Below are 141,099 nucleotides of genomic sequence, written 5' to 3'. Positions count from 1 at the left end.
GAAGTCTTTATTCTTGTCCTTGTTCTTTGATCTTGAAGCTTAACGCAGCTTCAATCACATGTGGTCAGTCTCAACATTGTTCTCATGTAGCGTACAGGAACATCTAGTCCTAAGAGCAAAGAACTGCAAAACTTAGGAGCAACTACCTCTACTAGTTAATTGCTTGGCTCTACTTTTGGCTATTGTTTCAATCATAGTGTTAGTATAAGATTTCTAATACTTATTTACCAAATCTCACTTTTACAGTCACCTAGCAGCAAACCAGTTTCCACGGCTGGTACAAAATATTAAAACCATCAAAACATTTAGACATACCATACAGGATGTATGGAAATATGCTATCAGCTGGAGACAGGGATGTCCTGTGTTGCAGCCATCACTGTGTTCCTGATGGGCGAGCAGGGTTCCATAGCAGCAAGAAGTTGCAAGGGGGGAGCCCAGCAGCTTGTTGGCGCGCATGAGCAGCTCTTTCTTTTTCTGGGCAGGGACTGAGGGCTGTGAGGGGCTGAAGCTGGGCTGGGGAATGCAGTCTGGTGGGTGAGCAGGTTTGAGTAAGGGAACTGGGGACTACTGAGACACTGTGCTGTGGGCCCTGGGTCTGGTGCTGGGGGGATGGAGAACACAGAAGTGTATGTGATGCCAGGACATGCAGAAGAGGGTAAATTTGGAGAGTAAAAATAACGTGGAGTGGTTGAGCTGGGGCTGTTGTGAAGACACGGTGTGAGAGTTGGTGACCTTCCATGCTGGACCGCAGGGGAGCCACTGCTGGCATTTGTGTCCCAACTTGTGCCCTCGCAGCAGGCATGGACTGATGCAGAGTGATGTTCATGTGTGGCCCCGGAGGGATCCCCCTGTGCTCTGTATCTCCCTGCTGATGCCCAGGAAGGAGCACATTGGTGTTTCATCAGTCATTGCAGCGGGGGCCAAGAAACTCTGCTCAAGAGTTTCTACAGTGGCTGATCCTCAGCACAGCTTTGTCAGATGTCCTGGGCACATCAGAGGTCTCGCTGTGACAGACCTCCGGAGGGAGGATGCTGCCATTGAGGCCTCAGCTCCAGGGAGTGCCTCTCCCTGGGACTGGGGGGATGGTGGCCTGTCCTGGTTTCAGCTGGGATAGAATTAACTGTCTTCCTAGTAGCTGGTACAGTGCTATGTTTTGAGTTCAGTATGTGAAGAATGCTGATAACACTGATGTTTTCAGTTGCCCAGTAGTGTTTAGACTATAGCCAAGGATTTTTCAGCTTCTCATGCCCTGCCAGGGCACCTGACCCAAACTGGCCAACGGTGTATTCCATACCATGTGATGTCCCACCTCGTTTACGAACTCGGAAGTGGGGGGGCAGGGATTTCGCCGCTGGGGGACTGGCTGGGTGTCGGTCGGCGGGTGGTGAGCAATTGCCCTGCGCATCATTTGTACATTTCAATCCTTTTATTACTACTGCTGTCATTTTATTAGTGTTATCATTATCATTATTAGTTTCTTCTTTTCTGTTCTATTAAACCGTTCTTATCTCAACCCAGGAGTTTTACTCCTTTTCCTGATTTTCTCCCCCATCCCACTGGGTGTGGGGGGGGAGTGAGTGAGCAGCTGCGTGGTGCTTAGTTGCTGGCTGGGGTTAAACCACGACATGGCCTCAGGTCTGGGAACTGAGGACCAGGTGGAGGAGGTGTATGAGGATGGGAGCAGCCTGTGCACCATCAAGAATGACAAGCAGGAGAGAGAGGAGGTCTTTGCAGAGACCCCGCAGAGGAAAGATCCCAATCCGTGTGGAGCAGGGAAGGAGGGACAGCTGGAGAGCAGCCCAGAGGAGCGCTGAATGGAGAGTCCTGCCCAGGGGGAGGCTGGGGACTGTTGGTGCTGGAGGAAGGCTCCTTCTTAGCCACAGATCTGCAGCTACAAGGCAGGGACAGTGCTCTGAGACAAGGGGTGAAGGAGCAAACAGGGCTGGGGCAGGCTGAAGGCAGCAGATGGGCTCTGCAAAAATGAAAGGGAGCAAATCACTGCTGAAGCCCGGGGTTGAACCAGGGACCTTTAGATCTTCAGTCTAATGCTCTCCCAGCTGAGCTACTTCAGCCCTGCCCCAGCAGCCCTTGTCCCTGTGCCAGGCCACAGGCTGACAGACAGGAGGAGAGCTCCTCAGGGAGGTTCCCAGGGAAAAGCTGTGCCCAGCCCTGGGCAGGGGGGACCTGGGCCCTCCCTGTCTCCAAGGCCAGCTGGGCTCCAGGTTTGGGGGAGGCCAGCTTACACTTGGGTGTGCCAAGATGTGCGTGGGCCTCGTACAAACGTGACAGTGGCAAAGCTACATGGGCAGACCAGGCATGTGCAGTTGCAAAGGCTGAGGGTGGAAGAAGTGTGGGGCTGGTGGAGATAAGACAGACCTTATCTCCTTCCCCAAGGAAGGCCTCTCCCCACCCTTTTCTCCCTTGCTCAACTTCCCGCCTTAGCTCACAACTCTTCTACCTCCTCCCCCTGTGAGCAGTGCAGGGGGTGGGGAATGGGGGGTTGTGGTCAGTCCATACCAGTTCCTCTTTGCTGCTCCTTCCTTCTAACACTTTTCCCAGGAGGTCCCTCCTATGGGCTACAGTCCTTTGACATAAACCTCTCCAGCTTGGGCTCTCCTCAAGCCAACCTTCTTTCAGGAATTATCCAATGTCTCCAGTGTTGGGTCATCCACAAGCTGCAGGGATTACCTTCTCCACTGGGGTCTTCTCCATGGGCTCCAGGAGACCATCTGCTCTGGCACCTGGAGCACTTCCTCTCCCTCCTTCTTCACTGACCTTGGTGTTTGCAGGGCTGTTTCTCACACTTTTTTCTCCTCGCTCCTCTCCCACTCTAGCAGTTGTGTCCTTTCTTAAATATACCTTTACAGAGGTTCTCCCAGCTTTGCTGATGGGCTCAGGTTTTGGCCAGTGGTGGGTGCATTTTGGAGCCAGCTGGAACCAGATGTGTCTGGCATGGGGCAGCCCCTGGTCTCTCCTCACAGGGGCCTTCACTGCACACCCCGCCCCCGCTACCAAGACATGGACATGGACACCAATAGACAGTGTAAACCTTTGACCGGCTAAATGACATCGCCTGCTCTTCCCTCACCAAGAAATACAGTTTACTCGCTGGGGAGGAAGAGAGAGAACAGAGAGGGCCTTGATGCTGTGCAAACATGGTTCAGCAATAGCTATAACATTGGTGTGTTGACAACATTCTTTTGGTCACAGATCCCAGACATAGCACCATAGGGAGCCCCATGAAGAAAATCAACTCCACCCCAGCCAAAACCAGTACAATGTGCCTGGAAATATTTCCAGGCTTAGCTACTCCATTACCTTCCCAGGGAGAGAAGTAAGGCTGATTGGCCTGCAGTTCCCTGGGTCCTTCCTGGAGATAGGAGGGACATGTGATTTCTTCCAGTCTCCAGAGGACTGTATTGTGTGCACACCTGAACTGAGGCGAGAGGATTCCCACCACCCATTGGTTTGCGGCAGGAGTTGGAGGGAGCTGAGTCCCTGGGATGGATGCACTCGACTCTTTGGCCAAACTAGTGGTAGTTCAGTTCAGGGTCCAAAGGAGGTAGAGGCCTAGGTATAACAGGACTAAGAACCTCTCTAGTTCCAAGCTATCTCTGGAAACCCACACAGGAAGAGAGTGACATGGTGAACATTGATGCATATGGGCTTGGAAACTGGAACAGCAAGCATGCGATTAACACACAACTAGCAGGTGGTTCCTCCGAGGCTCGTTTGTCAAGGAACAAAGAAAGTTGTGGGTACAAGGAGTCTCATGCATACCTTCTCCATTGCATGCAATTTGACTGCAAGCCAACCACTTTATTCCATAAATATGACACCCTAAGTGAGCCTTTTTTGAGCGCTCCCTGCTAAGCAGCTGGCTGCACGGCAGGGATCTCCCCTTGAGCTGGGACATCTCTCAAGGTTCTTGAGGCTGAGAGGCTTCTTACCTTCTGCAGATCTTTCGGAAATGACCAATATCACATATTACCTTGTATGATAGTGCTCTATACAGATTTTGTATTGGTACCTTTGATTCTGTGTTGGTAACTTTGAATCATTTTTATATCTTTTGTGCAGTAAGTGATAGAGTGAACCTTGCCATCAATCGTTGCTAAGTTTCAAGAAAACCACTTTTGCTGATACCTCTGGCAGTGGTTCTTTAAGCAGTCTAAATCGCCTGTCTGCGACATACTGGTGTGCTTGGCAGAACTTTAAATCAGGATCTGTGACAGGAGACCTTAGTGCAGCCATACACTATATAAAGGAGGCTTTTAAGAAGATGGAGAGAGACTTTTTACCAAGGTCTGTAGTGACAGGACAAGGGGTAAGGGTTTCAAAACTAAAGAGGGTAGATTGGATGTAAGAAGAAAATTTTTATGGTGAGGGTGGTGAGACATTGGGACAGGTTGCCCAGAGAAGTTGTGGATGCCCCATCATTGTCAGTGTTCAGGGTCAAGTTGGATGGGGCTTTGAGCAACCTGATCTAGTGAAAGATGTCCCTGCCCACGGCAAGGGGTTTGAACTAGATGGTCTTTAAAGGTTCCTTTCCAACCAAAACCATTCTATGATTCTATGATCCTATGAGTCTCTGATTCTATTATTATCAGCTTCCCTCTTAGTATCAGGCAGGTGAGTAGAGGTTCAGAGAGAGGAGGGTAGTCCAGGGCTGAGAAGAGAGGCACAGGGGAGGTCACCCTGCTGGGATCTGCTTCCCAGCCCTGCATCACCACGGGTGTAGGTGGCATGGCCTTGCATCAGTGCCGTGGTGCTGTCATTCAGGTAGTGGCACATAGCCACCGGACCCCTTTGGGAGGCCCTGGGGTGTCTGCCCCCCTCCAGCTCTAAGAGGGCATGGCTTTCCTGGACGTTGGGTGCTGTGTTTGCTTACTGAGTGGAGTTGTGTTTGGCACGCAGGCACCTGGCATGGCACTAGAGGCTTTTCAGATATTTTACAAGGCACGTTCAGGTGCCCTAAACATCTGATGTCATTGTGGGTGGCCAAGATCTCTCCATTCCCCCTCTGGCCCTCAGCTGATGCTCAGGGAGGAGGTGGGTATCCTCAGAGATTTTCCATCAGGGCTTGCAAACACTTGCACGTGGCTTGGGCCACCTCTGGCACCTCAGTCATCACAAAGTATCTGTATGTGAGCACCTGAGTCCCCACGGACTTAAGGTAAGGGGCTCAGAGCAGGGCTCACACACTGGCAATTCTTTTGTGCACACCTGAACTGAAGCAGGAGGATTCCCAGCTCCGCTGGGACTGTGGAGTCAAAGCAGGGAGCTGAGTCCTGCTTCAACCCAAGGGCTTCCTGGTCAGGATGAGAAGCCTGCATTGCCTCAGCTGAATCCCTGGCCTGCACAAGGGAAGCCAAGCCCCTCCGTGGCCCTGTCTGTGTGTCCCTTTTCTTGTGGGTGAAGAATATCGATGTCCAGAGGGTAATGTTGACACCTGTCACAGAGAACCGCACTCTGGCAGGGCAAACCATGCTGCTGGAAGCAATCTCTCTCTCTACTGTTGGTGATTACTTCAGGTGATTTTGCAGCATGCTCCCCAGGGGTGAACCTGGTGCCTTTCAGGAGCTGTCAGCCCCAGAGCTCCAGAGACATCTTCAGGGAGCCCAGAGCAGGCAGAGGAAAGTGCTGCCTTGGGCTGGTCCTCTGCTGCTGGACTGGGCTGGGCTCCTGGGATGGAGCGAGCTCATTACAAGCAGGCAGCACTGCCGAGAGACAGCTCTGCCCAGGAGCAGCTCCTCTGCAAAGCGCAGCAGGGCTGAGGGCACTGCCTGCAGGCGCCAAGGGGAGAGAAGTGAGGAAGAGGGAGGTTAAAGGCAGTCAGCAGTTGGAGGACAAAGGAGGGCTTGTTGCAGGACAGATCTTCACATGGTAGGTCTCTGACGGCAGGGCAATGCACAAGAGTATCCTGAAGGGATCTCCAAAAGCTGGCACAATCCACAGCTTGTGAGCTCTGTAAGTAAAACTCACAGTTTCTCTACAGTAGACAAGAAGGATGTAGTCCAGAGCAGGAATTCCCTGCTGCACCCTCAGAAGGACAGGGCATGACAGCTACCTTTTTCTGGGGACGGCTGCAGGGTTGTGAAGGCATTTGTGCAGGGCACCCCCCCGAGCTGTGCTTTAGAGCAGGGTCCCTCTGCCCCAGGGGGCTGTGTACCAGGGCACAGTGATCAGTAGGTCTGCTAGGAGCCTGTTAGGGAGGCCTGGTCTCCCCGGCCCCCGCCAGTAGGGCGGCCCAAGGTATACCCTGCTTGCATGGTTAGGGAGGCCCGGTCTACCCCACTGGCTCCCATCTGGATGGCAGGTCTACCCCACTCGTGTGGCTAGGGAGGCCTGGTCTACCCCACCTGCGCGGTTAGGGAGGCCTGGTCATCCATATCTGCGCGGGTAGGCAGGCCATGTCTACCCCACCCGTGCGGTCAGGGAGTCCATGTCTATCAGCCCACTTGATAGGGAGGCCAGGTCTACCCCAACAGTGCCGGTAGGGAGGCCTGGTCTACCCTGCCTGCGTGGTTAGGGAGGCCAGGTCTACCGTGCCCGTTCAGGTAGGGAGGCCAGGTCCACCCCACCCACGCGGTTAGGGAGGCCTAATCATCCCGGCCCGCGGTGGTAGAGAGGCCAGGTCTACCCCACAGCACTGGCAGGGATGCCTGATCTACCCTGCCCTTGCAGGTGTAGAGGCCTGGTCTATCCCACCCGTGTGGCTAGGGAGGCCAGGTGTACCCCGCCCATGCCGTTTGGGAGGCCAAATCTACCCTGCCCACTTGGGTAGGGAGACTAGGTCTACCCCGCCCACGCGGTTAGGGAGGCATGATCTACCTTGCCTGCGCGGGTTCGGAGGCCAGATTTACTCCACCAGCGCCGGTCTGGATGCCAGGTCTACCCCGCCCACGCGGTTACGGAGGCCAGATCTACCCTTCCCGTGCGTTTAGGGATGCCAGGTCTACCCCACTCGCGCAGGTCGGGAGGCCAGGTCTACCTTGCCCGCATGGTTGGGGAGGCCATGTCTACCCCGCCCTCGCAACTAGTTAGTGCATATCTACCTCACCGATGCCTATAGGGAGGCCAGGTCTACCTCGCACTTGCCGGTAGGGAGGCCTGGTCTACCCGGCCTGCGTGAGCAGGGAGGCCAGGTCTACGCCACTGGTGCCGCTCATTAGGCCAGGTCTACACCACTGGCGCCGCTCGTTAGGCCAGGTCTACGCCGCTTGCGTAGTTAGGGAGTCAAGGTCTACCCCACTCTTGCCGGTAGGGACTCCTGGTCTACACTGCCTGCTCGGCTAGGGAGGCCAGGTCTACCCCACCCGTGGTGTTAGGGAGGTCAGGTGTACCCCGCCTTTGCCGGTCCGGCAGCCTGGTCTACCCAGACGCTGTGGGCAGTGAGACCATGTCTACCCCACCATTGCCACTAGGGAGGCCAAGTTTACCACGCCCACGCGGTTAGGTATGCCTGGTCTACCCCACCACTCAGGTATGGAGGCCAGGTCTACCCTGCCCGCTCCGCTTGGTAGGCCACGTCTATACCGCCCTTGCTGGTAGGGAGGCCAGCTCTACCCCGCCCGTGCAGTTAGGGAGGCCAGGTCTACCCCACTCGACCAGTTGGGAGGCCAGGTCTACGCCGCTAAGCGTGGTTAGGGAGGCCAGGCCTACCCACCGGTACTGATGGGGAGGCCAGGCGTGCCCCGCCCATGCGGTTAGGGAGACCTGGTCTACCCTGCCACTCAGGTATGGAGGCTAGGTCTACTCTGCCAGCTCAGTTAGAGAGGCCTGGTCTACTCCGCCTGCTTGGGTAGGTTGACCAGGTCTACCATGCCCACTCGGTTAGGGAGGCCAGGTCTGCCCTGCTGGTGCTGGCAGGGAGGCCAGGTCTACCTGACCGGTGCTGGTCAGGAGGCGAGGTTTATACCTTCCACACAGTTAGGGAGGCCTGGACTAGCCCGCCCGCGCATTTACTGAGCCCTGGTCTGCCCGGCCTGCACAGGTAGGGAGGCCAGGTCTACATGACTGACTGTGGTGGGTTGACCCTGGTTGGATGCCAGGTGCCCACCAAAGCCGCTCTATCACTCCCCCTCCTCAGCTGGGGGGGAAGAAAATATAACAGAAGGCTCGTGGGTCAAGATAAGGACAGTTTAATACAGTGATAGCAAAGGTCGCGCGTGCGAAAGCAAAGAAAAAAAACAGATGATGTTATTCTCTACTTCCCATCAGCAGGCGATGTCTAGCCACTTCTCGGGAAGCAGGGCTTCAGTACGCGTAGTGGTTGCTCCGGAAGACAAAATGCCCCCCCTCTGTCTCCCTTTACTTAGCTTTTATATCTGAGCTGACGTCATATGGTATGGAATATCTGTTTGGTTAGTTCAGGTCAGCTGTCCTGATTGTGTCCCCTCCCAAGATCTTGCCCTGCCCCAGCCTGCCATTGAGGGGAGGGCAAAAATGTTGGGGAGACAGCCTTGATGCTGTGCCAGCACTGCTCAGCAGTAGCCAAAACACTGGTGTGCTATCAACACCTTTCTAGCTACTGATGCAGGGCACAGTGCTATGAGGGCTGCTGTGGGGAGTATTAACTCCATCTCAGCCAGACCCAATACAATCTCCACCCCTTATTCCATACCATTTGCGTCCTGCTCAGGTCCCACATAATTTAATACAGATATCTTCTAACCATATTATTGTATTTAATTCTCATTACTGAAATCCTTTCTTACCAACACTTACAGCTGAAACTACGTACTGAAAACACTTTTATACCCAATGTACAGATTTATACATTCTTATTAATTACTATCCCTTGTCCTTTAAAAGATAGATGTTCCATGGGCTTCTTCCACTCCTCCAGATGTTCACACTCAGGTTATGACTTAGGCCCCATCCATCAAGATGAGTGGTCAGGACAGGAAAAGCAGTATGTTCGAATGCTGGGCACCAACACCCGCTTGGTTTGGGTCACCGATGCACTTGTCTGGTTCCTTGCGAAGTTCACTCCTCTGCAGTTCAGGTCATTCCTGCTACATTACTTCCTACAACATACAACTCACATCACAGATTATTTTTCCCCCAAGGTTAAATGTCCTTGAGGCACACACTGGGTCTCCCCATCCTTCCGCATTACCCACCAAGTACACCCAGGTCCCTGAGCAAAGACAATCCCACGAATGGGTTTGCCTTTTCCCGTGGGAGGTGCAATCCACACTGCCTTCCCCAGCCACTTCCCCATGTGCACTACGGGGACCTTATCTCCTCCCACAGTATGTAGGGGTTTTGTTTGGGCAGGACCAGGACGGTTAGCAGATCCTCTGGTGTTAACTAGCCAAGTGGCTTCTGCTAAATTTGTATCCCAATGTTTCCATGTCCCATTGCCTAGCGCTCTCAACATAGTCTTCAACAGTCCATTATATCTCTCAATTTTTCCAGATGCTTGCGGGTGATAGGGTATGTGGTACACCCACTCAATGCCATGTTTCTTTGCCCAGGAGCTTATGAGGTTATTTCGGAAATGAGTCCCATTGTCTGATTCAATCCTTTCTGGGGTACCGTGTCGCCATAAAATTTGCCTTTCGAGGCCTAAGATGGTGTTTCGGGCAGTGGCATGGTTTACAGGATATGTTTCTAGCCAACCAGTAGTTGCTTCCACCATGGTGAGTATGTAGCGCTTGCCTTGGCATGTTCGTGGCAGTGGTCCAATGTAGTCAATTTGCCAGGCCTCGCCATATCGAAAGCCCAGCCACCGCCCTCTGTTCCAGGGAGACTTTACTCTGGTCGCTCGTTTGATTGCAGCACATGTTTCACATTCATGAGTGACCTGTGTGATGGCCTCCATGGTCAGGTCCACCCCTCGATCACGAGCCCACCTATATGTTGCATCTCTCCCTAGATGTCCTGATGTCTCATGGGCCCATCGAGCTACAAATAGCTCACCCTTACGCTCCCAGTCCAGGTCCACCTGAGCTATTTCTATTTTGGCAGCCTTGTCTACCTGTTCATTATTTCGATGTTCTTCAGTGGCACGGCTTTTGGGCACGTGAGCATCTACATGACGTACCTTTAGAGTCACGTGTTCTACACGGGCAGCAATGTCCTGCCACAATGCTGCTGCCCAGATGGGTTTACCCCTGCGTTGCCAGTTGGTCTTCTTCCACTGCTGTAGCCACCCCCATAGGGCATTAGCCACCATCCAGGAGTCAGTATAGAGGTAGAGTACCGGCCACTTTTCTCGTTCAGCAATGTCTAGGGCTAGTTGGATGGCTTTCACTTCTGCAAACTGACTTGACTCGCCTTCTCCTTCAGTGGCCTCAACGACTTGTCGTGTGGGACACCACACAGCAGCTTTCCACTTCCGATGGTTCCCTACCACACGACAGGATCCATCAGTAAACAAAGCGTAACACCTTTCGTCTTCTGATAGCTCATTATATGGTGGTGCCTCTTGGGCACGAGCCACCTCCTCAGGTGATGCTCCAAAATCTCTGCCTTCTGGCCAGTCCATGATCTCTTCCAGAATTCCTGGGCGGTTAGATTTCCCCAGTCGAGCTCGTTGTGTGATCAATGCTATCCACTTACTCCATGTAGCGCTGGTTGCATGATGTGTAGAGGGGATGTTTCCTTTGAACATCCAGTGTAGCACGGGCAATCGTGGTGCCAAGAGGAGATATGCTTCTGTACCAACAACTTCTGAAGCGGCTCGAACCCCCTCATATGCTGCTAGTATTTCTTTTTCAGTCGGGGTGTAGTGGGCTTCTGATCCTCGGTACCCCCGACTCCAAAACCCTAATGGTCGACCTCGGGTTTCTCCTGGTGTTTTCTGCCACAGGCTCCAGGTGAGACCATGCTCCCCAGCTGCAGTGTAGAGTACATTTTGTACATCTGGTCCTGTCCGGACAGGCCCAAGAGCTACTGCACGAGCTATTTCCTGTCTGATATGCTCAAAGGCTTGTTGTTGTTCAGGGCCCCATTCAAAACAGTTCTTTTTCCGCGTTACTCGATAGAGAGGGCTCACAAGCTGACTATAACCTGGAATATGCATTCTCCAGAACCCCACAAGGCCTAGGAAAGCTTGTGTTTCTTTCTTGTTGGCTGGTGGAGACATAGATGCTATCTTGTTAACCACATCCATTGGGACATGACGGCGTCCATCCTGCCATTTTATTCCCAAGAATTGAATCTCCTGTGCAGGTCCCTTGACCTTACTTTTCTTTATGGCGAAACCAGCTTTCAGAAGAATCTGAATTATTCTTTTTCCCTTCTCAAACACTTCTTCTGCCTCGTTGCCCCACACGATGATGTCATCTATGTATTGTAAATGTTCAGGGGCATCGCCTTGTTCCAGTGCCATTTGGATTAATCCGTGACAAATGGTAGGGCTGTGCTTCCACCCCTGGGGCAGTCGATTCCAGGTGTATTGGACACCTCTCCATGTGAAAGCAAACTGTGGCCTGCATTCTGCTGCCAAAGGAATGGAGAAAAATGCATTGGCAATATCAATTGTAGCATACCATGTGGCTGCCTTTGATGCCAGTTCATATTGGAGCTCTAACATGTCCGGTACAGCAGCACTCAGTGGCGGTGTCACTTCATTCAGGCCGCGATAATCTACTGTTAACCTCCATCCTCCATCAGACTTTTGCACTGGCCATATAGGACTATTAAAAGGTGAATGAGTCTTACTGATGACTCCTTGGCTCTCTAGGTGATGAATCAGCTCATGGATGGGAGCCAGGGAGTCTCGGTTTGTCCGATATTGCCGACGGTGCACTGTCCTGGTAGCGATTGGCACCTGCTGTTCTTCAACTTGCAGCAATCCCACAGTGAAGGGATCTTCCGAGAGGCCAGGCAGGGTAGATAGCTGTTTGATCTTCTCTGCATTTACAGTGGCTACACCAAAAACCCATCGGTACCCCTTTGGGTCCTTGAAGTACCCTCTCTTGAGGTAGTCTATGCCAAGGATACAAGGGGCCTCTGGGCCGGTCACAATGGGGTGCTTTTCCCACTTGTCCCCTGTCAAGCTCACTTCAGCCTCCAGCATAGTCAATTCTTGGCATCCCCCTGTCACTCCCGAGATCCAGATGGGTTCTGTGCCCCTGTACCCTGATGGCATCAGTGTACACTGTGCACCAGTGTCTACCAAAGCTTTATACTTCTGTGGGTCTGATGTACCAGGCCATCGAATCCACACAGTCCAGTATATCCGGTCATCCCTTTCCTCCTCCTGGCCGAAGGCAGGGACCCTCTATTGCTGTTCCTCATCAGAATATTCACTGTCCGATCCTTGCAGTACCAGACCAGAAGTCCCCTCACCAGAATCAAGGGAGGTGGTTTCAGTTCTTCTGCGCTTGGAGGATCGCTGAGTGCTTTCTTGGGCCTCTACAGCAACGATGCTGACAGCCTTCTTCTTGGGTGACCCCTTCTTAACAGCTGTCTTCCCTCTCAGTTCACGTACGCAGGCTTCCAGCTTAAAGGTGGGTTCACCATCCCACTTCCTCATGTCCTCCCCTTGGTCACGCAGGAAGAACCAGAGTGTACCACGTGGCATACGCCTTGGGCTCCCTTTCCCTCTGACTTGGGCAGGAGAGGACTGATTTCTTGGAGCATCCCTAACAGCCAAGGCACTGTCCTGTAGGGATGAGGAGGCACAGAGATTTTCCTCAAAGTTTTGGAGCCAAGACGACACTTTCTCCACAGTTGGTGTTTCCATATCTGGACAATACATTGCTGCCAAGCTGTTAGAATACGATGCTGGGGCACCTTGAATCACCTTTCGCCACATAGCCCGTGTGCACAGGACATCCTCTGGATCTTTGGATACTTCCTCATCATCTAGATCACTGTAGATGACTTCCACCACCGCTAACTCTCTCAGGTACTGGATGCCTTCATCTGCAGTAGTCCACTTTTCTGAGGAATTCACAAGATCTTCCTTGAATGGGTATCTTGCCCTCACACTTGAGAGGAGCCGTCTCCAGAGACTGCAAACTGCTGCCTCTTTTCCAATTCTTCTTTCAATTCCCCGGTTTCTAGCGAGGGATCCCAGTTGTTGGGCTTCCTTGCCTTCCAGTTGCTGACTATCAGCCCCGTTATCCCAGCATCGGAGCAGCCAGGCAGCAATCCGCTCACCTGGCTGGCGGCTGTAATCTTTCCGCAAGTCCCGAAGTTCTGAGGACGTCAGGGACCGGGTAGTTTCCGCTTCCTGTTTAAGCTCCCTCACTCCTTCCTCCAATTTCTTTGTTGAAGGACCAGCTTCTAGATCAAACCTTTCCTCTTCTTCTTCTTCCCTCACTAATCGATGGTATGGACCCGTTGATCTCCTTGTCCACTGCTTCCTTTTCACTACTGGGGCAATTACTGTAGTTGTTGTTGTTTGGGTCCCTATCTCGAGCATGGTGTCCTCAGATACAGTCTGGGTCCCTGCCTCAACCATGGTCCTCTGACAGTGTTGAACTATGGCTTGGTAGGCATAGGCCAGGCCCCAGTACAGTGCAAGAAGCTGCTGGTTTTCGTTGGGATAAGCAAGGCACCCTTCTATCAGGTGGCGTGTCAGTTTGCCAGGGTTACTTGCCTGTTCAGATGTAAAGTCGCAGGTTATGGGAGGTGATAACCGTCCTAGGAATCTGCCCAAATCCTTCCATATACCCTGCCACCCAGGGACCGGTCGCTTGAGGGCACATTTCAGTATTGCCTCACCTAAAACTTGCCTTCTCTTATACCAGGATGAGACCAGATTCCACAATACCCATAATATGCCACCAGTATTAATTATTAGTATTAAACAGCTCACATAAGGGTGAACAAGGACCTCGGGAGCCTGCATAATAAAACCATTCACATCAATGCCTGGTAGGGAGAGGGAGATGTGTTCTCTCATCTCCTCCACAAGATAGCTCCCACAACACAGCAAAGCCATCAGCGCCAGGACAAAACACATAGACATTATTTGTATTAGCACGTTCCCGCGTTCCTTCGTTCTCCCCACAAGATAGCTCCCACAGCACAACAGAGCCATCAGTGCCAGGACAAAGCACGCAGCCATTATTTGCATTAACATGTTCCCAAACTCAGCAAGCTAGAGATAAGCAAGCAGCTAACAAGCTCGGTGACCTGCACAGGAGCTTGCCACTTAATAACTAGCTATAGAACGCTTAATGCAAAACTGCCGTTGTCGTGCCCCACGTTGGGCGCCAAAAAGGACTGTGGTGGGTTGACCCTGGTTGGATGCCAGGTGCCCACCAAAGCCGCTCTATCACTCCCCCTCCTCAGCTGGGGGGGAAGAAAATATAACAAAAGGCTCATGGGTCAAGATAAGGACAGTTTAATACAGTGATAGCAAAGGTCGCGCGTGCGAAAGCAAAGGAAAAAAAACAAATGATGTTATTCTCTACTTCCCATCAGCAGGCGATGTCTAGCCGCTTCTCGGGAAGCAGGGCTTCAGTACGCGTAGTGGTTGCTCCGGAAGACAAAATGCCCCCCCCTCTGTCTCCCTTTACTTAGCTTTTATATCTGAGCTGACGTCATATGGTATGGAATATCTGTTTGGTTAGTTTAGGTCAGCTGTCCTGATTGTGTCCCCTCCTAAGATCTTGCCCTGCCCCAGCCTGCCATTGAGGGGAGGGCAAAAATGTTGGGGAGACAGCCTTGATGCTGGGCCAGCACTGCTCAGCAGTAGCCAAAACACTGGTATGCTATCAACACCTTTCTAGCTACTGATGCAGGGCACAGTGCTATGAGAGCTGCTGTGGGGAGTATTAACTCCATCTCAGCCAGACCCAGTACAGCGATGCTGTAAGTCGTTCTTAAGGCAAAGCTACACGCTTTCACTTGAATCACCCTAACGGAATATTTACTTGCTTAAGACGCGTAGTAGTGAAAAAGACCACGCTCTCCAAAGCTGATACTCCGTTACGACTGGGTAATATCTAAATCCTTCAACCTGACACATGACGCAGGTCTTGGTATCGGTGAGCTGGAAGGGCTGTAGGGAGAACCACAGCCCATCCGTAATATCCTTCAGGACAACTTACCTGAAATACAATTTAAATGATGTGACTAGCGAAGGGAATAAAAGCAACCACGCCTCTCTGCTTATACATCGGGTTTTTTTTAATCAGAATGCAGCGGTGACTGTCAGAAGTAACGTTTTGATAATCTAATATTACAGTGAAAACCCGTTGTGTTGTGGGATTCTCATTTCTGCCCTTTTTACTGTGTTTTTGGGGTAATAGCCACGTTTAGAACAGCATTGTTAAAACTGAAAATAAGGCAGTTTTTTACAGGTTCTTTCGCATGGTGTCAGTTAAAATGAAAACATGATTAAAATTGAACAATCATAGTTCTTTTTTTCCCCCCACTATGATAAAACCACGCACCTGTATTTCTCAAGAGCTGGACTTAACGTTCATCCGTAAAGAAGAAGTCTTGCTTAAAGCACAAGAAAACAAGTCTTTTCCTCATAAATGTTACAGGTTCCCGTGAGGCACGGAGATAAACGCATTAAATGGCAATTTCTGTCTTTGCTAGGTTCAGGTGAATAAAATGGTTAAGTCGCTGAACAGAAGCCCTATGGAAATGAAAACTAGTTTTTGTTCATACTGAATCATGAAGGCATGGAAAATATAGATAAAGTGCAAGTAGTGATCCAGCCGCAGTTTGAGAAAACTAACACCAATCTGTGTTGTAACTGATGAGAATGTATGTTTTTTGAAAGGTCCAGAAGCCAGTATGTACTCACTTTCAATTTTTTTAAAAAAGGGAAGTTTCTAAAGGCCACAAAACCACACTGTTAGCGTATTTATTTTAGCAAGTGGTGACCTAGAGACCACCTGCTGCAACATGGTATTCCTGCGGAAGCAGAATAGCTTTTTTAAATTTCGCTGGGATTTACTGATTTTATACCCATCCAAAGCCTGATGATAAAACAGTGGGAACAAATCTGTATCATTATAAACAAGACAGAAACACCAAAAATCCAATTCCTTGTTACAGGCTGAATGCACGGCCCGCCCCCCAAAGTTAAAAATTCAGAATTTTGTTCACTTTTTTGATCCTACAAATTTTACAGGGCAGGTTTTTACCTCTTCTCCGGCCAAAAACCAATGATACTGAGTGAAAGAGAGAGAGCGGGGAAAGACGACAACCAATCGCTTTGGAATTCAGAAACATTTAGAAAAGACCAACTTTTGTTAGTCAGAAGCAATGGACGGGGAGGACAGAACTAGTGCGTAATCGTGTGCACAATAAAAAGGTTTTGAAGGAAAAGGGTTTTTTTTTCATGCTTTTCTAACTGTATTGAGAAATGCACTAAAATCCTCTTCCACGAGAATGCTGCAGCAGTGCCAGACGTGCTTGATACATTTCTTTAAGTTTTTTATTTGCCAACATCTTCAGGAGCTGTGATCATCCTTTGAAGCTGAGCAGTTCCCTCATAAATCTGAAAAGAAGGATGGTAATAATGTCAGCTGATCATTTTTTTGCAATATTTTAACAGATCTCTCTATGCTTCTACATCTTCATAGCACTAATCCAGTGTGGATTAGGATGTGCAGAAAGACCAGAGTCAACTGGAAAAAATTCGAGTGGGACTTGATTAACTACAGTGGGCTAAATGCAATAAACCACATTCAAGGTACTGAGAGACAGTCTTGTTCTCTCCGATGCTCTCATCAAAACTCAGTAAGGTTCTCATGAAATTAACAGACACAGTGGGTGCAGAAGGATGGGGAAAATGTCTTAGCTGGTGAAGAAAATACATAATTTAGGTTTTACAAAGTAGGTTTTGAAAGAGCGGGTGCAGGGGAGGAGGTGACCTGTGCTGAAAATGTTTTATTTTCTTTGACTGGCCTTTCAAGGCCATAGCGAATGTTCACTTTCATCCATTTTTTCCCACTGCTCCTTCTTAAATGGTACACTCTTCAGCAGACTATTTCTTTTTTTCTTTCTTTTTTTTTTTTTTTTAACCATGTATTCTTGCATTTTTCTCTAGAAACATTCTGCATCGTCCCTCTGTCCTGTTTGGCTTGCTGGGACCAAAGTCAGAGATACACAACAAAAAATGAATATGGGTCTAACGCAGAAGGAAGGTCGTAAACTCCGCAGGTACAGTGCAACATGATTCAAGGGCAACATAATTTAGGGGTTTAAGTCTTTCAGCTCCCAGTTCTGCCAAAACTTGCTTTGGCAAATTGCTCCGCTGCATGCAAATTCACTTTTCTCTGTCATCATAAAAGAGGGGTAATCTTCCCAAGGACCTTACAAAGTTTTTCAAAAAGAAAGACCTGTGGTCACGCTGGTGTTTTGGCTTAGAGGAAATTGTTAATTTTTCAAAAATAAAGACCTGTGGTCATGCTGGTGTTTTGGTTCAGAGGAAATTGTTAATTTTTCAAAAATAAAGACCTGTGGTCACGCTGGTGTTTTGGCTCAGAGGAAATTGTTAATTCTCAAAGCGGATTCTTTGGCTGCTGCTGCTTACCCCATGTCTAAATTACTTGCTGATGAAGAGAGCCGTGAAACTGAAGCATAAAGACATCAAACCCCAGAGCTTTCTGAAGTGACCACGAGAAAGGTTTTGGTTTACAAGTCAACGGGAGTAGTGTCAAGCATCATTGACAATTAAAGAAAGGAAGTTTTCCGAATCTGAGAAATTAAGTTAGAGTTTCTATCATAGTAGCCTAGATTTGTAGCCAGGCAGAAACCCAGAGCAAAGCATGGACGTCTAAGAATGTTACCAGTCAACACAGGAGCAGAACTGTGTCATACTGAGAAACATCAACTATACGGAAGAAAAGAACCGGTGGAAAACAAAGTTTCTGTACGTGAAACAAATGGCCAAAAGCATATACTGTCTGGAGTTGGGCTGTAATATAGGGAAGTGTAACCAAGAGACGTTGGATGAAATAATTGTAAAGACAGAAGCCTTTCCTGTGTTCTTTTGGGGATGAAGGGGAGCAGAAAAAGCACCCAAAATCTAATAATAAGTCTGATCAATTTGAAAAATTAAAAAAAAAAAAAAAAGTCTACCTAGCCATGCATTCATGATGGGTCAGTGCAATGGAAAAATCTAAATAACTGGGATCCTGTATAATCAGTGTCAACTTTCACATAAACTTCTAAGCCTCCCACCCTTTTTTTCTAGAAAACCATGGCACCTGCCAGGAAAAAAGCCCAACCGTAACAAAATTCAATTACTCATTCATTTCCTCACTTGCAGGAGTGCAATGAGGACTAAGAACCTTTAGATTCCAAAGCAGTAATGTTCTATCCTTAGATAGAGGAAGAATTCTTGGCTAGTGAGAATAGTTTTAATTTTAAAGTCAGCTGTAAGAGAAGCTTCAACTACCTGGAAACTTAGCAGCTGCATTTCTTGATACCTTTTCTGAAACGTTTTATCGGGTCATTATTAATGTCAGAAGTGAAAAGATAAAGATTACTGGTTTTGCTAAACACAATTAAAAGATTCTTGCTTAATAAAGAACAGTAGCATAGTGCATGCTAAGAGAAGAATTACGACATGGAATAATTTCTTGGTCATAATACTGCAGAAAAAGATACGTGGATTATGGGTGACTATGGGCTAAATGTGAATAAATATGAGCATGTTTGTTTGTGGGTTTTTTTTTTTTTTTGAGGGGTTGAGGAGGGGAGCTGATCACTCCAGGCTGTGCCAAACTTCTGTTAATACAACATGCGCAAGATAATTAATCCATGATACTCAGTGCTGGTGATGTAATCTGCCCAGTTTAGGATACCAAAGTTTCAGACGGAAAGTTTAGAGCACAGCAAGAAGTGATGAAGAGAACAGCATCACACGTAAACCATCTACTTCTACCTCCAGAATACCAAAGCAAGCCTCGGTATTTTGATCACTGTTTTCTACAGCGCTTTTTTCTAAGAGTTCCAAAGCTTCAAAATGAAGACTCCAAGAATTTCAAACAGTTACCACATCAGAAAAGCAAAACCACACCAGTAAGTTTCTTCCTCTTGCGTAGGTCAAGTTGTTGATTGAATGCAAAGAGTTTTGTGTGCAAGAATTTGCCTGATTTGCATGCCCTTTCTTTAAATGGAAGGATTATTCCTCTCATTCTCCATTTTTTTTTTTTAGTATGTGTACATCACGATTTCAACTAGGTAGCCTTTAAGTTTATTTGATAGAAAATGTTTGCGTGGCTGTGAAGGTCACATTCTCTCTTTTACTCACCTGGTAGATTTTAGCATCTCTCATGAGTTTTTCTACAGGATATTCAGTATTAAATCCATTTCCTCCAAAAATCTGCCCTGCGTCTGTAGCTACTTGGTTTGCAACATCACCCACGAATGCCTTTGCAATGGAAGCGTAGTGCCAAGAATGACGAAATAAACTAAGTTAATCTTTGCCAGCTTAAAATTCTATGACATCCAAGAAGAATGTAGTCATCTTAATTTCTTACTTTGCAAATCCAGCACACTCAGGAAATTTTACTTGAGGAATTCTCCATAACTTGGATCAGGTTCTCAGCTGTAAGTTGAATTAGACTTTCAGTTTTTTAATTCTAAAATCCACTTAGGCACAGGGATTAAGTATTGAATTTTGAAGTTGTGCTTTACTTTTCATGAGATCTGTACTTAGCTTGCTGTTTATTTGTATTTCTTAAAACCTGCTAAGTGGCGTGATTGGCAATGTTTTCTGCTCATATTAATACCGTGAGTCTTATTTCACGTCCCTCACAGAGGTTTTTTCCTTCCCTGAAAATCCCTGTTCATTAAAGTTGAAGAACTTAAGTCTGTCTTGACAGGACGTGAGTTTCAGGGGTTTGGGTGGAGTTTTCTTTGAGATTTTACTGTTATCACCAGTAAGTTCTAGAAGAATCCCAGAAGTTACTGCATAGCTAGATTTACTTAGTGCTGAGCTGTATGCTTGAAAACCCAAGAGATATAATCAATCGCACATCCTAAATGTCAAGGAACAACCTTGAAAATGCTCTAGTAGTACATCTGGTATGAAAACATGGGGTTTGGATATATTTATTTTTATATATTTAACTTCAACAATTGGTTCTTTTGGAACTCGTACATCTTCAAAGACAATACCTCTGGTATCAGCGCAGTGCTGACCCACGTTCATTTCCCAAAAAGGGAAGTTCACAGAGGTGCAACTAAGTTGGGTTCTTCCAATATCCATTCCATTTTCATTCTTTAGTTTACTCAAAGCATAAAATAAGCCTTTTTTTTTCCCCAAAACCCCCTTTATTTTTATCCGAAAATCACCATATCTACAACAAACAACAGTTTTGCATTTACAGACCAGCATGCCCTTAATTTCTCACAGCTGGGCAGTTTACTTTCTCTGTATGTGGAATCAATTCTGTAGCTGTAATCACTCTTTTGTCTTTTTCTAGTTCATCTATATCCTTTGAGATGGGAGAGGAGAAAGCAAAGAACCTAACATGCAGGCAGTAGTGGAATACAGCTGTACTACAAACAAACAAATAAATAAATGAGATTTTTCAAGCTTTCAGACTCCTTTCCTAATTTTCAATGTCTAGTTTTGCCTGCTACTAAAACCAGTACTTTAGTTCTTTCTTTGTTTTCTTTCTTTCCTCCCCGTCCCCAGCCAAAAGAGAATTAGCACCAGTGTCTCCGAGGGCTGTTCCTTGAGCAGGAGGAGCTAAAATTAAAGCATATTGTGTGTTTAGGGTTAAAGTTTTCCACCTTGCTTCTTACTTCTTACTAGGCACGCTAGTTCACGTTAATTGGCACTTGTCGATTAAACGGTTCTCAAACGTTCTTTTGCAGCTGTGCAAAGTCGCCTTACTTTAGACCATTCGGCAGAGTTCCTTATCTGAATGAATAAAAATATAATTATTAAGTACGTCTTATGAATAGCGTCTGTATGCTGTGAAAATGAAAAGATCATTGAAAATGCTCTGTTGCTTCACAGCCTTTTTTCTTTCATGGCAATTTGTTGCATTATTGGTTTAGCAGCAAATAGTAATTCCTGGCTTGTCAAATAAGAGGCATACACTTCATCTTTCTTCCAATTTGGATTCCAGGGCTGTTTGCTTCCACAATTAATTTAGTAAAAACTTTGCTTGCAGGAGCTTTTGGATCTGGATCAGTACGAGCTAAAAAAAAAAAAACCCAAAAAGATGAGGGGAGTCAGTTTATCCTCACAATTAATAATCAGATACTTTTCGAGCTAACGTTAAATTTTTTTATGTGTGCTTCTACCATATAATAAATCTATCAATAAGTTAACAACCCTTTTTTCTTGGGCCTTCCAAAAATAAACTGAGAGAGAGCAAGAGAGAGGAAGCTTCAGTGCACCTCTTACCGCAAAAGTCAAGATTTAATTAAATTCCTTCCAATCAGCATGCAAAGGTTCACCTCCTTTTCCGTGTATTCTAAGTCTTAGTGTTACCATCAGCTTCACAAAGAGTACAAAAGAAACCTATTCACAGCATATATGCAGAAATCAGTGCTTAGGAAATAGAGTATTGAATGCAAAATGTTATCACCTGATTTCAAAGATCTTAACTTTGTTCTTCCAAGTGTAAGTTCTAAATAAGTTTTTTACTGTTAGAAATTAAACAGTCGTAAATCACATTTATGGTGTTCAGTAGATAACAGGTAGATTCCCTTGATGGTTCTGCCTTGAACAAGGAAGCAAATAACAAGAAAATTCAGTTTTATATGTGAATGTAGAAAGTTTTTTGTCTTGAATTAGAAAGAATTTATGTGTTGGGGGTGAGCATGATCTTGTTATGTGAGACATGATGAAAGAGGTCTCGATTGTAAAGCACCTTCATCGACACCACAGCAAAATCTGGGTTCTTGGACACGTGGAAAATGTCTTCCCTTAAGAAAATAAAATGTAACACCACAATTGTAGAGTTTTTCTATTTTCACCAAAAGTGAGAGGTGTTTCTAGCAGCACAAAGCAAAGACCCTTGGAACATGAGCCTGGCGAGTACTTTGCAAGTTACCTCTTACTGTTGCTGCCCTTCCCTGAAGAGAAACTGGAATTAATTTTGTTTGATAGCAGCAAAAATGGAGAGGAATTCTTGAAGGGAGTTTCCATTTCACCACTCGGTTTCGCACAGCACGGAGACTTCTTCCTTCTACCTTGTGCTGATAAGCCGGTCACTGTTGCCGAAATCTGGAATAAAACTCCTTAACGGCAATGAGAAGTTAAGGAGCAGGCACTTCTTTATTGCAGCGCTGGGCACACAGGGGATCACTCCACCTCGTGTGTGCACCTGTCTGGTTTAATCATGCAGGTTAAATACACACCTGTTATACATAGTCACTAGATTTCTGGGAAATGCCATACATGATCATCAATTGTCCGATAAATCATTAGCATATGTAAATGTCGCTCTACGCAGGCACAGTGAAGTCTCTGGTGGTCTTCAGAAGCCCTCTGGTGGTCTTCCATAGTCTTCCTCACTTTGTCCGATAGTTGACCTCTCTTATGTGATTCTGCGCAGTACGATTTTTGCCATCATGTATTAGATTACATAAAAAGTACATTCAATGTTAATTCTTAAATTTAACGTTTTTAGTGATTGGCCCTCAGTCACACCACCTTATCAATACTCTTATACTAAAACATTCGTTGGTTAATCTTACTTAATTCCACTAACTGGAATCTTGATCCAAGTGGGGTTTCTAAGCAACAGAACTAAGGTCCATAACGATCTCTCTTAGTTTCTTAGGACAAAACACTACAAACTAACAAATCGGTCAAAGTTTCTATGCTTAACTGATTTTAGACAATACTTATTTTCTTATGACTGTATACAGCACATTTTCTATGTTCCTAAGTTTCTATGACTATATTGTGAGCTTCAAACCCCTATATTCTACAATCTTTACCTTTTGATCAAACCCAGCTTATATAAAATTTTAACTTATCAGAATATTTGTAACATTGACTGTGCAAGTGAGCTTTGATAAATGATATATATTAACGCTATGGTTAAAACAATGGACAAAGGGTAACCGGGGTGATAATTACCAAGTCTAGTCAAGTGATTAACTAGTAATTATTCATAAGTTTTGCAGTTCTTTGCTCTTATGATGAGATGTTCCTGTACACTAGATGAGAACAACGTTGAGACTGACCACATGTGATTGAAGCTGCGTTAAGCTTCAAGATCAAAGAACAAGGACAAGAATAAAGACTTCAAGGACAGCCAGCAAGAACTTCAATGGGTCGCTGGTCGCAAAAGCAGCCCTTCGACTCAAATGGATCCTTCATTGCGCATGATCGGATGTAGGCAGTACTATGATAATCAGTTGCAATCATTTTTACGTATATGTATACTAATCTGATTAATATGCAATTAGTTATTCTATATAACCTGTTAGTGCTAAAGCTGTGGTATGGACGCTAGGTGGAATTATCCCCCGTGCATCCAGCGCTGCAATAAAGAATGCCTGCTTTCTAAAACTCCAAAACGAGTCTTAGAGAGTTTCTTCAACCGGCTTTTTCAGTATCAGGAACTGGTCCTGCTCATCATCATAAATATATTCAGTTTTGACTAAGGGTCGCAATGAAGGCAGCTCCAACTTCTCCACTCTCTCTTTTGCTGCCTGCAGGTCCTTAAAGGGGTAGCCAATTTTTTATCTTGGAGGAATTTCCTCATGGACAGTACCCGCAAGGACCTGCTCCTTAAGAGCAATTTGCAAATGTTTCACTTGGTTCTTTTCTGCTTCAAGTTGTGCTTTTAATCCCACCACTTGTTGTGGAGGTGGCTGTGAAAGCCCTAAATGTGCTTCGCCAAGCAGGATGGCCAAGCCCTGGCCTCCATCCCCCTGGGAAGGGGGATCCTTTCCTTCATGGGATGCTTACAGCTCTTCTTGGAAGCAGTTTGATGGGGGGGTGATGCCGAGTGAAGGACAGCAGTAGGACACCTCCCAGGCAGTTTTGGGGGTCGGTGAGGAGGGAACAAGGGCCAGGGGCTGTAAGGAACCAGTGTCCTCACATGGGCTTCAGTGGAAGAGACAGCAGCCACCGTGGAGATGACAAGGACTTCAGTTGTGTTGGTGGGGAGGAGGGGGCAGCCGCACAAAGGCCCTGTTTGCACCACAGACAGTCCTACACTGTCCTATGCCTGTGCCAGTGACCCTGCAGATTTTAGCTGCCTCCCCCTGTTTCCCCACCTCACCCTGACATTGGGATCTCCCAGGTAGAAGAAATTGGAACAAAGGAGTAATCTGAGCCTGGGGGAAAGTGTGAGGGCAATGGACTTGAATAATTTTGTCATTGTTTAAATCCAAACCTTTTTTACTTGGCATAAATTAAATTGGTCTTCCCCAAGTGCACTCTTCTTTGCCTATGACAGTAATTAGGAAGTGATCTCCCTGTCTTTATCGTGACCCATGAGCTATCCCATCTTATTTTCTCCCTTTGTCCTTTTGAGCTGGAGGTGTGAGTGGGCAGCTGGGTGGGTGTCTGGGTGTTGGGCAAGGCTAACCCACTACAGGACAGCAATCGCAGGACTGCTGTGTCCAGTATTGGGCTCACCAGGCACAAGGAAGACCCTGACAGACTGGAGAGAAAGTTGCAGAGGCCAGAAGGATGGCTGGGGCCTGGAGCACATTGTGCACAAGGAGAGGCTGAGAAAGCCGGGGTTTGGAAAAAATCCCTCAGAGCCAAACACTGGAGCAAGGACCCAGGCCAGCTGGTGAGATCTCTATCAGTGGAGATTTTCAAAATCTGTGGAGACAAGCACCTGATCTAGGTGGAGGTGTCTGAGAATGGCCTTGGCTGAGAGTCTGGCTGTGGCAGGAGCTATGGGACTTGATGTGTAACGAGTGTTGGTAGGAAACTGGTTCCCTTTGTATTAGTAATGGCAGCAGAGCTGGGTATCCTAGAGACCTGGAGGAAGACAGGGGTGACCATGCAGCAAAGGTCCTTCCTCAGGGTTGGGCTGTATGGCCACTCACTCTCTGGCTCTTCTGTGTTCATATGATAGGTGATCCCCAACACTGACTGCATTTGCCCCTTCTCTGCCCCCACCAGCCCCACGCCCCAGGGCAGCATGACAGTCCTGGCCCTGGAGCTCCTCAGCCAGCTCTTGCATCTCTCCAGCCCCCTTCCCCCATGCCAGCTGGGTTCCCACTGCCTGCCCTGTGATTGCAGAGTCCTCCTTTCCCTGTCAATACCTGGAATTAACACTTTTGCATAAGTCCACCTGGGCAATCTCTCACTTTGTGCAGCTCCAGTCACACTCCAGGCACACGCTGCCCATGGAGATACCCTGGGATATCCAGGCAGCTACAGATTCCCCTCCTGGAAGGCGTCTTCTGCCCTGTCACATGTGGGAAAGGACTGGGTTTGTACCTCAGTGACCACTCATCATCTCCACTGTCACCAGGCACCAACAGGTGAGTCCTAAGTCCACCCCTCTAGCAGGTCACAAGATGACAATGAGCTTTTTGCCCTTAAAACCATGGATCAATAAACCATTTTGAGGTGCAGTATCTCGGGCCTGTTCCTGACACAAGGCTTGGAAAAACAACCCTACCATCAGGCAGTGCACAGGGAAGATCCCTTTTCATTACAGAGATGCTACGAGGGAGTCAGCTTGGACCCAGTGTTACAAAGACACATTTTTATATGATCTTCCAGGTGAGACAGAAGAAGTCCATGCTTCACATGAAGTACAGAAAGTCCAAGTATTGGTCTACGAACATGAAACCCCAAAGACCAATAACAACAATGATAATAAAACAAAGCATGGGCCTAGTATGGCAGTCACTTGTGGAAAAAGACTGGAAGTTTACTGGTATTGAAAAATGTTCGTGATATCACTTTCCTCAGGGCATTTTTGAGCTCCCTGTTCCTCATGCTATAGAAGTGAGGGTTCACAACTGGAGGCACCAGTGAGTACAGCACTGCCACCACCAGATCCAGGGATGGGGAGCAGATGGAGGGGGTGTTCACATAGGCAATCATGCCAGGGCTGACATACATGGAGACCACTCAGCCCACAAGTCAGCAGCCCTAGCCAAGAGAACAAGGACCTCAGTTCTGGGTCCCAGCCCTACCAAAGCCCTTGGCTTTCCCCACCACAGGCTGTCCTATACTGGCCTATGTCAGTGATCGTTTCTCTGCAGATTTTAACTCTCCCCGGCACTGCTCCTCCCCAGGCCCTGAGGGCCTGCCCTGCCCACCCAGGGCTTGGCTGTGACGTGGGCAGGGCTGTGGGAGGGCTGTGTGGGCTGCCTCTGCTGAGCCCTTTCTTGGAGGAGAAGCAGGCAGCTGTGCTGGACCTGAGCCCAGGTCACTGCCCTGCATCCTAGACCCACCCCACCCACCATCCAGGGACAATGCTTGGCAGCAGAGTGTGCCTGGGAGGAGACCTCAGGGAGGGGATAGACAGCAGCAGCACGCTAAGGAATCCTTTCTGGCTGCACTGGGAGATGTGGTGTGAGGGTGCTGGCCCAGGATAGGTGTCCTTTGGGACAAGAGCCACACTGCCCTGGTGGCTTTCCAGGGCTAAGGGGCTGAGATTGTCCTGTCTCCAGGTGGAGATCCCATACCACCTGGGAAGCACTCTGTGCCGGCAGGTAAGGGTGTCTGGGCTGGACAAGCATGGGCAGGGCTGTGGGACTCCCAGCTGGAGTTTTCCCTCCACCATCCTTCCACCATTGCCGCTGACTTGAGCAGAGCCTCAGCTCAGGGAACCTGGATCTGCTGAGGTCAGGCACAGCCCTGCAGAGGTGGGACTGGTGGGGCTGGTGCCCACCTCTTGTTCCTGGGGTGTTTGGTGACTCCGTCAATACTCCGTAACTACTGTGCTGGTAGGATCATGGAGTTGCAGGTCTGTCCACAGCCATGCACAGGCAGGGAGGGCCAGGAGATGGTGCCTCGGCTGCTCCCCTGGCAATAACACCCACAACCAAAATGGGGCATGAGACATGGAGTTTCACTGCAGGGTGCCCAGCACCCTGGTGAGACAAAACTCAGAGGAATAAGGCTGCTCTCCTATGGGCTTTAAACAGCCAAGCTCTGCCCAGCATGAGGGCTGCAGTGCTGAGACTTGGGGTCTTACTGTGACCCCCCTCAGGCAGGTCCTCAGGAACTGCAGGAACAACCACAGATTTGGGACAATCTTGCTTTGCTGCAGAGAATGGACCCAGCCTGCAGGGCCAGACTGCTCAGGTCCCTAAATGCCATGAAACAGGCTATTCCAGCTCAGGCGTGCTGCCCCCTCAAGCACACACAGGCCTGTGGCTCATCTCCCCAAGGAGGAAGAGGAAAATGCCTGCCAGGTGCCAGAGCAAGGGAGAAATATTACCCCTGTGGGAGGGCAGAGCTGGCAGTGAGGTGGCACAGGACAGGCACTGGGTTCCTCTCCCCAGTCCCCACTTGGGGCTCCTTGAGTCTACATGTCAGTGTCCATACTGCCCATAGTCCCCACCATCCCACGTTCAGAAGTTAACACTCCCCCCTTCTTTACTTCACTTTTGTACCTTACTTCTCTGAGATGCAGGGCTGGAGCTTGCCCCCATCGGAGTTTTCCAGGGGATGGAGGCTGTGTTTGCAGTGCCCATGTATGTCACCCATCACCGTGGGTGTCTCACTTTGGGAATGCTGCTCTCCCATGGGGTCTGCCAGCAGGAAGGCTCTGGGGTATGGGGCTCGAGGGATGTGTGTGCCTGGGCTTCTCCCAGATCCCCCCAGGATCACCCCAGGGGTGGAGGAGCTCCCGGCAGGGAATGGGGCAACGCTGAAGTGGGAGAGGATGTTGGTGACAGCCGCCTCCTCCCCGTTTCTCCTCTAGGGCCAGATCCTGCTGCCTGCAGCAGTACTGAGCTCCAGCACTGCAGGGAACCCTGCCACAGCCAGCCAATGCACCTTCCAGCCCGCAGCAGAGGAGCCCTTTGGGAAGTGCCAGAGGGGTGTGGAGACCCACCAGCAGGACCAGGGAGAGCAGTTTGGGCACCAGGTCCTGCCGAGGTGTCAAACCCTTCTCCCCGCCCGGTTCCTGCATAAGAGGTTTCTCTGCCCATGGGTGCTGGGGCAGGTGAAAGCCACAGCCGAGGGAGAGGGACCCTGGCTCTGCTCTCAGCAGTGCCTCTTTTAGGGGAGGGACACAAAATCTCCCTGGCCATGGAAATGTGCCCACGTGAGCATCCTCCCAGATGAGCCCTTCTCCAGGCCAGGGACAGGACCATGGCTTCTGGCTGCAGCACACATCTCTTGGGGATACTTTATCCATCCTCCCAGCCCTCCAACAGTGCTGAGGGAAAGGTGCCCCCATCCCCCCTGTAATGAACGGGTTAACTTTGTTCATGAAATCACATGTGGGAGTAGGGACATTCTTCGCTTATCTAAAACCTGTAAAGGTAGGGACATTCTTCACTTATCTAAGACCATAAGTATCCAGTTGAGTAGACAAGTACATACTGATGATTAGCATGAATGGGACTAGAGTCACCTAAAGAACAGCTGAGGAAGACTTCAGCCTTCATCCCAACAACCACCAGAAGGCAGATTGCGACCACCCAACAACCGATGGCACAAGATACCGAAGATACCAGCCAGCCGTCACATATCAGGGACTAAAAGACTGTATAAATAAAGAGACTCTTCCCCAGTTTCGGTGGGAGCTTGTGGCGGAGCACTGTCTCCCCGGCTGCCCAGCGCTGTTTTGCTCTTTTATCGCTTGCTAATAAATTCAATCTTTTATTTAATACAAATTGGCTCCTCCAATTTATCACGAGCGTTTATAACAGCAGGAGCAACTCATGGAGACTGGGGGCCTGGCAGAGCATGAGGAGAGGGAATCCCAGCCCCGTGTGTCCCAGAAAGCGGCTCTGCAGCCTGTGCTGGGGCAGTGGGGAGCAGAGCTGCCTCCTAACCATGGTGGGAGGTAATCCATGGGCCATCTTCCCCCCTGGGGCTGGCTGGGGTGTTCAGGGCAGCTGGGAAACCCTAGAGTGAGGAAATGGGTGCTCCCACTGCGGTGCATCACGGGACCTACCAGAGAGCCATTTTGACTAGAAACTGCCTGTGGCCAGTAGGATGGAAATGTCTCTGTCAGCAGGATTATTCCCCAGGGACCATGGGCTCTCGCTGCTCCACAGCCTGACCCCAAGACTGCTGTCCCTGAGACATGCCCATTTCCCCACCTCCATGACTTTGTTCTCTGCTCCTCCTGATCAGTCTCAGGAAGATGCCCTGACACTTGGGCAGGCAAGCACCAGCTCCAGGTCAAAGCCCCCAGAGACTTTTATTGAGAACAAAGATGATGCACATCATAAAAACGGGAATAAAAATAGAGGAAACTCCAGGCGGTTTCTGTTGCCCATGGGCCAAGGGACATGGTTCCCAGGTGCTCACGGCTCTGCCAGCTCCACAGACCTCTTCTCCCTCCTGGCTGCACCCAGCTGCACAGCAGGGATGGGCTCTCACGGCCTGGGGCTCTGGGACTGTTGTGCACAGAGCTCCGGTGTCACAGCCGTTGTGTCCTCAGGGGGATGTGCCAGAGACACCTCTTCAGCATCATCATAGCCCATGCTCCCCAGGGACAGGGGCCACGTGTCTCCTTCAGCTCCAGGGACCCCAGCACTTCTCCAGGAGCGCAGGCTGGCCCCTGCAAGCAGCAAGGCAGGACAATGCAGTTTGGCCCATGGGGTCTGTACAGCATCTTCCTCCCTGCTCCTCACCACATTCAGCTCCTTCTCCTACACCTAGACCCTCCAAGGAAAACTCCTGGGACAGCAGGCTGGGGTCTCAGGACAGCAGTGACTTGGGTGGCACCAGGGGTGGCACCCCAGGAACCAGCAGTGCTAAATTTCCCTCTCACCTCCGGGTGCAATCCTGGGCTCTGCTCCCTCCTCTGGCTTCCTGGGCATTTCCCTCTCTCCCTGCCCAGGGGCAACATCATCCACGGGATCAGAAACCTCCTCAGCATCATCATAACCATCCGCTGGGTCACCTCTGGGTGGGACAAGAACATCTGAAAAGAGAGGGGAGCTGGCTACAGTGAGAAGATACATCCTGCAGAGCAGAGTGACAATGCACAGGGACACAGGGCTGAGACACGGGTATTGGCAGCACCACAGGAGACCCCCATGTCCTCCCCATCTCCAGCGGTGACACGGAGTGACACCTCTGTCCATCACATGTCTTCAGGGAGATCAACTCCTTCTTGCCTCTGTTACCTGGTGCTGAGCCCAGACCATCCTCCTCCTCGCTGACCCCAGGGTAGGGCTGCAGCTGGGTCAGGGACTCCTCTGAATAGGAGCCTGCAGAGATGCACAGTGGCTATAATGAAGTGAGCCCCACTGACCTGGCTCGTGGTCAGTGCTGCTGGGGAAGGGGGACCCACAGAGCTGGGGCTGCGTGGGGAGGAGGGCTGGGAAATCAACCTGCCTCCCTGGGGCAAACCCTGTCTCAAAGGTGCTCCCAGAGCTCCCCTAGGACAGCCCCTTCCCTCACTCCACAGGTTTCACTTAGGGTGCAGGGGCAGGAAGAGAGGGGATGTCCCGCTGGGACAGGCAAAGCTGTTTGTTTGGGAGAAAGCTCCCCTTCCAGGCCCAGGACCTGGATGGTCTCCCCACAGACCACGTGGCCCCAGTGTCACAGGGACCATGGGCTGGGGGGCTTCAGGGAATCAGCCTGGGGTTGGGGCCAGGGGGAAGGGTCCTGCAGATGTGCCTCCAGGGAGGACCCACACCCACCTGAGTGACCAAACCTCGCCTGCTTCTCCCACACTGGGCTGTAACCGATCTCCTCGTACAGGGCCTCAGGGAAGGGCTCCTGAGCACTCCTGGAGCCTGGGGACAGAGGTAGGGCTGGCAGAGGGACAGGCAGAGGGGCAATGGGATCACACTGCGCTGCCCCAAACCTGTTTCTTGGGCCAGCCCAGGACTGGCCCAACGGCACAGCCCCACTGCACTGTCCAGGCACAGCTGCCACATCCCCAGTGAGGGCAACATCGCCGTGGAGATTATCTGGGCCTGACACCACGGGGATGGACCCTTCTGCCCTGCACTCCTCCCATCATCTCCCTTGTCCCAGAGTCCCCCCAGCACTACCCAGAGCATTGCCAGCATTGGCCATCTCCCCCCTGCTCACATCTCTCCCAGCCCCGCTCTGCCATTTCTCTCCTCACCCCATCACTACCTCCCCCCGCCTCTGGGCTCTCTCCACCCCTTGCTGCTGGTGCCCCACAGCCAGGCACTCAATGGGGTGGTGCATGGGACAGGTGGCAGCACACGGTCTCAACCCCCAACTCTGCCTGTGCCCCTCACTGACACCCCGCAGGCCTTCCCACAGGTATCTCCTCCTGGGACTGCTGTGGAAAGACCAACCTCTGCCCCCAGCCCTGGTGCTCAGTGCTTGCCCAGCCAGGAGGGCCAGGAGCAGGCAGAGAAGGGCCCCCAGGATGATGCAGATGATGACGGGCACTGAGACTCTCCCGCTGCCACTCAGACGGCCCCGGGGGGAATCTGTGTGGGCAAGAATATGGAAAGGCCAGCACCAGGCCTGGGTGAGGTAGGAAAAGCACCATTCCTGACCCCCATCACACAAGGAAGAAGGGCGTGGAGGGCCCCAGGGATGAGCGATGGAGAAGCTTCTACCCCGATGAGTAAATGACAACCTTCCCTACCCCCCTCACCACCAGACCAGTGCCTTCTCCTGGGAGTTTCACACCCCAGCAAGGAGCCCCTTCCACCCAGCTGTGGGTCACAGTCTTGCCCTGGGGATACCCAGCCGCAGGGGGAAGACAAGTTACCTGCTCGGGGTGGGACTGCTGCTGTCCTGGGTGTAGCTGCAGAGGAGGAAAAGGAGAGCTGGGCTGAGAGGGTGGGTGTGCGGGTAGCGGGGATCCTCTCCCCCAACACAGCACATGTGTGTCTGTGTATGTCCCTGGCACATCCCACCCAAGTTGGCTCTCCTGTGGTGCTACAAAGAGAGGGCAGGATAGGGCTCACTGCCTCTGCTCCGGGTGGCACGCAGGATGGCACAGGCAGCCCAGGGGATATCCCTGGGGCTGCAGGGCCGCACGGGCAATGGCCAGAAGACATCCAGTTCCACCGAGGCTGCTCCCCACTTGGCACCAGGCTCCTGCACTCCGCAGAAATGTTCTTCCTCTTGGGAGGTTACGGGCCATGCCAGGACGAAGGGGGCAAAAGGCCTTCCCCGGCACCCTGCCAATACCTGAGCAAGGGGTCCCAGCCCTGCCACTCACCTGAGCAGTTCACAGCAGCATCTTCCTTGTGCCGGCAAGCACCGCCATCCCCAGGCCGGGCCCAGCAGTCCTGCAGAGACGGCTCTGTCCCACGGCACTCCACCTGCTCCAGCCAGATGGGGCCCGTCCCCTCCCCAAACGCAGCCTCATGCAGGGCAGACACCGCGGGGCCACAGCCCAGCTGCCTGCACGCCACCTCGGCATCCCGCATGTCCCAGGAGTCGTCGCACACCGTCCCCCAAGAGCCACGGTGCCAGACCTCCACTCTGCCCGAGCACCTGTCCTCACCTCCCACGGCACGAATCTTCTCCCTGTCTGGAGAAGGCAAAGACCTCCCGTGGCACGGAGACAGCAGGCAGAGCCCTGCCAGACAAGAAGCATCCACAGACAAGCAGCTCCCTACCTGTGCAGCTCGTGGAGTTGGGGCACGGGGAAAGTGGGATCGAGGGCGTTTCTGGGCGTCTCCCTGAAGAAGGAAACACTGCGTTGAAAGGGCTGGTTTGGGAGATCGTGCAGAAGAGAGCAGGGCTGAGCTCTGCTTGTGCCTCCCTCTGCCATCTCGATCGCGGCAGCAACTGAACCCTGGTCATTGAGGGGACAAGCACAGGACTGTGGGGGGACCCCGACTGCTCAGCCCCAAAAGGTCCCTGTTTAACAGAGCAGCAGGAGCGTGTCTGTGGAGGGGAGGCTCTCCTGAACCCTGTCTTGTCTCTTCTGAGACCTCACCTGGAGATGCTTCTGCCTCCCCAAGGTGCTGCTGGCAACTGCTGCTGGACGTGTGTGGCTGTGATCACTTTTCTGCCACCAGCAGCAGAAGGGACTGACATGGAAAGGAAAAGCCCCTCCAAGCTCTTTCTCTATGTTTGGCCATACCCAGCAGGGAACAGGAGCTGGGGTGGCACTGGGGTGCCCAGGTGGCTCAGAGTTACCATTACAGGTGATGTGGGTCTCCTCTCGCAGGTCTTCACATGACTGTGGGTTCCAGGGAGCAGAGGGACACTGCCAGAAGGAGCTGGTTTTCTCCCCGCACTGCACGTAATCCAGCCACGTAGGGCCAGACACCCTCCCATAAGGCAGCTGTGTTTCCAGGGATCCTCCATCCCCGCAGCCCAGCTCCTTGCATGCCAGAGACACCGTGGCGAGAGTCATCGAGTTGGAGCAAATGCTTCCCCATGTCCCGTTGTAGAAAACCTGCAGGCGCCCAGAGCAGCCATCACTGTTCTCCAGCCTCAGGGCCACGAACTCTGGGGAGAAAGGCACCAAGGGGGAACAGGCTGGTCTGGGGCAGTGGGAGCCAGGACACTTCTGCACCCCCCAGGCCCTTATCTGGGTAGGGCCAGGGCCAGCACGTCCCCCTTGCACCCAAGGGCAGAGAGAAGTCCCTGATGGACAGACACCCCTGCCCTTCCTGATAACCCTTGGGGATGACTGAGACCCCCAGCGACCCGCAGTGGGACTGACGGTACCCGTGCATGGATGTCCACAGGACATGCTCGGGCAGGAGCTCAGAGCCAGCCAGGGACAGCCTTGGCCATGCCCGTCTCTCCTTGTGTCCTGGCCTCTGCAAGAGCCAGGCTCCCGCTACAGCTCCCACCACAGACCTGAGCAGATGACTCCCGCGTCCTCTTTGTGCCCGCAGTCGTGCTGCCCCCAGGGCCTGGCAGGACAGTCCCAGAGAGCAGCTTCGGCCCCAGAGCAGTTCACGCCATCCAGCCAGATCTGCCCAGAACCTGCCCCGAACTGAGCGGAGCCGACTGCCTCCACTGCCCCTCCACAGCCCAGCTGGTGGCAAACGACGGCGGCATCAGACAGGTCCCAGCCATCGTCACAGACAGTCCCCCAGATTCCCTGGTAGTAGACCTCCACTCTCCCAGCACAGCGCCCAGACCCGTTCACCAGCCGGACCCTCCGGCTCCCTGTAGTGGGCAGAAACCCCAGTTGCTGTCAGGGGCCGGCTGCCCACCCACCCCATCACCTGGGGGGCCCGTGCAGCGCCGCTCACCCCAGCAAATGACTCCCACGTCCTCTGCAACCCCTGCCGCCGGTGCACTCTCGGGCAGGGAGGTGTTGCAGAGGGCCAGGTTGGCCTCGTGCCCTGCACACCGGACCCCTCGCAGCCCCACGGGACCCGTCCCTCTCTGAGGCTTCGGGGGGTTGTAGGCTGTCCCTGCCTCTCCGCACCGCAGCTGCCGGCACACCACGCTGGCCTCCTGCATGTCCCACTGGTCGTCCAGGACTCTGCCCCACGTCCCATTCTGGAAGATTTCCACTCGTCCGTCGCACCGGCTCCCTCCACCCACCAGCCGCAGGGATGCAGATTCAGCTGGGCCTGGGGAGAACAGCCATGCCCCAAGCCTCAGCAGCAGAGAACCCAGAAACCTGCAGTGCCTCTCAAAGCTGTGGGACCTCACAGTGTCCTGAAGCTCACCCGCCTGGCCCCAGCCCTCTGCAGTGAGCTTCAGGAGCAGGTTTCCACAGGATTTGTTTCCCAGTCCCTGAGCAAGACACTGTCTTTGCTTTTGGTGGGGTAGAGCCACTCAACACGTCCCTGCTGAGGCAGATGGGGCAGCTCCCACAGGAGGGAGAAGCAACCAGTGCAGCTGCCCAGGGACAGGCAGTGCCAGGAAAAGCCTTGCCGAACCTCAGCGCTGACACCGACACCGTTGAGACACAGGGCACGGCACACACATCTCTGCCCCTCTGCATCCCTGGGGATCATGGGCTGGGAGCCTGTGTCCCTGGCAGGGAGCAGAGCGAGAGGGGCCTTTCCGATCAAACAGGACAAGTCTGGGACTTGCGCCGACTAGAAGCAAGGGCCCAACCCTGCTCTACAGCTCATGTCCCAGGTCTGCTGCTGCTGCTGCTGCCGCTGCTGCTGGGGGCACCCGAGCAGCCCCTGCGGGTGTGGGATTGGGCTCTGAGAAGGACTCTGTGGGGCTAGGACAGGGCTGTCTGCAGCCAGAGGCACGGAGCAGAGCCCCACAGCCCTGTCCTTGACCTGTCCTGCAGCACAAGAGCAGAGGAGCCCAGGCCTGGCAGTGGCCCCGAGGCGTGAGCTGCTGCCCCAGGGGCCAGAGACACCTCTCCCAATTCAGCACTCGGCTCTCCCACATCAGAGCAGTCAGTCTGAGCAGACAAAGCTCTCCAGATCACTGCTGGTGAAGCCAGGGTTTCTCCAGGGAGAAATTCACACTCACGCTGCCATGGGGTCCCCTGCTTTGGGTGGCCACGTCACACCCAAGGGGCAAATGGAGTTAAGGCAGCATTTTCCCTGAGCAGCACTCACCTGAGCAAATGACAGCAGCATCGTTCCCATGGGAGCACAAGGCCCCCAGAGCAGTCACCGGGCACTGCCCCAGGTGCCCTTCAGTCCCATCACAGTGAAATGAGTCTCTCCAGAAGGGGTGGGTGGCTCTCCCAAACTGACCTGGCCTGGGAATGGACTCGGCAAACCCGCAGTCAAGGTGACGACAGAGAACGTGGGCGTCCAAGAGGTCCCAGTGGGAGGCACAGAGGGAGCCCCAGGTCCCCAGCACCTGGACCTCCACCCTCCCCTCACACGCTGTGCTGCCATTCTCCAGCCTGAACCCTGTGAACTCTGGGAACAGAGAAGGGTGAGAAAGGACAGACTTGTGCTTTTGCTCCCTCGGGAGGTAGAGGAGAGGCCAAATGGACGCCTTTCCTTTCTCCTCCTTCTGCACAATTTTAGGGCTGCAGACAAATATTCAAGGTCAGGTCTAATGGGGCTCTGAGCAACCTGATCTAGGTGAAGATGTCCCTGCTCATTCCAGGGGTGGCTGGACTAGATGAACTTTAAAGATCCCTTCAAACCCAAACCACCCCATAATTTTATGATCACCCCTTCTGTCCTCCCTTCCAGCACAGTCCTTGCCCTGCTCTCCCATCCTCAGCACACCCCCCGTGTTGAACACCCCACCCTGAGTCCTTACGTGTGCAGGTGACACCGGCATCCTTTGCATGGGAGCAGGGCTCATCCCTTGGGGATCCCCTGGGGCAGGAAGCAAGAAGGGATTCATTCCCCACACACTGCAGCTCTCTGTCCCAGATGGGACCATCCCCTTCTCCAAAGTGAGCTGCCCTAGCGACAGGCAGGGCTGTGCCACACTGCAGCTCCCTGCAGACCACGATGGCAGCTTTGGGACCAAAGTCTGAGTCACAGACGGTTTTCCACTGGTCCCCGTCACGGATCTCCACTCGTCCTGAGCAGGGGCTGTCGCCTCCAACCAGCTGGACAAATCCTGTAGCAACCAAAGACCCCGTGAGTTCCCAGAGGCCTCTGGCAGTTAGTTACCTGACCACAGACCACCTAATCTCCAAAGTGGCTGCAGGCAAAGAGCCCCACAACCATCCCAGCAGCTCCCACTGGGTGCCGATGGCACAAACACACCAGAGCCCTCCTGCTGCTCCTCAGGCATTAGCACGGCTCTCGGGGGCTGCCTCCTCTCCCAAACTCCCAGCTGCAGGAACCGCTCATACAAACTGGTGCCATCCTGCAGACCCTGGGCTGCCTGGCACCGGCCCCAGACACTGCAGCACCCAGAGCACTTGAGCCCAAGGAGGTGGGCCGAGGCACTGATGGCTGCCACAGCCTGCTCTGCACCACCAAGCTCGGAGCCAGGCTCAGGAACCCCTTGGAGCCACGGGAAATGCACCCCATTCCCAGGTGGTTCTTGGGCCATCGGGGCACTGCTATTAGAGGGGACAGGGCACAGAGGCGGTGCAGGTGTACCTGCTGTCGCTGTCTTCACCAGCCCCCAGCTCCAGCACCTGACTGGGGAGGGGGTCCTCAGCCAGGGCCAGAGTACGCTGCCAGGTGTGCACATCCCCTGCCAACAGCTGGGTAGAGGGCAGGAGAGCGGGTGAAGGAGCAGCCCTGGGTTGACACAAGCTCCCAGTGCAAGGACGGGCACCAAGGAGAACCAGAAAGTGCTGGCAAATCCCCTGTGGCACAGGGCAGGCAGGGGCTGGGGTAGGCAGGAGAGGCTGGGCAGCAGGTCAACACTGTCTGCACAGGGTTGTTTCCCTGTGGGCTGGCTCTCATGGGGTGAGCCTGGAAGAGGAATGAAGTGGCCATGGGCCACCCTGTTCTTCTGCCCCAGCCCAGCACTCCTCCCCTCTAAGCAGCCCCTCTGCTTTGGGGAACTCATGTCTGCCAGGGGACACAACCCAAAAGTCCCCGGCCACCTTGGGCCTTTCCTCAGGACTGTGGGCGGCCATGTGAGCTGCTCTCACTGCCTCTGCCATGGTGAGACCTGGTCCTCGGTGCTGCCAGACAGGTCCTGGCTGAATGGGAGGAGAAAGATGGGAACCAAAGGAGACTGCGGAGCAGGGCATGGCATTCATCTCCCAGCCGGAGGCTCCGATGGAGGGTGGGCTGAACCACGGCCCAGGCCAGGCAGTGGAGAGTTCACCTGGGGCTTTCCTCAGGGACCAGGGAAACCAGCAATGACTGTCACAGCTCGGCAGTGTGCCTGGCCACACCAGGACCTGCTCCAGTACCCCTCCGTTGTTCCCTGAGGGTGCAGCCAGGTCCCTTCCCCCGTCCTGGCCACAAAGGTAGGCAATGGGCTGGCCCCTTACCTGAACACGTCACTCCAACATCCAAACCGTGATCACAGTACTCTCGAATCCATTCTGTGTCTCTGCAGTCAGACAGGGCAGACTCGGTGCCATCACACTGTACGCCAAACATCCAAATGGGGCCAGATCCTGGCCCAAAGTGTGCTTCCCCATGAGCTTCAAGAGCAGATCCACAGCCCAGCTGCTTACAAACCACTGCAGCATCCTTCATGTCCCATAAGTAAAAACCACACACAGTCCCCCACTGGCCCTGTTGTTTCACCTCCACTCTTCCAGCACAGCGCCAGCTGCCACCCTCCAGCCTCACCTCCGCAGCTCCTTCAAACACCAACATGGGACCAGTCAGAAGAGCACCGAGCCCCAGACTGCAGGTCTGGGAGCCCCCCTTCCCACACGGAGTCACAGGCACCAGCATGGGAGCCCTCCCCCTTCCACGCTGTCCCCCGGCCACTGTGGGAGCCCCTCCTCTCCCCACAGGCTGTGCAGGCTGGGAGTGCCCAACGCCAGCCCTGCTGGGCCATTCACCATCTCACAGCCCTTGGCACCTCCTTCCACTCCAACAGCCCCATGCCCATGTTCACCTCCACACTGTGCCCCCAGGCCCTGCCCAGGGCACCATCTCCTCCCCAGCCCAGCACACCCTGCACAGCCCCGTGCCCCCAGGCCCACACCTTCCCCTGCCCACCACCTGCCCTGGCACAACCCAAACCCACACCACACCCCGAGCTTTCCATGTCCTCAGGGAGCACCGAGACAACCCCAAGGATAACCCCAACGCATGTCCCCTCCTCGCCCCTGGCATCAGCCCAGCCCCCGCGCTTGGCCAGGGCCCCTAGGAAGGAAACTTCTCTGCCACCTGTGGGTGCAGACAGCCCTGTCCCCTTCTCTCCGTGGGGCACAAACTGCCTTCCTGGGGTTGGGGCTCCCCTGCAGCCTGGGGGCAGCGAGCAGCACACAAACCCTCCAGGGCACCCTAGAGATTGACTGTGCCCTGGGGATCACTGAGTGCTGCCATCACCAGCTGGGAAACCACCAGCCTCAAGGGTAAAGCACTGGGGAACAAGGGGTCCCAAAAGGGTAACCCAGGATGGGGTGTCTATAAATGCAGCCAGGCACGGGCTGCCATAAATGCAGACAGGCCCAGGGAAAGGCAGAAGGTCCATGGGCTTGAACACCTTCTGACCCTTGTCTCAGGGAAGCCTGGAAAGGAACCGCGTTCCCAGTGGGATCCCCATGACCCCACTGGGCCCAGGAAGTGGGATGAGGGAACCGGCACTTACCCCTGCTCAACTGGACCCAGAGGAGAAGCCACAGCACCTGCGGGAACACCAGTCCCTCTGTCCCCATCCTGAGAGTCCTGCCCTGCCGGCGCAGCCCTGCTGCACCCCACTCCCTGTCACGGCTCCCGGGAACTCACGGGGACAACAGCAATGGGAGGGTTATATATCTCTGCTAATGCCAACCCAGCTACAGGAGGAGCCAATCGAAGCAGCAGCACCTTTTTAGACATTATCGGGAGCCATCTCCCCTCCGACACAGCCCAGCCCTCCAATGAACTTCTCCAGTGCCATTCATGACCATATATGAGAGATGGCTCCGCTACAGGTGTCACGTCACTGTGGTGGGGGGCTGTCACAAGACAGGGCCAGTTGTGGGGGGGGAACAGGTTTTTCACCCCCTGAACTGTGCCATGTGGACTAGGAGCACTGAGCATCTCCTGCACTGGGCACATCCAAGAGACCCGGGTGCGAGTGTCCAGCCACCCCTGTGCCATGGGAATCACAGGGCTGAGACTGCACCAGGGGCTGTGTCAGGAAGAAAGAAAACAGCCCCTGCCCCTGCTTCAGACCCCACTCTGCTGGGAGCAGCAGCTGGGAAAGGTCCTTGGCCAGGGAAAGAGCTCCATTCCACGAGTGCTGGCTCATTCGTCCCTCCCCGGAGAGCCCCATGGTGGGTCCCTCGCAGAAGCCGGAGATGGAGCTGGGACATGTCCCTGCCCAGCAGCAGACATGCAGCCCAGAGGCTCAAATGTGTCCCTGACTCTCGGCATGTCACCGAGGGGCCGTTATTCCCCGCGGGTGGCTCGGGAGCTGCAGCCTGCAGGTGCACAAACCACAGCCCACGTGACCTCGCAGAGCTCCCCGCGCTCCGGAGGAAGTCTGTGGTTTTCTCCTGGCGCCGTGCCCAGGCACATCCCTGCGGTGCCCCCGAGCCACCCCTACCCCGACTGCTCCAGCCAGGGCTGCAGGGGCTGCTCCTTCGGCCTCGCAGACACGGGGCTGAGCGCATCCCGTCCCTCATGATGCCCCTTTGATGCATGCGGCCGCTCTGTACTGAGCCCCACGGCCATGGGGTGCCATTGGGGATGTGACCTCACACCCTCCCATGGCCATCTCTGTGCACTCACAAGTTACACTGTCACACACGTGTCGCCTGGCGTGCAGGCGTGGCGACCTGGTTCAGGAACGGCGACCCCCGTCCATCAGCTTGCGGACACCAATGTGGTGGACAGCAAATTGCGTTTATTAGTGGTCGACACAGTGTTATATACCTTTGGTTTACGACGCCACTTCCGTCTGCTTACATCGTAAATTAAACACTATTGGTCATTAGGAGAGGGGCTCTAACTTTTCGTACAACGCGAGATCTTCCGACCGCCAGGCCCTAATTACCTACATTTCCCCCCTCCCTATGCGTCGTTAAATTAGTTAAATTAATTAAATTAGTTATAAAAATTATATTAATATAATTAGCAAAAATTTTTAGTTTTATAAAAAGTCTTAAAAAATATATGTAATATATATTATAAATCTAAGTAGAAAACTATATTAAAAACTATAAACACCATAAATTAGTTAGTTAAGGCAGGTAAGTAAGGAAGTTAAGGGGTAAGTCAGGAAATTATTAGGGACAATGTTAAATAAATACATTGTTAAAGCATTTGTTGGTGCTCTACAAACATGATGTTAACGCTTTGTAGTCGTTTTTTGACAAACGACACGAGCTTATTCAGTATACAGGGTCCGAAAATCAATGTCAGCAGGATTATTGTGACTGGCCCTATCAAGGAGGATATCAGGGTGGTTAACCACGGCGAACGGTTGAACCATGATTCGTACCAGTTTTGTTGCGTCTCCCGTTCTCTTTTTCGCTTTTCCAGTCCTTCTCGCAGTTTAGCCATGGTGTCTAAACATGGTGTCACGTGTATGCGTGCGCTGTGTATGGGCTTCCACTGATGATGGTTCTTCCAAAAAGCTGCATTTTGGTGGGGCCTAAATATTATTTCGATGACGTCAGAAGCTCCCACACAAGCCATATGCCAGCTCTTTGCCTAAAAGCTACTCCAGCACCGGTGAAATCCCAAGCTCTTACACAAGCCATGTGCCTGCTCCTGGTCCATCTGCCACTCAGCCACAATGATGTCATCTACAACTGCCACTTACCTCCTTCTGGCTTGTCAGGTATTCAGGCACCGCTGACATCACAAAGATGTTCACGAGCCATGTGCCAGCTCCTGGCCTATCATCTGCTCAGGCACCAGTAGCCTCACAAGCACCTACACAATCTATAAGCCTGGCCCTGGCCTATTAGCTACTTCAGGCATGAGTGACCTTATAAGAACCTGTACAAACCATGGGCCTTCTCCCGGCCTATGAAGCATTCAGGCACTATGATCTCCCAACGCCCTACACAAGCTTTTGGCCTTTGCCTGGCCTATCAGCTACTTGGGATTCAGTGACCTCACAGCCACCCGCACAAACCACATAGAATCATTTAGGTTGGAAAAGACCTTCAAGACCATCGAGTCCAACTACCAGCCATGCCCACTAAACCATGTCCTGAAGTACCCCGTCCACTTGCTTTTTGAATACCTCCAGGGATGGTGACTCAACCACTTCCCTGGGCAGCCTATAACAATGTCTGACAACCCTCTCGGTAAAGAAATTTTTCATAATACCTAACCTAAATCTCCCTTGCCGTAACTTGAGGGCATTTCCTCTCATCCACGTTCCTGCTCCAGCCCTGTCAGCTATTCAGGAAGCAGTGACCTCACAAGAACCTACACAGTCCACGGGCCTGCTCTGGGCCTATCAGCTACTCTAGCCAAGAGTGACCTCACAAGCACATATCCCCCTATTTGCCATCTACTGGTAGTTGAGGTATTCAGTCTCCAGTGACCTCACAAGCACCTATACAAGCTTTGCACCTGGTCCTGGCCTATCAGCTACTTATGTTGCTCACCTGGGCATTAGCAGCTACAGGCACGCTTCTCCGCTGCAGAAGAAGTCTTAGCTCCTCTTCGGTCAGAGGAGCCTGGGGAGAAAGGGAGGGTTAGGGACATGCTTGGGTGCACTGGGGTGTACTGGGAGGCAGGGGAAAGCAAAGGGATCCTTGGGGAAGGTGCCCCTGGGGAGAAATGGGCTACATGAGCTCGTATGGTGGTGCACAGAAAGCAGTGGGGGTCCTGGGGAGGGGGCCCACCCGGGTGTGTGGCTGTGTACTGGGGTGTGCTGGGTTTTAATGGGATGGATGGGAATGCAATGGGGGCCCTGGGGAAGGGGCCCTCCCTGGGAAAGCACTGTGGTGCAGGGTGTTCTCTGGGGTTGCACTGGGGCGCACTGGAGCACACTGGTATGGCCTGGAGTGTCGTGGCCATAGAGGAAGAAGGTCTGGGGCCAGCAGAAGTGGTCTAGTTCAGTTCAGTGAACCTTGTTCCTAAATCCGACTGACTCCTCTTGTAGAGAGAGCATGAAAGCTCACTGGGATGTCCCCAGTCCCAGCAGGGGATGGGAGCACCAAAGTGCCCTCCAGTTCCCCAGACTGGAGGCCCTCCAAGTCCTCCCCACTACTTACCCTCATCTCAACTTCTCCACTTCCTTCCAGGAGTGCCTAGGGAAGGAGAGCAAAGGAGTGATCTGGATTGGACCTTGATGGGGCTGTAGGTGGGGCAGAGGTGTCCCCAGCCCCCCCCAGGACCATGGCTTCCCCCTGGTCTGAGCGGGAAAATCCCTTCTGCTCCCCCCAGCCCCATTCCCCCAAGTTTCCCCCGGGATACCTGTTCAGGCAGGGACCAGGGGTGGCGATGGAGACAAGGATAGTGTGGGGAATTCAGGGTCTCCAAAGAGGATGGGGGTGAGGTTGAGGGGGGGCCCCCAGACAGTGCACTGGGGTGAATTAGTGGACCCCAAGGGGCTGGGCTGGGGGTGCTGAAGGAGCAGGCCTGCGTGGGATTCAAGTGGAGGGGACACAGGGACTTCAAGCGAGGTGGGTGGTGGGAGCAGAAGGAAGATGGCTGCAGAGGACAGAAACGAGGGGATTGGAAGAATGTTTGGCAGTGGGGGTTCAAGGAAGGGGGTCTGGGGACGATACCGCGGTGGACAGGATGAAAGGCAAAGGACTGAGGGGAAAGGCTGAAAGAAAGGCATTGGGAACAATCAACGGGAGGGCGTTTGGGGACCCTAGATAGGACACAGAGGAGATCCCAGGGAGGAGATGTCTGAGGGCACCAAGAGGATGGGATGGGGAGGCCCAAAAGGGAGAGATGGGGGGGGCACCAAGTCAAGACACTGGTGGGGGTCCTCGCAGGAGTTTGTGGTGAACCTTCCCAAGGAACTCGGGCTCTGGGCACAAGAAGATTAATTGCGGGGGAAGTGGAGGGAAGAGATGGAATTGTGGGAGGGAGAAAGCTGCATTGCCCAGGGCTGGAGGTGAGGGGAGCCTGGGGATGCTCCATGCTTGGGAAAGGGAGAGGCCAAGTCAAGGGGTTTCGTGCTCACCACGATAATTTTGTTCTGCAGGAGAGCTGATGTCCTGCAGCCAAGAGCCCTCCCCAGCCTTGAGCCTCTCCCCGTGGCATTGAGGACTCACCTGAGCATCTTCTGGCATGCACAGCAGGATGGTGAAGAGCAGGGCCAGGCTGAGCACGGCGACCTTCATCTTCCTCTGTGGTGTGGCGAGTGCTGGGTGAAGCTGCAGAAGGTGAGGGGCAGATTTATCCCTCCCGGGACTCCTCCTTTCCCCCCTCCCCGAGAGCCCCCAGGGCAAAGCCAGGCTTGGCAGAGACACCAGCCCTGGCAAGGAGCCTGCCCCTGGCACACAGTTGCCCCCTCCTTCGGAACTGATCCAGCCACCTTCCCTGGCATCGGTCCGGCTTCCCGCATGGGGCAGCTGCATGTGGAAGGGCCCAGGCACCTGGGGGTGGTGAGGGGGGGGCAGCCAGTCAGCCTCTCACAGCCGGACACCCTACGGTGACAACCCACTGCTCCAGCGCAAAACCATCCTCCCAACAGCCCCCCAAAGCCAGATCTCCCCATCTCCCAGTGCCCCTCACCTCCCAGCACTGCCATCTCCCAGTGCCAATCCCCTCCCAGGCCAGCCTTTCCCTCTGGGACTCCCCCACAGATGAGGACAGCCTCAAACCAGGGGTCTCTAGGAGTCATCTCTGACCCCTCTCCAGCCCCTTGGGTAAACAGGGGGCTGGGACTGACCCCTCTTCTTGGGGCACCAGGGACCCCGGGGTTTGGGAACACCAGGAGGCGGGAGGACAACTGGGGGCATGGGCAATGGGGACAGCCAGATGGCTGGGATCTTCAGTCACTGGAGGCAATGGGGAGCACTGGTGAATGTTGGGCACTGGGAGATGAGAGTGAGGCTTGGGGGAAGGGCTGGGGTGGTCACAGTGCCCAGCTCCAGCCCACCCCATTTCCCTTGCACTACAGGCCCCAAACTGGTCCAGTCCCCAGCCATGGCCCCCCCAGAGCAGAGATCAGACAGGACTAACGCCCACCCTGGCCCTCACCCTGCCACTGTGTCCTGGTTTCACCTGGGATAGAATTAACTGTCTTCCTAGTAGCTGGTACAGTGCTATGTTTTGAGTTCAGTATGTGAAGAACGCTGATAACACTGATGTTTTCAGTTGTTGCTCAGTAGTGTTTAGACTATAGTCAAGGATTTTTCAGCTTCTCATGCCCAGCCAGGGCACCTGACCCAAACTGGCCAACAGTGTATTCCATACCATGTGACGTCCCATCTAGTTTAGGAACTAGGAAGGGGGGGGCAGGGATTTTGGCCGCTCGGGGACGGGCTGGGTGTCGGTCGGCGGGTGGTGAGCAATTGCCCTGCGCATCATTTGTACATTTCAATCCTTTTATTACTACTGCTGTCATTTTGTTAGTGTTATCATTATCATTATTAGTTTCTTCTTTTCTGTTCTATTAAACCGTTCTTATCTCAACCCAGGAGTTTTACTTCTTTTCCTGATTTTCTCCCCCATCCCACTGGGTGGGGGGGGAGTGAGTGAGCGGCTGCGTGGTGCTTAGTTGCTGGCTGGGGTTAAACCACGACACACTGCCTGGGGCCACTGTGCCCACCAAGACCACCTGGGTCCCACTTCTGCAGAGTTGCCCGCAGCCGGTGGGTCCCAGTAACCCTGTCCCCAACAAGGCTCTGGCTCCAGACCTCTTCCTGGCTGGCACTTGGCCACAGCTCACCAAATGTCCCTTCAATGCCCTCATCCTTGGCCCAGGCAAGTGCTGTCCCTGAGCAGGACGCGGCTGTCCAGAGGGACACAATGAAGCAGACGCTTGTCTGCAGGCAGCCACTCAGAGCTAATTGTGGGGACAGAGCTGCCCTGGCAAGAGGAGGGATGTTTGTCCCTGCAGCATCTCTGATAAGCCGTGTTTGCCCAGGGCCCGTGGCACCAGGAACCCGTTCTGCAAGCTTGGTCTTCACGAGAGTGCCCGATCAGGGAGACTCTGGTGGGGGTTAAAGCAGCCTGGATGCCTGGGCTCCCCTCCAGCCCCAGCAGCTGGCAGAGGTGGGCAGTGCTGGGGGACCGGGCAGGAGCAAGTCCTGGGGCACCCTGCACACCTGGGGCTCTCCCGCTGCCCTGGGGACAAGCTGGAGCCCAGAGGCAGGGGCATTCCCAGGGAACAGCCTGACCACCGGGGTGTTGCTCTCCTTTGGGAAAGCCTGGTGGCACAGCAGTCCTGCTGGAGTGGGGCTTAGAGCAGCCTGCGTGATGGAGCTGCCTCCGCAGGGGCACTGCATCCCTTTCCCTCTCTCCCCTTGCCTGCCCTGCAGCTATCCCTGGCTTTCCAGGGTGGCTCCTTCACAACACTCCTGTCCCAAACATCACCATCCTGGGGGCCCGGGGCAGCACCCTTTGCCCAGTGTGGGGTCGGGGCAGCGTGGGATTGTACACAAGTGGTTCAGCTCTCCCCTCCGAGTGGGGAGAGCCAGTGGGTGAAGGTGCTGGCCTGGCTTGCACAAGCCGAGCAAGAACTTTTCCAGCAATCCAGAATTGATGGACCTGTCCTTTCCAGTCGTGACGCTCACACGATCTGCCATCACTGCTGTCTTCAAGGATGCAAGTGCCCCAAACAGCAGAGGGAATGGCTGGTACCTCTGTTAGCAGGGACATACTCATAATGAAGACGGGCATATTTTGGATCAACAGGCTCCGGCACCCCTGTTTTGCCTCCCTGTAGGTGCCCACAACTATCAGAACAGATAGATAACAGGAGAGATATTTATTTATGTCTGCATAATGAGAAGACCAGCATTATTACTGGTGGTGTGAGCTAGCACTGGGAGGAGACAGGGCCAGTAAGTTCTCAACTGGGAGACGCAGCACATATTTACTTGCCACTTTAGGTAGCTGATAGTCAGAAGTAACCACACGTAATGACCAGCAAACCCACTAGCCACACGGAGCAAGGGCAGCATTGAATGCATTGGACTCATTGCCCGTCCAGAGTTCGTGGGACATCAACATTACGACAGCAGACCCATGAATACTTGGTAAGGCTGTCACGTTCCTCTGTAAACTCATCCTCTGTTTATTATGTGCTGCAGTAATTCAAGCACCCACACTGTGCTTCCCAATCACCATTCACTTCCAAAACCATCCAGCAGCCCACGTCACATGTCTCAGAGTTAAATAGTGCTCTATTTTAGTCCTCTGTCTATGAAGGTGTGAGGAAAATCTGTTTCTATGAGACACAAGATGAGAATCAAAGGCTGGTGGTAAAAGTCTGGTTTAGGTTTTGAAGTCAGTGCGAGGTTTGACTGAGTTGCAGTGAAGCCAAGGTGTGACGGCCTTTGTTCCCATGATGATACAGACTCCTGTCACGGCTGCAAAGAAAGCCTGTCTGATTTTATCCACATGAAAAGAGGTAAATAAAAATACACTGATAAGTAGTGCATGAGAACTGTACATGGCTCAGATCCTTCTTTGACAATATGTGTCATTTTTTAAGGGTGATGGTTATATCTTTACGGGACACTAACTACAAATAAGAGATGTGTTGTGGATCAGTTGTGAAAAGATTTAAGGCAACTGACTTGAATATTTGCTTTGGAAAGTGCCCAAAGAGCAGGCAGTCAGTCACCTGGAGGATTTTCATTTTGACCGCTTCTGCTTTCTGCGCTATTTATTAGATAGCTAAGTTACACAGTGTTGAATTGGAGAGCATATTTAAGTATGCTGTGACGTTATTTGTATTCTGAAGTGATTTTGCAAAGAATCGATGAATTGTACGCACTGTCATAACTGAGGGATATTGACTTAGGAGAGGTCAAGGCTGCCTTTGAGCTAAATGCAAAGCAGGTGGATAGCATTTGATTGCCACTTAACATGAAAGGTGCTATTCAGGAAGATCCCATCTGCTGGTTTAATGGTCTCTAAAAAGACATGCTCGTGCTTTTGTGATACTAGTGTAATTAAAAAAGTAAAATGTCATGCGTTTGCCCGTTTGACAAAGAGATGGACAAGAGACTTTAAGAGGTTGGTCTAAAGTGTAGCTACTCCTACTTGTGCTGTCTCCCTCCACCTTCTCCGAGCAGGGCTGAGAGCACTTCTGAATTTTCTCTGTTTTTCTTGCAGTCTCTTCTGTGAGGCAGTGGAATTTTTACTACATTTATTTTCCCGATAAAGTCTTAGCATGGTTGTTCTCCTCAGGCTTTGAGCTGCAGTGAGGTATCCCGATGTTGTACAGTGGGAAAGGGGACAAAATGAAAAGTGCCTATACTACCTCTTCTTTGGTGGAAATGCTTGGTTTATCTGTTCATCTTGCATATGTATATAGGGTTGAAGCCTCAGCATTCACCCCAGCTCTCCCCTCTACCATTTGCAGATGCATTTTCCCCAACCTCATTGTCGGAAACCCAGGGATGTAGAGAGAGACCTGATGATTGGTGGGGGTTTTTCCCCATTCTCCAATGGGAGAAAAGGAAAGAGAGAGGCTGAGCTCTCCCTATGGCACAGGGCCCCAAGAGTTCTGATGACTAACTCTTATGAACTGCCCTGAACATAATGAGTTTGGCTGCCCTAAATTTGGGCATCAGCTGTCATTTCAGATGGCCAAAGGAAATTCCCAAGACCCTCCAAGAGGATGCCTCCAGATGCTGCCCTGTCTCTACGAAGTGCTCCATTTGAGTTTGCAGGTACCTGCGCATACCTTTGACCACCTCTGACACCTCAGATGTAACCAGACGTTTGCATCTCACTCCTAGCATCCCTCTCCATTGATGAGCAAGGGAGCTGAGATGAGGAGCTCACATGCAGGTGCCTATTCGGTGCACACCTGAACTGAGGCAAGAGGAATCCCACCTCCTGAGGGTCTGTGGCAGGCATGGGAGGGAGCCGAGTCCCCTTCCAGCACCAGGACAACATATCCAGGATGAGATACCTCCATTGACTCAGCTGAATCCCTTTGCTCAGAGGGGCAAAGGAGCTCCCTGCCTGTCACTGTCTGGGTGTCCTGTGTAAGGATGGAACAAGGAAAGGTGATTCTCATGTCCAAATCTTTTCCTCATAGGAGAAATAACAGTGCTGGTAGTAAGTGTCTCTCCCCAGCTCAGGGAGGGAACACCAGTGATTGCTTCAGCCTGTTTCCCAGCAGGTTCCCCTGGAGCCCCAGGGACACCTGGAGGGAGCCCAGAGGGGGCAGAGAAAGGGCTGCCTTGGGCTGCTCCTCTGCTGCTGAGCTGGGCTGGGCTCCTGGGCTGGAGGGAGCTCATGGCAAGCAGGCAGCACTGCCGAGAGACAGCTCTGCCCAGGAGCAGCTCCTCTGCAAAGCGCAGCAGGGCTGAGGGCACTGCCTGCAGGCACCGAGGGGAGAGGAGTGATGCAGAGAGAGTTTAAAGGCAGTCTGGAGTGAGAGGATGCAGAGAGCTGACTCAAAGAGAATTCTTCACAGCCCTCTGCACAGTAAGCTCCTGGCTGCAGGGAAAAGCTGTGTGCTGGGGCAGGGACTCTGCTGCTGGTCAGGGTAAGTACTCAGCCTGCCTGGGGAACTGCAACAGTGGGGAGAAGCTGTGGGTGGAAGGAGCAACCCTTGGTGGGGCAGGGCAGGGCAGGGTTATTCTGCTACCGAGAAGATGCTGCGTGGGTCAGGGATGCTCACAGCTCCCAATCACCCCCAGAATATTTCAAACAGGATGTTTCAAGCAGAAGAACAAGGCAGGGATTATTATAAAGATAAGGAGCTTTCCTGTGTCTATCTTCTCAGTTTCCAATTCCAGAGGGGTAAGGAGGGAGGAGAGACAAGGAGAAGTGGAAAAGGAACACTCAAATTTCAACAAGTCCCTGAGACTCCTGAACTGCAACTTTGAGTGATCAGTAGGTCTGCCAAGAGCTTCCTAAAATGCCTTCAGCCACTCCCCTGCCTATGGGCACCACCAGAATCACCTCTGCTGCACCTCTCAGGGTTGTTCTGATCTGCCCTTTTCCACCTGCAAAAAGGACCATGCTCCTGCCCAGTGCCCTGCAAACAGGCAGGTTTCTGTAGGGCCAGGGGGAGCGCACAGAGATTGGGGTGGGATCTGTGAGTGCTGACAGGGAAAAGAAATGGCACAGGGAAACACTTCCCAGGAGGAAAATCTCCAGCCAGCAAGAATATAATCAGGGAATGAGATCAGAGGAAACAAAATGCAAAAATGTTGTGGGAGAGAGAATTCAGAAAACTCTGTATGATCTCCTCCAGTGCAGACCCCTTCCTCTGAGCAAGCCCCTTTGGCTCCTCTCCCTCCCAGCAAAGCCTCTGCCCTCAGAGCTGGGGGGTCCAAGGCATGAACCATCTCCTCAGCAGCCAGAGCTCCAGCAGAGCCGTGGGTGCAGCTCTCCAGCCACGTGCCCATTACCCTCTGCAGAGCTCAGGGCTGAGAGCATCTGCCTGGCACTGTTGGTGTCTGGGAGGAGGTCTGAACAGCTGAGTAAGCAGAACTTTCCTGAGTGCCCGGCTGCCTCTCTCAAGCAGACCCTCACTGTATTTTCCCATGTTTCTCCAGTTGTTTGTGTTGGTTTTATTGTTATTTCATTCTTGCTATCAGGCTCTCTAGGAATGGGAGTTTTAGCTGCAGAGTCACACACTGACCTTGTGGGTCCTCCTATGCAGGTGTGTCCATGGAAATGAGGTGTCCCAGCTTTCACCTGTGGGGCTGTAGGCAATGCATTCTGTGGGGCTGGGGAATGAGCTGGTTTTCCCTGGATTAGATGTAATCATTAGGACATTGGCTTTAAGTCTTTGGAGTGGCTTTCCAAGCTGTGAGCTGTCCTTAAGCAAGGAAATCTTTCACATAGCATCTTTCTGTTATCTGAAAGCCCACAAAGACAGGTGCAGAGATGCTACCTATAACTGAGGAAATGCTGTTGGGTTGATGAAATGAGCCGTGTGTGTCCTTTTGTAGAAAGAGGGTGCTGAGACCTTGAGAAAGGGTGAGACATTTAGTGGTCTGCAGTGGGTCCCTCTCCTTTCAGTAGTGTCTGGTGGCTTTTACTGGTACCACAGGAGTGTGATCGCCCTCCATCTGAGAAAACTGCAAGCACAGGGCAGCTGGGAACAAGCCCAACCAGTTCCATTCACTCCTCACTAAGCCACAGTGAATCTCTCTGACTCTCATGTCTCATCTCATGATTTCTGATTTCAGAGAACACTCACATGGAAGGATGGGGGAAGTACTTACCCCCCCCCCCCCCCAAACTTCTTTCTGCCACCCACATTCTTTAACACTGGGAGTGCAGATGCTGACAAGCCCTCCTGTGTTAGGAGTGATTTTATCTGACATATTCTGAATATCAAACCCAGCCCCCCTGCCACGTTCCCATCTACCCACTGCAGCGGGGCTGGGTCGACTCCTCAAGAGACAACGGGCAGAGGCCCTGCTCCAGCACACAGAGCCACAGAAAATGAAGCTGAAGAGCAGAGGCAGAATGAAAGTTTCTCCTGAGGAAGCGAAAAGGGTGCATATGTGTCAGGGGGAGGGTGTATGAGACATATCTTTGGTTTTACTCAGAGATGTTTGTGGTAACTTGTCACTGCCTTTTCCTCCTTGGACAGTGCCCCGTGTCCAGAGGACGCATATGCCCAACAGCAGTTCCATGACTGAGTTCCTCCTCCTGGCATTTTCAGACAGACGGGAGCTGCAGCTCTTGCACTTCTGGCTCTTCCTGGGCATCTACCTGGCTGCCCTCCTGGGAAATGGCCTCGTCATCACCACTGTAGCCTGCGACCACCACCTCCACACACCCATGTACTTCTTCCTCCTCAACCTCTCCTTCCTCGACCTGGGTGCCATCTCCAACACTGTTCCCAAATCCATGGCCAATTCCCTGTGGGACACCAGGGCCATTTCCCACCCAGGATGTGCTGCACAGGTCTTTCTGTTAGTCTTTTTGATGTCAGCAGAGTGTTTCCTTCTCACTGTCATGGCCTATGACCGCTACGTTGCCATCTGCAAACCCCTGCACTACAGCACCCTCCTGGGCAGCAGAGCTTGTGTCCACATGGCAGCAGCTGCCTGGGGCTGTGGGTTCCTCTATGCTGTGCTGCACACTGCCAATACATTTTCACTACCCCTCTGCCAAGGCAATGCTGTGGACCAGTTCTTCTGTGAAATCCCCCAGATCCTCAAGCTCTCCTGCTCAGGTGCCTACCTCAGGGAAGTTGGGTTAATTGCAGTTGGTGTCTGTTTAGCATTTGGGTGTTTTGTTTTCATTGTACTGTCCTATGGGCAGATCTTCAGGGCTGTGCTGAGGATTCCCTCCGAGCAGGGACGGCACAAAGCCTTTTCCACGTGCCTCCCTCACCTGGCTGTGGTCTCCCTGTTTATCAGCACTGCCATATTTGTCTACCTGAAGCCCCCCTCCATCTCGTCCCCATACCTGGACCTCGTGCTGGCAGTTCTGTACTCGGTGGTGCCTCCCGTTGTGAACCCCCTCATCTACAGCATGAGGAATCAGGACCTCAGGGATGGCATTAGGAAACTGATTACATGGGCTCCTATTTTGCACCGAGAAACTTCCCATCTCTCCACAAATGACTGCCAGGGTATTCCACACCAGTCCTGATTTTGTTGTTGTGGTAGTTGTTCTCTTTCTTCTTCTTCTTCTTCCTCTTCTTATCATTATTATTATTATCATTTTCTTTCTTAATTTATAATGTTCCTACAGTAATGTTTGTTTTCCTTTTACATCTAAAGAGGTATGAACCCCCTCTGTCTTACCTGGAGCCTCTATAAAGGTGTCTAATGCTTGTTGAGAGCTGAACACATTACAACATCTGTGTAATAAAATGAGATCTCTTCTGTGCTGCGCATGAACACTGGGCTTGTCTTCCAATGCCAGAGTCAGGAGTTGCTCAGGGTTCTGCATGACTGCAGGAGCAAAAGCCTCTCAGTCACCTTGTGACCATGTAGAGATCAAGGATTGGATTTAGGGCTCACCCGTCAGTGTCTAGTGACAGTGGAGGCCATGGCTGGTCACTGAGTGACATACCCAAGGCTGTCACATGTCAGACGGGGCAGACAACGTCATTCTCAAGGGGAAACTGGAGCTGCCTGGAGATCCCCCAGGCTCTCCAGGGACAGAGTGTGCCCGAGGTGGGCAGTGAATGTGAGAGAGCACCCAAGGTGGAGTCACCGAAGGTAAAGTACCGAATTGGTGTATCTACAGGGAAACAAGGACTCTGCAATCCCAGAGGAGGCAGCAGGGACCCCACAGCATGGGTGAAGGAGTCTGGAGAGTGATCAGTGTCACCCCCATTCAGTGGAGGCCCACTCATCCCTAGTGTTGATGCAGAGGAAGGCTGTGGGTCACTCAGAATTGCTGTCAGGGCTTGCAGGCGCTTGGACGTGTCTCGGACACCCCGGCACTGCAAATACAGCAGGCCACACAAAAGTGTGAGTAACTAACTGCCACCCTCCATCCCCACTGGTTAGAGAAGGAGCTCAGACCAGGTACTCGCATGCAGGAGCTTCTTTTGTGCACATCTGCACTGCAGCAAGAGGGTGGGTCTGTGGGGTGCATGGGGGAGCTGAATGCCCATCCCCTCCGAGGGTTTCTAACCAGAGGCTGGATATCTGCGCTGGCTCAGCGGAGTCACTGCCCTACAGAAGGGGAAATGGACCTCTTGCTGTCACTGCCGAGGGACAGAAATGGGGGTTAACAGAGGGGGAAATCTCCATCTCTTTTAGACACCTGCTCTCGGTGAAATCATGCTCTTGGAGTTAGCTCCCCTCCACTCTTTGGAGAGGGAATTCAAGGAAGCAGTGAGAAAATTGGTTTCAGAGCTATTTTTCATCTGGAATACCTTGCCCAGCCCTATGCAGTCATGGCACCCATGGTATCTAAGGGCAGGTCTGCAGTCTGCTTGGTTTTTCTTGTTGCTGTCTCTGTCACACTTGCAATCCTACAGAAATGTTTGGATTCATCCCAGCTCTGCTAATGGTGAAACCTGCTGTGTGTGACCTAGAAGCATTCTGTACATGCTTACAACACTATCACAGCTGGCTCACCAGTGCTATGTCTTTAAAAAGTGTCATCTCACCACCACAGAGACCTTCAGTGCAGGTCCTGAAGACCGAGCTATAATTCAAACGATCATGAAAGGACATTGTCAAATGTCAGTTCAAATGTGATTTTAGCAAAAGCCAGACACAGGAAACTATGAAGGCCAAGGGTTGAAAAAGAAGTGTGGGGCTGTAGGAAAGCGAGGTCTCAGAGAATGCAGTGTCTGTGTTGGTTCCATGGCTCCCTTGCTTTACTCTTGCAGGAGCAAGACTATTTTGGTCAAAGGGAGGAGGTGACAGGCAGGGGGGAAGAAGACTTGAATACCTCCAAGAATAGGGAGGACACAGCCTCTTTTGGCAGCTGACTTCATGGTGAAAACACTTCTTGTTGCCTGGTGCCTTCTCTGCCCCAGGCTGAACAAGCTTTGCTCCCTCAGTCTTGCCTTAGACGGCAAATGCTCCAGCCTGCCCCCAACCCAACAGTCTCATAGCCCTCTGCTGAGCCTGCTCCAGCTCATCAGTGTCTTGCCTGCACCAGGATGGGGGATGGGGCGCAGGAGACCAAAGCTGGACACAGTGTTGTCTAGGTTGTCTAAGAAGCTCTGAGGAGAGAGAGATAAACACTTTCTCTCATCTTCTGGCTGTGTACCTCTTCATACAGCCCAGAATGCTGTTGGTTTTCTTGGCTGACAAGGCACACTGCTGGTTTACGTGCAGTTTGCCATCTACCAAGACCTCCAGGTCATTAATAAAGCTATCAAGCAGAAGAGCTCCCAGGACAGGACAGACCTTTGCAGTACTTCACTTGGTCCTGGCTCCAGGCAGAGTGCTACCTGTTCAGGAGGATGCCCTGTCCTCTCTCAGCAGCTGTGGATGAAGCCCCACAGATTTGTATGGGTCAAGTTCTCTCCTCGATCCTTGTGCACTGTTGGGCTTTCCTCTCCTCCTTGTACAAATTTTGAAGAATTTAAAGGTATTTCATAAGAGGATAGAGTCAGACCTGAAACTGAGAAGAAAACTACCTTGTCCAAAAAGCTGGAGCTTCCAGGAAGCTTCCAGTTTGAAGGAAATTTTTCAGGAATGGCCACCGGCTCAGTCATGAGGTACAGTTATTGTCTGCTGTACTGACCGAGCTTTGCTGGAGCTCCTTTCAGGTGTAGGGGGCTGCAGGCAAGGAGTTTTTCCTTTCCCCATGTCCTCCAGTCAGTTCGCGGTGGTGCATGGAGGGAGGCCAAGAGAGTGACACAAGAAAAGTTCACACCAGAGACAAGGGAAAGCTTTTTCCTCATGAGGACAGCCAAGCACAGGAAGTGGCTGCCCACAGAAATAATCCCATTTCCATTCTTGGAGGTTTTCAAGTCGTAACTTGGATCAAGTGCTGAGCAACCAGCTCTTACCCCAGAGTTGCCCCTGCTGAGCTGGAGACCTCCTGAGGTCCTTTCCAACCTGAGTGTACTGGTTTTGGCTGGGACAGAGTTACATTTCTTCACAGTAACTTGTATGGGGCTGTGTTTTGGATTTGTGCTGAAAACAGGGTTAATAACACACTGATGATGTAGTTATTGCTGAGCAGCCTTTGCACAGCATTAAGGCTTTTTCTGCTCCTCACGCTGCCCTGCCAGTGAGTAGGCTGTGGGTGCACAAGAAGTTGGGAGGGAACACAGCCGGGACAGCTGGCCCCAACTGACCAAAGGGATATTCCATACCATGTGATGTCATGCTCAGAAATAAAACTGGGGAGGTAGAGGTTGGAAGCAGCTGCTGTTGCTTGGGGATTGGCTGGGCATTGGTGAGCAATTGTCTTCTTTTGCATCACTTGTTTTTCTTGGGTTTTATTTTCCACTTTCTTTGAGGGGTTTTTTGGTTGTTTTTTTTTCTTTTTTTTTTTAGCAAGTTCATCACCAAGCTTGTCATGTAGAGACAACAGCGTGGAGAGAGGGCAGAGGAAAAGTCCAGCATGCTGGTGGGTTGCTCCTTGTGAGGCCTTGTCAGCTGTAGCAAAGTGAAAGTCCGTCAGAACAATGGGCATCGTGAAGCCATCAAGTCAACCAGAGCATAGGGGAGGGCAGTGGAGATGCAGGTAATGGTGACATGATTGGGACCTCAGCTCTGTTAGGGGGCAGCGAGGGACAAGTGCTCTGGAAGGCAGAGCTAGCTGGGAAGTGAGGGGTATCCCCAGGTGAGCAGGGAGGGGGCCTCACCAGCCTGAGCTGCCACCAAGGGAGCAGGGCAGGCCAGGGGGCTGGCAGCTGGAGGCAGTTCAGAGTCCAGGTCATCTGGCGAGGTTCTGATGATGGAGCAGGTCCAAGGTCAAGCCAGGAAGTTGATGCACAGCTTGGGGTCAGGATGAGGCCTGGTAAGTGTTACCTGAGGGGTCAAGCACAGCCCAGAGCTGTCTCCTCTGCAGCAGGACCTCAAGTAGAGGAGCATATCGCCTGCATCTCTCCCCCATTGTGCACGTTCCCCTCTGCCGGAGAAAGGGGCTGAAAGAGACTGCCCTGTGATGCTGCTGTGGAAGGTGGTGTGCACAGCTGGGTAAGGTGGAGGGTCTCCTGGCTGCCCATCTGTCTGTCCCTTGGCAGGAGGATGACACTGTTGCTCCTTGTTTTCCCCATCTGTGCCTGCTGCTCCTGTTCCAGCTCCCAGGCTCTTTGGGACGGGGCGTTCAGTTGCATTGCAGACACTTGACCCTGTTGATCTTGGCATGGAAGTGTCTGCATGGAGGTGCCCAAGTCCCCTTCTAACCTGTTGGGCTCCAGGCAATGTAGACCATGGGGCCTACGTCTATAGCCTACATCATATGGCTATGGGTCCTACGTCTTTTTCGAACCAACACTGTGTTATTGTTTTCTTGTGGGAGTCCTGCCAGGCTGTAGGTTGCCCTCCAGTAAGGCACAGCTCTCCCTTTGTGATATCTGTGATAGCATCATGGTATCAGAGAGTCCTTGGTTTGGTCCTCCAAGTCAGGCTACTTATGCATCACACCTTCTTTCTTACTTTCTCCATGTCAAGGCTAAGAAAGGCAGAGGAGTTGGGAGATCTGCACTTTTAAACTGCACTTCTCCTTTTTTTAGCACAGTACAGTTTCTTTTCTGGTGAGTAACTCACAAGTGTGACTGCTGTTTAGCTGAGAGCACATGGCAGCACAGGACAAGCCGTATGGGCAGATCAACTTCTGACTGCAGGAAACTACACCTCCATGGGTCTCTACTTTCACTGAGAGCAACGGAAAGGATTTCTACCTCTGCAGAGAACACCTTCCCAGTGTGATGGGGGCATCTCATAAGTAATTAAAGGTAGAACTAGGCCCCCTCTGCCGCATTCCATGTTGTAGAGAAGAGCGTGTGAGGAGCTGCCTCTGTCGATGCACATGTGCATCAAAGCTGCTCACCTCCATTCCCCATGGAGTGACTGCAGAAACGGTACAGACAATACACTGGTGTGAGGACGGGGTCTGTCTCATTGGAATGAAGACCCCTGGAATGGGGTGGGTGACCCTTGACTTCACATCCCTAGTTATCTCCTGAAGCTTGAGTGGGACCTGGTGGGGATCAGCACAGCGGTTATAGACATGGGTTTAGGCCCACAACTGCAACAACCTCCAACTGCTGGAAATGGGGAGTCTGTTGAAGACCGGTCGATATCACTGGGCCAAAGAGAAGGATGTCAGAAATTCAAGGCTGGCCTAAGGGAGATGATACTGTCTTTGTCTACAGCTAGCTTATGGGATGGTGCAGAGGAGAATGAGTCAGACTCTTCCCAGGTGGGCACAGTGGAAAGTTGAGAAGCCGTGGGAAAAAGTTGGGCCATGGGAAATTCTGACTAGGCTTAAAAGCAAAGAATCTGCACTATAAGGTCTGTCTGGCACTGGGAACATGCACCCAGAAAGGCTGTGGGATCTCCACAATGGAGATAGTCAAGCCTCAACTAGACGTAGTGCCATGGGGGTTTTTGGATCGTAATGGATGACTACTTAATATGGGGCAGAGAGGCACCCATCCGTCATCCCAACCAACCATCTAGAGAGGTTTGCTGGTTGCTGGGGACCAGGATCCACGTTGTTGTGGTGGGACGTCCAAAGCTCATCCGGCCCTCTGACTACTACCCCCTGCTCTTATTCCAAGTGGGCACAAATCACACTGCCAGGGGAAAGAAGTGACAGTATCAGATATGACTACAGGGCTCTGGGGGTGATAGTGAAGGGCATGGGGGCCCAGATGGTGTTCTCCTCAACCTTGTTGGTGAGGGGAAAGGGTGTGAGGAGAAAGGCACTAACAGGACAAGTTAATAATTAACTGCAGAACGGGTGTAGAGGACATGGTTTTGGGTTCTGTGCCCATGGCACCCTCTTTACAGACCAGCATCTGCTTGGGAGAGATGGGATCCACCTCTCTAAGCAGGGCAAAGCTGTTTTTGCCAACAGGCTGGCTGACCTCATAAGCAGGGCTGTAAACTAAGAAGGATGGGGGAGGGAGGGAGTAACCAGCAGTCCTCTAAGGGAGTGATAGATAGGATCACTGAGCAAAGGGCATGGGGTGATGTGATGGGAAGGGATCACAAAATCAGTAAAATGGGGCTCAAGTGGGGTCAACTCCAGCACTTACATGTAAGCAAGGAAATGCCTACAAAGCACCATGGTGGAGAAATCTCTCACACCCTCTCCAGGAACTCAACATGCTGGGCTGCCTCTCTAAAGTGCCTGTACTCTAATGCGTGCAGTACGGGCCATAACCACGAGGATTTAGAGATCTGTATGCAGTTGCCGGGCAGCAATCTTGTTGGGGTCATGGAGACATGGTGGGATGGCTCCCATGCCTGGAGTGTTGAAATGGAGAGATACAGGTTCTTGAGGAAGGAGAGGATGGGAAGGCAAGGATGGAGAGTTGCCCTTTGTGTGAGAGAACAGCTGGAGGACATGGCGCTTTGTCTGGGGATGGATAGGGAGCCAATGGAGATCTTAAGGGTGAGGATTAAGGAGAGGACAGGAAAGGGTGGTGTTATAGTGGATGTCTGCTATAGGCCACTGGACCAGGAAGAAGAAGTATATGTGGTCCTCAACGGACAGGTAGGAGCAGCCTCACATTGGCAGGCCCTGGTCCTCATGGGAGACTTCAACCACCCCAATATCTGCTCAGAGGACAACACAGCAGGGTATAAGCAACCCAGGAGGTTCTGTGGAGTCCAATGATGATAAATTCCTCACCCAAGTGATAGAGGAGCCAATAAGGAGAGGTGCTCTGCTGGACCTCCTCCTCACCAACAAGGAGGGGCTTGTTGGGGATGTGAAGGTCAAAGACAGCCTTGTGACCATGAGATGGGGCTGTAGTGACCATGAGATGGTGGAGTTCAGGATCCTGAGGGGAAGGAGGAAGGTAAAAACAATCTCAGAACGGCAGATTTAAGGTGAGTAGAGTTTGGCCTCTTCAAGTATCTGCTTGGAAGAGCCTCATGGGATGTGGCCCTGGAGGGAAGGTGTGCCTGAGAAAGCTGGTTAATATTCAAGGATCACCACCTCCAAGCTCAAGAGGGGTGCAGCCCATCAAATATGATATTGGGCAAAAATGCCTAGAGGGCTGCGTGGATGAACAAGTTGCTCCTGGCCAAACTCAAACACAAAAAGGAAGCATTCAGAGGGTGGCAACAAGGACAGGTAACCTAGGAGGAACACAGAGATGCTGTCTGAGCATGCTGGGGCAAAGGTAGGAAAGGTAAAGTCCAAATGGCATGGAATTTGGTGAGGGATGTCAAAGAAAACAAGAAGGGCTTCTGTAAGTAGACAGGTAACAAAAGGGAAACGACGGAAAATGTGGGCCCATTGCTCAGTGAGACTGGGGACCTGATGACACAGGACGTGGGAAAGGCTGAGGCACAGAATGCCTTCATTGCCTCAGTAGCTGCTAGCAAGACTGGCCTTCAGAAATCCCAGCTGCCAGAGACCAGGGGGAAAGTATGGAGCATGGACATCTGCCTTGGTGGAAGAGGATCAGATCAGGGAAGACTTTGGCAAACTGGACATACATAGGTCCCCGCGCCCTTACTACTTTCTTATCGTTCATGTGCCTGGAAATGCTTTCCATGATTAGCTGCTCCATCACCTTCCCAGGGGTGGAGGTGAGTCTGACTTGCCTGTAGTTCCCTGGGTCGTCCTTCTTTTCTTTCTTGAAGACACGAGTGACATTTGCTTTCCACATCTCTGCTCTGGGGCTCTTTATATGTCTGTGCTCTAGGCCTCTGTGTATCACTTGAGGTCTGGCATTGGCGGGCCATGGTGTTATGCCATTGTACATCCCATAAAGTTGTGGCCAGATCAGAAAAAAGGGATGATGCGATGGAAGTGATAGCAGGTGTGTCCATTTCTTGTTGGCAAAGAAATATAGGGTGATCTGTCCAACTGCTCCAACCTTCATTGCTCCAAGCTCCCTGTAGATAGGAAATGTGGATGTACAATCTGACAATATAAACGTGTCACCAGAACGCAGTTCTCCATTCAAAGTGTTGGGAGGAAATACATTTTTGGAAATGGCTGTATAAATCTCTATTTACATAGAGGGAGAGAAAGTGTCATCATCTTGCTGGTCCATGTCCATGGCCTATGAAAAAATTCATGAGAATTTGCAGACCAATATCAAAGTGCTGAAAAGTGACTTTTTACACACTTATTACCCCAAACTCTTTCCTGCATATGTTTCTACTTTTGCCTAACATCTTCATTCCAGGGTTGACTCAGTTGCCAACACAGAGGTTGACGCTGCTTCCAAGATACCCAGGGGTGGCTGAAGCCCCCATGTGGGACTGGGAAGTGACCTACAGGAGCACTTCTGGAGCAGGAGCTGGTCACCAGGCAGGGTGTGTCCAAGCATCTCCGTTGAGACTACTGATTTCTCCCCCTTGAGTAAAAAAGGAAGCGTGGGCCATGGCACCCAAGGCGCCCAACATTAGAGGGGATCACTCATCCCTGCCTTCACTGACAATGGAACCACAGGTACTTTACCCTCAAGGGAATGAAAAATGAGTGGGTCTAGGTATTGCAGAGTCTGCTTGAAGACACTCCTGTGTCCCAGATACATTGGGCTTAGTGCCCGTTTGGCTACTCAAAAGAGAGCATTTCATTCACTTTGTCTCTTTTTTCCCCTCTGTCAATCAGGGGAGCTCGTGACTTCAACGTGTGACTTGCTGTGTGCAAAGAGCGGACATGGACAGACAGAGTCCAGGGCAGGGAGTGTTTTGGGGGGTCCTGGGATCTGTACTTACACAAAAGTGTGGGGTTTGTTCATCTAAGGCTATCCGCTGTAGGAAGTGGACTTCAGAGGAGGTAATGTGGACTTAATACACAGCCATTGACTGTATTACATCACTGCATGTCTGTGTGCAGCTCGGTCTCCAAGCAGGAGGGAGTTGGTGCCCACGGGCTGAAGCATGCAGCTACAGACTTCAGTGAAGAAAGCGCAGATTTGAACAAGGCTGCTGTAAGTGCCAGGTGGTTGAGGGGAAAGGTGGGGCTGGGGGTAGGGATGAAGAATGACCATAGACTGTTAAGACGGAAAGGGTCTTGCTTTTTGTAATCATTCAAACTCCATTAGGAGGATCAATATGAACTGGGGATTACTGATGTGACATGATGCCTAAGCAGAAAAATAAAGAAAAGTGGAGGAAAAAAAGAATTCTTTCTTATTGTTTAGTATTGAAATCTTTCCACTTTGGCTACACTCCTGAATTCTCTCTAATGAACCACATAAGAATTGAAGACCTAAAGGAAAACTCTGCACTGAGTCTTGGCTCGTTAGGGAATTTTCATGTTATTGAGCCCTCTGGTGCCAAGTTCCTGAACTGCAGATCCTGAAAGATTGAACAAGCCTCTCAAGAAGTAAAATCCAGCAGCAAACTTCCAAGTTTCTGAGGGTGTTAGTGGGCGCCACTGAGGAACATCACTGAAGAGACCATGGACGGAACGACCAGACAAGAAGACCATCCCTGGGGGCTGGTGAACTAGGAAGTCGGAGACACTGGTTACAGGTGGAAGATCAATTGTGGAGGTGGCTGTGAAAGCCCTAAATGTGTTTCACCAAGCAGGATGGCCAAGCCCAGACCCCCATCTCCCTGGGAAGGGGGATCCTATCATTCATGGGATGCTTACATCTCTTCCTGGGAGCAGTATGTGTGTGTGTGTGTGGGGGGGGTGATGACGAGTGAAGGACAGTGGTAGGACACCTCCCAGACTGTTTTGGGGGTTGGTGAGGAGGGAACAAGGGCCTGGGGCTGTAAGGAATGAGTGTCCTCTCATGGGCTTCAGTGGAAGAGACAGCTGCCACCGTGGAGATGACAAGAACTTCAGTTCTGTTGGCAGGGAGGAGGGGGGCAGCCGCACAAAGGCCCTGTTTGCACCACAGACAGTCCTACACTGTCCTATGCCTGTGCCAGTTTCCCTGCAGACTTTAGCTGCCTCCCCCTGTTTCCTTACCTCACCCTGACCTTGGGATCTCCCAAGCTGTACTGATGCCTGTGAAAGGCAAGACGCTAGCTGCAGTACAACTTGCTTAGGAGAATGAACTTTATGTGACACTACGAGCTTTTACTTCAGGGTCAATATGACCTGAAGACCCAACCTAAGCCAGCTCTTCATGACTGAGAACACCCCATAACGACAACAAAAGCATGGAAGATTTACCTTTCAAAAAAACAGGCATGTAGCCATGAAGCAGGCAGGAACCACAATCGACCAGAATCCAGGATAAACATCCCCCACCTGCACTGGCCATCAGTTTAGAACAATGACGATTAACACACCACTGACCATACTTCTACATCACCTGCACAGCTCAAGCATGTACTGATTCTGTGTGGGAAAAGTACATACCAATTACGCTAGCACTAATAAATGATGGGTCTTAGACAAAGAAGTTGCTACAGGCCCATTAATTTTGCTTAAATAAAATGTTTTCCCGTTTCTACAAAGTCTGTGTCATGCAAGGTGGGTGGATATTTAAGGGGATAAATAATTATATTTATTTGAAGACAACATCATCAAAAGGGGAAAAAGGGAAAAATGATGTAAAGAACGAAAGGCAGACTTGGCCTGTCATGTCATACACTGGGATTCACTTGCAGAGGAACGTAGGAAGACTGTGGCTGCTGAAAACCATTCAGTTACCAGTTTTCTCAGGGCATCCTTGAGCTCCTGGTTTCTCATGCTGTAGATGAGGGGGTTCAGAGCTGGAGGAACCACTGAGTACAGAACAGCTAACACCACATCCAGGGATGGGGAGGAGGTAGATGAAGGCTTCAGGCAAGAAAACACTCCAGTGCTGATAACCAGGGAGACGACAGCCAGGTGAGGGAGGCACGTGGAAAAGGCTTTGTGCCGTCTCTGCTCAGAGGGGATCCTCAGCACGGCCCTGAAGATCTGAACATAGGACAGTAAAATGAAAACAAAACACCCAAAAGCTAAAAAAGAAGTTGAAATAAGAAGCCCAGCTTCCCTGAGGAAGGAGTCTGAGCAGGAGAGCTTGAGGATCTGGGGGATTTCACAGAAGAACTGGTCCACAGCATTGCCCTTGCAGAACGGTAGTGAAAATGTATTGGCAGTGTGCAGCACAGCATGGAGAAACCCACTGCCCCAGGCAGCTGCTGCCATGTGGACACAAGCTCTGCTGCCCAGGAGGGTCCCGTAGTGCAGGGGTTTGCAGATGGCAATGTAGCGGTCATAGGCCATGACAGTGAGAAGAAAATACTCTGCTGACATCAGAAATAAAAAGAGAGAAACTTGAGCAGCACATTCTGTGTAAGAGATGGCCCTGGTGTCCCAGAGGGAATTGGCCATGGATTTGGGGACAATGGTGGAGATGGCGCCCAGATCGAGGAGGGAGAGGTTGAGGAGGAAGAAGTACATGGGGGTGTGGAGGTGGTGGTCACAGGCTATGGCTGTGATGATGAGGCCGTTTCCCAGGAGGGCAGCCAGGTAGATGCCCAGGAAGAGCCAGAAGTGCAAGAGCTGCAGCTCGCTTGTGTCTGCAAATGTCAAGAGGAGGAACTCTGTGATGGAGCTGCCGTTGGACATCTGCTTCCACTGGACATAGGGACCTGTCCAAGGAGGAAAACACAGTAAGGTAGGGGAGACTCCTCTGAGAAGAATCCAAACCATTTCCCATAGATATTCCTCCTGCTACACATCCCCCCTTTTCTTTTTCCAGGAGACCTTCCTCATCTCCCTGGATGGAGCCCTGGTTGATGCTGGCTGAGTGTACTGTGAGGAGAAGGGCCTCTGCCCACAGGATGCCGAGGAGTCAGTCCTGCTCTGCAGCAGTGGGTTCATGGGAACTGTGGGGGCAGGGGCCAGTCCTACAGTTCAACTTTGCTAGATGAAACTGCTCCTAACACAGGTGGTCTTGTCAGCATCAGACCTCCCAGTACTAAAGGAATGGGAATGGCAAAGGCAGGATTTTTTACAGTTACTCCATGTCACCTGGGAAGTGTTCTTGGACATCAGAAACCCTCAGCATTTCTGTGGCACTCAGGGAAAACAGGGTGAATCCTGCAAAGCAAGAGGATTCTCTGCGGCTTAGAGCAGAATAAGGGAGCTGGTCTGTCCCTCTGTTTTGTTCCCAGCTGCCCTGAGATTACAACTGTCTGAAATGGAGGGTGCCCATGTTACCAATAAAAGCCACCAGACACTACTGAAAGGAGGGGGACACACTGCAGACTACTAAATGCCTCACCCTTTCTCAAGGTCTCAGCACCCTCTTTCTAGCCAAGGACACACACGGCTCATTTCATCAACCCAACAGCATTTCCTCAGTTGCAGCATCTCGGCACTTCTCTCTGTGGGCTTTCAGACAACAGAAAGATGCTATGTGAATGATTTCCATGCTTAAGGACAGCTCACAGCTTGGAAAGCCACTCCAAAGACTTAAAGCCAATGTCCTAATGATTACATCTAATCCAGGGAAAACCAGCTCATTCCCCAGCCCCACAGAATGCATTGCCCACAGCCCCACAGGTGAAAGCTGGGACACCTCATTTCCAGGGACACACCTGCATAGGAGGACCTACAAGGTCAGAGTGTGACTCTGCAGCTGAAACTCCCATTCCCAGAGAGCCTGGCAGCAAGAATGAAATAACACTAAAACCAACACAAACAACTGGAGAAACATGGGAAAATACAGTGAGGGTCTGGCTGAGAGAGGCAAGCATAGAGGCAGCCGGACAGTCAGGAAGCATTACCCTTACCCAGCTGTTCAGACCTCCTCCCAGACACCAACAGATGCTCTCAGCCCTGAGCTCTGCAGAGGGAAATGGGCACGTGGCTGGAGAGCTGCACCCACGGCTCTGCTGGAGCTCTGGCTGCTGAGGAGATGGTTCATGCCTTGGACCCCCCAGCTCTGAGGGCAAAGGCTTTGCTGGGAAGGAGGGGAACCAAAGGGGCTTGCTCAGAGGAAGGGGTCTGCACTGGAGGAGATCATACAGAGTTTTCTGAATTCTCCCTCCCACAGCATTTCTGCGCTTTGTTTCCTCTCATACCCTGATCATATTCCTGTTGCCTGGAGACTTTTTCCTGGGAGATGTTTTCCTATCCCATTTCTTTTCCCTGTCAGCACTCACAGACCCCATCCCAACCTTTGCCCACCCATCTTGGACCTACAGAAACCTGCCTGTTTGCAGAGCACTGGCTGGGTGCATGTTCCTCTTTGCAGGTGCAGAAGGGCAGCTCAGAACAACCCTGATGGGTCCAGAAAAGGGGGTGCTGTCCATAGGCAGGGCAGTGGCTCCACGCACTTTAACAGGCTCCTAGCAGACCTCCTGATCACTGTGCCCTGGTACACAGCCCCCTGGGGCAGAGGGACCATGCTCTAAAGCACAGCTCGGGGCAGGGGGGGGTGCCCTGCACAAATGCCTTCACAGCCCTGCAGCCGTCCCCAGAAAAAAGTAGCTGTCATGCACTTTCCTTCTGATGGTGCAGCAGGGAATTCCTGCTCTGGACTACATCCTTCTTGTCTACTGTAGAGAAACTGTGAGTTTTATTTACAGAGCTCATAAGCTGTGGATTGTGCCAGCTTTTGGAGATCCCGTCAGGATACTCTTGTGCATTGCCCTGCCGTCAGAGACCTACCGTGTGAAGATCTGTCCTGCAACAAGCCCTCCTTTGTCCTCCAACTGCTGACTGCCTTTAACCTCCCTCTCCCTTCCCTCCTCTCCCCTCGGTGCCTGCAGGCAGTGCTCTCAGCCCTGCTGCGCTTTGCAGAGGAGCTGCTCCTGGATAGAGCTGTCTCTCTGCAGTGCTGCCTGCTTGTAATGAACTCGCTCCATCCCAGGAGCCCAGCCCAGCCCAGCAGCAGAGGACCAGCCCAAGGCACCATTTCCTCTGCCTGCTCTGGGCTCCCTGAAGATGTCTCTGGAGCTCTGGGGCTGAGAGCTCCTGAAAGGCACCGGGGTCGCCCCTGGGGAACATACCGCAAAATCACCTGAATTAATCACCAACAGTAGAGAGAGAGATTGATTCCAGCAACATGGTTTGCCCTGCCAGAGTGCGGTTCTCTGTGACAGGTGTCAACGTGCCCCTCTCGACATCGATATTCTTCACCCACAAGAAAAGGGACACACAGACAGGGCCAGGGAGGGGCTTGGCTTCCCTTGTGCAGGCCAGGGATTCAGCTGAGGCAATGCAGGCTTCTCATCCTGACCAGGAAGCCCTTGGGTTGAAGCAGGACTCAGCTCCCCGCTTTGACTCCACAGACCCAGCGGAGCTGGGAATCCTCCTGCTTCAGTTCAGGTGTGCACAAAAGAGTTGCCAGTGTGTGAGCCCTGCTCTGAGCCCCTTTACCTTTAGTCAGTGGGGACTCAGGTGCTCACATACAGATACTTTGTGATGACTGAGGTGCCAGAGGTGGCCCAAGCCATGTGCAAGTGTTTGCAAGCCCTGATGGAAAATCTCTGAGGATACCCACCTCCTCCCTGAGCATCAGCTGAGGGCCAGAGGGGGAATGGAGAGATCTTGGCCACCCACAATGACATCAGATGTTTAGGGCACCTGAACGTGCCTTGTAAAATATCTGAAAAGCCTCTAGTGCCATGCCAGGTGCCTGCGTGCCAAACACAACTCCACTCAGTAGGCAAACACAGCACCCAACCTCCAGGAAAGCCATGCCCTCTTAGAGCTGGTGGGGGGCAGACACCCCAGGGCCTCCCAAAGGGGACCGGTGGCTATGTGCCACTACCTGAATGACAGCACCACGGCACTGATGCAAGGCCATGCCACCTACACCCGTGGTGATGCAGGGCTGGGAAGCAGATCCCAGCAGGGTGACCTCCCCTGTGTCTGTGTTCTCAGGACTACCCTCCTCTCTCTGAACCTCTACTCACCTGCCTGATACTAAGAAGAGGGAAGCTGATAATAATCACAGACTCATAGGATCATAGGATCATAGAATGGTTTTGGTTGGAAAGGAATCTTTACAGACTACCTAGTTCAAACCCCTTGCCGTGGGCAGGGACATCTTTCACTAGATCAGGTTGCTCAAAGCCCCATCCAACTTGACCCTGAACACTGACAATGATGGGGCATCCACAACTTCCCTGGGCAACCTGTCCCAATGTCTCACCACCCTCACCATAAAAATTTTCTTCTTACATCCAATCTACCCTCTTTAGTTTTGAAACCCTTACCCCTTGTCCTGTCACTACAGACCTTAGTAAAAAGTCTCTCTCCATCTTCTTAAAAGCCTCCTTTATATATCGACGAGAGCATGCATTGGCATGAAAGTCAGGAAATCCCACAAGGACAGATGCCAGTTTCTGTCCCTGCAGGGGTCTAACCCTGGCAATGGCAAGGGAGGGGGGCTGCCTGGTGGGAAGGAGGCATTTTGGAAAGGTGTTGGTGGACAGCGAGATGGACAGGATGAAGCCGTGTGCCTTGGAAGCAAGGAAGGACAGCAGCAACCTGCTCTATACAATCAGGAGCATGGCCAGGTGATTGAGGGAAGAGATTATACCTAACACTGTGTCCAGATTTTAGATCCCAGTACAGGAAAGATGTTGGCAAGCTGGAACAACTTTAGCAAAGGGCCCCCATAATGGTCCGAGGCAGGAACACCTTATCTGTGTGGAGCGGCTGAGGGAGCAGGGCTTGTCCAGCCTGGAGAAAGGAAGATCTTGCGTGAAACATGTAGCAGCATTGCAGTGTTCCCAGGAAGACTGAGTCAGGCTCATGTCCATGGTACAAGACAAAAGGCCAAGAGGCAATGGGCTGAAACAAGGTGGTTAGTGCACATATAGAGAAATATGCTTCCAACATGAGGATAGTCAAATGCTGGAAGCTGTTTTGCAGGGACTTTGTGCGGGCTGTATCCCAGAATGTGACCAAAGCGTCTTTGGATAAAGCCCTGAGTAATCTGGTCTGGGCCTGCTTTGAGTAGGAGGTTGACCGAGAGACTTCTGCGGTCCCTTCCAGCCTAAATGGTGCTGTCCTTCCTTCTCCTTCATCTTTTCAAATGAGAGAAATCTCTCAGGTTCTCCCTGACCTCAGAAATAATTCGCATCAGGTGCAGAGCTGCTTCACAGTTGACACCAAACAACCTTGGCCACATCATTTGCTTCTCTTTTTATTCCCCCCACCCAAGCTCTTCTCTTGTACTGTTGCAAAAGCTGCCAAAAACAACAGCCTACCCTCTTAATCCTTTCCACATTGGTCTTTCATTTCTTGTTTCATACCCTATTTCTGAGATGGTTGCTGTGGTTTTTTCAACTTTGGGTAGCACCTTGGGTTAACTTTCCTCACAGCAGCTCCTACGGTGCTTTGCATTGGTGGCCAAAACAGTGTTAATAACACTGCCGTGTTTTAGCTATTGCTAAGCAGTGCTTGCACAGTGTCAAGGCTTTCTCTGTTTCTCTCTATGCCCCCTCAATGAGTAGTTTGGATTGCTTGACACTAGAAGAGCAGGGGAAGTCATTTAGCAAGGCCAAGCTTCTTGCTCTATATTGGTGTCTGTGTCCCTGTTTTTGGTAGCGGATGGGCAGCAGGAGCCCCTGGGAGAAGAGACAATGGGTTATCCCATGCCAGACACAGCCAAGTCCAGCCAGCTCTGCAACAGACCTGCTGCTGGCAAAAGCTAACCCATCAGCAAAGCTGGCGGCACCTCTGTGAAAGTGTATTTAAGAAAGGGCACAAATGCCAGAGTGGAACAGGAGTAAGGAAAAAAAAAGAGCGTGAGGAAAACTCCTGCAAACAGCAAGGTCAGTGAAGAAGAGGGGGAGGAGGAGCTCCATATGATGCAGAAGAGATTCCCCTGCAGCCTGTGGAGGATCAAATGCCAGAGAAGTTGGATATTTCCTGAAAGAACTGTAGCCTGTGGGGAGGATGCCACAGGAAAAGCGTAAGGAGGGAGCAGCAGAGGTGAACTGTTAGGAACTGACTGTAGTCCCCCTTTTACCACTCACAGGGAAAGGAGGTAGAGGAGTCAGCAATGAAGGAATGAAGCTGAGCTTGGGAAAAAAACGGGAAAGAGGAGGTGCTGTGGTAGTATTTAACTTTTCTTCTCACTATCCAACTGCCCTGGCTGCGGCTGGGATAGAGTTAATTTTTCCAGGAACCTGGGAGGGGGCACAGCCAGGACAGCTGACCTGAACTAGCCAAGGAGCTATTCCATACCATGTGACATCATGCTCAGTATATAAATGGGGAGCGGGCTGGGGGGTGATCTCTCGACTTTCAGTGGAGGAAGTGGCGGAGCGTCAGGTTCTGGATGGTGAGCAGTTGCACTGTGCATCACTCATTCTGTATATTCTTTTATTACTACCGTTGTTGTTGTTGTTGTAACTTCTCTTTTTGTGTTGTCCCAGTAAATTGTCCTTATCTCAACCCACAAGGTTCCAGGGGTTTTTTTTGTTTTCTCCTTTCTGGTTCTCCTCCTTATCCCACCGGAGGGGAGCAGGGAGGAGTGAGAGAGCAGCTGCATGGCCCTTTGTCACCAGCTGTGCTGAAACCACAACAACAACCGTATTTGAACTGGTCATAGAATAAGTTCATTTTCCTCCTGTTGAGCCTGTTTTGCTCATGACTAATTGGGAAGTGATGTCCCTGATTTCATAACAAGCAATTCAGCATTTTTTTCCTTTTTTCTCCTTCTGTACTGTTGAGGAGGAGGAGTAAGAGAGTGGCTGGCTGGGCATCTGGCTGCCAGCTAAGGTCCACCCACCACACAGTCTCCCACAGTATTCTTATATCAATGCTAGGAAGCTACAGTCTTGACAGGTGGGCAAAGAGGTGAGTAAAAGACTGATTGGATGCATCAGGGTCTCTTCTGGGGCTTAATGATGCTATCAGTGTCCTGGAGGAGCTGACAGAGTTTTCAGATGACACAAACCTGAGGTGCGGACCAGTCTATACACCGGAGTGCTGCCTTCTGGAGGAACCTCGACAAGTTGGCAGAGTGGGCCAAAAAGAACCTACCGGATTTCAGAGAGAAGAAATGCCAAGTCCTTCCCCTGGGGTGGCCTAACCCTGGGCAACAGCCCCCAGGTAGGGTGCAGCTGAGCAGAAAAGGCCCTGGGGGTCATGGTGGACAACAAGCTGCACATGAGTCAGCAGTGAGCCCCTGCAGGCAAGAAGGCCAAGAGCAGCCTGCCTGTATGAACAGAAGCGTGGCCAGGAGATGAGGGGGAGGGATTGTCCCCCTCCATTCACTGCTTGCTAGACCACATGCACAGCACTGCACTGAGTTTGGGACCTCCTGCCCCCAGTACAGGAAAGACATTGGTCAACTGGAGCAAGTTCAGTGAAGGGGCACCAATACAGTCAGGTGTGTGGGGTTGTGCAGAGGGCTGGAGAACTTTCCACCTGAGGAAAGGCTGAGGAAACTCTGTTCAGTATGGAGATGAGAAGGCTTTGGGAAACCTCACAGGATCATTTCAGTACCACTCAGTACCCTCAAGGGGAAGAGAAGGTCTCTAAACCTAACAACAAAATGATGAGCACTGTGGTCACCCAAACCTTGGCCAGTTTTCAATCCCCCTCACTGTCTGCTCATCCAGCCTCTGCTTCAACAGCTTCTCTATGAGGATTTTATGGGAGTGAGTGTTGAAAGCCTTACTCATCTACCAAGGCAGCCATTTCATTGGAGAAGTTTATCAGGTTGTCAAATAGGAATAGCATTTCCTTTCATCAGCTGTCCTCCGGGCCTCTGTGGTGTGTCAGCTGGGTCTGGACTTGGAGGGCCATGATGTTATGCCACTGTATAGCCCATAAAGATTTGGGCACCTCAAAAAAGGGATGAGCAGAGGGAAGTGCTACCAATTCTGGACATTGCTTGGTAGCAAAGAAATAATAGTGGGGTCTATCCAACCTCTCCAACCTCCATTGCTCTCAGCTCTGTTTAGATATGAAATGCAGATGACAAATGTTTTAATAGAAACTTGTCCTGAGAACAGTTTCTCTATTCAACATGTTCATAGGTAATGCATTTCAGAAATGACTATATAAATCTAGCTTTATGTAGAGGGAGAGAAAGTGTGATCAAGCTTGCTGTTCCATGTCAATGGCCAATAGAGAAAGCAATCCTGAGGATTTATAGAAAACCCTCAAAACTCTGAAAACGAAGACTTCTTACACACTTATTACTCTCAGCCCTTTTCTGCATATTTCTCAATGTGTACGTATCATCTCCACTGAAGGGTTGATGCAGTTGCCCACACGGGTGTGACCACTGCCTCCAAGATACTCTGAGGTAGCTGAGCACCTCATGTGGGACTGAAAAATGTGCAGCAGGACCAATGGCAGAACTTCTGGAGCATGAGCTGGTGGACAGGCAGGGTGTGTCAAAGCTGCTAGGCTGAGACAAGTGATTTCACTCCCTTGACTAGAAAGGGAAGCCTGGGCAATTGCACCCAAGGTGTCTAGTGTTACAGGTGATCACTCTTATGCCTGCCTTCACCTACAATGGAGACACCTATAATTTTCCAAGCAGGGAATGAAAAACAAGTGCATCTAGATGATGGCAGAGCCTGCTTGAAGACGTTCCTGTAACCCAGATATGTTGGGGTTAGTGCAGATTTGGCTGGACATTGATTGACTGGAGCAAGTTCAGTGAAGGGGCACCAATACAGTCAGGTGTGTGGGGGTGTGCACGGGGCTGGAGAACTTTCCACCTGAGGAAAGGCTGAGGAAACACTGTTCAGTATGGAGATGAGAAGGCTTTGGGAAACCTCATAGGATCATTTCAGTACCTATCAGGCAGTTAAGAAAAGAGAGCCAGGCTCTTCATCGTGGTGCATGGTGGGGAAATGAGAGGCAAGGGACAAAAGTTGAAAGAATGTTCAGGCAGGACATGAGGTCCATGAGGTCATAACCATAAGGTCACTTATGCACTGGAAGAGGTTGCTCTGAGAGGTTGTGCAGTCCCAGTCCTTGGAGGTTTTCAAGCCTTCTCTCCCCCTAAATATGGTCTCCAAACATTGAACAGAACACTCTTGCTCATGCAAGAAGGAAGCAAAAGCCTATGGCACTGGAAAAGCTCTGCCTCCTCTGGGCCCTCTCTTCCCTATGAGAGAGGTCTTCCACCAACCCCACCCTTCTTCCACCAACCCCACCCTTCTTCCACCAACCCCACCCTTCTTCCACCTCCAGCTTTGGCAGCTGCATGTGCCTGGCCTGCCCACTTGCCTTCACCACTCACCTTTGTAACTGAGGCCCGACACACATCTCGGCACTCCCACTGTAAGCTGGCACGCACCCCACACCTGGAGTCTACCTGGCCATGGAGGCAGGGAGAGGCCGGATCCACTCTGCCCGGCGCTGGACACAGCTTTTCCCTGGGAATGTCCCCAAGGAGCTCTCTTCATGTGTGTGTATCAGCCTGTGGCCTGGCAGGGGTGGCACAGGGACAAGGGCTGCTGGGGCAGGGCTGAAGTAGCTCAGCTGGGAGAGCGTTAGACTGAAGATCTAAAGGTCCCTGGTTCAACCCCGGGCTTCAGCACTGATTTTCTCCTGTAGATTTTTGTAGAGACTGCCTGCCTGCCTTCTTCCAGCCTGCCCTGGCCCTCCTTGCCCCTTCACCTCTTACCAGCGCACTGCCCCTGCATGGTAGCCTGTGGCATTGGGCAAGACAATTGCCCCAGCTTTACCACCATGACAACGCCATCCCTGCACATGGTCCAACTACCAACCTTTGAGTAAAGAGCTGAACACATCACCCACCCTGCCGCAGAGACCCCAGCCAGGGCTGTCCCAGGGCACTGTTTTGCTGTCAGGACAGTCCTCAGTGCTGAAGGAGTGGGAAGGTCCCTGAGCCCAGCCCACTCCCTCAGCCCCAGGCAGATGGAAGCTTGTTCACCTCACCTCCAGGCATGCTGGGGGACAGAGGGTGCAGGAGGAGGCCCAGTGCCTGGAGGAGGGGGTGTAAGATTTCTGCCCCCAGGTCCTCTCCACCACATGCCCTGGGATGCCACAACAGCCTGAGGACACCTCACCCCAGGGAGGGCATTTCCCTCACCCTGTTGCACTGCTCCTGCTGTGGCGTTGGGGACAGATGTGTCACAGAAGGGTGTTGCCCTGGGTGGCAGAGGAGGCTCAGGGCTTTTCTCCTCTCCATCAGCCCACTCTGGAGTTGGCCACAGCATGGGAGAAGTGCCAGCAGCAAGATCCTCCTCCCGTCCCATTGCCCTGCAGAGACGTTGAAGGGCAGCGCTCTGCAGTGCAGCCCTGTGCCAGGATCAGAGTCCAGCAGAGAGGCAGGCCCGACTTCCCCCATCTCAGAAGGGTTCAAGTGCTGTTTTCTGCAGAGGGTCCCTGGGCACCCAGGGGACAACAGGGCTGTGCTTGTCATAGACACATCACGGGAGAAGAGTGTCTCTCCTGCTGGCAGGCATCAAGGGGATGGAGCTCAGTGGAAGAGCACCCGCTTCGCATGTGGGAGGTCCTGGGTTCACTCCCTGGCATCTCCAGGGGTGGTGCTTTTGCCTTGACTGCCCAGCCTTAGGTAGGTGTGGGCTGGAGCTCAGGCACTGCTCCACCTCAGGCCCTGTGGGCCTGCCCTGCCCAACCAGGGCTTGGTTGTCAGCTGGGAAGGGCTGTGGGAGGGCTGTGGGAGGTGCCTCTGCTGAGCCCTTTCTTGGAGGAGAAGCAGGCAGCTGTGCTGGACCTGAGCCCAGGTCACTGCCCTGAATCCCAGACCCACCCCACCCACCATCCAGGGACAATGCTTGGCAGCAGAGCGTGCCTGGGAGGAGACCTCAGGGAGGGGATAGACAGCAGCAGCACGCTAAGGAATCCTTTCTGGCTGCACTGGGAGATGTGGTGTGAGGGTGCTGGCCCAGCCCAGGTGTCCTTTGGGACCAGAGCCACACTGCCCTGGTGGCTTTCCAGGGCTAAGGGTCTAAGATTGTTCTGTCTCCACTCCAGGTGGAGATCCCATACCACATGGGAAGCACTCTGTGCCAGCAGGTAAGGGTGTCTGGGCTGGACAAGCATGGGCAGGGCTGTGGGACTCCCAGCTGGAGTTTTCCCTCCACCATCCTTCCACCATTGCCGCTGGCTTGAGCAGAGCCTCAGCTCAGGGAACTTGGATCTGCTGAGGTCAGGCACAGCCCTGCAGAGGTGGGACTAGTGGGGCTGGTGCCCACCTCTAGTTCCTGGGGTGTTTGGTGACTCCGTCAATACTCCATAACTACTGTGCTGGTAGGATCATGGAGTCGCAGGTCTGTCCACAGCCATGCACAGGCAGGGAGGGCCAGGAGATGGTGCCTTGGCTGCTCCCCTGGCAATAACACCCACAACCAAAATGGGGCATGAGACATGGAGTTTCACTGCAGGGTGCCCAGCACCCTGGTGAGCAGAAACTCAGAGAAATAAGGCTGCTCTCCTATGGGCTTTAAACAGCCAAGCTCTGCCCACCATGGGGGCTGCAGTGCTGAGACTTTGGGTCTTACTGTGACCCCCTCAGGCAGGTCCTCGGGAGCTGCAGGAACAACCACAGAGCTGGGCTACAGTGACAATCTTGCTTTGCTGCAGAGAATGGACCCAGCCTGCAGGGCCAGACTGTTCAGGTCCCCAAATGCCATGAAACAGGCTCTTCCAGCTCAGGCGTGCTGCCCCCTCAAGCACACACAGGCCTGTGGCTCATCTCCCCAAGCAGGAAGAGGAAAATGCCTGCCAGGTGCCAGAGAAAGGGAGAAATATTACCCCTGTGGAAGGGCAGAGCTGGCAGCAAGGTGGCACAGGACAGGCACTGGGTTCCTCTCCCCAATCCCCACTTGGGGCTCCTTGATTCTGCACGTCAGTGTCCATACTGTCCATAGCCCCCACCATCCTCTGTTCAGAAGTTAACACTCCCCCCTTCTTTACTTCACTTTTATACTTTCCTTCTCCGAGGTGCAGGGCTGGAGCTTGCCCCCATCGGAGTTTTCCAGGGGATGGAGGCTGTGTTTGCAGTGCCCATGTATGTCACCCATGACTGTCGGTGTCTTACTTTGGGAATGCTGCTCTCCCATGGGGTCTGCCAGCAGAAAGGCTCTGGGGTATGGGGCTCAAGGGATGTGTGTGCCTGGGCTTCTCCCAGATCCCCCCAGGATCACCCCAGGGGTGGAGGAGCTCCCAGCAGGGAATGGGGCAATGCTGAAGTGGGAGAGGATGTTGGTGACAGCCACCTCCTCCCCGTTTCTCCTCTAGGGCCAGATCCTGCTGCTTGCAGCAGCACAGAGCTCCAGTACCTAGCCACAGGGAACCCTGCCACAGCCAGCCAATGCACCTTCCAGCCCGCAGCAGAGGAGCTTTTTGGGGAAGTACCGGAAGGGTGTGGAGACCCACCAGGATGACCAGGGAGAGCAGTTTGGGCACCAGGTCCTGCCCAGGTGTCGAACCCTTCTCCCCGCCTGGTTCCTGCATAAGAGCTTTCTCTGCCCATGGGCACTGGGGCAGCTGAAAGCACAGCCAAAGGAGAGGGACCCTGGCTTAGCTCCCAGCAGTGCCTCTTTTAGGGGAGGGACAAAAAATCTCCTCGGCCATGGAAATGTGCCCACATGGGCATCCTCCCAGATGAGCCCTTCTCCAGGCCAGGGACAGGACCATGGCTTCTGGCTGCAGCACACATCTCCTGGGGATGTTTTCTCCATCCTCCCAGCCCTCCAACAGTGCTGAGGGAAAGGTGTCCCCATTCCACCTGTTCCCATCCCTCTTGTACCTGCACACAAGTACCGCCCTGACACGAATCCAAACTGACATCCCTGGTGAGGCAGCAGGAGGGCAGGGGTGAGGGCTTGAGGAGAGCAGGAGGAGGGGGTCCCAGGGCTGCCGTGGGGCCTTACAGCCTCTGCTCAGGAAGGAGGCAGCTCAGGGCCTTGACAAGAGTGCTCAGGGTCTGCGAGGGCCCAAGGCAGCAGGAGCAGCCCATGGAGACTGGGGTCCTGGCAGAGCATGAGGAGAGGGAATCCCAGCCCCGTGTGTCCCAGAAAGCGGCTCTGCAGCCTGTGCTGGGGCAGTGGGGAGCAGAGCTGCCTCCTAACCATGGTGGGAGGTAATCCATGGGCCATGTTCCCCCCTGGGGCTGGCTGGGGTGTTCAGGGCACTGTGGCAACCTCAGGGTTTACCCTGACACGGCAGCTCTGTCATGGCCTCTGCACTGTGGGACCAGCATGGCCCACACCCTGCCTGGGGCAAAGAGCAGCTGGGAAACCCTAGGGAGAGGAAATGGGTGCTCCCACTGCGGTGCATCTCGGGACCTATCAGAGAGCCATTTTGACTAGAAACTGCCTGTGGCCAGTAGGATGGAAATGTCTCTGTCAGCAGGATTATTCCCCAGGGACCATGGGCTCTCGCTGCTCCACAGCCTGACCCCAAGACTGCTGAGACTGTCCCTGAGACATGCCCATTTCCCCACCTCCATGACTTTGTTCTCTGCTCCTCCTGATCAGCCTCAGGAAGATGCTCTCACACTTGGACAGGCAAGCACCAGCTCCGGGTCAAAGCCCCCAGAGACTTTTATTGAGAACAAAGATGATGCACATCATAAAAATGGGAATAAAAATAGAGGAAACTCCAGGCAGTTTCTGTGGCCCATGGGCCAAGGGACACGGTTCCCAGGTGCTCACGGCTCTGCCAGCTCCACAGACCTCTTCTCCCTCCTGGCTGCACCCAGCTGCACAGCAGGGATGGGCTTTCAAAGCCTGGGGCTCTGGGACTGTTGTGCACAGAGCTCCGGTGTCACAGCCGTTGTGTCCTCAGGGGGATGTGCCAGAGACACCTCTTCAGCATCATCATAGCCCATGTTCCCCAGGGACAGGGGCCACGTGTCTCCTTCATCTCCAGGGACCCCAGCACTTCTCCAGGAGCGCAGGCTGGCCGCTGCAAGAAGCAAGGCAGGACAATGCAGTTTGGCCCATGGGGTCTGTAGATCATCTTCCTCCCTGCTCCTCACCACATTCAGCTCCTTCTCCTACCCCTAGACACTCCAAGGAAAACTCCTGGGACAGGAGGCTGGGGGTCTCAGGACAGCAGTGACTTGGGTGGCACCAGGGGTGGCACCCCAGGAACCAGCAGTGCTAAATTTCCCTCTCACCTCCAGGTGCATCCCTGGGCTCTGCTCCCTCCTCTGGCTCCCTGGGCATTTCCTTCTCTCCCTGCCCAGGGGCAACATCCTCCACGGGATCAGAAACCTCCCTGGCATCATCATAACCATCTGCTGGGTCACCTCCAGGTGGGACAAGAACATCTGAAAAGAGAGGGGAGCTGGTGACAGTGAGAAGATACATCCTGCAGAGCAGAGCGACAATGCACAGGGACACAGGGCTGAGACACGGGTATTGGCAGCACCACAGGAGACCCCCATGTCCTCCCCATCTCCAGCGGTGACACTGAGTGACACCTCTGTCCATCACAGGTCTTCAGGGAGATCAACTCCTTCTTGCCTCTGTTACCTGGTGCTGAGCCCAGACCATCCTCCTCCTCGCTGACCCCAGGGTAGGGCTGCAGCTGGGTCAGGGACTCTTCTGAATAGGAGCCTGCAGAGATGCACGGTGGCTGTTATTAAGTGAGCCCCACTGACCTGGCTCGTGGTCAGTGCTGCTGGGGAAGGGGGACCCACAGAGCTGGGGCTGCGTGGGGAGGAGGGCTGGGAAATCACCCTGCCTCCCTGGGGCAAACCCTGTCTCAAAGGTGCTCCCAGAGCTGCCCTAGGACAGCCCCTTCCCTCACTCTGTGGGTGTCACTTGGGGTGCAGGGGCAGGAAGAGAGGGGCTGTCCCGCTGGGACAGGCAAAGCTGTTTATTTGGGAGAAAGCTCCCCTTCCAGGCCCAGGACCTGGATGGTCTCCCCACAGACCATGTGGCCCCAGTGTCACAAGGACCATGGGCTGGGGGGCTTCAGGGAATCAGCCCGGGGTTGGGGCCAGGGGAAAGGGTCCTGCAGATGTGCCTCCAGGGAGGACCCACACGCACCTGAGTGACCAAACCTCGCCTGCTTCTCCCACACCGGGCTGTAACCGATCTCCTCGTACAGGGCCTCAGGGAAGGGCTCCTGAGCACTCCTGGAGCCTGGGGACAGAGGTAGGGCTGGCAGAGGGACAGGCAGAGGGGCAATGGGATCACACTGCGCTGCCCCAAACCTGTTTCTTGGGCCAGCCCAGGACTGGCCCGACGGCACAGCCCCACTGCACTGTCCAGGCACAGCTGCCACATCCCCAGTGAGGGCAACATTGCCGTGGAGATTATCTGGGGCAGCGTCACCCTCGCATCATCCCATCGGAGACAGCGCTCATGCCCCTCTGGCCCCAGGGTCATGCACCCCTTGCCTGACCCTGGAGCAGCTCCCATGTTTCTTCCACCTGGAGCTTTCCCCTGTCTGCCCCACGGGTCTAGAGCAGCCAGGGGGTGGTCAGGACTGGGCAGAGGGGACAGCCTGGGGGCCTGACACCACGGGGATGGACCCTTCTGTCCTGCACTCCTCCCATCATCTCCCTTGTCCCAGAGTCCCCCCCCAGCACTACCCAGAGCATTGCCAGCCTTGGCCATCTCCCCCCTGCTCACATTTCTCCCAGCCCCGCTCTGCCATTTCTCTCCTCACCCCATTGCTACCTCCCCCCGCCTCTGGGCTCTCTCCACCCCTTGCTGCTGGTGCCCCACAGCCAGGCACTCAATGGGGTGGTGCAAGGGACAGGTGGCAGCACACGGTCTCAACCCCCAACTCTGCCTGTGCCCCTCACTGACACCCCGCAGGCCTTCCCACAGGTATCTCCCCCTGGGACCGCTGTGGAAAGACCAACCTCTGCGCCCAGCCCTGGTGCTCAGTGCTTGCCCAGCCAGGAGGGCCAGGAGCAGGCAGAGAAGGGCCCCCAGGATGATGCAGATGATGACGGGCACTGAGACTCTCCCGCTGCCACTCAGACGGCCCCGGGGGGAATCTGTGTGGGCAAGAATATGGAAAGGCCAGCACCAGGCCTGGGTGAGGCAGGAAAAGCACCATTCCTGACCCCCATCACACAAGGCAGAAGGGCGTGGAGGGCCCCAGGGATGAGCGATGGAGAAGCTTCTACCCCGATGAGTAAATGACAACCTTCCCTACCCCCCTCACCACCAGACCTGTGCCTTCTCCTGGGAGTTTCACACCCCAGCAAGGAGCCCCTTCCACCCAGCTGTGGGTCACAGTCTTGCCCTGGGGATACCCAGCCGCAGGGGGAAGACAAGTTACCTGCTCGGGGTGGGACTGCTGCTGTCCTGGGTGTAGCTGCAGAGGAGGAAAAGGAGAGCTGGGCTGAGAGGGTGGGTGTGCGGGTAGCGGGGATCCTCTCCCCCAACACAGCACATGTGTGTCTGTGTATGTCCCTGGCACATCCCACCCAAGTTGGCTCTCCTGTGGTGCTACAAAGAGAGGGCAGGATAGGGCTCAGTGCCTCTGCTCCGGGTGGCACGCAGGATGGCACAGGCAGCCCAGGGGATATCCCTGGGGCTGCAGGGCCGCACGGGCAATGGCCAGAAGACATCCAGTTCCACCGAGGCTGCTCCCCACTTGGCACCAGGCTCCTGCACTCCGCAGAAATGTTCTTCCTCTTGGGAGGTTACGGGCCATGCCAGGACCAAGGGGGCAAAAGGCCTTCCCCGGCACCCTGCCAATACCTGAGCAAGGGGTCCCAGCCCTGCCACTCACCTGAGCAGTTCACACCAGCATCTTCCTTGTGCCGGCAAGCACCGCCATCCCCAGGCCGGGCCCAGCAGTCCTGCAGAGACGGCTCTGTCCCACGGCACTCCACCTGCTCCAGCCAGATGGGGCCCGTCCCCTCCCCAAACGCAGCCTCATGCAGGGCAGACACCGCGGGGCCACAGCCCAGCTGCCTGCACGCCACCTCAGCATCCCGCATGTCCCAGGAGTCGTCGCACACCGTCCCCCAAGAGCCACGGTGCCAGACCTCCACTCTGCCCGAGCACCTGTCCTCACCTCCCACGGCACGAATCTTCTCCCTGTCTGGAGAAGGCAAAGACCTCCCGTGGCACGGAGACAGCAGGCAGAGCCCTGCCAGACAAGAAGCATCCACAGAGGAGCAGCTCCCTACCTGTGCAGCTCGTGGAGTTGGGGCACGGGGAAAGTGGGATCGAGGGCGTTTCTGGGCGTCTCCCTGAAGAAGGAAACACTGTGGTGAAAGGGCTGGTTTGGGAGATCGTGCAGAAGAGAGCAGGGCTGAGCTCTGCTTGTGCCTCCCTCTGCCATCTCGATCGCGGCAGCAACTGAACCCTGGTCATTGAGGGGACAAGCACAGGACTGTGGGGGGACCCCGACTGCTCAGCCCCCAAAGGTCCCTGTTTAACAGAGCAGCAGGAGCGTGTCTGTGGAGGGGAGGCTCTCCTGAACCCTGTCTGGTCTCTTCTGAGACCTCACCTGGAGATGCTTCTGCCTCCCCAAGGTGCTGCTGGCAACTGCTGCTGGACGTGTGTGGCTTTGATCACTTTTCTGCCACCAGCAGCAGAAGGGACTGACATGGAAAGGAAAAGCCCCTCCAAGCTCTTTCTCTACGTTTGGCCATACCCAGCAGGGAACAGGAGCTGGGGTGGCACTGGGGTGCCCAGGTGGCTCAGAGTTACCATTACAGGTGATGTGGGTCTCCTCTCGCAGGTCTTCACATGACTGTGGGTTCCAGGGAGCAGAGGAACACTGCCAGAAGGAGCTGGTTTTCTCCCCGCACTGCACGTAATCCAGCCAGGTAGGGCCAGACACCCTTCCAAAAGGCAGCTGTGTTTCCAGGGATCCTCCATCCCCGCAGCCCAGCTCCTTGCATGCCAGAGACACCGTGGCGAGAGTCATCGAGTTGGAGCAAATGCTTCCCCATGTCCCATTGTAGAAAACCTGCAGGCGCCCGGAACAGCCATCACTGTTCTCCAGCCTCAGGGCCACCAACTCTGGGAGGAAAGGCACCAAGGGGGAACAGGCTGGTCTGGGGCAGTGGGAGCCAGGACACTTCTGCACCCCCCACACCCACAGCTGGGTAGGGCCAGGGCTAGCACGTCCCCCTTGCACCCAAGGGCAGAGAGAAGCCCCTGATGGACAGACACCCCGTCCTTCCTGCTAACCCTTGGGGACGACTGAGATCCCTAGGGACCCGCAGTGGGACTGACGGTACCCGTGCATGGGTGTCCACAGGACATGCTCGGGCAGGAGCTCAGAGGCAGCCAGGGACAGCCTTGGCCATGCCCGTCTCTCCTTGTGTCCTGGCCTCTGCAAGAGCCAGGCTCCCACTACAGGTCCCACCACAGACCTGAGCAGATGACTCCCGCGTCCTCTTTGTGCCCGCAGTCGTGCTGCCCCCAGGGCCTGGCAGGACAGTCCCAGAGAGCAGCTTCGGCCCCAGAGCAGTTGACGCCATCCAGCCAGATCTGCCCGGAGCCTGCCCCAAACTGAGCAGAGCCGGCTGCCTCCACTGCCCCTCCACAGCCCAGCTGGTGGCAAACGACGGCGGCATCAGACAGGTCCCAGCCATCGTCACAGACAGTCCCCCAGATGCCCTGGTAGTAGACCTCCACTCTCCCAGCACAGCGCCCAGACCCGTTCACCAGCCGGACCCTCTGGCTCCCTGTAGTGGGCAGAAACCCCAGTTGCTGTCAGGGGCCTGCTGCCCACCCACCCCATCACCTGGGGGGCCCGTGCAGCGCCGCTCACCCCAGCAAATGACTCCCACGTCCTCCGCAACCCCTGCTGCCGGTGCACTCTCGGGCAGGGAGGTGTTGCAGAGGGCCAGGTTGGCCTCGTGCCCTGCACACCGGACCCCTCGCAGCCCCACGGGACCCGTCCCTCTCTGAGGCTTCGGGGGGTTGTAGGCTGTCTGTGCCTCTCCGCACTGCAGCTGCCGGCACACCACGCTGGCCTCCTGCATGTCCCACTGGTCGTCCAGGACTCTGCCCCACGTCCCATTCTGGAAGATCTCCACTCGCCCGTCGCACGGGCTCCCTCCGCCCACCAGCCGCAGGGATGCAAAGCTGGCTGAGCCTGGGGAGAGCAGAGATGCCACAGCTCCCTTTAGGGAGCAGGGCGAGGGGGGATTTTCTGACCAAACATGACAAGATTGAGCCTTTTGCTGATGAGAAGTGAGGGCAAAACCCGGGCCCTCTCTGCAGCTCACACTCAGGTCTGATGCTGTTGGGGCACCCAGGCACCTGCTGCCTGGGTGGTGGGATGGGGCTCTGCAAAGCTCTCTCTGGGGATGGGATGCAGTTTTCTGCAGCCAGAAAGGTGGAGCACAGCCCTGCATCCCTGCTCTGGGCTTGTCCCACAGTAGAAGAATGGAGGAGCCCCGGCCTGGTGGTGGTGCTGGAGCCTAAGCCACTGCCCTGGGGGCAGATGCCTGCCTCCATTCAGCCCTCAGCTCTGCCAAAGTAGAGCGCTCACTCTGAGCAGGCAAAGCCCTCCAGATGGCTCAGGGGGAAGCCAGGGTTTCTCCAGGGAGAAATTCAGCCTGGTACTGCAGTGGGACCCCTGGTTTGGGTGGCCACATCACACACAAAGGGCAAATGGAGTTAATGCAGCATTTTTCCAGCACTCACCTGAGCAAACAACAGCAGCGTTGTTCCCGTGGGAGCATGGTGAGGCTCCCAGGGTGATCACTGGGCACTGTCCCAGGTGGGATTCTGTCCCGTCACAGTGGAATGAGTCTCTCCAGACAGGGCCAGTCCCTCTCCCAAAATGCTCTCCTCCAGGAATGGACTCAGCAAACCCACAGTTGAGTTGATGACAGAGAACGTGGGCATCCAAGAGATCCCAGTGGGAGGCACAGAGGGTCCCCCAGGTCTCTGACACCTGGACCTCTACCCTCCCTGCACACGCTGTGCTGCCGTTCACCAGCCTGAATCTTGTGTATTCTGGGGACAGAGGAGGAGGAGAGAGGGTGGATTGGTGCTCGTGTACCCCCAGTAGCAGGCAGAGAGTCCAGAGGGACAGCATGCCTTTCTTCTCCTTCTGCACTATTTTCATGCTGCAGACAATGCCATCATCCCTCCTGTCCTCACACCTGGCCCAGCACGGTCCTTGCTCTGTTCCCCAACCCCTGGCACAGCCCTGGTGTTCAACACCTCCCTGAGTCCTTACGTGTGCAGGTGACAACAGCGCTGTTCGCGTGGGTGCAGGGCTGGTCCCTGGAGGACCCTCTGCGGCAGAACATGAGGCGGGATTCATTCCCCACACACTGCAGCTCTCCATCCCAGATGGGACTGACCCCTTCTCCAGAGTGAGCTGGCCCAGCGACAGGCAGGGCCACGCCGCACTGCAAATCCCTGCAGACCACATCAGCAGCTTTGGGACTAAAATGTGAATCACAAACAGTTTTCCACTGGTCCCCGTCATGGATCTCCACACGTCCTGAGCAGTGGCTCTTCCCTTCCACCAGCCGGACAAATCCTGGAAAAAAAACATAAAACCTGGGAGTTCCCAGAGCCCTCTGACAGTGAAATGCCCATGCCCTACATCACCTCCCAGCAAGCTGTGACCAAACTCCGCATTGCACATCCCAGAGGAAGTTGTTGGGGGAGTGTTGCTGACACAGGCACATCCAGACCCCCACGCACCCCATCTCTACACCATCAGAGCACTTGAGGGTGCATGTCTGTCACAGACTCACAGCCACAGGTACTGCTCAGACAAACTGCTGCACACAAGGTCCCCTGAGCAGCCTGGCATGGTCCCTTCAGCACTGCAGTAATGTGAGCAGTTTGGATCCAGGAGAACTGGCCCAGATGATAATGACTGCTGCAGCCTGCTCAGCCCCTGTACAGCTTGGGGCCAGGCAGGACCATCACCCTGATGCAACCAGAAGCACCCTCTGATCCCAGGGGTGTTCCTGGGGTGTTGGAAGGTTCATTTTAGGTGGAAGATGTTACAGAGCACGGAAACGGGGCAGCTGCTATCATGCCTGGTGCCTGTGAACATCCCTCTGACGTCTGCTCGTGGGGAGGGTGTCCTCAGCCAGGGACACAGTGCTCTGCCTGGAGGTGTTCACAACCCAGATGGATGGCGAGACAGAGGGGCAGGAGACTCCCACTGGGCCCATGCCAGCTCTCAGAGAACAGCAGGCACAGAGGAGGGTCAGTAACTGCTGCCAAAGACCCTGTGTCATGGGGCAGTGTGGGGAACCATGGGCAGGCAGGAGGGCTTGGGCAGTGGGTCAGTGCTGCCTACATGCGGCTATGCCCCTACAGGGCTGTCACAGCCCCAGGGATATATCCCAGTGCCAGCCTGTGACTGTGGTGATGCAGGAGGGAGCAGCCAGGGTCAAGCAGCTGCCAAGCCCCTAACCCTTGCAAATGCTGGTCCACACAGCCAAGCCCTGGGCACAGGCAGCGAAGGGCTTTGTGGCCACCCTGCTCCATTCCCCAGGGCCCAGCACTCATCCTCTCTGAAAAGCCCATTTGATTCAGGTGAGGTAACCATGTCTACAAAGGGGAATGACCCAGGAGGATCAGCCATCTCATGCCGTTCCTCCAAGGCGTGGAGTGCCGAGTAAGTGCCCCTGGGTGTTTCCAGCACAGGGACCCTCAGCATAGTTGGCTGCAAACTGGCAGAATGGGTGGAGATGGGTGAAGCCCAATGGACACCCCGGGGAAGGGATGGAGGATTCATCTGCAGCCCAAGACACTGACTGAGGGTGACTGAGACACTCTGGCAAGGTCAGATCACCCTGGGGTAGGATCCCTCTGGGCCTTCCCCAAAGACTGGGGACATCAGCAATGACAGTCCCAGCTTGGCAGTTAGACAAGTATCGCCAGGCCCTGCTCTGGTGTCCACTTGTTGCTACCTGACGGCACAGCCACAGTCCCTTCCCCCATCCCAGATCCAGAGGTAGGCAGCAGGATGTCTCCTTACCTGAACACGTCACTCCAGCATCCTCACTGTGGTCACAGTAATTTTTACCCCATCCTCTGTGTCTGCAGTCAGACAGGGCAGACTCAGTGCCTTTACAGCCAACATCATCCATCCAAATGGGGCCAGGTCCTGCCCCAAAGTGTGCTTCCTTATGAGCTTCAACAGCAGACCCACAGCCCAGCTGCTTACAAACCACTGCCGCATTGTTCATGCTCCAGCCGTCATCACATACAGTCCCCCACTCGCCATTGTGTTTCACCTCCACTCTTCCAGCACAGTGACTGCCACCATTCACCAGCCTCACCTCCACAGCACCTTCAAACACCAGCATGGGATGGGTCAGGAGAGTGCCAAACCCCAGCACTGCAGGTCTGGGGGAACCCCCTACCTGGGCCAAATCACATGTACTGGGGTAGGAGCCCTCTCCCCTCCAGGCTGTCCCCAGATCAGTGGAGGGGTCCCTTCTATCCCCATGGACTGCACAAGGCTGTGGGTGCCCAGTTCCAGACCAGCTGGGTCACTCACCATCCCAATGCACAAGGCAGCTCTTCCCACCCCAACAGCCACCTGCCCCCCACCCACACCCACCCCCACACTGCCCAGCGCTGCACTGGGCACCCTCTACTCCCAAGCCCAGCACCCCCTCAACAGCTCCTTGTACCCAGGCCTGCAGCTTCCAGCACCAGCCTGCACCTGCCTCAGCATCATCCAAACCCACCCCCACCCCAGGGCTTTTCACGTTCCTCACCCCTGGTATCAGCCCAGTCCATGCCCTGGGCCAAGCTCCCCAGGAAGGATGTCTCTCTACTGTAGATGCCCCGGTCCCCTTCTCTCTGTGGAGTCCAAACCGCTCTCATGGGGTCAGGGGGCCCCTGAACCAAAGGGGCAGTGAGCAGCACACAAACCCTCCAAGGTACCCTAGAGCTCCGCAGTGCCCTGGGCATCTGTGGGTGCTGCCATCACCAGCTAGGCCACCACCAGCTCCAGAGGTACAGTGCTGGGGAACAGGGGATCCCAAAGGGGTACCCCAGGACAGGGTGTCTATAAATCGAGCCAGGAACAGGCTGCCCTGAACACTGGAGCCCTGGAAAAGGAGCTATTCTTGCCAACCCACCCAGATGGGCACAGGGAAAGGCACAGGGTCCATGGACCTGAGCACCTTCTGCCCCTCATCTCAGTAGCACCTACAAAGAAACCCCATTCCCAGACAAATCCCAATGACCACACTGGTACCTGCTGGCCCTGGGCTGTGGGACAAGGGAGGCAGCACTTACCCCTGCACAGCTGTACCCAGAGGAGCAGCCACAGCACCTGAGGGGACAGGAGTCCCTCGGTGCCCATCCTGAGAGTCCTGCCCTGCCGGCGCAGCCCTGCTGCACCCCACTCCCTGTCACGGCTCCCGGGAACTCACGGGGACAACAGCAATGGGAGGGTTATATATCTCTGCAGATGCCAACCCAGCTACAGGAGGAGCCAATTGAAGCAGCAGCACCTTTTTAGACATTATCGGGAACCATCTCCCCTCCGACACAGCCCAGCCCTCCAATGAAATTCTCCAGCGCCATTCATGACCATATATGAGAGATGGCTCCGCTACAGGTGTCACGTCACTGTGGTGGGGGGCTGTCACAAGACAGGGCCAGTTGTGGGGGGGGAACAGGTTTTTCACCCCCTGAACTGTGCCATGTGGACTAGGAGCACTGAGCATCTCCTGCACTGGGCACATCCAAGAGCCCCAGGTGCGAGTGTCCAGCCACCCCTGTGCCATGGGAATCACAGGGCTGAGACTGCACCGGGGGCTGTGTCAGGAAGGGAAGGAAACAGCCCCTGCCCCTGCTTCAGACCCCGCTCTGCTGGGAGCAGCAGCTGGGAAAGGTCCTTGGCCAGGGGAAGAGCTCCATTCCACGAGTGCTGGTTCATTCGTCCCTCCCCGGAGAGGCCCATGGTGGGTCCCTCGCAGAAGCCGGAGACGGAGCTGGGACATGTCCCTGCCCAGCAGCAGACATGCAGCCCAGAGGCTCAAATGTGTCCCTGACTCTCGGCATGTCACCGAGGGGCCGTTATTCCCCGCGGGTGGCTCGGGAGCTGCAGCCTGCAGGTGCACAAACCACAGCCCACGTGACCTCGCAGAGCTCCCCGCGCTCCGGAGGAAGTCTGTGGTTTTCTCCTGGCGCCGTGCCCAGGCACATCCCTGCGGTGCCCCCGAGCTACCCCTACCCCGACTGCTCCAGCCAGGGCTGCAGGGGCTGCTCCTTCGGCCTCGCAGAGACGGGGCCGGGCGCATCCCGTCCCCTCTGATGCCCTTGTGACAGCACACGGCCGCTCTGCACCGAGCCCCGCAGCCATGGGGTGCCATCGGTGGCGTGAACACTGCCATCCTCCCACGGCCACCACTGCATGCTCATGATTTATACTGGAAGTGACCTCACACCCCCTCCTACTGCCACCACTGCATGTGCCTGAGTTACAGTGCCACACATGTGGGTGCGGTGGATGGACTTCTGCTAACGATGGTTCTTCCATAAAGCCGTGTTTGGTTGTGGTCTGAATATTATTTTGGTGACACCAGAAGCACCTACCCAAGCTATGTGCCAGGTCCTGGCCTATCAGCTCTCCAGGCAGCAGTGACATCACAAGTTCATCCATACACAGCCTCGCATACTCCTAGCCTATCTGCTACTCAGCCACAGGTGACGTCATACTGTTTGCATCTGACATGGGCCTGCTCCTGGCCTATCAGCTATTCAGACACCAATGACCTCAAAAACACCGACAGAAACTAGGGGCCTGCTCCTGCCCTATCAGCTACTCAGGCAGCAGTGACATTAGAAGCACCTACACGTGCCATTGGCCTACTCCAGGCCTATGAGTTACTCAGGCAGGAGTGACCGCATGAGCAGAGACACAAGCCATGGGCCAGCTCCTGCTCTATCAGCTACTCAGGCACCAGTGACCTCAAAACAACCTACACATACCTGTCGCGGTTTAACCCCAGCTGGCAGCTAAGTTCCACACAGTCGCTTGCTCACTATTTCACTAAATAAAAGGTTACTTCTATCCCAGCCAAAACCAGTACAATGCGAGATCCCTGCTCCTGCCCTATCAGCTTTATTAGTGTTATCATTATCATTATTAGTTTCTTCTTTTCTGTTCTATTAAGCTGTTCTTATCTCAACCCACGAGTTTTACTACTTTTGCTGAATTTTTCCCTCGTCCCACTGGGTGTGGGGGGGAGTGAGTGAGCGGTTGTGTGGTGCTTAGCTGCTGGCTGGGGTTAAACCATGACACTCCCTCTTACCTATCAGCTACTCAGGCACCAGTGAGCTGGCCACCACATAGCCACCTACTTGCTATCTGCTTGCCTGTGAGACGCAAAGCCACAAGTGACCTCACAAGCTCTGACTCAAGCCACGCCCCTACTCTTGGCCTATCAGCTACTCAGGTATCAGTAATCTCACAACCACTTACACAAGCCACCTGCCAGCTCCCAGCCTATGATCTACTCAGGCACCACTGACCTTACAAGCCCATACCAACCTATTTTCTATGTGCTCGTCTGGTGGGCTGACCCCATGTGGCAGCCCCCACCCAGTCACTTGCTCACTCCCCACCAGGGGGATGGGGGAGGAAAGTGGAAGGACAAAAGCGAGAAAACAAATCTCATGGGTCAAGATAAAGACAGTTTAATAACTGGATTACCTCTTTTAATTTGAAGAACGCCCAGCACTCCCCTAGTTCTATTGCTGACTACAATGGCATATCGTGTGGAATATCCCTTTGGTCCGTTGGTGCCAGCTGTTCTGACTTTGTCCCCTCCCAGCTTCTTGCCACCCTCAGCCTCCTCGCTGTCAGGGCAGAGTGAGAAACAGAGAAGGCCTTGATGCTGTGCAAGCGCTGCTCAGCAGTAGCTACAATGTCAGTGTGTTATCAGTCAACACTCTTGAGCACCAAGGCAAAGCTCGGCACCACAGGGGCTGCTTACAAGAAAACTAACGCCATTCCAGCCAGACTCAGTACAATCTTCACACCTCGTTCCCTCCCGTGTACATCCTGCTCAGGTCCTACAGGATTCAATACATTTACATCCACCATCACCACCCCCTTCCCCATCCTTTGACAGGACGTACACACAGCATACTGGATTTGGCTGGTGTGGCTCAGGTGGACCTGCACAAGTGCCAGCGCACTCCTGACCTCTCCCCTCTCTCAGTCAGCCAGAGCTGTTTGAAACGTTCAATCAGGTTATCAACCTAAGGACAAGGAAATGTGTATAGCACCAGTCTGCACCCCACAGTGGTCTTACAGGTAGCTGTGAAATCCCCCACAACCCCATGGGGAAAGGGAGTTCCCCACTACAACCCTCCCTCTCTGCTTGGAACCTCGAAAGCCACTTTGCAGTTCCTGGGCTCACTGGCGAGTTCCTCTCGTCCACACGGTCTCTTTTGAGATCCTCTTTGGGTCTTTTCCGTATTGCCCCCAAGCACGTATTCTTCTGAAGTTGGCATTTTGTCCTGCTTTTCCATGTTTGCAGATGGCGTTGCCTGTGTCTTGCAGCACCGAGGAAAGCTCAGAGTCTGCCCCAGCAACCCTGCATGGCCATCCTGCTGGGCTGGGCTGGGATGTGGGGGCCTCCCAGGCTGGTTAACAGGATACCGGCGTAACTGTCAGCAGCATTCAGTCAGCGGTGAGGCCACCAGAGGCAACAGTAAGTTGGTGGCTAAGTGCTGGATTGAGGTGGACTGGGAGGTTCACGAGGCCCAGGACCCTCAGGGAAGAGTAGAGGGACCGTCGAGAGCTGGCAGCTCTCACGAGAGAGTCTTACGCAGCGTGGGTGTTGCCAGAAGGGACCATGGGAGATTTAAACGTCCCTGAGGAGTGCCAGTGACCAGGACCACGGCGAACAGGGCGAGCAAACAGGGTGTGGCGCGTCAGAAAGGGAGTGGCACCGCAGTTCGTGCAGGCAGGGCATGCAGGTAGGGCTTAGCCCCCCCCTCTTCCCAGCTCGAGAAGGCTACTCAAGCGGTGGGCATCGGCCCAGAGGGAGACCCAGGTATGGTTGCCACTCGGGTGAAAGCCATTGCTAGGAAAAATGTGGTGATGCAGACAGAGCTGCTGTGTAAACGTGCATCTGTCCAGGTCTCTGGCTGCAGGGAGTGCGTGAGTCTATCACTGATGACGGATGGCAGCGGGGACAGCTCTTGTGTGAGGTGTGACCAGGTGGATGATCTGCTCAGCCTGGTGGTAGAGCTGAAGGAGGAAGTGGAAAGGTTGAGGAGTATCAGGGAGCGTGAGAGGGAGATGGATTGGTGGGCCCACACCCTACCATCCCTGAGGCAGAGGCAGCAGATGGAGGCTCCATAAAAAGCAGAGGTTTCCCTGCCCTCTTGCCACCAGGCAGGAGTGGACCTGGATACAGGATGCAGGGGAATGGATACAGGCAAATCCCCTCCCGGTCTCCCTCACCTTCCCAGTTGCTCCTACACAACAGGTATGGGGCTCTGGAACTTGAGGACCAGGTCAGTGAAGATCAGGGTGTCGATGAAGCCCTATCTAGGGAGGTGCCTAGGCTCAGTCGGGCAGCCCCACGCATTCTCACAGCCTCTGAAAAAAGAGAAAGGAGGGTAATTGCCATAGGCAACTCCCTTCTGAGGGGGACAGAGGGCCCGATATGCAGAGCTGACCCATCCCACAGGGAAGTCTGCTGCCTCCCTGGGGCCCGGGTAAAAGACATTACCAGGGAGATCCCTGGTCTGGTTTGGACCTCTGATTATTACCCATTGCTGGTTGTGCAGGTTGGCAGTGATGAGATTGCAGAGAGAAATCCAAAGGCAATCAAAAGGGATTTCAGGGCACTGGGGCAATTAGTGGAAGGATCGAGAGCACAGGTAGTGTTTTCCTACCTGTTTGTGTATTTTAAGAATCCTTGAGATTTAAAAGTGATGACTCAAAATGCGTCTATCACTCACCTCAAAGCTGAGGGCTCTCTCCCTTGAGGAGTTACCTCAGGCAGTGCCCCGACCCAAGGGGCAGTCCCCGACTGCAGACCTGCTGCTCCGAGGAGGACTGATTCCAACATGTCCTCCGGCGGGACCCTATTTATAGCCTTGTCGAATCCGACCTGTGGTCATTTAATCCCTGTTGGCCAAGAGGGTCACCTCAGTGTACCTGGCATGTCTTGATTGGCCAGTTCAAATTTCAACCTGCAGCCTCCAGGGTTTAGTTTGTTTGGTTTTTTTCCTTCCCTTTCTCCCTGCCTGGAGTAGTTTTGTTTTCTGCTTGCAGGATGGTGGGGGGGGAAGTGTACTGCCACAGGCATCCACAACTTCTGCGGGCAACCTGTTCCAGTGCCTCGCCACCCTCCCAGTGAAGAAATTCTTCCTTACTTCTAATGTAAAACTACCCCCTTTCGGTTTAAAGCCATTACCCCTTGTCATGTCACTACATGTGCTTGTAAAAAGCCCCTGCCCAGCTTTCCTGTAGGCCCCTTTAAGTGCTGGAAGGCTGCTATAAGGTCTCCCCAGAGCCTTCTCTTCTCCAGGATGAACAACCCCAACGCTCTCAGCATGTCTTCATAGGGGAGGTGCTCAAGCCCTCTCATCATCTTCATGGCCCTCCTCTGGACTCACTCCAACAGGTCCATGTCCTTCTTGTGTTGGGGGCCCCAGAGATGAAGGTGGTTCTCCAGGTGGAGTCTCATGAGAGCTGGGTAGAGGGGGAGAATCACCTCCCTTGACCTGCTGCTTATGCTTCTTTTGATGCAGCTGAGGATATGGTTGGTTTCCTGGCCTGCAAGTGCACATGGCTGGGTTACGTTGAGCTCCTCATCAACCAGTACCCCCAAGTACTTCTCTGCAGGGTTTCTTTCAATCTAATCATTGCCAAACCTAGATTTATGCTTGGGATTGCCTTCACCCATGTGTAGCACCTTGCACTTGGCCTGTGTGAACTTCATGAGGTTCACACGGGCCCACTTCTCAAGCCTGTCAAGGTCCCTCTGGATGGCATCCCTTCCCTCCAGCATGGCAACTGCACCACACAGCTGGGTGTCATTGGCAAACTTGCTGAGGGTGCACTCAATCCCACTGTCCATGTAGCCAAGAAAGATATTAAACAGGGCCGGTTCCAATACCAGCCCCTGAGGAATGCCACTCGTCACTGCTCTCCACTTGGACATCCAGCCGTTCACCGCAACTCTTTGAGTGCGACCATCCTGCCAGTTCTTTATCCACCAAGTGGTCCGTCTGTCAAATACATGTTTCTCCAATTTAGAGACAAGGATGTCGTACGGGACAGTGTGTGTTTTGTTTTCATTTTGGTATCCTATGCATGGATCTTCAGGGCTGTGCTGAAGTTCCCTTCTGAGCAGGCACAAAGCCTTTTCCACTTGCCTCCCTCACCTGGCCATGGTCTTCCTGTTTATCAGCACTGCTGTGTTTGACTACCTGAAGCCCCCCTCCATCTCCTCCCCATCTCTGTACCTGGTGGAAGCAGTGCTATACCCAGTGGTTTCTTCAGCAGTGAAGCCCCTTATTTACAGCTTGAGGAACCAGGAGCTCAAGGATGCCCTTAAGAAAGTGATTTCATTGACATTTTGCAGTAGTAAGAATATTAACACCTCTCTCTGCAAATGATTCCCAGACTATCTGATTCGAGGGTTTTTTTGTTGCTTTTGTTTGTTTGTTTGTTGTGGCTTTTTGTGTTGCTTTTTTTTCTTTTTCTTTTTTAATGTCATTATAATTATCATTATTGCTGCTGTTATTTTTTATTCATGGTTTTTATGTGTCTACACAAATATTTGTATTTGCATCACTATATCTGAGTCATGTACCTACTTTGCCTGCATAAGTGCACCTGGTGCCCTTATCAAAGTATGTTTAACACTGGCTCAGAGTTAGCCTCTCTCGTAGCAGCTCTGTAATCAAATGGGATCTTCCTGGTGCTGTGCTTTCATGCCAGGCTCTTTCTCCAAAGAGGCCTGAGGAACTGCACCCCTGAAATTCCTCTTCCTCCATGTGTTCAGGACTAAAAAGGTTAGTGTCTGTTTGTGAGCTTTAACAGACACAGGACTGGATTTAGGAGTCACCGGTTGGTGTCTGATGACAGGCGAGATGGTGAGTGTAATTGAGGGATGTACCCAGGGCTTTCCACAGGTAACATTAAGGACACTCATCCTCTAGAAGGGGAATCTGGAGCTGCCTGGAGAGCACAGTGGTTCTTCAGGGACAGCATGTTCCCAGGGTTGAGTGGGTAGAGAAGAGCTCTGCATAGACGGGGTTTGGGGCCTGAAGAACAGGAAAAATGCAGACCTCCTCTGGGCACTCTCCAGTTCCTCCCCTCTGTCTACAGCAGGAATTCCCACCGAGGGACACACTAGTCTAGGTGTGGCCACACTGTGGCTCCCTGAAGGGGGATGAGAACTCCAGATGTCTGGGGTGGCCACGCTCCTCCTAATGCAGCCCCATATGCAGTTGATCTTGTTCATGGTGAGCATGCACCACTGGCTTGTATGGTGTCCCTTGTAGTGCGCAGGTCCTTCTCATGGGGGTCACTGCTCAGCCAGTGTGGACCCAGCCTGCCCTGATATCTGGGGTTACTCTTCCCCCTGACGTAGGACTGGCCACTTCTCCTTGAAAAACTTGAGAAGTTTCTGTTGGCCAAATCCCAGAGTTTCTCAAGGTCCCCCTGGAGTGAAGCTCCATTTTGCCAGCTGTTAATATTTGTGTGCAGATGGCTCACCCTGATTGTGGTGAGCCATCAACACAAGATCACAGCGTGAGAAGTTGCAGGACACTATAGCTACTAAAAGGAGGTACTGGGTTTGTACTGACCAATGTAGGAATCACCACAGCAACCATCTTAGAAACACCACACGAGGGTACAAAGCCAGAACAGCCAGGGCCAGAGGGGAAGGAGCAGAGTTGGGCTGTTTGTAGAGGAATGTGTGAGGATGATCAGAAGAGAACTTGGGAGGGAAAAGAAGGAAAAAGAAAACCAGAGGTTAAGCTCAGCTATGATGAGGCCTGCTTGGGGTTACCTGCCTAGCAGCCCTGCATCCATGACTTCAGTGGGACAAAAAAGCCACAGCTGATCACTCCAAACTTAAGTCTGCTTACTTCCATGGTCACAGGGAACCTGAGTGCTCTCCCTACCATCATCAAGGGAAGACGTGGTGGAGGAAAATGCACAATCGTTCATCCTGGAAAGGATCTCGGGAGGTCTGTAAGCCAAGCAAAACCACTGTCAGTGGAGAAAAGAGAAACGAGGGCTGGGCTGTTTGTCTGCTAGTCTCCGAGGAGGACTGCCAACATGTCCTCTGGCAGGACCCTGTTTATACCGCTGTTGAATCTGACCTGTGGTCATTTAATTCTATTGGCTAGGAGGGTCACCTCAGTGTAATGGCGCATCTCGATTAGCCAGTTCAAATTTGAAACTGCAGCCTCCAGGGTTTCCTTCCCCTTCTCTCTTCCTGGAGTTTTGTTTCCTGCTGGCAGGATGTGGGCGCGGGATGTACTGCCACATCCTTAACCACATGAGTGGGCTAGACCAGGCCTCCCTAACTGCGCGGGAGGGGTAGAGCTGGCTTCCCTGCCGGTGCCGGTGGGGTAGACCCGGCCTCTCTAGCCTAGCGAGTGGGGTAGACCAGGTCTCACTACCGGCAAGGGCAAGGTAGATTTGGCCTCCCTACTGGCAAGGGTGTGGTAGACCTGGCCTCCCTACCAGCGCCGGTGGGGTAGACATGGTCTCCCAACCTGAGTGGACAGGGTAGTCCTGGACTCCAGATTGACGCTGGTTGGGTAGACCTGGCCACCCTGCCAGCGTTGGTGGGGTAGACATCGTCTCCCCACCTGAGCGGGCGGAGTAGACCTGGCCTCCCTACTGGTGCCAATGGGGTAGATATGGTCTCCCTACCGGCTATGGCAGGGTACACCTGGCCTCCCTGCTGGCAAGGGCGGTGTAGATATGGCCTCCCTACTGGTGTTGGTGGGGTAGACCAGGCCTCCCTAACCACGTGGGTGGGGTAGACGTGGCCTCTCTACCAGCGCGGGCAGTTTAGACCTGGCCATTCAACCTGCGCGTGCAGAGCAGACCAGGCCTCCCTAACCACACGGGCACGGTAGAACTGGCCTCCCTACTGGCAAAAGCCGGGGTAGAACTGGACTTCTTGATGGCAATGTTGGTGTAGTCCTGGCCTTCCTATCTGCGCGGGAGCGGTAGACCTGGTCTCCCTACCCGACCAGGCGGGATAGACCTGGCCTCCTGACCGTGCCACTGGGGTACACCTGGTCTTTCTACCCGAGCGGGCGGGGTAGATTTGTCCTCCATATCCACGCAAGAAAGTTAGACCTGGCCTCCCTAACCATGCAGGCAGGGTAGACCTGGCATCCTGACCAGCACCGGTGTGGTAGACCTGGTCTCCCTATCCAGACGGGTGGGGTAGACCTGGCCTTCCTTACCGCACGGCGGGGTAGACCAGGCCTCCAAACCCATGTGGGCAAGGTAGACCAGGCCTTCCTAACCGTGCGACAGCGTAGACCTGGCCTCCCGACTGGCGCTGGTGGGGTAGACCTGGCCTCTCTGCTGCACCGGTGGGGTAGACCTAGCCTCCCTACCTGCACTGGCCGGCTACACCGAGTCTCCCTGCAGGTGCTGGCAGGGTAGACCTGGCTGCCCTAGCTTAGTGGGCGGGGTAGACCAGGATACATACCAGCAAGGGCAGGGTAGACCTGGCCTCCTGAAAGGCGCCGGTGAGGTAGACTGGGCCTCCCTACCCATGCGGGTGGGGTTGACAAGGCCTCCCTAACCCCACGGGCGGGGTAGACCTGGCCTCCCGAACGGTGCTGTTGGGGTAGACATGGCCTTTCTAAATGCGCATGTGAGGTAGATCAGGACTCCCTGCTGGCACCGGCGGGGTAGACCTGGGCTCCCTAGCCAAGCGGGCGGGGTAGACCGCGCCTCCCTATTGGCAAGGGAGGGGCTAAACATGTCCTCCTTAGCCGCGCAGGCAGATTAGACCTGGCCTCCCTAACCGCGCGGGCGGGGTAGACCTTGCCTCCCTAAACGTGTGGGCGGCGTAGACCTGGCCTCAAGACCGGTGCCAGTGGGGTAGACATGGCCTCCCTAACTGTGTGGGTGGGGTAGACCTGGTCTCCCTAACGAGCTGGCGGTCTAGATTTGGCCTCCCTACTGGCACCGGTGGGTAGACCTAGCCTCCCTGCTGGTGATGACAGGGTAGACCTGGCCTCCCTAGCCTAGCAGAAAGGGTAGACCTGGCCTCCAGACGGGCGCCAGTTGGGTAGACCTGGCCTCATTAACCATGCGAGTGGCGTAGACCTGGCCTTACTACCAGCAAGGGCGGAGTAGACGTGGCCTGCCTAGCCAAGCGGGCAAGGTAGAGCAGGACTCCATAAACGCTCGGGCGGGGTAGACCTGGCCTCCTGAAGGGCACCGGTGGGGTAGACCTGGCCTTTCTAAATGCACGTGTGAGGTAGACCTTGACTCCCTGCTGGCACCGGTGGGGTACACCTGGGCTGCCTAGCCAAGCGGGCAGGGTATACCTGGCCTCGCTATTGGCAAGGGAGTGGGAAAACGTGGCTTCCCTAACTGCACGGGTGGATTAGACCTAGCCTCCTTATCTGCGAGAGCAGCGTAGACCTCGCCTCAAAACCGGCACTGGTGGGGTAGACATTCCTCCCTAACCGTGCGGGCAGGGTAGACCTGGCCTCCTTACCAGCGCCAGTGATGTAGACATGGTCTCCCTACCCAAGCAGGCGGGTAGACCAGGCCTCCCTAGCCACGCGGGTGGGATAGACCAGGCCTCCATACCAGCAAGGGCAGGGTAGACCAGGCCTCCCTGCCAGTGCCATGGGGTAGATCCGGCCTCTCTGCCAGTGTGGGCCAGGATGATTAGGCCTCCCTAACCATGTTGGTGGGGTGGACCTGGCCTCCCTCCCCGAACGGGCGCAGTAGACCTGGCCTCCCTAACCACGCAGGCTGGGTAGACCAGGCCTCCCTACCAGCGATGGTGGGGTAGACCAGGCCTCCATAAGCGTGTGGGGGGGGTAGACCTGGCCTCCCTACCGGCAAGGACAAGGTAGACCTGGCCTCCCAACCGCCAGCAATATGCCTCCCAATCATGCAGTGCCCCTTGCTGTAGACGATGGACCTTGCCATAATGCTGGCATTCAGGTGCTGGCAAAATGGCACCAGCCCTCTTGGAAGGTCATGGTGTGTTTTCCCACCTCCGTCTCCAGTGGAACATGGCTTTCCTGGATGTCCTGTGCCATATTTGCTAGCCGCATGCCATTGCACTAGGTGCCCCAGGCACGGCACTAGAGGCCATTCTTATGCCATTTAAAAGAGAGCCTTGACATTATATCACTGCCTGCAATGCAGGGGTGCGCTCATGTCTGAGTTTTGCAGTGAGCTGAGCAATAGTGAGTGCAGCGGGGGGGTGCCTAGACAGGGGTCTGACCATCCTTCTGGTGCACGCTTCCTTTTGGTCAGCTGAAAGACCAGTAGCTGCCATGGAAATGTGAGTCTAACTGACATACAGGTGCCCTAAACTGTGGGTGTAATCTGAGGTCACCAAGGGGCCCCTCTCCACAATCCCACAGCTGATACTCAGGCAGTTGTGGGTGTCCCAGGTATGCTCCACCAGAGCCTGAAGACATGTTTTTGTCTGCAAAACACAAGTTTTTGACCACCCCTGGCACCTCAAATGCTGCCAGGTGTTTGTGTGTGAGCAGCTGACAGCTACCCTGCATCCGCATGGATCCCAGCAGGAGCTCACCCTGCAGGCACCTGTTTTGCACAAACTGCACTGGAGCAAGGTTGTAAAAGACCTTTAAGATCATTGAGTCTAACCATAAACCTAACCCTGCCAAGTCCACCACTAAACCATGGCCCTAAGTGCCACATCTAGATGTGTTTTAAATAATGCCAAGGATGGTGAGTCAACCACTTCCCCGGGCAGCCTGTTCCAATGCTTGATGACCCTTTCGGTGAAGACATTTTTCCTAATATCCGGTCTAGGAATATTGATTTTTGTCAGGAGGTCCTTTCTCATCCATACCAGCCTAGTGCAAGATTGCTTGACTTCCTGCCTGTCTGGGTGTACTGTTCTGGTGATTGAAGAAGAAAGCCTTGACCATCAAAGAGCACTCCACTCTTCTCTACAGGACCATATCCCAAGGGATTCTGTCAAGGATGTCCCTTGGCAGACCAAAGCCTGCTTTCCTGAAGTCCTGCTCTTTGCCTCTCAGGAACCTCAACTGTACTTTCTCTGACTTTATTCTGACTCTGTATCCCTGACTATTACACCCCTGACCAGCTCTTCCTTGTTTCCAAGGATGACGTCCTGTAGGACACTCCCCTTCAGTGGCTCCTCAGGCACCCTTGCCACGAGAATGCTGTCAATGAACTCCAAACACCTCCTGGATGGCTTTCACCTCGCTGTGTTACCCCTTCAGCAAATTTCAGGTCAGTTTCAGTCTGCCATGAGGAGCAGGGCCTGCAAACAGGCCAGTTTGTCTGAAGAAGGCCTCATCTGCTTTTCCTTCCTGATCAGGAGGTCTGCAGCACACAGCCACCCACCACAATGTTGCTTATGTTGTTCTGGCCTCTCATGCGGACTGTCCAACTGTCCCTATCCAGCAGTGCTCCATGCACGCCTGCTGCTCTCTCACATAAAGGGCAACTTCCTTTCCAGGTCAAGACCGATGGCTTTATCAGTACCTGACCTCCCCAAAATTGTCACTTTCTCCAGGAGGTGGTTTGGGCCACAGTATCCATCCAGCAGCCAACTCACAGACTCTCAGGACTCTCCAATATCCAGTCCAGGCTTATGGTCTCTAAAATAACTGGCTCTCAGGCCTCTTTTTATACTTGCTGCCTGCTTTGGTCTGATATTTGCTAGTGGTTTCCCCCACTGACATACACACCGACATCTCCTATTTTGCCCCACAACCACAGCAGGAAGCTGAGAGCACAGACCCCAGAAAGCACCTTTCCTCCCAAGTAGCCCCTGCTTTGATGTGCTTCTGGAAAAGTCCCCCTGGGCATGCCCTGGGGTGATCTGGAGCTGTGAGCAACCCTGACCTATGCAGCACCCTCTCAACAGCAGAAAGACCCTGCCTTGCTCTGCCGGTAGGTTGCTCCGTCCACCCACAGCTTCTCCCCACGGTGCCATGGAGAGATCCCTGGGCAGGCTGAGTGCTGACCCTGGCAGGTGGCAGAGTCCCTGCCCCAGCACACAGCCCCCCACAGTGCAGGGACCCTGCTCAGAAGGACAGCCCTGGGCACCCCTGGCTGCACACCCACCTTCACAGCCCTGCAGCCATCCCCAGGAGAGGGCAGCCTCATGCCCTGTCCCTCTGAGGGTGCAGCAGGGAAGCCCTGCTCTGGAGCATGTCCTCCTCCACACTAAAGAAAACCTGAGTTCTGTCCTGCCAGATCCTAGACACTGCAGCAAGGTGTGCCATTTCTGGGAAACCTAAAGTGAAGATTCTGGTAGTGACTGCTCAGCAGTGGTAATTTGTGACCAAGGATTTATCTGGCATGGAGAGCAAGAAGTCCCAACTGCAGAAGGGTTTAAACTGGCTGGAAGCAGGAATGCCAGAGAGAGGAGGACTCCCTGTCAGGGAGTGGTTTCCCTTGGTGATGAGATAAGGAGCAGCCACAGCACTGTCTTGTAGCCATCCTGAAATGGGAGGCTCAGGGGACCCAGCTGGGCTGGGCAAGGGACCCAAAGGCAGGCTGAGGTGTTGTCCTGTTTCAGCTGGGATAGAGTTAATTGTCTTCCTAGTAGCATGTACAGTGCTATGTTTTTTGAGTTTGGTATGAGAAAAATGTTGATAACACACTGATGTTTTCAGTTGTTGCTAAGCAGTGTTTAGTCTCAAGTCAAGGATTTTTCAGCTTCTCATGCCCAGCCAGCAAGAAAGCTGGAGGGGCACAAAAATTTGGGAGCGGACACTGCCAGGGCAGCTGACCCAAAGTGATCAACGGGGTATTCTGTACCATGTGACATCCCATCTAGAATATAAACTGCGGGGAATGGGGGTGGGGGATCCCCGCTGGGGGACTAACTGGGCGTCGATCAGTGGGGTGGTGAGCATTTGCATTGTGCATCATTTGTATATTCCAATCCTTTTATAATTGCAATTATTGTAATTTTATTAATGTTATTATTATCATCATTATTAGTTTCTTCCTTTCTGTTCTATTAAACTGTTCTTATCTCAACCCACGTGTTTTACCTTTTTTCCCAATTCTCTCCCCGATCCCACTGGGTGGGGGGCGGGGAGTGAGTGCGCAGCTGCGTGGTGCTTAGTTGCTGGTTGGGGTTAAACCATGACAGGTGTCCTGTGCTGACCCTCACAGTATTGGTGCTGGTGCAAGTGTGTATGAGGAATCAGCTTGGGATGCATCTTTGCAGACGCCTTGTAGAACCGCTTACCGTGCTAGGACTCTGCCCAAAGTAGTGTTCATTAAGTTACGTTTTTAATATACTCAAGCAAAAACATGTCTTTAATTCACCTCAAGGGGTACACTAAAACTTCCCCAACCGTTCTTGACTTCTGTATATGTTCATCCTTCATGAAGAAAGGCTCAGGAACAACATCAATCAGAGACTGCTAATATCATTTCTTCTGTAAGCATGAAAAATCGGAGCACTAGAAAAATCCTTCCTTATTGTTCTTTACTTTTGAAATCTTTTCACTTTGACTGCACTCCTGAAACTGCTCTCAATAACCACACAGGAACTGAGGAATTAAGAAAAATTTTGCCCAGAGACTTGGCTTGCTAGGGTGCTTTGCATGTTCATGAGCCCTCTGGTGCCAAGTTCCTGAATTGCAGGTGCGGGTGCTGGGAGACTGAAGAAACCTCTGGAGAAGTAAAAGTCAGCAGCAAACCTCCAAGACTCTGAGGGTGTTAGCAGGTCCAATTGAGGACCATCACTGAAGAGAGCAGCGAGGTAATGACCAGAAAAGGCGGCTGTCCCTGGGGGCTGGTGAAGGAGGAAATCAGAGGCACTGGTGACAGGTGCAAAATGTTGGGGGCGGGATGGGGACCCAGCCCCACCAAGGCCCTTGGTTGCCCCTGCCACCTACACTCTCCTATGCCTGTGCTGTTTCCCTGCACATTTTAACCACTCCCTGCTTCCCTAACTCGCTCTGATCCCCATGATGCCCCAAGCTTTACTGATGTCTCTCTGGTTGTTGCTTCAAACACAAATCAGTGGTTGCTGAAGGATTGGCCAATGCCTGGGAGTTCCCCACAGCCTGTCCAGTTCTTCCAAAGCCTTGTGAATGCTCCTCTGTCATCCAAGATGTCCCAGCTCAAAACTCAAATCCTCACTCCACATCCCAGCACTGAAAGGCATGTCCTCCTTCTCCTGCTGCCTCAAAACCAAAACTCCACCTATTTCACTTTAGAATCACACCTCCCCCTCCGTTCAGATCTTCTTTCTGCCTTTAACACACTCCCTGCTACACCCCACCTCACCCTCTCCCTGCAGTCTCATGTGGCTCACAAACCCTTCCCTCTTCCCCCGCAGTGATGGGACTTAAATCTAGGAGATTCATGCCTCCTTCAGGATCCTGAGGCCCATCCAATTTGGAGAGTGAAGGAGGGGAAGAGAGCAAGGTCAGCTCGTGAGGCATGACTGGGCACAGCCACCCTCAGCAGTGAGGATTAACCATCTCCTAGGCATGCACACAACATGGAAAAAAATCTCTTTCATCCCTGACTTGCAGAGGAGGGGTCTTCCTTCCTGACATCTTCCCAGGACACACCTCCTCCTCTTCCCCATCCACAGACATCCACTGCTTGCCATTTCTGGCCTCAGATACGGTTTCAGGATTTGCTAAAGCCATCAGCCACCTCCTTGTTTCTCACTGGCATCCCTCGACCCTTTCTCTGAGCCCTACACAAGCCCAATCAATCAGTGCTGCTCAGAGCCACCCGCATTTCAGAAGAGGCTTTCAGATTCTTACATGTTCCTGGTGCTCATTAACTATCTTCCTGGCTCTCTCTAGAGCTCATGGCAAACGTTGCTGTCTACAACAGGACCTTTATTGCTGGAGAATGCAACGAGTCTACTGAATTCCTGACAGTTTGAGAACAGCGCGACCTTGAGCAGCTTGTAGTATATCCTTGAAGAGTCTGGAAAGATCCGAGAAGACCAGTACAAAAACAAGATAGTCATAAGAAGAACCATCCTAACGAACTCACCAATCATGAATTGTTAGTTACTAACCAAACCAATCACATACTAACACATACTCTAAAGAAGGGAATAAAAAGGTGTGTTAGAACAATAAAGTAGCCATTTTGCATGATCTATTACTTGTGTCCGTCTCTACCGCGACAAATGGTGACCCCGATGCATCTGAGCGAATGGATCATCTAACGGCGATACATCTAGCACTAGCGAGAAATATATCAGCGGCGACGAGAGCTGCGAAGGAGCGTACCGGCAGCGAGACAAGCTGCGGAGACGTAGCCCGGTGAAGCTGAGAGCAGTGGAATCTGCCTGGTCCAGACCTGAGCCTAGACACCTAATAAGTTGAGCCACCGGGGACTAAACTGTTAGAATGGGGCGGCAATTGACTAAGGAAGAGGAGACAATTTTGTCTACCTGGAAAGCCCTGTTAAAAAGAAAAGGGGTTAAAACCTCAGAACAAAACCTGAGGATTTTACTATGGTGTAAGACCCAAGGCTTTCCAGCCACAACACTTACTGCGTTTATTGTGGGTGCATGGCAATCTGTGGCCTTGAAAATGTTTGATGAGATCTCTAAAGGGCAGAAAGAGCTGTGCGAGATGGTGGTCATATGGCGTTTACTAACTGAGACTCTGAAAGAATGGAAAGCAGAATGTGATGCGAATGATCAGCAAAAGAAAGCTGAGAAATCAGAAAATGTTAGCAAGGAAAAAGCTTCTGCTCAAGTAACAGCTGCGGCCGATGCTGCAATCTCAGCAGTTGCAGGCAGAAAACCCCTCACGAGCAAAATCAGATCATACCCTTATTCACCTCCTCCTCCTCCGCCATTAATTCCTTTACCAGGTGACGAGGGGCCCTCCTCACCTACTGGTGTGGCGGTGGAAAGGGTGACTCCATCAGCCCCCCCCCGAGGTGAAAAATGTGGCGATTAACACCGAGCCGGAAAGTGTGGGCCGTACTGAAATTGAGGGCCGAAAGGACGGTGAGAGTCAAACTGAATGTGAGGGCCGAACAGAAAGTGAGAACCAGAATGAAACTGAGGCAGAAAAGTCTCTAATTGACGCTATGCAATCTCTGCAGCTCGCAGATAAAACCATACCTAAAGAACCCCTGCTGTGGACTCTCCCTCCATCCACAATAACTGTGGTCCCGAGATCCTCTGATCAATTCTGGGAGGGAGTTAGAAAATATGCTGCAGATTCTGACAACTGGGATCTGGTAGAACGTCTCAGCCCATGCTCTCTAACACCGGCGTTTCTAAAGCCTCTAGATAACGCAGCAGGGGCTCCTGTTACATTTCCTGTTTTTAAAGCTGCACCAGGCACAAACCAGCACGATGAGCACAATCCGATCGGCTGGACAGTGGTGCAGGATTTGCAGAATAAAGTACAAAAATATGGCATCAATTCTCCTGAGGTAATGCAACTTATTCGTATAATCAGCACAGATCTGCTGTGTCCATATGACATTATGCATCTGGCACAAGTGCTGTTTCAGCCCATACAATTGCAAGTATTTCAATCCACTTGGAGGCAGATGGCACGCGCGGCAGCGCTGCAAAATTCACACCTGCCACAAGATGACCCGAGATTAGGCCTTGGAGAGGATGCTTTGCTTGGTGAAGGGCAGTATAGTAACCCTCAGCTGCAGGCTACATGGCCTCAGATTGCTCTCGAACAAGCACAAAATATAGGCCTTATGGCAATAAAGCGAACCATGGACTTGGCAGCTCCGAAGCAAAAATATGCCACTATCCGCCAAGGCCCCACAGAACCCTTTTTACAATTTGTAGAAAAAATATCTGCTGCCCTGGAAAAATAGGTAGAGGATGAGGTCTTAAGGCAGATTCTATGCAAACAGTTGGCAAGAGATAATGCTAATGAGGACTGTCAAAAGATCATACAGCCTTTACCGGGAGATCCTTCTGTCCCTGACATGGTAGCTGCATGTTCTAAAGTTGGGACACTGGAACACACGGTGACCACCATAGCCAATGCTATGAGACATTCTGGAACGTGCTGTGGGTGTGGCTGTGAGGGGCACATCAATGCAACTTCTCCACACAAAACATCACCAGGCAAACAACCAGTGCACCACTCACCGGAGATTATTTGCAAGAAATGCGGAAAATCAGGACATTTTGCAAAGCAATGTCATTCCAAATTTCATGCTGATGGGCAGCCGCTGCAGGGAAACCACAAAACGAGCGCGAGAGGGCGTGCTAGGACACCAAATCCCCTCCCGACAGCCGGCCAACTCCCCTCTGCGACCAACTGTCAGCCGCAACAGCTGGCTCAGCAGGGCTGGATGTATCCACCGCCGACACAGTAACTCCAGTCACGACCGACATCGTTAAGGTCCCTCTTAATGCAAGGGGTCATATCGGACGAGGACTGAGTGCATTGCTATTGGGAAGATCAAATAGCACGTTAAATGGAATAATTGTACATGTGGGACTTATTGATGCTGATTTTACAGGTCAAATTTGCGCGATGGTTTCGACCCCCTACCCACCAGTAACAATCCCTAAAGGCACTAGTATTGCTCAACTTGTTCCTTTTTCGAGTTGTACTTCAAAAGCAGAACAGCGACTGCGATGCGATGGAGGCTTCGGCTCTAAGGGACCCCCTCAGGTCTGCTGGTCTCAGATTGTCTCATCATCCCGACCACATATGACGTGCACGCTGTCGAGTCACGGAAGGTCACCGACTACAGTAAGGTTGCAGGGCTCCTGGACACCGGAGCCGATGTGACTATTATAGCCGACTATCTGTGGCCATCTACCCGGCCAACAGAGGAGGCTGGTATGGGAGTAGTGGGGCTGGGAGGATCCACACGAGCCAAGATGGCAGCCACTCCAGTTATGATTACTAATCCTGAGGGCCAACAAGCAGTTGTTAAACCATATGTGACAGCAGCGCCCCTCAATTTATGGGGGAGGGATTGCTTGTCTCAGTGGGGGGGTGAGAATTACCACAGATTTTTAACGGGGGTCACTGTGCTGCAGGGTGTTAGACAACCCATGCTTGTTTTAACCTGGTTAACAAATAACCCTGTGTGGGTGGATCAGTGGCCCCTACCAATTGAAAAATTAAAGGCCCTGCAAGAATTGGTAGCAGAACAACTAGCTGCAGGACACATTGAACCACCTCACAGTCCGTGGAATACTCCAGTGTTTGTGATGAAAAAGAAATCAGGTAAATGGCGATTTTTGCATGACCTGTGGCAAGTCAATGCTGTCATGACCATGATGGGGGCTCTGCAAACAGGCATGCCTTCATCTGCCATGATCCCTCAAAATTGGGAAATCATTGTCATGGACCTTAAGGATTGTTTTTTTACAATTCCATTAGCTTCCTGAGATAAAGAAAAATTTGCATTTTCTGTGCCTTCTATCAATCATGCGGAACGAGCAAAAAGATATCAATGGAGAGTTCTGCCGCAGGGCATGAAAAATTCACCAACCATTTGTCAATGGTTTGTTTCACAAGCTCTGTCACCTGTAAGGGAAAAATTCCCCACTAGTTATTGTTATCACTATATGGATGACATTCTGTTAGCATCTGACAACAAGGAGCAGTTGAATGACATGAAAAATTTGGCCACGAATCCGCTACAACAATATGGGTTATTTATTGCCCCTGAAAAAGTGCAAGAAATAGCACCCTGGAAATATTTGGGAATGACAATTACAAACACGCAGGTTGTGTCCCAACCTGTGAAACTTAACCTTGCGGTTAAGACACTCAATGACGTACAGAAATTAATGGGATCCTTGGACTGGATCAGGCCCTATCTTGGACTGACCAATTCGCAGTTACAACCTCTATTGGACTTATTAAAACATTCCAATGATCCAACAGAACCCAGAATATTAAATAAGGAAGCGTTAAATGTAATTCACATGGTGGAACAATGTATCTACAAGTGTCCTGGTTTCAGCTGGGATAGAGTTAACTGTCTTCCTAGTAGCTGGTACAGTGCTATGTTTTGAGTTCAGTATGTGAAGAATGCTGATAACACTGATGTTTTCAGTTGTTGCTCAGTAGTGTTTAGACTATAGTCAAGGATTTTTCAGCTTCTCATGCCTAGCCAGGGCACCTGACCCAAACTGGCCAACGGTGTAGTCCATACCATGTGATGTCCCATCTAGTTTAGGAACTGGGAAGGGGGGGCAGGGAATCGCAGCTCGGGGACTGGCTGGGTGTCGGTCGGCGGGTGGTGAGCAATTGCCCTGTGCATCTTTTGTACATTCCAATCCTTTTATTATTGCTGTTGTCATCTTATTAGTGTTATCATTATTAGTTTCTTCTTTTGTGTTCTATTAAACCATTCTTATCTCAACCCAGGAGTTTTACTTCTTGTTCCCGATTTTCTCCCCCATCCCACTGGATGGGGGGGGAGTGAGTGAGTGGCTGTGTGGTGCTTAGCTGCTGGCTGGGGTTAAACCACGACACTTGTACCATGGACATAAGCACTGCTCCCTGCAGCTGCAGGGAAGGTCTTGGAGGAAGGATCTCAAAAAAACCAAGTCACTGCAGCACCCCTTATTTTGCTTAAACACACAGAGGGTATGGCTCCTCATTTGCACAGCCTCCAGGGCACAGGAAGCCTGGATAGACTGTGAATTAGAAACTGGAGGAATAAAGACACTTCTTTGTGGAGAGCATTCAGATAAGGAAAACAAAGCAAAAAGAGCAATCAAAAATCACACTCAAAACCCCAAATCACCCTAAAAACCCCACCAGCATCAATAAATCCATGCTGGCCATGCCCAGTTGCCTTCCTCTTCATCTTCCCAGAAATATCATCCAGGAGGACATGCTCAGCGACACACTGCTCTCCTATAGGAGGTCAAACAGCCGTTCGTTCCCCTCATCACCCTCTGGCCTGTGTTGGAAGACAGCTGCTAACTTTTTTGGAAGCCATCAGGGACTTGTCCTGATCTCCATGATCTGTCAAAATTGATGCAGGGTGAGCCTTGCTATGGAATTGGCTTGCTCCCTCTCCAGCCTTGGATGTTGCTGTCTGCTCCCAGGGGCTGTCAAACGCTGACTTTGATCAAGTAAACTCTGACTTGATCCCCACTTACTGCTGGTTCTTTTCCTCCAGGGTCCTGCCACCAGTCACAAAGGCCTGGCAGATGTCACAGCCAAAGAAGTCATTAAGTTCCTCAGCTTTACCTGCTTCTACACTTAGGAAGCTCAGCAGCAGGCCCACATGATCCCTGTCTATTCTTTTATGGTTAATGAACCAGTATCAGCTCATCTCGCTGCCTATATCCTGCCCTGCATCTCTCAAGGCAACAGGACCTTTAGCTTTGGCATCATCCCTACATCCTGGGACAAGGTTTCTACATTCTGTTGGCAGCTTTCCCTGCTTCCACCTCCTGCCTGCTGCCTTTTTGCCCTGGAGCTCAGTCAGTTGACACAAGCAGCCTCTGGAGATGGTTGCTTCTCTTCACGGGTATTTGGGGAGATCCTTCTTGTGCTTGCAGGAGGCTGTCCTGTAAGGCCTATCAGATTTCCCATGCTCCTTCACCCTTCAGAGCTGGTTCCCATGGCACCACTTGTCTCAGTCTCCTGAGTGTGTCAAGGTCTTCTCCTCTGGAGTCCCAGGTCTGTGCTCTGCTGCTGGCCTTGCTCACTGCCCCTTGGTGTCTCATCCCCCACTAATTCATGGCCATGACAGCCAAGGCTGACACTGAACATCATCACATCCTTAACCAGCTGTTCCTTGTTGGCCAGGATCAGGTCCAGGTGAGAATCACCCTTGGAGGCCCACCTGGCAGCTGTCTGAAGAAGTTGTCCCAAGAGCCTTCAGGCTGCTGGCACCCTGTTGCTTTGCCTTGCCAGGGAATGCCAGGGCACTTAAGTTCACCACAGGAACCTGCTCATGAACCAGGAGACTTCCTGGGGTTGCTGACGAAAGGCCTTTTCTGTTTCCTCTCCCTGAGCAAGCAGTTTGTAACTGCAAACACAAGGTCACACTTGCTGGCTCCTGCTCTGATCCTAAATGGCAAAAGGTAGTCCAACCTGTTGCCTGTTATGTAGAGGACCTCTACAAATCCAAGCTTCCCCTTCATACATGGGGGATACTCCTCATCCTCCCTGCTGCTCCCTGGGCAGAGCCTGTATCGCTCTATTGCAGCACCACAGCTCAGCAATCTGTTCACCACGTCTCATTGAGTCCAAAAATGTCACAGTTCTGTGACAAGACATGGGTCTTCAGCTCCTCCTGGCAATTCATATTTGGTCCACAGCATCTCAGCTTTGACAGCATTATGGAGCACAGACTTCTCACAGAGTAACCTGGACACTGGTCCTGACCAGAAGACTATTGAACATCGAGTTCTTAGGGCTGCGCTGCACCGTGCTGCACATACAGCACGGCCATCAAACCTGTTCTTTGCTGCACAGATCCCTTGGCCACAGGACAACCTCAGCAGCAGGTTGTCACACAAGAGCCTGCAGGCAGGTCCCACTCTGTACTGGACATTACGTCTCCTGCGTGGACTTGCCTGTATCTAACCATGCAGCAAGATGTTCTCATGAAAACATCATTTCTGTTTGACTGTTGAGACAATGAGTAGAGTTGTTTCTTTTGTAAGAAAGCCCTATAGTAGCTTGAATGACCAAAACAGGAGACTGTCTTCTATGGATGGGGTCTGCATGCTTTGCTGCATTTGGGCTGTAGGTCTGTTTAATGCTACACCACCTGGGGTTCCCACCATCTAAAGGGACCGAAGATGATCTGCATGATTCTCTCCTTAGAGTGTTAATGATGATGAACATAATTTCAAAAAGTAGCTCACAGTGTCCGAATCCCTTTCTTACTGGGGTCATAACAGACCAGGACCTCCTGGGGAAAAAAACACTCTCAGCACCCTTGGATGCGGCCCCTGTGGTTCCCATGGACTGGTAAGGGTGTAGTTTGCTTGAGTAACCCCGGGCTTGATCCCCATCCACTGCTGGTTGTTCTCCTCCAGAGTCCTGCCTCACAGCTCGAAGGCCTGCGACACCATGCTGGTGATAACCAAAGGTTTGACATAAGGTACCTCATATCTATCTACACCTACGATTCCTCATTTCAACAGTGGTCCTACCTTATCTCTTTTTCTTCTTTAACACTTCCTGAAGTACCAAAAGTCCATCTTGATGCCCTTGAATTCCTTTCTGAGTTTCCACTGATTTTTGATATGGACCATTGCTGTGCTTGGAGGATGCTGTCCTTGAAGACCAGATGTATCGAGGAACACTCTGAAAATTCTTGGTCTTTTTGTTGATTGTATCATCACGGGAGTGAGTAAAAACCTCTGTGCGACTTTGCTTCATGTTCATGCAATGCCCGTAGCTCTTGGGTGGAGAAGGAATAGACCTTGCATCTCTGATGGCATCTTATGACTGATGCCTCTGACTGATGGCATCAGTGAAGGGCACACAGGCACCAAATCGCACTCTGCAATGCTGTCTGGAGTGTTTGTGATGTACCAGCCTGAATGGGAATTGCTTTCCTGTAGGTCCTGTGAGGTCCATGCCAGCCTTGGCATCTGGTGTAGCTCTGTGGCCCTGGAGTTGGACATTAAATAGAGTATCTGCCCTGAATAATGTTAGGCAATGTGGGGACAAACATGGGACACATGCCATTATAGCTAGCGCATGTATAGTAAATTCAGCTGATGGAAAAGAGAGAGAGCCAGCTCTCCGTATGGTACATGACTGCAATCATTCATACAACTACGTGTATAAAGTGCCATGGAGATAAAGAGTAGGAAAAGGTTCTTTTGGCCTTTATTTGGGCATAAGCTGTCATGTCACTTGGCCAAAGGGATATCCCACCAGGCTCATATATGATTCCTGAGATGTTGCCCCGTCTCTATGAACTTCTCAATTAGATCTTGCAGTTACCTACATGTATCTTGGACCACCTCTGGCAACTCAGATGTCAACAGGTATTTGCATCTGAACACCTGACTCCTGCTTTTCATCTCCATTAACTCAGATTGGAGCTGAGACAAGGATCTCACATGCAGGTGTCTATTTTGTGCCCACCTGAAGAGAGGCAAGAGGATTTCCCACCTCCTGTGGCTTTGTGGTGTGCATGGGAGGGAGCTGAGTCTCCTTCAAATGCCATTAATAGAAAGGCAGGATGAAGTGTTAGCACTGATCCATGGATGCCTTCTGTCTGTAGGTGTAAAGAGATCCCTGCCTTTCACTCTCTGAGTATTCTGTCTAAAAAATAACACGAAAAAAGTGGTACATTAGAAGTAACTCTGAGAGAAGGATTATATTTCTGGAAAGAAAGAAAGGTGGCATGTAGATGTAACTTTGTCTTTGAGTGGAAAATTTTATTTCATTAAAGAAGTGGCTCTCCCCAGCTGACGGAGGGAATGTCACTGATTGCCTCAGCCTGTTTCCCAGCAGGTTCCCCTGGAGCCCCAGGGACACCTGGAGGGAGCCCAGAGGGGGCAGAGAAAGGGCTGCCTTGGGCTGCTCCTGTGCTGCTGAGCTGGGCTGGGCTCCTGGGCTGGAGGGAGCTCATGGCAAGCAGGCAGCACTGCCGAGAGACAGCTCTGCCCAGGAGCAGCTCCTCTGCAAAGCGCAGCAGGGCTGAGGGCACTGCCTGCAGGCACCGAGGGGAGAGGAGGGAAGGGAGAGGGAGGTTAAAGGCAGTCTGGGGTGGGAGGAGAGAGGAGAGCTGACCTGGAGAAAAATCTTCACAGCCCTTGACAGGGTAAGTCTCTGGCTGCAGGGCAATGCAGCTGTGGTTCCTGGAATGAGCTCCTAAAGCTGGCACACCCCACAGCCTATGGAATCTATCAGAGGGACTCTCACAGTTTCTGCAGTGCAGAGAAAAAGGCCGTGCTTTGGAGCACAGCTTCCCTGCTGCACCCTCAGAGGGACAGGGCATGTCAGCTGCCTTCACCTGGGGATGGCTGCAGAGTGTGAAGGTGGGTGTGCAGCCAGGGGTGCCCAGGGCTGTCCTTCTGAGCAGGGTCCCTGCACCGTGGGGGGCTGTGTGCTGGGGCAGGGACTCTGCCACCGGTCAGGGTAAGGACTCAGCCTGCCTGGGAACTCCAACAGCAGAGTGGGGAGAAGCTGTGGGTGGAAGAAGCATCTTGCAGCAGGGCAGAGTCCTTCTGCTGACAAGAGGGTGCTGTGTGGGTCAGGGCAGCTCACAGCTCCAGATCACCCCCAGGACATTTCCAAGGGCACTTTTCAAGGGGAAGGTCAAAGCAGGGATTGCTATAAAGTTAAGGAGCTTTCCTGAGTCTGTGTTTTCTCATTCATAGTCTTGGGAATTTTGGGAAGAAATTGAAAAGGAGCTGTCCTGCTTCAGCAAGTCCCTGAGACTCCTGAGCTGTGAATTGGAGTGATCAGTAAGTCTGATAGGAGCCTCCTGAAGTAGAGCACAGGGACTGAGAACAACTGCCTGGCTGTGCTGGTGTCTGGGAGGTGGCATGCACAGCTGGGTAAGGGTAACTCTTTCCTGAGGGCCCCACTGCTTCTCCCCTTGCCTCTCTGAGCCAGACCATCCCTGTGTTTTTCCTTATTTCCCCACTTGTCTGTGTTATTGCTATTGTTATCTTGTTCTTGCTGTCAGGCTCTCTGGGCATGGGAGTTTCAGCTGCAGAGTCACACATTGATCTTGTGGGTCCTGCCATGCAAGTGTGTCCATGGGAACAAGGTTACATGTGTCCAAGCTTTCCTCCAAGCTGTGGGTCTGTGGGCAATGCAGCCTGTTTCATTCCCTGGCAAATGAGCTGATTCTTCCTTCCTGAGATACCATCATCAGGACACTTGGCTAACTCCTTGGGGTGACCTTTGGCTGTCCTATCTCCTTTGGATGTCCTTCCAAGCTGTGAGCTGCCCTCCAAGATGCAGATCTGTCCCATAGCATCTTGGTGTTTCTGAATGCCCCATGGAGAAGCACAGAGATGCTATGAATGAGGACATGCTCTTGGGCTGGTGAAATGAGCCTGGTGTGTCCTTGGCTAGAAGCAGGGTGCTGAGACTTTGAGAAAGGGGCAGACATTTGGTGGTCTTCAGTGGGTGTCTCTGCTCTCAGCAATGTCTGGTGGCTTTTCAGGGTAAAATATGGGAGTGTGATCACCCTCCATCTCAGAAAAGTGCAAGCACAGTGAAAGTGGGAACTAGACAGAAGGGCAGAGCTTTTCCCCCTCTCTCCGCACTAAGCCACAGGCAATCCTCTTGACTTGCCTGGCTCACGCTGTTCTCCCAGAGTAAAGCAGAAATGCTGAAGGCTCCCGAGATCTAACAAAACTCCCCAGGGGCAGTGTGGGTAGCTGTAGAAAGCCCTGGAACTCTCAAACTTCTTTTACCTTCCTGGTTCCCTAGCACTGGGAGTGCAGATGCTCACAAGCCCTTCTGCGTCAGGAGCGGTTTCAGCTGACAAAGTCAAACACCAGACCGGCCCCTGCCTGCACCGATCTCATGAACCCACTGCTGCAGAGCAGGGCTGACTTTTCAAGAGCCCATGGGCAGAGGACCTGCTCTTCATTGCACACTCAGCCAGCACCAAGCAGGGCTCCAGCCACAGACCTGAAGGAAGGTCTCCGAGAAAAGGAAAAGGGTCTGTGCGTGTGAGAGTGGGAGGGTCTATGGGAAATGGCTTTGATATTGCTCAGAGAATAATGCCCTGACTCTTCAGTGTCTTTTTTCTACTTTGACAGCAACACATTCCCACAGGATGAAAATGTCCAATGGAAGCTTCATCACCCAGTTCCTCCTCCTGGCATTTGCAGACACACGGGAGCTGCAGCTCTTGCACTTCTGGCTCTTCCTGGGCATCTACCTGGCTGCCCTCCTGGGAAATGGCCTCATCATCACCACTATAGCCTGCGACCACCACCTCCACACACCCATGTACTTCTTCCTCCTCAATCTCTCCCTCCTCGACTTGGGCTCCATCTCCACCACTGTCCCTAAAGCCATGGCCACCTCCCTCTGGAACAACAGGGCCATCTCCTACTTGGGATGTGCTGCCCAGGTCTTTCTGTTAATCTTTTTGATCTCAGCAGAATATTTTCTTCTCACTCTCATGGCCTATGACCGCTATGTTGCCATCTGCAAACCCCTGCATTATGGGACCCTCCTGGGCAGCAGAGCTTGTGTCCACATGGCAGCAGCTGCCTGGGGCTGTGGGTTCCTCTATGCTGTGCTGCACACTGCCAATACATTTTCACTACCCCTCTGCCAAGGCAATGCTGTGGACCAGTTCTTCTGTGAAATCCCCCAGATCCTCAAGCTTGCCTGCTCAGATGCCTACCTCAGGGAAGTTGGGGTACTTGTGGTTAGTGTGTGTTTAGTCTTTGGGTGTTTTGTTTTCATTGTGCTGTCCTATGGGCACATATTCAGGGCCGTGCTGAGGTTCCCTTCAGAGCAGGGACGGCACAAAGCCTTTTCCACGTGCCTCCCTCACCTGGCTGTTGTCTCCTTGTTTGTAAGCACTGTCATATTTGCCTACCTAAAGCCCCCCTCCATCTCCTCCCCACACCTGGACCTGCTGGTGGCAGTTCTGTACTCGGTGGTGCCTCCAGCGGTGAACCCCCTCATCTACAGCATGAGAAACCAAGAGATCAAGGATGCTCTGAGAAAACTAATCACCGGATGCTTTTCAGAAGGAATAAAGTTTCTGTTGTATTCTGCATAGTAGAATGTCAGGTTTTGGGAGGAGAGGAAGGAAAAGCAACGGTGGTTTCCAGGTGCCAATGATTTAATTGGGGAGTAGAACCGTCACATGTGAAATGATCTAAAGGCTATGCCAGTTCAAAACTGGTATCTTCTGCTGCTATCTCAGAGGCCTTATATCTTCAGCAGGAACCTGGCAGCTCTGAGATCCCTCCATCTCCCTCTCTTGTAGCAAGCAAGCTGATAGTACCCCAGTCACAGGCTTTCTTTCAATTCTGTTTGCAGCCTAAAGCACCCAATTGGTCTGCAGATATGCCAGGAAACTTTCATAAGGAACCCGGTCCTGTGGACAAGAAGTTTGGTGTTCCCAGGAATCTCAGGAGGCATGGCATACCCCTAGCTGTGTTCAGGGAGCTGGTCAAATGCCTCATCTCCATTTCTGTAATGGTGGCCTAGATGCCTGGTTCATGTGTCAGCTCTCTCTGTGGATGCTGACATTTACTGAGCAACCTGGGCTGACCTCAGACATGGCCCTGCTTGGAGCTGGGCATTGGGCTACAGGCCACCTGAGCTCCCTTCCACCCTGAATTGTCTCATCAGCGTATGATGTAGAGACCCTCGCCTCCAACTCGATCTCTTCTTGTACAGCGTGTGGCAAGGCACAGGCTCCTGGAAGGGTTGGTGGGCAAGAGAGTGTTGGGGAGTCTCTAGTCCAGCCTCCAGGCTGGCTGTGACTTTGAGGAGCAAAGAAGACCTCCACAGGTGGAGATCACAACAACATTCCTCCTAGTCCATTTTATTTTTCCTCAGGCTCAGCTTAAAGCTCCCAAGAGGCAATTTGTGGCTGTTGCCTCTGTCATATCATTGGCCACTGCAGAAGAGAGCTTGGCTCCACCACCTCTCCAGGTAGCTGTAGGCTCTTGTTAGGTGGCCCCATGCCTCCTTCAGCAGGCTGGAGAGGCCCAGTTGCCTCAGACTGTCCTCACAGCTCGTGCCTTAAGCCCTTCACTCCACCTTGGCAGACCTCCTCCGGACCTTCTGCAGTTCCTCCACTCTCCTTTTGAAATGGGAGGCCCACTGCCTCATACAGCATCATGCTGCTGGCCAGGCCCTTCTCCTCAGAGCACTCCTTAGCCGGCCACGTCTCTACCCACGCTGCTGCATGGGGTTGTTTTGCAGCTGATGGGTTGGGACAAAAACAGATAATAGGTGAAAGAAAAAAGATTAAAACAAATATAAACCCAACCCAACAGGCAATGCAAAGGCAATCACTTGCCACCTCCCACAAGCAGACTGACACCCAGCCAGTCTCCCTTCAACAGACACCTTGAACGACAGGAAACTCCACCTTCTTCGTCCTCTGCCCGAGATTTTATTGCTGAGCATGACGTCATATGGTATGGAATATCCCTTTGGACAGATGGGGTCAGCTGGCCTGGCTGTGTCTCATTGCCCCCCAACTTCTCACCCACCCCCAGCCTACTCGCTGGGAGGGAGCAGAGTGAGAAATAGAGAAGGCCTTGATGCTGTGCAAACACTATTCAGCAACAGCTAAAACGCTGGTGTGTTACCAATACTGGTTCAGGCACCAATGCAAAACATAACACCATAGGGGCTGCTATGAAGGAGGTGAACCCCACCCCAGCCAGACCCAGGACACTTGAACCAGGGTCCCAGAAATGGACACAGTAGTGTACAGGTGGTTTGACAAGTGATGGGCAGGGGACACAGTAATTTCCCTCACTCTTTTGGAGAGGCTCTTCTTGCTACACTCCAGGACACTGCTGGCCACCTCTGCTACCAGGTAGCCCTGAATCATGTGGATCACTGCTGGATAGTGTTTTGCCTTCTGTCCCCCAGCACCACCAGGGCTGTTTCCTCAGAGATGCTCTCTGACCAGGCAGTCTCCTTCCCCTACCACTGCAGGCTGTTAGTCTATCCCAGGCGCAGGTTCTGGCCTTTGTCTTTCTTATATCTCCCAAAGTCCCTGACAGGACAGTGCTTCTGCCTGCTAGGGTTCCCCTGAATGGCATCCCAATGCACAGAATTGGTCCTCCCAATATAGTGCCATCAACAAACGTGGTGAGAGTTGCCTCCTCTGGGTCATGGATACAGGTGTTAAAATGCACAGCGCCCAGGAGACTCCCCTGTGCAGCCCCACAATGCCCCAATATGTCCCACTGGCCTCCAGGTAGGGTACGGCCCCTTCACCACTGCGCTCTCAGCGTCATCATCCAACTGGTGTTTTGCCCATCTCTTTGTCTATCCATCCAGAGCATAATGTCCTAACCTCAGTAGAAGAATATTGAGGGAGACCGTGCCAAAATTCTTGCTGAAGTGGAGGGAAACAACATCCACTGTGCTCCCCTCATGCACAAATGCACTTCCTTCATCATGAGGGCAATCAGCTTGGCGAGGCCTGTTTTACCCTTGGGAAGTCCATGCCGATGTTGTCCTTTTTTAGGTACCCAGAAATGTACACGTTCAACAGCACGTTCCTCATCAAAGTGACCTTCTACAGCCTATGGTTCCCTGGGTTGCACTTTTGGCCTCTTAGAAGATGGGCCCAATATTGGGTTGTGTTCACTCTCAAGAGACCCCTACCAATTTCATGACACTTTGAAGAGGACATTCAAAGAAATAACCATCTTCCCCTGTAACTTCGTTGCCACTATTCTGCCTGTCCTACAGTGTATTTAGTTGTTCTAGTCTTTCACATAGTTACACCTGTCCTGATACAATGACCATTTCTGAAAGTCATCTTTTCAGTTGCAGACTGCCTGGGCAAAGGCCCTTTCCATGGTGCTCCACTTCTCTCCTTCCCTTACTCTTTGTTCATCAAGATACCTCTCCCCTATGCAGCTGCTTTGAGCTTCAGGGAGCTAAGAGCTTGCCTGTCTTCCAGTAGTCTAATTGCCTCTTTAGCCAATTCTTTAATTGTGTTTATCTCTAACTTTTTAGTGTCTGTCACAAACATTTCTCATAAGACTATCCTTTGTAGAAAGGCAGCCTCATTAGGGGCAGCTTGTACTTCACATGTGGTTGAGAAGTGTGACTTATTGTTTATGAAACTTCATCATGGTTTTCTTTGCTTTGCTTGCAAATAGGAATAATTCTTCTGGGCCTGTGTGCAGCCAGCTCTCTAAGGAGAGCAGGGGGGAGATGGTGCAATGGAGCTGTAACCTCCAGCTGTAGAGATCAGTGGAGAAGCCTGAGGCAAGGGACAGAGATGTAAGCCCCCAGGTGGCCAATGTCAGAAGTGCTGAGGTTTGAGAGGTGAGGAGCAAGGGTGTCCATGCAGTCTCAGACCTCAAGGGACTGTTTTTCCTACCTGTCTAGACCTCCAGAGCAGACACTCTGGATCATTATCACTTGGAGAATGCTTCTATCACCTCTTCTCTATATTAAAAAGTAAGACAAACAACCTTTTAAAAGAAAAAAATCATGGGTATCGGTGCACTTTGAAATCTTCCTCCTTAACTACACTATGAAATTTTTCTAATTAGCTGTACAAGTCTTGAAGACTTGAAGAAAATTGCAGGAAGAAACAAGGCTCGTTAGGGCTTACTGTATCTTAATGAGCCCCATGGTGTGTTTGAGGCTGAGTCCATGAATCTCAGCTACTGAGAGCAGACTGAAAGAAACTTCTCAAGAAGTCAAAGTCAGAAGCAAAGTACCTTGAAGCAGTAATGGGCCCCACTGAGGGCCATTCCTGGCAAAGCCTCCCCAGGGACTCGTTAGAGCAGAAAACTGGAGGCTGTGATTGCAGGTAGGCAAAAGCACTGTGCAGGTGGCTGTAATGCTGAGAAAACCCTTGGTTTGTTTTATGCAGCAGAAAGGCCAAGCCCTGATCCCCAGGCCCTGGGAAGGCAGATCCTGTCCCTCATGCATGGCTCAGGCCTCTTCCTGGGTCAGCAGGATGTGAGGGTGAGCAATGCCAAGTGTAGGGAAACTGTGCAACACCTCCCAGCCTCCCCAAGCAGGGGTGAGGAAGAAACTATGTCCAGAGCCTCAAAACAAGTTTTGCCTGGTACGCCTCAGAGGCAGAGGCAGCTGACAAAGCCAAGACAAGAAATACCTTGGACCTGTTCTGCCTTTCAGCCTTGCCAGAGCACTTGGCCATCTCTACTGCAGGCTGTCATAACCTGTCCCATGCCTTATCTCTTTCCCTTCAGGCTGTTGATGTCCATCTTGCTTTCCCACCTAGCTCTCACCACAGCATTTCTACTCCTTCTTTGATGTCTCTCTAGCCTGGCTGGGTTTTCCTTGAAACACAACGCCATGGGCTGATCTGGGCTCTCTCTGGGTGACCTCTTGCACCACAAGGCTACCCTCTGAGTGACATTTCTTTCTCAACACATCCAGTCTGAACCTTCCAAGCTGCACTTTGTGCAGGTTTCCTTCTCTTCACACTTCACCAAGAAAAGCTCCATCATCTCTGAAGCCAGCCTTCAGGCAGGTGCACTCTACTACCATAGTGCCCTGAGCCTCCACTTCACCAGGCTGAAGAAGCCCAAGTCCCTCAGCCTCTCCAAAGAGTCCCCAATGCCCATCTTGGCAGGTCATAGAATCATAGAATCATTTAGGTTGGAAAAGACCTTCAAGATCTTCGAGTCCAACCATTAACCATGCCCAGTAAACCATGTCTTGAAGTACCCTCTCCACTCGCTTTTTTATTATCTCCAGGGATGGTGACTCAACCACTTCCCTGGGCAGCCCCTTCCAAAGTTTGACAACCATCTCAGTAAAAAAACATTTCCTAATATCTAACGTAAATCTCCTTTGCCTCAACTTGAGGCCATTTCCTCTTGTCCTATCTCCAGCCACCTGACAGAAGAGACCAACACCCACCTCACTACAACCCCCTTTCAGGTAGTTGTAGAGAGCGATAAGGTCTCCCCTCATCTTTCTCAAGCAAGTACAAGTCTCCCTATTGGCAAGGACAGGGTACACCTGGTCTCCCTCCCGGCGCCAGTGGGGTAGACCTGGTCTCCCTAACCACGCAGGCAGGGTAGACCTGGCCTCGCTAACCGCATGGGTGGGGTTAACTTCACCTTCCGACTGTCACCGGTGGGGTAGACCTGGCCTCCCTATCTATGCGGGCTTGGTAGACCTGGACTCCCTAGCAGAGTGGGGGAGGGGGAGTAGACCTCCCTACTGGCAAGGCCTGCGTAGACCTGGCCTCCCTATCCGGGTGGGCCGGGTAGACCTGGCCAACCTAACTGAATGGGCAGGGTAGACCAGGCCTCCCGACCAACACCAATGGGGTAGAACAGGCCTCCCTGCCTGTGTGAGCTGGGTAGACCTGGGCTCCCTACCATCGCCGGTGGAGTAGACCAGGCCTCCTTAACCGCGCGGGTGGGATAGACATGGCCTCCCTACCAGCGCACATGGAGTAGATCAGGCCTCGCTAACCGCACGGGTGGGGTAGACCTGGCCTCGCTAACCGCTCAGGCGGAGTAAACCAGTCTGCCCTAACGGCAAGGGCGCGGTAGACCTGGCCTCCCTGTACGCTTGGGTGGGGTAGACCTATCCTCCCTAACCTCACAGGTGGAGTAGACATGGCCTCCCAACCAACGCCAGTGAGGTAGACCTCCCTCCCTAACCGTGTGGGCGGGATAGATCTGGCCTCCTGACCAGCTACAGTGGGGTAGATCTGGCCTCCCTATCCGTGCAGGTGGGATAGACCTGGCCAACCTAACTGCTTGGGTAGACTAGACCTGGCCTCCCTACCGGCAAAGGCGGGGTAGACCTGGCTTCCCGACGGGAGAGGGCTCTTTAGACCTGGCCTAACTAACCGAGCGGGCAGGGTCGACCAGGAGTTCCTACTGTAAAAGGGCGAGGTAGACCTGGCCTCCCTAATGGCACCATTGGAGTAGACCAGGCCTCCCTAACTGCGCAGACTGGGTAGACCTGGCCTCCCTACCTGCTCAGGTGGGGTAGACCTGGCCTCCCTAAACACGCGGACCTGATAGATCCTGCTTGCCTACCGGCACAGACGGGGTAGTCCAGGCCTCCCTACCAGCAAGGGCGGGGTAGACCTGGCCACCCTAACTGCATGGGCAGTGTAGACCTGGCCTCCCTTACCGGGCTGGCGGGGTACTCCTGGCCTCCATAATGGCACCGATGGAATAGACCAGGCCTCCCTAACCGTGCGAACAGGGTAGACTTGGCCTCCCTACCGGCGCCAGTGGTGTAGACCTTGCCTCCCTACCAGCACCGGTGGGGTAGACCTGGGCTCCCTATCCCCGTGGGCAGGGTAGACCTGGCCTCCCTAACCGCATGGGTGGGGTAGACCTGGCCTCGCTACCAGTGCTGGAGGGGTTGACGTGGCCTTCTTACCCACAGGCGGGGTAGACCAGGCATACCTAACCACTCAGGTGAAGTAAACCTCTCCTCCCTACCAGCAACAGATAAGTAGACCTGACCACCCTAACCGAGCAGGCAGGGTAGACCTGGCCTCCTTACCCACGTGGGCAGGGTAGACCACGCCTCCCTACCTGCAAAGGCGGGGTAGACCTGGCCTCCCTAATGGCACCGGTGGGGTAGACATGGCCTCCCTAACTGCGTAGGCAGGGTAGAACTGGCCTCCGTAGGGACGTTGGTTGGGTACACCAGGACTTCTTGACCGCACAGTTGGGTAGACCTGGCGTCCCTACCGGCAAGGGCACAGTAGACCTTGCCTCCCTAGCTGACCAGGTATGGCAGACTAGACCTCCCTACCGGCGCCGGTGGGGTAGACCTGGCCTCCCTAACTGTGTGGGTGGGGTAGACCTGGCTAGCCTACCAGCAATGTCACGGTAGGACTGGCCTCCCTACCATAGTGGGCGGGCTACACCCAGGCCTCCCTACTGGCAAGGTCTGGGTAGACCAGGCCTCTCTTGCCTCGAGGGTGGGGTAGACCAGGACTCCCGACCAGTGCTGCTGGGGTAGACCTGGCCTCCCTAGATGAGCGGACCTGGTAGACCAGGCCTCCCTCCTGGCAAGAGCAGAGTACACCTGGCCTCCCTGCTGGCGCCAATGCAGTACAGCAAGCCTCCCTAATTGTGCATGCAGGGTAGACCTGACTTCCCCAACCATGCGGTGGGGTAGAACTGGCCTCCCTTCTTGCAAGTGACGGCTATACCAGCCCTCCCTAAGCGCGTGGGCGGGGTAGACCTGGTGCCAGTGGGGTAGACCAGGCCTCCCTACCCGTGCGGGTCAGGTAGACCTGGCCTCCCTAGCCGAGTGGGGAGCCTAGACCATGTCTCCCTACCGGCAAGAGCGTGGTAGACCTGGCCTCCCTACCTGCCCTGGTGGGGTAGAGCAGGCCTCCCTAGCCATGCGGGTGGGGTAGGCACGGCCTCCTTATAGGCGCCAGTGGGTAGACATGGTTTCCCTACCCAAGTGGGCAGGGTAGACCTGGTCTCCCTACCTGATTGGGTGGCATAGACCTGGCCTCCCTATGCATGCAGGCGGGGTAGATGAGGCATACATAACTTTGCGGGTGGGGTAAACATGGCCTCCCTAGTGGCGACGATGGGATAGACATGGTGTCTCTACCCAAGCAGGTGGGGTAGACCTGGCCTCCCAACCCACGTGGGTGGGGTTAACCAGGCCTGCCTACCAGACAGGGCTGGGTAAACCAGGCCTTCCTAAATGCGTGGGCGGGGTAGACATGGCCTCCCAAACTGCACAGGCAAGCTAGTCCAGGCCTCTCGACTGGCGCTGGTGGGGTAGACCTGGCCTCCCTATCCATGCGTACAGGTAACCTGGCCTCTCTAACCACGCGGGTGGTGTAGACCAAGCCTCCCTAATGGCTCCAGTGGGGTAGACCTGGTCTCACTATCCACAAGGGCGGGTTAGACCAGTCCTCCCTACTGGTAAAGGCGGGGTAGATCTGGCCTCCCTACAGGTGCTGGTGGTGTAGACATGGTCTCCCTACCCGAGAGGGCAGGGTAGACCTGGCCTCCCTGCTGGCACCGGTGGGGTTGACCTGGCCTCCCTACCTGCATGGGATGGGTAGACCAGGCCTCCCCACTGCCTCCGGTGTGGTATACCTGGTCTCCCTAACCACGCGGGCGGCGTAGACCTGGCTTCCCTACCTGCAATGATGGGGTTGACCAAGCCTCCCTAACCGCGTGGGCAGGGTAGACCTGGCCTCCCTACCGGTGCCGGTGGGGGAAACCATGCCTCCCTAACTGCACAGGCGGGGTAGAACTGGCCTCCCTACCGGTGACAGAGGTGTAGACCTTTTCTCCCCACCTGAGAGGGCAGGGTAGACCTAGACTCCCTACCAGTGCTGGTGGGATAAACCTGACCTCCCTGCTGCACCGGTGGGACAAACCTGGCCTCCCTACCTGAGGAGGCAGGGTAGACCAGGCCTCTCTAACCACGCACACGGGGTAGACCTGGCCTCCCTACTGGCAAGGACAGGGTAGACCTGGCCTCCCTAGTCTAGTGGGTGGGTTTGACCAGGTCTCCCTATACGCGTGGGCAGGATAGGCCTGGCATCCCTAACCATGTGTTCATGGTAGACTTGGCCTCCCGAATGGTGCCAGTGGGGTAGACCAGACCTCACAACCTGAGGGGTGGGGTACACCTGGCGTCCCTACCTGAGCGGGTGGGGTAGGCCTGGCCTCCCTACCGGCAAAAGCAGGGTAGACCAGGCCTCCCTAATCGCGCAGGCAGAGTAGACATGGCCTCCCGACTGGCGCCGGTGGGGTAGACATGGTCTCCCTACCTGAGCAGGCAGGGTAGACTTGGCCTCTGTAATGGTTTGGGTGGGGCAGACTAGGCCTCTGTAACCGTGCTGGTGGAGTAGACCTGGCTTCCCTACCCACGTGGGTCAGGTAGACCAAGCCTCCATAACCGCGCTGGTGGGGTAGACAAGCCCACACTAGCAGCGCCGGTGGGGTAGACCTGGCCTCCCTAACTGCACGGGCGGGGTACTCCTGGCCTCCCTACTGGCGCCGGTGGGGTAGAACTGACCTCACTGCTGTGCTGATGGGGTAGACCTGGCCTCCCTAGCCGAGTGGGCAAGGTAGACCTGGTCGCCCTACCCGACCAGGTGGGGTAGACCTGGCTTCCTTACCCACGCGGGCGGGGTAGACCAGAACTCCCTACCGGCAAGGGCGGGGTAGACATGGTCTCCCTACCCAAGTGGGAGGGGTAGACCTGGACTCCCTACTGGCACCCGTGGTGTAGACCAGGCCTCCGTAACTGCACGGGTGGGGTAGACCTGGCCTCCCTAACTGCACGGCAGGGTAGACCAGGCCTCCCTAATTGTGCGGTGGGGTAGACCTTGCCTCTCTATCGGCACCGGCAGGGTCGACCGGGCCTCCCTAATCACGTGGGCGGGGTAGAACTGGCCTCCCTACCCACGCAGGCAGGGTAGACCAGGCCTCCCTACCTGAAAAGGCAGGGTAAATCTGGCCTCCCTAAACGTACAGGCATGGTAGACCTGGCCTCCCTGCTGCACCGGTGGTGTTCACCTAGCCTGCCTACCTGCGTGGCACAAGTAGGCCTGGCCTCCCTAACTGTGCGGGCAGGGTAGACTTGGCATGCCTACTGGCACAGGCGGGGTAGACCAGGCCTACCTGCTGTCAAGGGTGGGCTAGACCTAGCCTCCCAAACTGCGCAGGCGGGGTAGACCTGGCCTCTCGACTGTCGCCGGTGGGGTAGATCAGGCCTCACTACTCGAGGGGTGGGGTACACATGCCCAACCTACCCAAACAGGTTGGGTAGACCTGGCCTCCCTACCGGTTCCGGTGGGGTAGACATAGTCTCCCTACCCAAGCAGGCGGGATAGACCTGGCCGCTCTAACTGTGCTGGTAGGGTAGACCTGGCCACCTTACCCATGAGAGTGGAGTAGACCAGGCCTACCTACCCAAGCGATCAGGGTAGACCTGGCCACCCTACCTGCGCCTGTCGGGTAGACCTGGCCTCCCTAACAGCGTGAGCGGGGTACACCTGGCCTCCCTACCCATGCAGGCGTGGTAGACCTGGCCTGCCTGCTGCACCGTTGGGGTAGACCTGGACTCTCTACCGTCGCTGTTGGAGTAGACCTGGCCTCCCCGCCCGCACAGGCCGGGTAGACCAGGCCTCCGTAACCACGCAGTCGGGGTAGATCTGACCTCCCTACCAGCAAGGGCAAGGTAGACATGGCCACCCTACCTGCAAGGGCGGGGTAGACCTGGCCTCCCTGCTGCACCGGTGGGGTAAACCTGGCCTCCCTAACTGGACAGGCGGGGTAGACATGGTATCCCTAACAGCACGGGCAGGGTAGACCTGGCCTTCCTAACCGCGCAGCGGGGTAGAACTATCCTCCTTGCCAGCGCCGGGGGGTAAACAGGCCTCCCTAGCCAAGCAGGTGGGGTAGACCAGGCCTTCCTAATTGTGCTAGCGGGGTAGACCTGGCCTACCTACCAGCGATGTGGGGTAGACCTGTCCTCCCTAACCGCGTGGGTGGGATAGACCTGGCCTCCCTAGCCGAGTGGGCAGGGTAGACCAGGCCTCCCTACCAGCAAGGGTAGGTTAGACATGGCCTCCATAGCCAAGTGAACGGGGTAGACCTGGCCTCCCTACCGGCGCTGGTGGAGTATACCTGGCCTCCCTGGTGCACTGGTGGGGTAGACCTGCCCTCCCTAAACACGCCAGTGGGGTAGAACTGTGTCGTGGTTTAACCCCAGCCAGCAACTAAGCACCATGCAGCCGCTCACTCACTTCCCCCCATCCAGTGGAATGGGGGAGAAAATCAGGAAAAAGAAGCAAAACCTGCAGGTTGAGATTAGAACAGTTTAATAGAACAGAAAAGAAGAAACTAATAATGATAATGATAACTCTAATAAAATGACAAGACCAGTAATGAAAGAATTGGAATGTACAAATGATGCGCAGGGCAATTGCTCACCACCTGCCGACCAAGACCCAGCTAGTCCCCTGAGCGGCGATTCGCCGCCCCCCCTTCCCAGTTCCTATACTAGATGGGACGTCACATGGTATGGCATACCCTGTTGGCCAGTTTGGGTCAGGTGCCCTGGCTGTGTCCTGTGCCAAATTCTTGTGCCCCTCCAGCTTTCTCACTGGCTGGGCATGAGAAGCTGAAAAATCCTTGACTTTAGTCTAAACACTACTTAGAAACAACTGAAAACATCAGTGTTATCAACATTCTTCGCATACTGAACACAAAACATAGCACTGTACATGCTACTAGGAAGACGATTAACTCTATCCCAGCTGAAGCGGGACAAGCAAGCGAGGTGATACATAGCAGAACTTTAAAAAACAGGGCAACAACTCTAAGAACACATAAATCAACATAGTGACCAGCAACTATTAGACCAATATAATGAATGCTTATAACAGATTTGCTTTAACAAGCTCTGGTCAGGTTTGTCATTATCTCAAACCTTCGTGCCCCACGTTGGGTGCCAAAAAGAACTGTCGTGGTTTAACCCCAGCCAGCAACTAACTCTACCCCAGCTGAAACCAGGACACTGTCATACCCACATGTTCTCATGCAGCTCTGTGATTGGCTGCCTGCCTGCTTTGAAGAAGGAAGTGCTCAGATATCAAAATACATACTTGTACTACAATATACACATTTTTGGTTTCATATACATATATATCAGTGAGTGTACAAATACGTATACACATTTTTTATGTAATTATGAATAGATACTGTATTTTAAACAGTTATACCTCTCTATAGGCATATATATATGTATACGTTTAAATGTATATGTATTTTTGTATATAAAAAACATGTATAAATCTGAAGAAATTAAATATTTATAGCCATTATAACATAGGTATAAAATGGATAAAACCTTTAATAAGAGCTAATGGAATGAACAATTAGAGTTTAAATGTGAACAGAAAGACAAACACAAGGGTGGGTCAAGGTCCCCCACTTTACCAGGCTGCAGAAGAAGTCCAGACATGTCTGGGTTGGGGGGAAGTTGAAGAGGGTGGGGAGGAAACAGACAAGGTGGAACATGCCCGAGGGCTATGGCCCCCTCCTAGGCGGTCACCGAGGAGCCCCCAGTGCAAATCCTGTTAACATATCAAGAAGCGTCCAATCCCGTGAACCAGACTAGGAGGACCCCACAGCCCAGCCCAGCCCAGCAGGATGGCCATGCATGGTTACTGGGGCAGACTCTGAGCTTTCCTCGGTGCTGCAAGACACAGGCAATGCCATCTGCAAACATGGAAAAGCAGGACAAAGTGCCAACTTCAGAAGAATACGTGCTTGGGGGCTATACAGAAAAGACCCAAACAGGATCTCAAAAGAGACCATGTGGACGAGAGGAACTAGCCAGTGAGCCCAGGAACTGCAAAGTGGCTTTCGAGGTTCCAAGCAGAGAGGGAGGGTTGTAGTGGGGAACTCTCTTTCCCCATGGTTGTGGGGGATTTCACAGCTACCTGTAAGACCACTGTGGGGTGCAGACTGGTGCTATACACATTTCCTTGTCCTTAGGCTGATAACCTGATTAAATGTTTCAAACAGCTCTGGCTGACTGAGAGAGGGGAGAGGTCAGGAGTGTGCTGGCACTTGTGCAGGTCCACCTGAGCCACACCAGCCAAATCCAGTATGCTGTGTGTACGTCCTGTCAAAGGATGGGGAAGGGGGTGGTGATGGTGGAGGTGAATGTTTTGAATCCTGTAGGACCTGAGCAGGATGTACACGGGAGGGAACAAGGTGTGAAGATTGTACTGGGTCTGGCTGGGATGGCGTTAGTTTTCTTGTTAGCAGCCCCTATGGTGCCAAGCTTTGCCTTGGTGGTCAAAAGAGTGTTGACTGATAACACACTGACATTGTAGCTACTGCTGAGCAGCACTTGCACTGCATCAAGGCCTTCTCTGTTTCTCACTCTGCCCTGACAGCGAGGAGGCTGGAGCTGACCCCAATGGACCAAAGGGATATTCCACACCATATGACGTCATAGTCAGTTATAGGACTAGGGGAGTGATGGGTGTAGAAGATGTAATGCAGTTATTAAACTGTCTTTATCTAGACCCATGAGATTTGTTTTCTTGCTTTTGTCCTTCCACTTTCCTTCCCCATCCCCCTGGTGGGGAGTGAGCAAGTGACTGGGTGGGGGCTGCCACATGGGGTGACCCCACCAGACAAGCACATAGAACATAGGTTGGTATGGGCTTGTGAGGTCAGTGGTGCCTGAGGAGATCATAGGCTGGGAGCTGGCAGGTGGCTTGTGTAAGTGTTTGTGAGATTACTGATACCTGAGTAGCTGATAGGCCAAGAGTAGGGGCGTGGCTTGTGTCAGAGCTTGTGAGGTCACTTGTGCCTTTGCGTCTCACAGGCAAGCAGATAGCAAGTAGGTGGCTATGTGGTGGCCAGCTCACTGGTGCCTGAGTAGCTGATAGGTAAGAGGGAGTGTCATGGTTTAACCCCAGCCAGCAGCTAAGCAACACACAGCCGCTCGCTCACTCACTCCCCCCCACACCCAGTGGGATGAGGGAAAAATTCGGCAAAAGAAGTAAAACTCGTGGGTTGAGATAAGAACAGCTTAATAGAACAGAAAAGAAGAAACTAATAATGATAATGATAACACTAATAAAGCTGATAGGGCAGGAGCAGGGATCTCGCATTGTACTGGTTTTGGCTGGGATAGAAGTAACTTTTTTTTTAGTAAAATAGTGAGCTAGCAACTGTGTGGAACTTAGCTGCCAGCTGGGGTTAAACTGCGACAGGTATGTGTAGGTTGTTTTGAGGTCACTGGTGCCTAGAGAGCTGATAGGTCAGGACCTGGCACATAGCTTGGGCAGGTGCTTCTGGTGTCACCAAAATAACATTCAGACCACAACCAAACATGGCTTTTTGGAAGAACCATCGTTAGCAGAAGTCCATCCACGGCGCCCACACGTGTGGCACTGTAGCTCAGGCACATGCAGTGGTGGCAGTAGGAGGGGTGTGCAGTGACCGTCAGTATAAATCATGAGCATGCAGTGGTGGCCGTGGGAGGATGGCAGTGTTCATGCCACCAATGGCACCTCATGGCTGCGGGGCTCGGTGCAGAGCGGCCGTGTGCTGTCACAAGGGCATCAGAGGGGACGGGATCCGCCCGGCCCCGTGTCTGCGAGGCCGAAGGAGCAGCCCCTGCAGCCCTGGCTGGAGCAGTCGGGGTAGGGGTAGCTCGGGGGCACCGCAGGGATGTGCCTGGGCACGGCACCAGGAAGAAACCACAGACTTCCTCCGGAGCGTGGGGAGCTCTGCGAGGTCACGTGGGCTGTGGTTTGTGCACCTGCAGGCTGCAGCTCCCGAGCCACCCGCGGGGAATAACGGCCCCTCGGTGACATGCCGAGAGTCAGGGACACATTTGAGCCTCTGGGCTGCATGTCTGCTGCTGGGCAGGGACATGTCCCAGCTCCGTCTCCGGCTTCTGCGAGGGACCCACCATGGGGCTCTCCGGGGAGGGACGAATGAGTCGGCACTCGTGGAATGGAGCTCTTCCCCTGGCCAAGGACCTTTCCCAGCTGCTGCTCCCAGTATAGCGATGTCTGAAGCAGGGGCAGGGGCTGTTTTCTTCCTTCCTGACACAGCCCCCGGTGCAGTCTCAGCCCTGTGATTCCCATGGCACAGGGGTGGCTGGACACTCGCACCTGGGGCTCTTGGATGTGCCCGGTGCAGGAGATGCTCAGTGCTCCTAGTCCACATGGCACAGTTCAGGGGGTGAAAAACCTGTTCCCCCCCCACAACTGGCCCTGTCTTGTGTCGGCCTCCCACCACAATGACGTGACACCTGTAGCGGAGCCATCTCTCATATATGGTCATGAATGGTGCTGGAGAAGTTCATTGGAGGGCTGGGCTGTGTCGGAGGGGAGATGGTTCCCGATAATGTCTAAAAAGGTGCTGCTGCTTCAATTGGCTCCTCCTGTAGCTGGGCTGGCATCTGCAGAGATATATAACCCTCCCATTGCTGTTGTCCCCGTGAGTTCCCGGGAGCCGTGACAGGGAGTGGGGTGCAGCAGGGCTGCGCCGGCAGGGCAGGACTCTCAGGATGGGGACAGAGGGACTGGTGTTCCCGCAGGTGCTGTGGCTGCTCCTCTGGGTCCAGCTGTGCAGGGGTAAGTGCTGCCTCCCTTGTCCCACAGCCCAGGGCCAGCAGGTACCAGTGTGGTCATTGGGATTTGTCTGGGAATGGGGTTTCTTTGCAGGTGCTACGGAGATGAGGGGCAGAAGGTGCTCAGGTCCATGGACCCTGTGCCTTTCCCTGTGCCCATCTGGGTGGGTTGGCAAGAATAGCTCCTTTTCCAGGGCTCCAGTGTTCAGGGCAGCCTGTTCCTGGCTCGATTTATAGACACCCTGTCCTGGGGTACCCCTTTGGGATCCCCTGTTCCCCAGCACTGTACCTCTGGAGCTGGTGGTGGCCTAGCTGGTGATGGCAGCACTCAGAGATGCCCAGGGCACTGCGGAGCTCTAGGGTACCTTGGAGGGTTTGTGTGCTGCTCACTGCCCCTTTGGTTCAGGGGCCCCCTGACCCCATGAGAGCGGTTTGGACTCCACAGAGAGAAGGGGACCGGGGTATCTACAGTAGAGAAATATCCTTCCTGGGGAGCTTGGCCCAGGGCATGGACTGGGCTGATACCAGGGGTGAGGAACGTGAAAAGCCCTGGGGTGGGGGTGGGTTTGGATGATGCTGAGGCAGGTGCAGGCTGGTGCTGGAAGCTGCAGGCCTGGGTACAAGCAGCTGTTGAGGGGGTGCTGGGCTTGGGAGTAGAGGGTGCCCAGTGCAGCGCTGGGCAGTGTGGGGGTGGGTGTGGGTGGGGGGCAGGTGGCTGTTGGGGTGGGAAGAGCTGCCTTGTGCAGTGGGATGGTGAGTGACCCAGCTGGTCTGGAACTGGGCACCCACAGCCTTGTGCAGTCCATGGGGATAGAAGGGACCCCTCCACTGATCTGGGGACAGCCTGGAGGGGAGAGGGCTCCTACCCCAGTACATGTGATTTGGCCCAGGTAGGGGGTTCCCCCAGACCTGCAGTGCTGGGGTTTGGCACTCTCCTGACCCATCCCATGCTGGTGTTTGAAGGTGCTGTGGAGGTGAGGCTGGCAGATGGCAGCAGTCGCTGTGCTGGGAGAGTGGAGGTGAAACACAATGGCGAGTGGGGGACTGTATGTGATGACGACTGGAGCATGAACAATGCGGCAGTGGTTTGTAAGCAGCTGGGCTGTGGGTCTGCTGTTGAAGCTCCTCAGTATGGACACTTTGGGGCAGGATCTGGTCCCATTTGGATGGATAATGTTGGCTGTAAAGGCACCGAGTCTTCCCTGTCTGACTGCAGACACAGAGGATGGGGTGAACATAACTGTGACCACAGTGAGGATGCTGGAGTGATCTGTTCAGGTAAGGGGACAGCCTGCTGCCTACCTCTGGATCTGGGATGGGGGAAGGGACTGTGGCTGTGCCCTCAGGGAGCAACAAGTGGACACTGGAGTACAGCCAAGTGATGCTGGTCTAACTGCCAAGCTGGGACTGTCATTGCTGATGTCCCCAGTCCTTGGGGAGGGCCCAGAGGGATCCTACCCCAGGGTGATCTGACCTTGCCAGAGTGTCTCAGTCACCCTCAGTCAGTGTCTTGGACTGCAGATGAATCCTCCATCCCTTCCCCGGGGTGTCCATTGGGCTTCATCGATCTCCACCCATTCTGCCAGTTTGCAGCCAACTATGCTGAGGGTCCCTGTGCTGGAAACACCCAGGGGCACTTACTCGGCACTCCACGCCTTGGAGGAACAGCATGAGATGGCTGATCCTCCTGGGTCATTCCCCTTTGTAGACATGGTTACCTCACCTGAATCAAATGGGCTTTTCAGAGAGGATGAGTGCTGGGCCCTGGAGAATGGAGCAGGGTGGCCACAAAGCCCTTCGCTGCCTGTGCCCAGGGCTTGGCTGTGTGGACCAGCATTTGCAAGGGTTAGGGGCTTGGCAGCTGCTTGACCCTGGCTGCTCCCTCCTGCATCACCACAGTCACAGGCTGGCACTGGGATATATCCCTGGGGCTGTGACAGCCCTGTAGGGGCATAGCCGCATGTAGGCAGCACTGACCCACTGCCCAAGCCCTCCTGCCTGCCCATGGTTCCCCACACTGCCCCATGACACAGGGTCTTTGGCAGCAGTTACTGACCCTCCTCTGTGCCTGCTGTTCTCGGAGAGCTGGCATGGGCCCAGTGGGAGTCTCCTGCCCCTCTGTCTCGCCATCCATCTGGGTTGTGAACACCTCCAGGCAGAGCACTGTGTCCCTGGCTGAGGACACCCTCCCCACGAGCAGACGTCAGAGGGATGTTCACAGGCACCAGGCATGATAGCAGCTGCCCCGTTTCCGTGCTCTGTAACATCTTCCACCTAAAATGAACCTTCCAACACCCCAGGAACACCCCTGGGATCAGAGGGTGCTTCTGGTTGCATCAGGGTGATGGTCCTGCCTGGCCCCAAGCTGTACAGGGGCTGAGCAGGCTGCAGCAGTCATTATCATCTGGGCCAGTTCTCCTGGATCCAAACTGCTCACACTACTGCAGTGCTGGAGGGACCATACCAGGCAACACAGGGAACCTTGTGTGCAGCAGTTTGTCTGAGCAGTACCTGTGGCTGTGAGTCTGTGACAGACATGCACCCTCAAGTGCTCTGATGGTGTAGAGATGGGGTGCGTGGGGGTCTGGATGTGCCTGTGTCAGCAACACTCCCCCAACAACTTCCTCTGGGATGTGCAATGCGGAGTTTGGTCACAGCTTGCTGGGAGGTGATGTAGGGCATGGGCATTTCACTGTCAGAGGGCTCTGGGAACTCCCAGGTTTTATGTTTTTTTTCCAGGATTTGTCCGGCTGGTGGAAGGGAAGAGCCACTGCTCAGGACGTGTGGAGATCCATGACGGGGACCAGTGGAAAACTGTTTGTGATTCACATTTTAGTCCCAAAGCTGCTGATGTGGTCTGCAGGGATTTGCAGTGCGGCGTGGCCCTGCCTGTCGCTGGGCCAGCTCACTTTGGAGAAGGGGTCAGTCCCATCTGGGATGGAGAGCTGCAGTGTGTGGGGAATGAATCCCGCCTCATGTTCTGCCGCAGAGGGTCCTCCAGGGACCAGGCCTGCACCCACGCGAACAGCGCTGTTGTCACCTGCACACGTAAGGACTCAGGGAGGTGTTGAACACCAGGGCTGTGCCAGGGGTTGGGGAACAGAGCAAGGACCGTGCTGGGCCAGGTGTGAGGACAGGAGGGATGATAGGATTTTTTGCAGCATGAAAATAGTGCAGAAGGAGAAGAAAGGCATGCTGTCCCTCTGGACTCTCTGCCTGCTACTGCGGGTACACAAGCACCAATCCACCCTCTCTCCTCCTCCTCTGTCCCCACAATACACAGGATTCAGGCTGGTGAACGGCAGCACAGCGTGTGCAGGGAGGGTAGAGGTCCAGGTGTCAGGGACCTGGGGGAGCCTCTGTGCCTCCCACTGGGATCTCTCGGATGCCCACGTTCTCTGTCATCAACTCAACTGTGGGTTTGCTGAGTCCATTCCTGGAGGAGAGCATTTTGGGAGAGGGACTGGCCCTGTCTGGAGAGACTCATTCCACTGTGACGGGACAGAATCCCACCTGGGACAGTGCCCAGTGATCACCCTGGGAGCCTCACCATGCTCCCACGGGAACAACGCTGCTGTCGTTTGCTCAGGTGAGTGCTGGAAAAATGCTGCATTAACTCCATTTGCCCTTTGTGTGTGATGTGGCCACGCAAACCAGGGATCCCACGACAGTGCAAGGCTGAATTTCTCCCTGGAGAAACCCTGGCTTCCCCAGGAGCCATCTGCAGGGCTTTGCCTGCTTAGAGTGACAGCTCTACTTTGGGAGAGCTGAGGGATGAACGGAGGCAGGCATCTGCCCCCAGGGCAGTGGCTTAGGTCCTAGGACCACCACCAGGCCAGGGCTCCTCCATTCTCCTACTGTGGGACAAGCCCAGAGCAGGGATGCAGGGCTGTGCTCCACCTTTCTGGCTGCAGAAAACTGCATCCCATCCCCAGAGAGAGCTTTGCAGAGCCCCATCCCACCACCCAGGCAGCAGGTGCCTGGGTGCCCCCAACAGCATCAGACCTGAGTGTGAGCTGCAGAGAGGGCCCGGGTTTTGCCCTCACTTCTCATCAGCAAAAGGCTCAATCTTGTCATGTTTGGTCAGAAAATCCCCCCTCGCCCTGCTCCCTAAAGGGAGCTGTGGCATCTCTGCTCTCCCCAGGCTCAGCCGGCTTTGCATCCCTGCGGCTGGTGGGTGGAGGGAGCCGGTGCGACGGGCGAGTGGAAATCTTCCAGAATGGGACGTGGGGCAGAGTCCTGGATGACCAGTGGGACTTGCAGGAGGCCAGCGTGGTGTGCCGGCAGCTGCGGTGCGGAGAGGCAGGGACAGCCTACAACCCCCCGAAGCCTCAGAGAGGGATGGGTCCCGTGGGGCTGCGAGGGGTCCAGTGTGCAGGGCACGAGGCCAACCTGGCCCTCTGCAACACCTCCCTGCCCAAGAGTGCACCGGCGGCTGGGGTTGCAGAGGACGTGGGAGTCATTTGCTGGGGTGAGCGGCGCTGCACGGGCCCCCCCAGGTGATGGGGTGGGTGGGCAGCCGGCCCCTGACAGCAACTGGGGTTTCTGCCCACTACAGGGAGCCGGAGGGTCCGGCTGGTGAACGGGTCTGGGCGCTGTGCTGGGATAGTGGAGGTCTACTACCAGGGCATCTGGGGGACTGTCTGTGACGATGGCTGGGACCTGTCTGATGCCGCCGTCGTTTGCCACCAGCTGGGCTGTGGAGGGGCAGTGGAGGCAGTCGGCTCCGCTCAGTTCGGGGCAGGCTCCGGGCAGATCTGGCTGGGTGGCATGAACTGCTCTGGCTCCGAAGCTGCTCTCTGGGACTGTCCTGCCAGGCCCTGGGGGCAGCACGACTGCGGGCACAAAGAGGACGCGGGAGTCATCTGCTCAGGTCTGTGGTGGGAGCTGTAGTGGGAGCCTGGCTTTTGCAGAGGCCAGGACACAAGGAGAGACGGGCATGGCCAAGGCTGTCCCTGGCTGCCTCTGAGCTCCTGCCCAAGCATGTCCTGTGGACACCCGTGCACGGGTACCGTCAGTCCCACTGCGGGTCCCTGGGGATCTCAGTCGTCCCCAAGGGTTATCAGGAAGGGCAGGGGTGTCTGTCCATCAGGGACTTCTCTCTGCCCTTGGGTGCAAGGGGGACATGCTGGCCCTGGCCCTGCCCGGATAAGGGCCTGGGGGGTGCAGAAGTGTCCTGGCTCCCACTGCCCCAGACCAGCCTGTTCCCCCTTGGTGCCTTTCCTCCCAGAGTTGGTGGCCCTGAGGCTGGAAAACAGTGATGGCTGCTCCGGGCGCCTGCAGGTTTTCTACAACGGGACATGGGGCAGCATTTGCTCCAACTCGATGACTCTCGCCACGGTGTCTCCGGCATGCAAGGAGCTGGGCTGCGGGGATGGAGGATCCCTGGAAACACAGCTGCCTTTTGGAAGGGTGTCTGGCCCTACCTGGCTGGATTACGTGCAGTGCGGGGAGAAAACCAGCTCCTTCTGGCAGTGTCCCTCTGCTCCCTGGAACCCACAGTCATGTGAAGACCTGCGAGAGGAGACCCACATCACCTGCAATGGTAACTCTGAGCCACCTGGGCACCCCAGTATCACCCCAGCTCTTGTTCCCTGCTGGGTATGACCAAATGCAGAGGAGGAACTTGGAGGGGCTTTTCCTTTCCATGTCAGTCCCTTCTGCTGCTGGTGGCAGAAAAGTGATCAAAGCCACACACGTCCAGCAGCAGTTGCCAGCAGCACCTTGGGGAGGCAGAAGCATACCAGGTGAGGTCTCAGAAGAGACCAGACAGGGTTCAGGAGAGCCTCCCCTCCACAGACACGCTCCTGCTGCTCTGTTAAACAGGGACCTTTTGGGGCTGAGCAGTCGGGGTCCCCCCACAGTCCTGTGCGTGTCCCCTCAATGACCAGGGTTCAGTTGCTGCCGTGATCGAGATGGCAGAGGGAGGCACAAGCAGAGCTCAGCCCTGCTCTCTCCTGCACAATCTCCCAAACCAGCCCTTTCACCACAGTGTTTCCTTCTTCAGGGAGACGCCCAGAAACCCCCTCGATCCCGTTGTCCCCGTGCCCCAACTCCACGAGCTGCACAGGTAGGGAGCTGCTCGTCTGTGGATGCTTCTTGTCTGGCAGGGCTCTGCCTGCTGTCTCCATGCCACGGGAGGTCTTTGCCTTCTCCAGACAGGGAGAAGATTCGTGCCGTGGGAGGTGAGGACAGGTGCTCGGGCAGAGTGGAGGTCTGGCACCGTGGCTCTTGGGGGACGGTGTGCGACGACTCCTGGGACATGCGGGATGCCGAGGTGGCGTGCAGGCAGCTGGGCTGTGGCCCCGCGGTGTCTGCCCTGCATGAGGCTGCGTTTGGGGAGGGGACGGGCCCCATCTGGCTGGAGCAGGTGGAGTGCCGTGGGACAGAGCCGTCTCTGCAGGACTGCTGGGCCCGGCCTGGGGATGGCGGTGCTTGCCGGCACAAGGAAGATGCTGCTGTGAACTGCTCAGGTGAGTGGCAGGGCTGGGACCCCTTGCTCAGGGGGAAAGCCTTTTGCGCCCTTGGTCCTGGCATGGCCCGTAACCTCCCAAGAGGAAGAACATTTCTGCAGAGTGCAGGAGCCTGGTGCCAAGTGGGGAGCAGCCTCGGTGGAACTGGATGTCTTCTGGCCTTTGTCCATGGGGCCCTGCAGCCCCAGGGATATCCCCTGGGCTGCCTGTGCCATCCTGCCTGCCACCCGCAGCAGAGGCACTGAGCCCTATGCCAGCCTCTCTTTCTAGCACCGCAGGAGAGGCAATTTGGGTGGGATGTGTCAGGGACATCCACAGACACACACACGGTGTGTTGGGGGAGAGGCTCCCCGCTACCCGCACACCCACCCTCTCAGCCCAGCTCTCCTTTTCCTCCTCTGCAGCTACACCCAGGACAGCAGCAGTCCCACCCCGAGCAGGTAACTTGTCTTCCCCCTGCGGCTGGGTATCCCCAGGGCAAGACTGTGACCCACAGCTGGGTGGAAGGGGCTCCTTGCTGGGGTGTGAAACTCCCAGGAGAAGGCACTGGTCTGGTGGTGAGGGGGGTAGGGAAGGTTGTCATTTACTCATCGGGGTAGAAGCTTCTCCATCGCTCATCCCTGGGGCCCTCCACGCCCTTCTGCCTTGTGTGATGGGGGTCAGGAATGGTGCTTTTCCCACCTCACCCAGGCCTGGTGCTGGCCTTTCCATATTCTTGCCCACACAGATTCCCCCCGGGGCCGTCTGAGTGGCAGCGGGAGAGTCTCAGTGCCCATCATCATCTGCATCATCCTGGGGGCCCTTCTCTGCCTTCTCCTGGCCCTCCTGGCTGGGCAAGCACTAAGCATCAGGGCTGGGCGCAGAGGTTGGTCTTTCCACAGCGGTCCCAGGGGGAGATGATACCTCCGGGAAGGGCTGCAGGGTGTCAGTGAGGGGCACAGGCAGAGTTGGGGGCATGAGACCGTGTGCTGCCACCTGTCCGATGCACCACCCCATTGAGTGCCTGGCCATGGGGCACCAGCAGCAAGGGGTGGAGAGAGCCCAGAGGCGGGGGGAGGTAGCGATGGGGCGAGGAGAGAAATGGCAGAGCGGGGCTGGGAGAGATGTGAGCGGGGGGAGATGGCTAAGGCTGTCCATCTGGGAGACTGTGTGGTGGGTTGACCTTAGCTGGCAGCCAGATGCCCAGCGGCCAGATGCCTAGCCAGCCACTCTCTCACTCCTCCTCCTCAACAGTACAGAAAGAGAAAAAAGGAAAAAAATGCTGAATTGCTTGTTCTGAAATCAGGGACATCACTTCCCAATTAGTCATGAGCAAAACAGGCTCAACAGGAGGAAAATTAACTTATTTTATTACCAATTCAAATAGGGTTGGTGTCATGGTTTCAGCCCAGCTGATAACAAAGGACCACGCAGCCACTCGCTCACTCCTCCTGCCCCCCCTCCGGTGGGACTGGGAGGAGAATCAGAAAGGAGAAAAGAAAATAAATGGAATCTTGTGGGTTGAGATAAGGACAATTTACTGGGACAACACAAATAGAGTAGTTACAACAACAATGGAACTAATAAAAGAATATACTAATATGAGTGATGCACAGTGCAACTGCTCACCACCTGGAACCTGATGCTCTGCCACTTCCCCCACCAAAAGCTGAGAGGCCCCCACGCAGCCCATTCCCCATTTATATACTGAGCATGATGTCACATGGTATGGAATAGCTCCTTTGCTACTACAGATCAGCTGTCCTGGCTGTGCCCCCTCCCAGGTTCCTTTGAAAATTAATTCTGTCCCACCTGCAGGCAGGGCAGTTGGATAGCGAGAAGAAAAGTTAAATACTACAACAGCACCTCCCCTTTCCCCTTTTTTTCCCAGGCTCAGCTTCTTCCCCTGAGCGTCCCATTTCAGGATGGCTACAAGACAATACTGTGGCTGCTCCTTATCTCATCACCAAGGGAAACCACTCCCTGACAGGGAGTCCTCCTCTCTCTGGCATTCCTGCTTCCAGCCAGTTTAAACCCTTCTGCAGTTGGGACTTCTTGCCCTCCATGCCAGATAAATCCTTGGTCACAAATTACCACTGCTGAGCAGTCACTACCTGAATTTTCACTTTAGGTTTCCCAGAAATGGCACACCTTGCTGCAGTGCCTAGGATATGGCAGGACAGCGCTCAGGGTTTCTTTAGTGTGGAGGAGGACATGCTCCAGAGCAGGGCTTCTCTGCTGCACCCTCAGAGGGACAGGGCATGAGGCTGCCCTCTCCTGGGGATGGCTGCAGAGTGTGAAGGTGGGTGTGCAGCCAGGGGTGCCCAGGGCTGTCCTTCTGAGCAGGGTCCCTGCACCGTGGAGGGCTGTGTGCTGGGGCAGGGACTCTGCCGCCTGCCAGGGTCAGCACTCAGCCTGCCCAGGGATCTCTCCATGGCTCCATGGGGAGAAGCTGTGGGTGGACGGAGCAACCTGCTGGCAGAGCAAGGCAGGGTCTTTCTGCTGTTGAGAGGGTGCTGCCTAGGTCAGGGTTGCTCACAGCTCCAGATCACCCCAGGGCATGCCCAGGGGGACTTTTCCAGAAGCACATCAAGGCAGGGGCTACTTGGGAGGAAAGGTGCTTTCCGGGGTCTGTGCTCTCAGCTTCCTGCTGTGGTTGTGGGGGAAAATAGGAGATGTCGGTGTGTATGTCAGTGGGGGAAACCACTAGCAAATATCAAACCAAAGCAGGCAGCAAGTATAAAAAGAGGCCTGAGAGCCAGTTATTTCAGAGACCATAAGCCTGGACTGGATATTGGAGAGCCCTGAGAGTCTGTGAGTTGGCTACTGGATGGATACTGTGGCCCAAACCACCTCCTGGAGAAAGTGAGGGGTTTGGGGGGGTCAGGTACTGATAAAGCCATCGGTCTCGATATGGAAGGGAAGTTGCCCTTTATGTGAGAGAGCAGCAGGCGTGCATGGAGCACTGCTGAATAGGGACAGTTGGACAGTCTGCATGAGAGGCCAGAACAACATAAGCAACATTGTGGTGGGTGGCTGTGTGCTGCAGACCTCCTGAACAGGAAGGAAAAGCAGGTGAGGCCTTCTTCAGACAACTGGAAGAAGCCTCCTGTTTGCAGGCCCTGCTCCTCATGGCAGACTGAAATTGCCCTGAAATTTGCTGAAGGAGCAACATAGCGAGGTGAAAGCCATCCAGGAGGTGTTTGGAGTTCATTGACAGCATCCTCGTGGCAAGGGTGCCTGAGGAGCCAGTGAAGGGGAGTGTCCTGCAGGACGTCATCCTTGGAAACAAGGAAGAGCTGGTCAGGGGTGTAATAGTCAGGGGTGAGAAAGTAGAGTTGAGGTTCCTGAGAGGCAAAGAGCAGGACTTCAGGAGAGCAGGCTTTGGTCTGCCAAGGGACATCCTTTACAGAATCCCATGGGATATGGTCCTGCAGAGAAGAGGGGAGAGCTCTTTGATGGTCAAGGCTGTCCTCTTCAAGCACCAGAACAGTACACCCAGACAGGCAGGAAGTCAAGCAATCTTGCAGGAGGCTGGTATGGATGAGAAAGGACCTCCTGACAAAAATCAATATTCCGAGACTGGATACTAGGAAAAATTTCTTCACTGAAAAAGCCATCAATCATTGGAATAGGCTGCCTGGGGAAGTGGTTGATTCACCATCCTTGGAGTTATTTAAAACACATCTAGATGTGATGTGGCACTTAGGGCCATGGTTTAGTGGTGGACTTGGCAGGGTTAGGTTTATGGTTAGACTCAATGATCTTAAAGGTCTTTTACAACCTTGCTCCAGTGCAGTTTGTGCAAAACAGGTGCCTGCAGGGTGAGCTCCTGATGGGATCCATGCGGATGCAGGGTAGCTGTCAGCTGCTCACACACAAACACCTGGCAGCATTTGAGGTGCCAGGAGTGGTCAAAAACTTGTGTTTTGCAGACAAAAACGTGTCTTCAGGCTCTGATGGGGCATACTTGGGACACCCACAACTGCCTGAGTATCAGCTGTGGGGTTGTGGAGAGGGGTCCCTTGGTGACCTCAGATTACACCCACAGTTTAGGGCACTTGAGTGTCAGTTAGACTCACATTTCCATGGCAGCCACTGGTGTTTCAGCTGACCAAAAGGAAGCGTGCACCAGAAGGATGGTCAGACCCCTGTCTAGGCACCCCCCGCTGCACTCACTATTGCTCAGCTCACTGCAAAACTCAGACATGAGCACACCCCTGCATTGCAGGCAGTGATATAATGTCAAGGCTCTCTTCTAAATGGCATAAGAATGGCCTCTAGTGCCATGCCTGGCGCACCTAGTGCAATTGCATGCGCTGGCAAATATGTCACAGGACGTCCAGAAAAGCCATGTTCCACTGGAGACGGAGGTGGGAAAACACACCATGACCTTCCAAGAGGGCTGGTGCCATTTTGCCAGCACCTGAATGCCAGCATTATGGCAAGGTCCATCTTGCCTACAGCAAGGGGCACTGCATGATTGGGAGGCATATTGGAGGCCAGGTCTACCCTGCCCTTGCTGGTATGGAGGCCAGGTCTACCATGCCCGCATGGTTATGGAGGCCTGGTCTACCAGGTCCGCGCAGGTATAGAGGCCAGGTCTACCCCACCTTCGCGGTTAGGGAGGCCAAGTCTACCACACCCACACAGTTAGGGAGGCCAGGTGTACCCCACCCTTGCCGGTAGGGAGGCATGGTCTGCACCTCCTGTGTGGGTAGGGAGGCCAGGTCTACGCATCCCTTGCCTGTAGGGAGACTGGTTATACCCTGTCCACTCAGCTAGGGAGGCCACGTCTACCCCGCCCTTGCTGGCAGGGAGGCCAAGTCTACCACACCTGTGCAATTAGGGAGGCCATGTCTACCCCACCCTTGCTGGTAGGGAGGCCAGGTCTACCCCACCTGTATGTGTAGGGAGGCCTGGTCTACCCTGCTCGTGCCATTTGGGAGGCCAAATCTACCCCGCCCACTCTGGTAGGGAGACTAGGTCTAACCCACCTGCGCGGTTAGTGAGGCCTGGTCTACCCAGCCCACGTGGGTAAAGAGGCCAGGTCTATCCTAACCATGCTGTTAGGGAGGCCTTGTCTACACCACCGGCGCCTGCAGGGAGGCCTGGTCTACCCCAATGGCGCCGCTCGTTAGGCCAGGTCTATGCCGCTTGTATAGTTAGGGAGTCATGGTCTACCCCACTCTTGCCGGTAGGGACTCCTGGTCTACTCCACCCGCTCGGCTAGGGAGGCCAGGCCTACCCCGCCGGCGCCGGTACGTAGGCCAGGTCTACCCTGCCTCCTTGGTTAGGAAAGCCTGGTCTACCCCATCGGAACCGTTTAGGAGGCCAGGTCTACCTGGCCCACACGGTTACAGAGGCCACGTCTACCCTGCCCTTGCTGGTAGGGAGGCCTGGTGTACCCCGCCTGTACAGCAGGGATGCCATGTATACCGCACCAGCGCCAGTACGAAGGCCAAATCTAGCCCACCTGCTCAGGTAGGGGACCAGGTCTTCCCTGCCCGCTCTGCTAGGGAGGCCAGCTCTACACCACAGGAGCTGATAGGGAAGCCAGGTCTACCCCGCCCTTGCTGGTAGGGAGTCCAGGTCTACCCCGCCCTTGCCGGTAGGGAGTCCTGGTCTACACCGCCCGCTTGGCTAGAGAGGCCAGGTCTACCCCGTCGGTGGTGGCAGGGATGCCAGATCTAGCCCTGCCGCGCGGTAAGGGAGGCCAGGTCTACGACACTTGCACAGTTAGGGAGGCCAAATCTACCCCGCCCGCTTGGGTAAGGAGGCCATGTCTACCCCACCGGCGCCGGTAGGGAGGCCAG

The 141,099-nt window shown here is 53.6% G+C and overlaps 5 protein-coding genes and 2 non-coding genes across 7 annotated transcripts; 4 read left to right on the top strand and 3 right to left on the bottom strand.

Moving 5' to 3' along the window:
• Window positions 1-2,002: 2,002 nt before the first annotated feature.
• On the bottom strand, window positions 2,003-2,075 carry TRNAF-GAA (transfer RNA phenylalanine (anticodon GAA)). The gene has a single exon. It is a non-coding gene; the product is annotated as a tRNA-Phe (tRNA).
• Window positions 2,076-29,235: 27,160 nt separating this feature from the next.
• On the bottom strand, window positions 29,236-43,727 carry LOC142025978 (scavenger receptor cysteine-rich domain-containing protein SCART1-like). The gene is given in 19 exon segments (XM_075018727.1): window positions 29,236-29,585; window positions 29,799-29,951; window positions 30,157-30,240; window positions 30,676-30,771; window positions 31,309-31,446; window positions 31,734-31,769; window positions 32,190-32,504; window positions 32,593-32,655; window positions 33,119-33,433; window positions 33,791-34,105; window positions 34,192-34,518; window positions 35,476-35,787; window positions 36,140-36,448; window positions 36,598-36,896; window positions 36,940-37,036; window positions 37,791-37,887; window positions 42,033-42,104; window positions 42,645-42,680; window positions 43,659-43,727. Coding segments are annotated over 19 exon segments (3,390 nt in total). The 3' UTR covers window positions 29,236-29,328.
• Window positions 43,728-51,087: 7,360 nt separating this feature from the next.
• LOC142025977 (olfactory receptor 14A16-like) lies at window positions 51,088-71,079 on the top strand. Its single transcript, XM_075018726.1, has 2 exons — window positions 51,088-52,068; window positions 71,053-71,079. Exons 1-2 carry the CDS (start codon window positions 51,154-51,156, stop codon window positions 71,077-71,079), a joined length of 942 nt encoding a protein of 313 aa, XP_074874827.1. The 5' UTR covers window positions 51,088-51,153.
• On the bottom strand, window positions 62,656-63,939 carry LOC142025965 (olfactory receptor 14A16-like). The gene has a single exon (XM_075018713.1). The coding sequence runs from the start codon at window positions 63,715-63,717 to the stop codon at window positions 62,656-62,658; it is 1,062 nt and encodes a 353-aa protein (XP_074874814.1). The 5' UTR covers window positions 63,718-63,939.
• A 1,386-nt stretch (window positions 71,080-72,465) lies between the features above and the next one.
• On the top strand, window positions 72,466-72,538 carry TRNAF-GAA (transfer RNA phenylalanine (anticodon GAA)). The gene has a single exon. It is a non-coding gene; the product is annotated as a tRNA-Phe (tRNA).
• A 37,952-nt stretch (window positions 72,539-110,490) lies between these two features.
• Window positions 110,491-113,787, top strand: LOC142026113 (olfactory receptor 14A16-like). Its single transcript, XM_075018949.1, has 2 exons — window positions 110,491-110,656; window positions 112,808-113,787. Exon 2 carries the CDS (start codon window positions 112,825-112,827, stop codon window positions 113,785-113,787), a length of 963 nt encoding a protein of 320 aa, XP_074875050.1. The 5' UTR covers window positions 110,491-110,656; window positions 112,808-112,824.
• A 15,617-nt stretch (window positions 113,788-129,404) lies between these two features.
• On the top strand, window positions 129,405-138,460 carry LOC142025976 (antigen WC1.1-like). Its single transcript, XM_075018725.1, is given in 12 exon segments — window positions 129,405-129,633; window positions 129,636-130,109; window positions 131,571-131,876; window positions 132,103-132,420; window positions 132,976-133,302; window positions 133,390-133,704; window positions 134,062-134,376; window positions 134,839-134,901; window positions 134,990-135,304; window positions 135,709-135,744; window positions 136,032-136,169; window positions 138,333-138,460. Coding segments are annotated over 12 exon segments (2,964 nt in total).
• Window positions 138,461-141,099: the final 2,639 nt, after the last annotated feature.

This window comes from Buteo buteo, chromosome 31 (assembly GCF_964188355.1).
Source record: "Buteo buteo chromosome 31, bButBut1.hap1.1, whole genome shotgun sequence".
In the NCBI taxonomy this organism is placed as follows: Eukaryota; Metazoa; Chordata; class Aves; order Accipitriformes; family Accipitridae; genus Buteo; species Buteo buteo.
This window is presented reverse-complemented; position numbering and strand designations above follow the sequence as displayed.

Coding starts and splice junctions, on each gene's coding strand:
- LOC142025977 (XM_075018726.1), top strand. CDS start 51,154: ATGCCCAACAGCAGTTCCATGACTGAGTTCCTCCTCCTGGCATTTTCA. Junction 52,069..71,052: donor TTAGGAAACTGATTACATGG/GCTCCTATTTTG, acceptor ATATAAATCTAG/CTTTATGTAGAGGGAGAGAA.
- LOC142025965 (XM_075018713.1), bottom strand. CDS start 63,717: ATGGTTTGGATTCTTCTCAGAGGAGTCTCCCCTACCTTACTGTGTTTT.
- LOC142026113 (XM_075018949.1), top strand. CDS start 112,825: ATGAAAATGTCCAATGGAAGCTTCATCACCCAGTTCCTCCTCCTGGCA.